At 42.8% G+C, this 143,782-nt stretch overlaps 4 protein-coding genes, 2 non-coding genes and 1 pseudogene across 7 annotated transcripts; 4 read left to right on the forward strand and 3 right to left on the reverse strand.

Moving 5' to 3' along the window:
* Positions 1-8,475: 8,475 nt before the first annotated feature.
* On the reverse strand, positions 8,476-27,784 carry LOC123454204 (transcription factor E2F6-like). The gene is made up of 3 exons (XM_045132874.1): positions 27,776-27,784; positions 20,545-20,548; positions 8,476-10,336 (listed from the first exon to the last, which is right to left on the reverse strand). The coding sequence occupies exon 3, from the start codon at positions 10,333-10,335 to the stop codon at positions 9,520-9,522; it is 816 nt and encodes a 271-aa protein (XP_044988809.1). The 5' UTR covers position 10,336; positions 20,545-20,548; positions 27,776-27,784; the 3' UTR covers positions 8,476-9,519.
* Card6 (caspase recruitment domain family member 6) lies at positions 25,633-44,264 on the reverse strand. Its single transcript, XM_004652582.2, has 4 exons — positions 43,901-44,264; positions 38,402-38,713; positions 32,796-33,320; positions 25,633-28,416 (listed from the first exon to the last, which is right to left on the reverse strand). Exons 2-4 carry the CDS (start codon positions 38,667-38,669, stop codon positions 26,072-26,074), a joined length of 3,138 nt encoding a protein of 1,045 aa, XP_004652639.2. The 5' UTR covers positions 38,670-38,713; positions 43,901-44,264; the 3' UTR covers positions 25,633-26,071.
* On the forward strand, positions 33,488-35,123 carry LOC123454176 (annotated as a pseudogene).
* A 211-nt stretch (positions 44,265-44,475) lies between the features above and the next one.
* Rpl37 (ribosomal protein L37) lies at positions 44,476-47,106 on the forward strand. Its single transcript, XM_004652499.2, has 4 exons — positions 44,476-44,580; positions 45,004-45,139; positions 45,306-45,390; positions 46,994-47,106. Exons 1-4 carry the CDS (start codon positions 44,578-44,580, stop codon positions 47,061-47,063), a joined length of 294 nt encoding a protein of 97 aa, XP_004652556.1. The 5' UTR covers positions 44,476-44,577; the 3' UTR covers positions 47,064-47,106.
* On the forward strand, positions 46,836-46,915 carry LOC123454401. The gene has a single exon (XR_006633364.1). It is a non-coding gene; the product is annotated as a small nucleolar RNA SNORD72 (small nucleolar RNA).
* A 28,861-nt stretch (positions 47,107-75,967) lies between the features above and the next one.
* Prkaa1 (protein kinase AMP-activated catalytic subunit alpha 1) lies at positions 75,968-118,476 on the forward strand. Of its 2 annotated transcripts, XM_045133081.1 has the most exons (9): positions 75,968-76,094; positions 92,541-92,682; positions 94,612-94,705; positions 99,671-99,815; positions 103,472-103,559; positions 111,841-112,065; positions 114,023-114,509; positions 114,610-114,736; positions 118,168-118,476. In XM_045133081.1, the coding sequence occupies exons 1-9, from the start codon at positions 75,968-75,970 to the stop codon at positions 118,410-118,412; spliced, it is 1,680 nt and encodes a 559-aa protein (XP_044989016.1). In that variant the 3' UTR covers positions 118,413-118,476. The 2 variants fall into 2 exon arrangements, with proteins under 2 accessions (XP_044989016.1, XP_044989017.1); XM_045133082.1 differs by lacking the exons at positions 75,968-76,094; positions 94,612-94,705 and having other exon boundaries at positions 92,545-92,682.
* LOC123454297 lies at positions 87,335-87,441 on the reverse strand. Its single transcript, XR_006633282.1, has one exon. It is a non-coding gene; the product is annotated as a U6 spliceosomal RNA (small nuclear RNA).
* Positions 118,477-143,782: the final 25,306 nt, after the last annotated feature.

Below are 143,782 nucleotides of genomic sequence, written 5' to 3' on the forward strand. Positions count from 1 at the left end.
TTTTTTTTTCTTCTGTAATTGGCATTCCTTCAGTTACTTGTGGGCACCTCCACCCTCCTGAGAATTAAACTGAGTGATGGTTTTGAATTGGCATTTCAATCTTAATTGAGTGAACACTTTCTTTATACCTGTCTATAGACTTGGAGGTTAAAGTTCATTCTGTGTACATTATCCACAGTGTGCATCTTAATGGCCTTTAGTTTCTCTTAAGGTGATTTATGTTCCAGTGAATTCTCTACAAATAATGTATACAGAAGCACATTTTAGTAGACACCTAGTATCATTAAAGTTAATTTGAAATATATGAGATGGAAATATATGAGATGATCCGATAAATGGTATTTTAACACTTGTAATGCACTTTTGGACAATGGACATAATTTACCAAGATGGACTTCAGGGAGCAGAGGGTGGTGTGCGCTGCTGAAGAGCATGCCCAGAAAGCCCACTAAGCAGCTTTGTGAGTGAAGATGTGTGATTAGCATTTTTTACCTAGGGATGGCCTATGGCTCATGAATGTTTCACGCAGTTAACTGGTAAGCAAGTGGGACTTTTAAGCAGCTGATGGTCCAATATAGGTTCTAAGTAACTTAGATTTATTTTTTTTTTAAAGGTGTGCGCCACCACACCCAGCTTCCAACTGGATTCTTTTTTATTTTCTTTATTTTTTTTATTTATTTGAGAGCGACAGAGACAGAGAGAAAGACAGATAGAGGGAGAGAGAGAGAATGGGCGCGCCAGGGCTTCCAGCCTCTGCAAACGAACTCCAGATGCATGCGCCCCCTTGTGCATCTGGCTAATGTGGGACCTGGGGAACCGAGCCTCGAACCGGGGTCCTCAGGCTTCACAGGCAAGCGCTTAACCGCTAAGCCATCTCTCCAGCCCACTAAGTAACTTAGATTTTAAGCTACAGAGTGGAATCATTTCGGTTCAGCTGCATCTCTGTTGATAGATTATTACTCCTAGAGGTGTTTTGTTTTGTTTTGTTTTGTTTTTGGTAGGGTCTCTGAAGTTCCAGGCTGGCCTCTCAAATTTACTGCAATCCTCTTACATCTGCCCCTGACTGCTGGGATTCAAGGTGTGTACTAACATACTGAGACTTCTTTAAGAAAAACTGTATGGTTCTTTCAAGCTGTTGCTTTGAGGGAACTGAAGAACTCTGAGAGGAGTGCTGTTGTCTGGCTTTATTAGAGAATCTGTACTGGGAATCAGAAAAGAAAATTAAAACTACATAGTCTTTTTTTTTTTTTTTTTTTTTCGGTTTTTCAAGGTAGACTCTCTCTTTAGCCCAGACTGACCTGGAATTCACTATGTAGATCAGGCGACCTCAAACTCATGGCCATCCTCCTACCTCTACCTCCTGAGGACTGGTATCAAAGGCATGCACCTCACACCCGGCTCCACATGATCGTTTTTTATCCAGTTAGTCTGAACACCTAAACTCATTCCAGGCCTACCATTTTCTTACTTAATGTGGCCTTTTCCACTTCACTGCCTCTTCCTCGACTGCCTTCAGTAGAGATTATAATGGCCAGCTCAACTCCTGATGCCTTGAGACAATACCTGAAGTACTCAGTTACTGGTTTTCATTCCTCAACCCCCTTGTCAGTTTTCACTTCGTTCTTGTTTGTGGCTGCCCATCGAGTCACAGATGGATTTGTGTGTTATAATTTTATTAGGTTCTGATCTTGCTCAAAGAGTGGGAATGCTTTAATAACAACCTAAACATTTCACAATTAGGAGAGAGGTGGGTATCTTATCACCTAGGTTTTAAAAAGACATGTTAGTTGCCTTTTCAGAAGGAACACCCAAAACCTAGGTGTGGGTTGTAGATTAGCACACCGAAAAGAATCAGGCCTAAACTAAAAGGAAAGATGGGTAGGAGTCTAAATTACACTTCTCTTAAATAAAGCATGACTTTGCGGATACATGAAACTCATGTTTCTTCAGGATCCCAGAATCTAAACCATGTTTATAAATATTTAAATGGATTAGATTAGTCTAGGAAATTTTACCATTTATACTGTTTTCTACAAAGAAAATATTTTTTTTCGCTTTATCAGACAACTTAGTGGACTTTTCAATTGCAATCCATTTTTTATGTTGGAGCTGTCTGTGTAGTGGTTTCTCTGCAGTTGTACATAAAATGTTTTTACAATAAAATGAGTTAATGTATAAAATACTACTTTATACTGTAATAAAAATACTAATACTTTAAAAAAATTTTGAAAAAAATACAGGGAAAATGACTACTGGTGAAAATAATAACAATAATTTTAAAATTTGGGGGCTGGAGAGATGACTTAGTGTTTAAGGTGCTTGTCTGCAAAACCGTAGGACCCAGGTTTGATTCTCCAGGACCCACATAAGCCAGATGCACAAGGGGACACATACATCTGTAGTTCTTTTTCAGTGGCTGGAGGCCCTGACATGCCCATTCTCTCTCCCTCTCTAATAAATAAATAAATAAATATTTTTTTAAAACTTAAAAATATATAAGTTGAAATAAGCTTTTATCTTCATAAGCTGATTCTGGTTATATATTTTGTCCCAACAATGACAAAGTAACAGGCAGACTAAGTTTCGTAACATAAGCCTACAATCCCAGCAACTGGGAGGCAGAGGCAGGAGGACCCCTGCAAGTCTGAGGCCAGCCTACTCCACATAAGGGTGTTCTAGGCCAGTCAGGAAGGACTTCCTTCCTTAAGTGTGGCTATCATATTAATTTCTGTCTCGAGGCATTTCAAACAAAAGTATGAGAAACTTCCTAGAAAGGACATCACCCCTGCCATACTCTAAACCTCAAGCTAGTCTTTCTGTGCATTCTCAGGCCAGTTTTTGGACCATTCCATCCCTTAAGAGCTTCATTATTTATTTTCATATGCATATGGCTTTATTTTGTTCTTGTTATTTTTTGTTGTTTTTCAAGGTAGGGTTTCACTCTAGCCCAGGGTGACCTGGACCTCACTATGTAGTCTCAGGGTGACCTTGTACTCATGGCGATCCTCTTACCTCTGCTTCCCAAGTGCTGGGGTTAAAGGCATGAGCCACCACATGTGGCTTTTATTTTATTTTATTTATTTTTTGGCATGTGGCTTTATCAACCTTATACAAACCAAATTTACAGAGTATGCAAATCCAAAATAAAGTCATTTGGAGCTGGAGAGATGGCTAAGCAGTTAAAGGTACCTGCTAACAAAGTCTGCCAGCATAGATTCAATTATTTAGGACCTATGTAAAGTCAGATGCACAAAATGGTGCACACATCTAGAGTTCATTTGCAGGAAGAGACCCTAGTAGAGCCATTCTCATAGTGCTTCTCTCTCTCTCTCTCTCTCTCTCCCTCTCTAATTCAATAAATAAAAATCTTTTGGCCAATTTTCCGGGTGCTAACTTACTCTCCGTTGGAGAATCTGCTTCTCTTTTCCAGATAGATGCAGATCCTAAGAAGAGAGCTGCCCCAACATACCTCAAAAGGGGCCCAACTGAAACTAAGGACAACTGGCAAAATAAGCAAGGGTGATGTTTTCCTGTGAACCGGATACCAGCACAAAGGGGAAGGAGATCAACGCAGAGAAAAATCAACTCCTACCAAATCAGAGAGCCAAAGCCTCAGAGGCCCCCAACACCTCAGCACTGAAGCAGACCAAAAATGAACCCAACATGGCTCAGGGAAATTTTGCGGAAGAGGGGGCGGAAAGAATGTCAGAGTCACATGTTGGGTCATGATTTGCAGAGACATTTATCATACTAATAACTGGGGGCTAACTCCACAATGCACGACCCATTTTCATTAACAAGGAGGGTCTAATGGGAGGGGGTAGATCACAGATGAGCCTAAATAATGGTACCAAACTGCCTGTATTTACTGAAAAGAAAACTAATAAATTAAATTAATATATATATATATATATATATTGGCCAGGCATGGTAGCACCCGCCTTTAATCCCAGCACTGGGGAGGCAGAGCTAGGAGGATCACCATGAGTGTGAGGCCACCCTGAGACTATGTAGTGAATTCCAGGTCAGCCTGAGCTAGAGTGAGACCCTGTCTTGGAAAACCAAAAAATAAAAATATATTAATTAATTAAAATATTTTGCCAGGCATGGTGGCACACATCTTTAAACCCAGCCTCAAGAGGCAGAAATAGGGTTGCAGTGAGTTCAAGCCCAGCCTGAGACTACAAAGTGAATTCCAGGTCAACCTGGACTACAGTGAGACCCTACCTCAAAAAAAAAACAAAAAATTGAGAAGCAGCCAGCTGCATATGATGGCTAATGCCTATGACCTTAGTACTTAGGAGGCTGAGGTAAAAGGGTTGTTGTGAGTACAAGGTCAGCATGGGATACAGAGTAAGCCTTGATTAATGTGGATTAAATGATTATCCTGTCTCCATAACACAAAAACAAAAACTTGAGAAGCACACATCTAAAGCATACAAATTACACCTGATAGCAAACAAATTAGAAGCCAATGACATCATGTCACACAAATCATACATGGTGGCAAACAAGTTAGGACTTGATGACATATCGTACAAATAAACACGATAGCAAACAAGCTTAGTGGATAATATCATATCAGAAAAGAGAAAAAAGGCCTGGAAAGATGGCTTAGCAGCTAAAGCGTTTGCCTGCAAAGCCAAATCTCCCAGGTTCAACTACCCAGCACCCACAAAAGCCAGTTGCACAAGGGGGCGCATGTGTCTGGTATTACTTTTCAAAGGCTGAAGACCCTGTCGTGCCCATTGTCTTCCTCTCTCCCCGCCCCCCAAATAAATAAATAAAAGTAAACTCAAAAGATGTTCAATGTCTTTAAAAAAGAGAGAGAAAAGAAAAGAAAATCACGAGGGTTGACAGCCTCTGCAGCCAATGTCTACTGAGCAGCGAGTGTAGGCAAAGCTCTCATGCGGCTCAGGAACCCAGAAGTAAACAGGACCGACACAGGTCTGGCCCTCAGGGGCTGTCAGCTGCGTGATTGGTGAGAAAACACAAAAGTACGCTTCAGATCTCAGTTGAAGGCTTCAGTGTCCCTCAGGGGGAAGAGGACATACCTGTATTCCTTCTCATCTTAATAATAAAAAGAATCATGTAGTCAACATTTGCACTTAAGCATTTACTGTGTGCCAGTGTGGTAGGCACTTCATGTGCATTACCAGGTGTTCTGATACAGGAGTTTGCAAGCATATTTTCCCCATTTCTTCATCTTATTTTTTTTTTAGGCAGGGTCTTGCTTTAGCTCAAGCTGACCTGAAATTCTCTAGGTTCAAACTCATGACTATTCTCCTACCACAAGCCTCCCAAATGCTGCTGGGATACAGACAGGAGCCACCACATCCAGGTACTTTTGACGCATTTACATATAAAAGAGTACAGCACGTGAATGGAGAACATTTAGGCTCTAGTCCTGTCTTGACCCTTTTCTGACTGTGTGATATTTAGCAACTCGCTTGATGTCTCTGACTCTCAATTTCACTGAAGAGGAATACTATCTTGACATGTCTTCCCAGAGTCACAGAGAAGATTATTGCATTACATACCGAGCACTGAGAATGGCATCTGGGGCATAGGAAACACTCAAGAAGAAGTCACCACAGTCACTATCATGACTAGTAAGTATTTCATTTAAATACTGAATGTATGTAAAAGTTCATTATACTGTAAGGAGCTGTGTGGCAAGTTTCAAAGAGAACTAAACTTTTCTTTCTGTTAATTTACAATTCTCTTGAGTACACACTGCATGGGACAACTTACATAAACTGTTTTACTTGTCATAGAGTATAAGCTCAAGCTCATATTTTATTTTTTTCGTGTTCCACTTTCTAAAATCTAAGGGTGTTGTTCTTCTGCTGACAGGAACTCAAATGTAGCTTTTGCTGTGCCAATGTCTGCCCGTGGCCAGGCATGGTGATGTATGCCTACACCCCCAACATCAGGAGATAGAAGTTGGAGTGTTACAGCAAGTTTCAGGAAAGCCTAGTCTACTTTCTACTTAACAAATAATGGGGAGAAATTGAAATTGATGTCCAAAAACAGCCTACTGAATTACTTATAAGATGAACCACATGTTTTTTGTCTTCCCCTACAAACATAAACAACAGACTGGCCAAGCATGGTGGCGCACACCTTTAATCCCAGCTCTTAGGAGGCAGAGGTAGAGGATGGCTGTGAATTGGAGGCCAGCCTGAGACTACGTAGTGAATTCCAGGTCAGCCTGGGCTAGAGCAAGACCCTACCTCGAAAAAAAAAAAAAATTAAAATTCAATAACAGACTGCTGAATATATTTAACCTCCATGGTTGATATGTTAAAAATATAAATTTCTGGGGCTAGACAAGTGGCTCATCAGTTAAAAGGGCTTGCTTACAAAGCCTGAAAGCTCCAGCTCAATTCCCCAGTACCCACAGAAAGATGGACAAAGTGGCACATATGTCTGAAGTTCCTTTACAGTGTCAAGAGGCCCTAGTGTATCCATTCTCATTCATTCTCTCCCTTTCTCTCTGTCCTTGCAAATAAAGGAAAACGTTATATAGAAAAGATGTCAGCCTCACAGAAGAAAGAGTTAAATAGGCCTAGCTTCAAAAATCTACACTGAGGCCTGGAGAGATGGCTTAGCAGTTAAGACACTTGGCTGCAAAGCCTAAGAACCCAGGTTTGATTCCTCAGGACCTACATAAGCCAGATGCACAAGGTGGCACATACATCTGAAGTTTGTTTGCAGTGGCTGGAGACTTTGGAACACTATTCTATCTATCCATCTCTTTCTTTCTCATAAATAAATTATTCTTTCTTTAAAAAAATATCTACATTGGGAGTGGCGAGATGGCTTAGAGGTTAAAGTACTTCCTTTTGAAGCCTAAGGAACCAGATTTGATTCCCCAGATCCTATGTAAGCCAGATGCACATGGTGGCATGTGTCTGGAGTTCATTTTAGTGGCTACAGGCTCAGGCATGCTCATTGTCTCTCTTTCTCTTTCTCTAGTAAATAAATTTTTTTAAATTTTTTTAAATCTACATTGATAGGGATGTGTATGCACTCAAAAGGCCCAGAAGATGGCAGAATAGTAATGTTAAAAATGTTAGCACTTGTAGAAAAAGAAAAAAAAATACTTTCCTTGGGAAAGTATAAAGATAGCTATTTTTCTACTTTTATTATTTATCATCTATCATCTCTTTCTCTCTCTCTCTCCATCCATGTGTGTGTGTCATGTTTGGTTTTGCTTTGATTTTTCTTGAAATTTTTAAAAAATACTTTATTTTTATTTATTTGAGAAAAAGAAAGAGGCAAATAGAGAGCTAATAGGTGCATCAGAGCCTCCAGCCACTGCAAACAAACCCCAGATGCAAGCATCACTATGTTCATCTGGCTTTACGTGGGTACTTGGGCGATCAAACCTGGGTCCTGAGGATATGCAGGCAAGTGCCTTAACTGCTAAGCCATCTCTCCAGCCCAGAAATATTCTTATTATTTATTTGCAAGCAGAGAGAGAGAAAAGTGAGCCACTTTGTGCATCTGGCTTTTTTTGGGGGGGGGGGTTGTTTGTCTGTTTTTTGGTTTTTTTTTTAATTCTTTTTTATTTATTTATTTGAGAGTGACAGACACAGAGGGAAAGACAGATAGAGGGAGAGAGAGAGAATGGGCGCGCCAGGGCTTCCAGCCTCTGCAAACGAACTCCAGACGCATGCGCCCCCTTGTGCATCTGGCTAACGTGGGACCTGGGGAACCGAGCCTCGAACCGGGGTCCTTAGGCTTCACAGGCAAGCGCTTAACCGCTAAGCCATCTCTCCAGCCCAGTTTGTCTGTTTTTTAATATTAACTTTTTTATTGACAACTTCCATAATTGTAAACAATATCTCTTGGCAATTCCCTCCTTCCCCCCACTTTCCCTTTTGTAACTCCATTCTCTATTATATCCCCTCCCCCTCTCAATCAGTCTCTCTTTTATTTTGATGTCATGATCTTTCCCTTCTGTTATGCTGGTCTTGTGTAGGTAGTATCAGGCACTGTGAGGTCATGGATATCCAGGTCATTTTGTGACTGGAGGAGCATGTTGTAAGGAGTCCTACCCTTCCTTTGGCTCTCACATTCTTTCTACACTCTCTTCCACAATGGACCTTGAGCCTTGGAAGTATGATAGTGCTAAGCACTCCTCTGTCACTTCTTCTCAGCACCATGGTGCCTTCTGAATCACCCCAAGGTCACTTGTGCATCTGCCTTTATGTGGGCACTGAAAAATCAAACCAACGCCATTAAGATTTGCAAGCAAGCACCTTTAAGTATTTAGCCATCTCTCTAGCCCTTTTATTTTTGTTTTTTTTTTTTTTGTTTTTTTTTTTCTGGTTTGTCACACATTTATTGGGCACTTTTTCTGGACCAGGCATGGTGCAAGGCGCTGAGATAGAACAATGACTACCATAAGGTCTCTCAAGGAGCTCACAGTCTATGGTAAATTACTGAGTAAACTGAGGCACAGAGTGGTAAGTGACTTACTGAGGTAGAAACAGCGAGGTACTAGAAAGGTGGGACTAGAGCTGGAAGGTGGGCAGGGAACAATGCATGGGGGGTAACCCCGACCAAGGAGCGTGGCTGTGTGCAGAAACACACCACAGAAACCTGCTTGCAGGAAACTTCATGTGATTGCCAATTTCACCATGACCAAATTCACAGCTCCGTGAGCTGATCTGTAACCTGACAGTATTTCTATACTTGCCCCCAAAGTCTTAAGGCAAGCTGCCAATCGACTGAGACACAGTGATACTGTAGGCAGCTGAAAATCAGCAAATACCTGACTCCAATTTTAGAATTGGAAACCATATTAAAATAGTTTAATTAAGTACATGAATTTAAATGTATAGCACATTTGTGACACTTCTACATGTAGAAATTTGAAAAAACTGCTAACCCTCATCCAGAGGATTCTAATAAGTTAGAGATATTAAGGAAATTAGAGCATTTGTTTGTCACTTTCCATATATACATTATTTTGGCTGTACAAGGGTGAAAAGTATGACTTAAGACATATTTCACAAGTAATCTAAATATTTTACAGATATATACAAAGACATCACATATAGTTCTGTGTGTACACCTAGTCAGTGTACAACACTTACAAATTTGCAAACGTGAACCAGTGTAAGGCAATTTCTCTTGTGTAACACAACATGATTCTTTAGGGAAAGGCAGCGTCTATGAGGTCTTTGTCAGACCTGACCATCTATTTTCATGCTATCCCTTGTGATAAAATTATTTCAGGAGACAAGATGTCTTTTTCACTGACAAAGGCAGGGAACAATGATCAAAAGTGGATTCTGAATGTGGTCATCATAATTATCCAGTTACTCAAGTAGGGAGCTCCTCAGATCATACTGGCCCTACTGCTGCTATGAAAGGAGAGTGAGAGCACTTCACGGCGATTTATTGCTGAGAATTAAACCAATGTGGAATTTATCCACATGTGATGTTCTAAAACCTCAGTCCATTTCTCAGATGCTGTCAGTTCCTCCCGAATGAGCCTTTACTTCACTGAGGCGTTTCTTCTTTCTCAGGGCATTCTGGGTGTTTGCTCTGAGAGGAGGAGGCCTCTACTCCATCAGACATGCTGCCATTTGAGTGGTTCTGCTCCACTTCACATAAATACACGTCAATGGGTCCCTTGGTGCTCCTTATGTGCACCGTTATGGAGTCTTCTCTGGGAGCTGGAACATCCAGTCTGGTTTCCTCTGGGGCCTTAACTGCGATAACAATCTGTTCATGGAAGGCTTGAATGCTGAGAATATCCTGGTAGGTCACATATGCCAGTCTTTCATTTTCTTTGTCATCTGTTAACTCAAGCAGCTGTTGAGCACAATCTTTGATTAACTCGCCCAGTGCATCTTCCATTGCTGATAAGTCGGAGAGTTCTTCCTGGAGTTTCTTTTGTTGGGGCACTGTTCCAAAATTTTTAAGATCAGATCCTATCCACCGAATATGATTCTTAGATTTCTTTTCCACTAGCTCGATGCCATCTAAGACATTGGTGATATCATACACTCGCCGTTTTCGTACTCCCAATTTTGTGGCAACCTTGTTTAAGTCAAGAATGCCCCCAGGAGCAGATCTGACAAGATCCATAAATTTTCGAGTTAAATAAGCCAGTGATACATCAAAACGAGGCCTCTTCACTTTCAGAGCTTTTCTCATGGATACATACTGTACATTTTCTTCTAAATTAATCCGTACCTTTGATGGCAGCAGGCTCTCCACGTTGATGGGGTCCCGGCAGCGGCGGCACAGCGTCTCCTGGGCCGGGTCCACCAGCAGGCTGGGCAGTCTCCGCGCCGGCCGCTGCTGACTCATGCTGCCCCGCGGGCGGCCCGCGCCCCTCGCGCGCTCTCCCGCCGGCTCGGCTGCCCTCCTCGCCGGCCCCGTGGCCGCTCGGAGCCGGGAGCTGCCCGCTTAGGCCGTCGTCCCCGCCGGCCGGCCGACGCGCCGCGGCCCCGCTAGCCCGAGCGCTCGGGCCACAGGCGCGCGGTGGGGGACGAGGCTGACCGGCCGCGCTCAGGACCCGGCCCGCCATCTTCCTATTTTTGTTTTTTTTAAGACAGGGTTTCATGTAGCTCAGGCTAGCCTTGAACTTGCTAAGTAGCTGAGGATGACTTTGATCTATGGATCATCATGCACGCGTCATCACTGCCAGCCCTTATTCATGCTTTTTATTCAGTTGGTTTTGGGGTTGTTTTTTTTTTTTTTTGTTATTGTTTTGTTTTGTTTTGTTTCTCGAGGTAGGGCCTCACTCTAGACCAGGCTGACCTAGAATTCACTATGTAGTCTCAGGGTGGCCTCAAACTCACAGCAATCCTCCCTCCTCTGCCTCACAAGTGCTGGGATTAAAGGTGTGTGCCACCATGCTCGTTTATTATTTTAATTTTTAACTTTTTTTTTTAAATAAATGGTGGCATGTGTGACATGATGCATGTGTGGAGGCCAAAGGACAATCTCAGATGATGTTCTCACCTTCCATCATGTTTGAGGCAGGATCTCTCATTATTACATTCTGTGTATGCCATGCTTCTGGTCAATGCTTCCATTTCTGTCTCACATTAAACCATGGGAGCACTACCATTACAGAGGCCTACCACAGCAGCCAGCTTTTGTGTGATTCCAAGGGTAAGAACTCAGATACCCAGGCACACATGGCAAGCACTTTATCCACTGAAGCATCTCCCCAGACTTAATTTGTTTTGTTGAAACAAAGTCTCATTATGTGGTCCAGTTTTTCCCTGAGCTACTCAGCCCAGCTGGAGGGTAGAACTAGAAACTCCAGACTGTTGTCAGTGGTTTTGGATGTTGGACTTGAAATGCAGAAGTGTGATGTTTACCTGATGATTACTGATTTTGTATTGGTCCATTCTCTCCTTATTATGCCTTTTTGCAATGCAATTTTTACTCTGATGTTGGTATGTACCTTATTTTGATTCTACAGGACCTAAGAGATGATCTTTAATCTCAGATGAGACTTTGGACTTTGAAATGATCTTAAAGTTGGTAAAGGTTATGAGGACGTTTGAAGTTGCACTGAGTACAATTTACATTGTGAGATGATCATGAGTGTATGGGGGCCAGGGATGAAATGTCATAGTTTGGATATGGCCCCCATAGACTCAGGAATTTTTATTAGATATGGGCATATTTTGTATGTAAATATCACATGTTGGTACCATACTTTCCTTCCTCCCTGCCCCTGCAACACATGAGTTTATTGGAGATACCTAATTCAAATCACTACATGGGACAACCCAATCTGGCCCTAAGATTTACGAGCTAGAACCATAGTTTTAGAGTTAAGCTTTCTCCCCCTTCTGTAGGACACCCACACACATACTTATTGAGGGTCATATCTTATAGATTGCTAACCAGGAGGAAGGTTTCTATGGTATATCTTTATGTTATTAGTTTTGTGTAATTCCCCTCTTCCTTTCCCCTACCCCCTCGAAGGCCCTTTTCCCCTGTATTTTCTTTCTTTCTTTCCTTCTTTCTTTCTTTCTTTCTTTCTTTCTTTCTTTCTTTCTTTCTTTCTTTCTTTCTTTCTTTCTTTCTTTTCTGTCCCTCAACTTGCTGGCTGAGCAGTCCCTCCTCCCCTTCCTCCCTATTTCCCCTCTTTCCTAGCTTTATTCTAGTCCCATGGCAATGCTGCTTAAAATCAACTCAAGCTGTTGCAAGTTAGGAAGCACATAAAAAAGAGGACATTCAGCATTTGCCTTTCTGAGCCAATAACAGAAGTTCCAATTAAACAATCAGCCTTATAGAATTTTCAACACAGGTTTGGGTTTTTCCTCTATTGGAACTTTAGTTCGCATTGTACATCACTTGCCATGTCAGACTTAAATGCAGCTTAAAAGTACTAGAGTTCATCTCAAACATAACAGTATAGTCATGCTACAATCCTAGCAAGCAGGAAGGTTAATCTTGAATCTAAAAACTCTTTATGGTAGCTGTTTCACAGTCCTGCTACATCCAAGACATCTTCAGGTCTCTATTGCAAACGATGGTCATCTTTATAGCAGAGGTAAGAGGATCAACACAAGTTCAAGGCCACCCTGAGACTATATAGTGAATTCCAGGTCAGTCTGAGCTAGAGCGAGACCCTACCTTGAAAAACTGAAAAAGAAAAAGAAAAGAAAGAAGAAAAAAGAAAATAAATTAGAAAGGCCGCAAGTACATAACAATGTTTCACCTTAAGGCCTTGGGGAAAAAAAAAGAATAACACAAACCAAAAATCAGTAGCCAGGAAGAAATAATAAAGATTAGGACAGAAATTAATGAAATAGAAACCAAAACAAACAATCCAAATAACCAATAAAACAAAGAATTGGTTCTTTGAAAGGATAAACAAGATTGATAAACCCATAGCAAATCTGGCCAAAAGAAAGAGAGAAGAAACATAAATAACTAAAATTAGAGATGAAAAGGCACCATCACACCAGATACCAGAGAAATTCAAAAAATCATAGGGATATACTATAAGAACATATACTCTAATAAGTTTGAAAATCTGAAAGAAATGGATGATTTCCTTGATATATATGACCTACCAAACTTAAACCAAGATGATATTAACCACTTTAATAATCCTGCAACAAGTATGGAGACCCAAATAGTTATAAAAAATCTGCCAACTAAAAAAAGTACAAGCCCAGATGGATTCACTGGTGAATTTTAACAGATATTCATGGAAAAACTAACACCAATGCTTCTCAAACTTTTCCATAAAATAGAAAAGGAAGGAATCATACCAAACTCCTTCTTTGAAGCTAGCATCATCCTGATACCAAAATCAGGCAAATATAGAACAAAAAAAAAAAAAAAGAAAAGAAAATTGCTAACTAATCTCCCTCAAGAATATAGATGCAAAAATTCTCAGCAAAATATTGGTGAACAGAATACAAGAATATATCAGAAAGATCATTCACCCCGAGCAAGTAGGCTTAAACCCAGAGATGGAGGGATGGTTCAACATACACAAATCAATAAACATAATACATTATATAAATTGACTGAAGGATAAAAATCACATAATCATCTCATTAGATACAGAAAAAGCATTGGACAAAATCCAACATCCCTTCATGATAAAAGTCTTACAGAGACTAGGAAAAGAAGGAATATATCCCAACATAATAAAGACTATTTATGACAAACCTACAGCCAACATAATACTAAATGGAGAAAAATGTGAAGCTTTTACACTAAAATCAGGAGCAAGACAAGGGTGTCCACTATCCCCACTTTTATTTAATATAGTACTAGAAGTCTTAGCCATAGTAATAAGGCAAGAGACACACATAAAAGGGATACATATTGGAAAAGAAGAGATCAGGATATCATTATTTGCAGATGATATAATTCTATACATAAAGGACCCTAAAGAAAAAAAAAAGACAACAGAAGGCTGGGCATGGTGGTACCTGCCTTTAATCACAGAACTTAGGAAGCAGAGGTAAGAGGATCACCATGAGTTCAAGGCCACCCTAAAAACTATATAGTGAGGTCCAGGTCAGCCTGGGCTAAAGCAAGGTCCTACCTCAAACAAACAAACAAACAAACAAAAAAGACAATAAAGGACCTTAAAGACTCTATCAGCAAACTGTTAGAGCTGATAAATACCCATAGCCATGTAGCATGATACAAAATAAACACATAGAAATCAGTAGCCCTCCTATATGCTAACAACAAATACATCGTGGATGAAATCAGAGAATCACTCCCATTCACAAGTTCATCAAAAATAAATAAATAGTACTGGAGAGATGGCTTAGCGGTTAAGCGCTTGCCTGTGAAGCCTAAGGACCCCGGTTCGAGGCTCGGTTCCCCAGGTCCCACGTTAGCCAGATGCACAAGGGGCCGCATGCGTCTGGAGTTCATTTGCAGAGGCTGGAAGCCCTGGCGCACCCATTCTCTCTCTCTCCCTCTATCTGTCTTTCTCTCTGTGTCTGTCGCTTCAAATAAATAAATAAATAAATTAAAAATAAATAAATAAATAAATAAAGTACCTTGGAATAAACCTAACCACTCAAGCAAGAAATTGCAGAAGACATTAGGAAATGGAAATACATCACCTGTTCTTGGATTAGAAGAATCAATTTTGTGAAAATGTCAATCTTACCATGAGCAATCTACACATTTAATGCAATTCCCATCAAAACACCAATGGCATCTCTCAAGGAAATAGAAAAAACATCCAAAAATTCATCTGGAAGCACAAAAAAAAAACTCGAATATCTAAAACAATTGTGAACAACAAAAGTAAGGCTAGTGGCATCACTGTGGTGATTTGAATAGATGGCCCCCAATATATCCAGTTGTTTGTGTGTAGTTTGCATCTGTAGCCACCTGCTGGAGGCAATGCCACTGGGTGATCTTAAGGTGTGCTGGTGGGTTTCAGATTTCAATATAAAGATATGCAAAGTGTGCCTAGCCACAGTTCCTAAAGTGTGCTGTGGCTTTTGACCTTTAGGCTGTGCTTCTCTCTCTTTGCTTGGGCCTGTGAAGGCAGGCCAACTTCTTCTGCCATTATGGAACTTCCCCAGGATCTGTGAGCTTCAATATATATCCCTTCCTCCATAACTGTGCCTGGTCTGGAAGTTTATCTCAGCGAACCTGAATCTGTCTGCTACAGAACTTGGTACCCAGGAGTGGGCTGAGATGAACCTGACCATGTGGATGTTGATCTTTTGGAGCCCTTGTTTTGGAGAACTGGGCATGGACTTGGTGCTTGCAAATGAAGATGCCTCCTGGAGTGGTAAGCCAAGTTTTATGGACTATTCTGATGAGAGTCTGAGAATGCTAAGTGCAGGCAGAATTGAACTTTGAGGCTTGGCTTATGAGCTTTCTAAGGAGAAGGAAAGACTGCAGAGGACTTTGTTGGAACTGGGCTACTGGCATAAGGGCTGGCTACGTCCTGCTGCCCAGGCCCAGAGAGTTTGATCAAGGTTAAATTTGTAATGGACTGATGTGCTTGGCTAGAGATATTGGACTGAAAGATTTAAGATTTTAAGCTGGAAAACCTCAAGCAAGTTAAAATTATAGGCACTGAGACTGGTTTTAGGTTACTGAATCTGCTCTTGTCAAACACATTATCAGTCATAAAGGAAGATGGTCCAATTGCTTTACCATGGAAAGGACACCTGAGGAAAGACTATCATAGAAATGCAAACACTTTTGGAAAGAGTTGACTGGAGAAGGAACCTGCTTTTCAAGGTTATGATTTATTTTGTCTGTGAATTAAGAATATGGCTGTGTCCTACACAGCTGGTATTGGTTTCAGAAGCATGAAGAATGCAAGGAGAGGTTGTAAATTGTGCATGCTTTCAGGAGCTGCCACTGAGATGAGGCATGAGGTAAGGCCTGATGCCTTGATAGGCTGAAAGAGCCTTTGGAAAATGTGAGGAGTGGTCATGAATTGCACATGGTTCCAGGAGCTGCTGCTGAGACACAGCATGAGGCAGGGAATGATGCCCTGATAGGCTAAAAGAGCCTTTGGAAGATGGACCGTGGTTTGCATGAAGACCTGAAGATGTTTTGTATATCAGGACTGTGTAAAGGCTACCATGGAGTGCACCGTTGGCCTGGGATGGAAGTGTTCCCCTGCTACTCTGCCCAGATGAAGGGGTGGAATTGGAAAATCTGAAGACTGTCAGTCTCTGGTTATGTTGAACTTGAACTGAAGAAGTTTGATGTTTGATGGTGGTTGAGTTTGCATTGTTTTAATCTCTCCTTGCTGTGCCTTATACCAGCTAATAATGTTTACTCTGTGCCTTTATATGTTAGAAATGTTTAACTTGTTTGATTTTACAGATTTTTTAGATTGGTCAAGACTGTGGGGACCTTTGAAATTGAACTGAGTACAATTTACAATGTGTAATGGTTATAAGTGTATTGGGGGCCGGGGCAGAATGTGGTGGTTTAAATAGATGGCCCCCAATATATTGTTTGCTTGTAGTTTGCATCTGTAGCCACCTGCTGGAGGCAATGTCACTGGGTGATCTGAAGGTGTGCCGGTGGGTTTCAGATTTCAATCTAAAGATATGCAAAGTGTGCCTAGCAGGAGTTGCTGGAGTGTGCTGTGACTTTTGACCCTTAGGCTTGTGCTTCTCTCTCTCTCTCTCTGCTTGGGCCTATGAAGGCAGGCCAACTTCTTTGGCCATTATGGGACTTTCCCTGGATCTGTAAGTTTCAATAAATATCCCTTCCTCCATAACTGTGCCTGGTCTGGAAGTTCATCTCAGTGAACCTGAAGCTGTCTGCTACAAACTCCTTACAACATGCTCCTTCAGACACAAAATGGCCTGGATATACATGACCTCACAGTGCCTGACACTACCTACACAAGACCATCATAACAGGTGGAAAAGATCATGAAATCAAAGTAAAAGACTGATTGAGAGGGGGAGAGGATATGATGGAGAGTGGAGTTTCAAAGGGGAAAGTAGGAGTGGGGTAATTACCATGCTCCCAAAACCAATATCAGGTGAGCAAGACACAGTCATATTCTTAATTCAGGGACAAAATAAACTGTGACCTTGAAGAATAGGTTCCTTCCTCTTCTGTCATATCCCTTCTAAACAGTTTGTATTTCTACCATTTCGTCTTTCCTCAGGCATTCTTTCCATTATTTCAATGTAAAGTAGTTGGGTCATCCTTAATCATGGTAACATACCAACAACAGCAGCTTCAACAACCTGTCTCAGTGCCAGTCATTTTAAATTTCCTTGAGCTTTTCCAACTTTAAATTCACATCTTTAGCCAAGCACATCAGTCCATTACAAGTTTAACCTTAATCAAATTCTCTGGGCATGGCAGCAGAACACAGCCAGTCCTTATGTCAATAGCCCAGTTCCAACAAAGTTCTCTGCAGTCTTTCCTTCCCCTTAGAAAGTTCATAAGCAAAGCCTCCAAATATAATTCTCTCTGCACTTAGTATTTTTAAATTTTCACCAGAATAGTCCATAAACCTTGGCTTACCTATCTGGAAGGCATCTTCAGTTGCAAGTAACAAAAGTCCATGCCCATTTCTCCAGAATATAAATAAAATTTCCAGTAAGCCAAAATCCACAAGGTCAGGTTCATTGTGAAGCAACGATTCACTCTCCAGAGCCAATTCTATCACAATCAGCTTCATGTTGCTAAAATGAACTTCAAAAAAAGATACAGTTTGTGGGAGGAATAGGATTTACTTGAAGCTCACAGATCCAGGGAAAGTTCCAGAATAGTGGAAGAAGCTGGCCCCCTCTCATAGGTCCATGCAGAGAGAAATACCACTGGATGTACCATAAGTAAGTACACTCCAGGCAGAGCTCAAGCATTCTACATATCTTTTACTGGAATTTGGATCTGAGCCCTAACACACCTTAGGAATGAACCCTAGGATCCACCCACAGTGATACCAAGTTACAAGCTTAAATAAAACTCCTAAGCCTATAGGAGGACATCCATTCAAACTATCACAAATGTCAACATGAATAACTTCTGATTCTCCACTTTATCTCTGGTACCAATTCTGTGTGTCTCAGTTCCCCATAACAACATACTGTCAATATTTATGGAAATTGTCAATACAGTTACAAAAAGGAAATAAAGAAGGAAATAAATTAAAAGTTCACATGGACTACCCTCCATTTCTTTTTTTATTGTTATTTTTGGGGTTTTATTTATTTATTTATTTGAGAGTGACAGAGAGAGAGAGAGGCAGAGAAAGAGAGAATGGGCACACCAGAGCCTCCAGTCACTGCAAATGAACTCCAGATGCATACACCACCTTGTGCATCTGGCTTACATGGGACCTGGGGAACCAAGCCTCGAACCAGGGTCCTTAGGCTTCCCAGGCAAGCGCCTAACTGCTAAGCCATCTCTCCAGCCCCTCCATTTCCTTTTAATCTTTAAGCCATCAGAGAAATTAAACACCCTGAAAACAGTATTACTTAACACATGTACAAACAAGTGAAGGACACCTATTGTGATATGAAAGTTTTCTCGAGAGGTTAATTATTCCCTCTAACAGATTAGCTGTGGGACTGCAGAAATGGCTTATTTGGTAAAGTGCTTACCACACAAACATGAGGACCTGCATTTGAATCCCCAACACCTACATAAAAAGCCAAATACAAGCAATAGACACAAGTAATCCCAATGCTGGGAAGACAGAGGGAAAAAAATTCCTTGGTTTGCTGGATATCTGACCTACCCAAATTGGTGAATTCCAGGTTCAGTGAGAGAGCCTGTTTCAGAAAATAAATTGTAGAGTGAAGAAGACACTCAACCTCAAACTTTAACCTCCACTCATGCACACACATAGGCACACAGTGGTTAGTAGTCATCCATGTGTCTACATGATTATGAGTACCTGAAGGCAATGTTAACCTAGGAGAGTCACTTTGAAGCCATTTTAATATTTAAAATTAATATTAATTTTATTCAAGTCACAAAACTAAAAAATGGGGACTTTTTAAATTGAATTTATAAGTCTTTTTTTTTTTTTTTTTTATCTTGCTCTAGCTCAGGCTGACTTGGAATTCATTCTGTAGTCCCAGGCTAGTCTCAAACTCACAGCAATCCTACCTCTGCCTCCCAAGTGCTGGGATTAAAGGTTTTCCACCATGTCCAGCCAAGATATAAATCTTATTTTAAAATCAAACAAATTTTAACATCTATCTTAAGGTGGCTTTGGGGGAAGAGGGGAACTAGGGGAAAACTTATATAGCCAAAGCTGGCTTTGAACCTTGATCTTTCTGCCTCAGCCTCCCGAGTGTTGGGATTATAGGAGTGCATTAGCATACCCAGGTAAATTAGCCCTTTATTATTTGCTATCATTTAAAACAGATAAGCTTCATTTAAATATTTAAATTGAATACAGTCTTTTACTTCACATTGCTAACAGAACTTATTTAAATGTTTAGAATAAGAATCTAGCAAATTATAAAATTCTATGAATTTCAAATTCTCATGTTTGGTGTATGTGGGAGTGTGGGTATGTGTATGCTATGGCACGAATGTGGAAATCAGAGGACAATCTCATGAATCTCTCCTCACTTTCTATCTTATTTGAGACAGGTCTCACATTCACTGCTGAGTTCTCCAGGTTAGCTGGCCTGTGAGCTTCCAGGGGAGACTCTGGTCTCCACCTTCCATCTGGCTGTAGATGCACTGGGATTGTGGACATGTGCCACCATGTCCAACTTTACGTGGGTTCTGGCCATCTGAACTCAGATCGTCATGCCACACTGCAAGTGCTTTATCCACAAAGCTATCTCTTCCAACTCCCCAGCCTGTAAGTTCTTTTAAACATTACAATTTTCCCAGGCCCAGAAAGCCAAACGTCACATGTTCTCTCTCATATGTGGATCCTAGCTACAAATGATTGTACTTCTATGTGAACAGGAATAAAACTTAATAGAGGACAGTAATCTAGAAAGGAGATATAGGACTTCCAGTTGAGATGGCGGCTTAGGTACCACGACAAAGCAGCGTAGGGGGGAGAAAGACAAAAAAAACTCAGCAAAATACACACTTTTACTGAAAAGTGAGGTGTATAGGAAATTGAAATGGCAGTGGAGAAGTAGAAGAGATCCAGAGCCCACACAGGCTGGCTAAAGTGGCCCCAGCAGGTCCGCCGACCACGGTGGCGCCAGCGCACCAGAAAGCCGCCAGGCTCAGCTCCAGCCGCAGGAAAAACCAGGTGAGGGGAGTTTCCACTCACACCAGCGCTCTCCGCAACTCAATAAACATGAAGGGAGAGCGGCAGTGAGCAACGGAAGAGCATATCACAAGGTAGAAGAACACGTGGAATAGCGAGAGAACCAGAGCAGCTGTGGCTCCCTCCCCTCCCCCACCACCTGTGCCCAGCTCCAGCAAACAGAGCAGTGGTCCCAGGACCCGGCCATGCCAACTTGAGCAAACAGCGGGACCCAAGCAGGAGCAGGGTCCTGCAGCAACATCAGCAGCTCCGGCACCAGCAGCAGTGGCCCCAGAAGCAGCAGATCCAGCAGCAGCAGCTTCAGAGGCAGCAGTCACAGATCTAGCAGCAGCAGCAGAGGATCCAGCAGTGCAGCTAAAGCAGCAGCAGCAGCGGCAGCAGCAGCAGTGGACCCAGTGGAAGCAACAGTCCCAGCAGTGGCAGCTTTAGCAGCAGCAGTGACAGATCCAGCAGCGGCAGCTTCAGGAGCAGCACTGGCGGTTCCAGCAGCAGGGGTGCCATTCTGCAGGGCCACAGTTGCCAGGCTCAGTTTGCCCTGCAGGAAAAGCCAGTGCCCAGCTCCAAAAATCAGAACAGCAGCACAATGACCCAGCCAGCAACTTGACTGAGACCAAAATCATCCAAAAAGGTAACAGGGATTGATTGCACCAGGGAAGGGTCTCACTTGGTCACAAGCTGACTTGGATCCCTCAACAGACCAGAAATCTTAACCTCTTTGTTGCTAGAGGATCTGGTTGTTATAATAACTACTCTTGCATAAATATTTGGTGCTGTTTTTGATTGAATGTGTACAGTGTTTAGTTAAATTTTAGAATCTACCTGTATTTTATTCCACTCAGCCTACTTGAATACTCCCATAGCAGGGACTCTACCTCTAAGAACACCTTTGTAGATACTCTGAGAGCCTTAAGAGCCACACCTAACACCTTAAGCTCCTACCCTGAAGATATATAACAGTAAATCAATTGATACAGCTAAGAATACCTAGCTAGCTAGAAAATCCAAGCATTAACTTAATCTAAGATGCAAAAATATATACATTATAACACAATAAACACTAAAAAGCAAGACAACATAAATCCACCTAACAGTATCAATGCATCAGAAATGACCTCCAGTGAGAACGAGTTAGAGTAAATGCCTGAGAAAGATTTCAAAAGAATGATTGTAAACATGTTCAAAGAAGTCAGAGAACAAAATCAAAGGAGTCAAAGAGGAACTAAAAGAGGAAATCAAAGGGATCAAAGAAGAGGCAGGACACCAATTTCATGAAATAAAGAAGGCAATACAAGACATAAATAAGGAAATAGAAATAATAAAGAAAAACCAGTCAGAATTACTAGCAATGAAGAACACAGTTAATGAAATAAAAAATTCTGTAGAAAATCTCACCAGTAGAATGGATGAAGGAGAGGGCAGAATATCTAAGCTAGAAGACCAGGTGGCAGATCTAATACAGTCCAACAAAGAGAAAGACAAACTTATAGAAAAGTATCAGTGGGAATTTCAAGATATTCGGGACACTATGAAAAGATCCAATATAAGAATTCAGGGCATAGTGGAAGGAGAAGAATTCCACTCCAAAGGCATAGTAGGAGTCTTCAACAAAATCATAGAAGAAAACGTCCCTCAAATTGGGAAAGAGGTGCCAATGAAGATACAGGAAGCCTTTAGAACCCCAGCCAGACAAAACCTGGAAAGAACCTTTCCTTGTCATATTATAATCAAACTACCAAACACACAAACCAAGGAAAAAATATTGAAAGCAGTTACAGAGAAAAATAAAGTTACCTACAAAGGCAAGCCCATCAGGATTATAGCAGATTATTCAATACAAACTTTAAAAGCCAGAAGGGCTTGGAGTGATGTATTCCAAGTTCTGAAAGATAAGAACTGTCAACCAAGGTTACTTTACCCTGCAAAGCTATCCATTCAAACAGACGGAGAAATAAGGACATTCCATGACAAAAGCAGGTTAAAGGAGTATTTAAAGACAAAACCAGCTCTACAGAAAATACTTGATAGGATCCTCCATGCTGAAGAACAGGAAAAACACACATATAAAGAACCAGGAAAAAACAAGCAATACTCAAATACTAGTTAACACAAGAAAGCAAAGGTAGAACCGGAACCACAAAAAAAAAATAAAATGGCAAACATAAATACACACCTTTCAATAATATCTCTTAATATCAATGGCCTCAATGCCCCAACCAAAAGAAATAGGTTTGCAGACTGGGTTAAAAAGCAGGATCCTACAATTCGTTGTCTCCAAGAAACTCACCTTTCTACCAAGGATAGACATTATCTTAGGGTGAAAGGTTAGAAAATGGTGTTTCGGGCTGGAGAGATGGCTTAGCGGTTAAGCGCTTGCCTGTGAAGCCTAAGGACCCCGGTTCGAGGCTCGGTTCCCCAGGTCCCACGTTAGCCAGATGCACAAGGGGGCACATGCGTCTGGAGTTCGTTTGCAGAGGCTGGAAGCCCTGGCGCGCCCATTCTCTCTCTCTCCCTCTATCTGCCTTTCTCTCTGTGTCTGTCGTTCTCAAATAAATAAATAAATAAAAATTTAAAAAAAAAAGAAAATGGTGTTTCAAGCAAATGGGCCTAGAAAACAAGCAGGGGTTGCTATCCTAATATCTGACAAGGTAGACTTCAGTCCAACGTTGGTCAAGAAAGATAAGGAAAGGGCTGGAGAGATGGTTCAGTGGTTAAGCGCTTGCCTGTGAAGCCTAAGGATCCCGGTTCAAGGCTTGACTCCCCAGGACCCACGTTAGCCAGATGCACAAGGGGCGCACCCATCTGGAGTTCGTTTGCAGTGGCTGGTAGCCCTGGCGTGCCCACTCATTCTCTCTCTATCTCTATCTGCCTTTCTCTCTGTCACTGTCAAATAAATAAAAATAAACAAAAAAAAATTTTTAAAAAAGAAAGATACGGAAGGTCACTTTATATTGATTAAAGGCACATTCCAACAGGAGGACATTACAATCCTAAGCATATATGCACCTAACATGGGGGCTCCCAAATTCATCAAACACTATTAGAACTAAGGTCACAGATAACACCAAACACAGTAGAATGGGGATATAAAGGGAATATCAAGGGAGGGATGGAGGACTTAATAGGAAGGTATTGTATATATGTAAATAGAAGAGCATATTAGAGGGGTGAAAAGGCCTAAATGAGGTCAGGGGAAGAGATTGAGTAAAGGAAATTGGAGAGAAGGCTAATCAAAATCTAAGAAGATACAAATAAGGCATATGGAAGCCTACATTTTTGGACAATGGAACACTCAGAAGCCATAGATTGTTACTAGAAAAATTTCAGTGCCAGGGATGGGATATCTTCCAGTGAGTTGTTGGCCAGGGAGGTCCCTGATGCCCCCAAAACATTACAGGCCATTGCTGAGGCCCTTGTTTTCCCACCAGGAGGAGATGGTAAGACCCTATTGCACATACTGGGGCTGCAAGATCACTGAGAAATCCTGCTGGAACTGAGCTGAAACCCTCCTCCATGTAGACCAGCTGATGGAAAGCTGGGAAATGCAACACTGCATGTAGTTCAGTGGGAGAGAGAAATCACCAGTGAAGATACCCAACAGTGGACACTGCAAGCCTTTTATTTGGCCAACTAGGCCAAATGAGCCAACGGGTACAATAGTGGCACGTCTGTTAAGGGGGAAACTAACTGCCCTCTAATCTCACCGGAGGCCTGCTCCATGGAAAGGAATACATCCCTGATAGTGAAAACCTACAACAGATTTAGTCATGAGCCCTAGGGGTATAACGTCTGCTGCTGTCTGGCTAAATGTATATACTATGCTCACCAAACTGCCCAGTAAGCACTTCTCTTAATGTTCATGCTGATATATTAACACTATTATCATTTCTGGTTAGAGAAGCTAATCTTTCCAGATGGCAGTGAACTTGGGATAGCTCAGAAGATGCCATGGTGCTAAGAAGAAGTGACAGAGGAGTGCTCAGCACTGAAATATCTATATCACACCTTCCAAGGCCCAGGGTCTATTGCAGAAGAAGTGACGGAAACAATGTAAGAGCCAAAGGAAGGGCAGGACTCCTTACAATGTGCTCCTCCAGACACAAAAAGGCCAGGATATCCATGACCTCACAGTGCCTGACACTGTCTACATAAGACCATCATAATAGGAGGAAAAGATCTTGACATCAAAATAAAAGAGACTGATTGAGAGGGGGAGGGGATATGATGGAAAGTGGAATTTCAAAGGGGAGAGTGTGGGGAGGGAGGGAATTACCATGGGAGATTGTTTATGATTATGGAAGTTGTCAATAAAAAATTGTATAAAATAAAAAAATTACAATCCTTGTAATGAACTTTGTAAACTTAATCTTCTCAATTTAACTTTAACCCTAAAATTTAAAACTCAGTAACACATTTTAGTTCAAATCATAAAGTTAATATTTTATCTTCCAATGAAACAAAGCTTAATTATTATACATCCTTTAACTATAAAAGCTGCATAAATCACCCCTAAAGTTAATGTAAAAATGATTCATTTTACTGGTTGTTCATATATCAGAGCCAAATAAAATAGTCTTATGAACCTTAAAAATTAGGCCCATTGGGCTGGAGAGATGGCTTAGCGGTTAAGCGCTTGCCTGTGAAGCCTAAGGACCCCGGTTCGAGGCTCGGTTCCCCAGGTCCCACGTTAGCCAGATGCACAAGGGGGCGCACGCATCTGGAGTTCGTTTGCAGAGGCTGGAAGCCCTGGCGCGCCCATTCTCTCTCTCTCCCTCTATCTGTCCTTCTCTCTGTGTCTGTCACTCTCAAATAAATAAATAAATTAAAAAAAAAAATTAGGCCCATTGCTGGGCATGGTGGTGTACACCTTTAATCCTAGCACTTGGGAGGCACAGGTACAAACAAGCCTGGGACTACAGAGTGAGTGCCAGGTCAGCCTGGGCTAGACTGAGACCATACGTTTGGAACAACACCAACAAAAACAAAATTAGGCCCATTACCACAAGTAAGTCTACTTAAATATGACAAACAAAGCAGGGCTCCGTGGTTGACACTGAACCAGAATTTTTTTAAATATTTTTTTTTTATTTATGCACAAGCAGAGGCAGACAATGGGAATGGGTGCACTAGGACCTCACATCACTTTGGACGGCTAGCTTTATGTGGGTACTGGAACCCAGGCTGTCAGACTTTGCAAGCAAGTGCCTTTAACCACTGTGCCGCCTCTCTAGCCCTGAACTAGAAATTTCTGATCATGGCGTTCCTGGAGCAGCTGTCCTTACAACACCGGGATCAGGTAATCTGAACTCTTTCATCATTACACTTTGCAATTAGTTTGTAACCCTGTTATTCTCCATGCAGGACTGTTTCATCCCCTGGATTCAAATCATACTTTACCTAATAGTCAAGGGTGGGGTTAACTAATGTGTGTACTGTAACATCACTTTTTTTTTTCTTTTTGAGGTGGGGTTTCACTCTAGCCCAGACTGACCTGGAATTCACTACGCAGCCTGGAACTCCCGGTGATCCTCCTACCTCTGCCTCCCAAGTGCTGGTATCAAAGGTGTGCACCACCACACCCGGCGGCATTCTTAATTGCTTTCAGGGCTGGAGGAAATGGCTCCATGGTTAAGGCGCTTGCTTGCTTTTAATTGCCTTTGTATTGTTCCTCATTTAGGTACACAACTCTGATTCTTTAATGCTGCCTATTCTGTCTTTGCATATATATTTGTCTGTGTCTTGTTAATGCCAGCATCTTTAGTCTTTACTGAAACTCTTCAGGTAACTTTGTGATAGGAATGGCCGCAGGCAAAGGACACATTTCCCAGTATCTCTGAAGCATGCTCCTCAACGCTTTCCTGCTCTGCCTGGCCCTGCTCTTGGCTGGTAGGCTTTGGCCTGTGAAGGTTTGGCCTGGGATGACTTCGGTTGAATGGGTCTGGGTTGAGAAGGCTTTGATTGGGACTGACGTCGCTTGGGCTGAGAGGGTGTAGCGTGGGAGGATTGGGAATGGGCAGGCTTGGATGAAGAGGTTTTAGTTGCGTAGGACTGAGAATAAGCAGGTTTGGTTAGGAAAGGTTTTGTTTGGGAGGGCTGGGGTTGAGGGGATTTGGGCTGAGACGGTTTGGGTTGAGCAAGAACAGGCTGGGAGGGCTTAGGCTGAAAGTGCTTGGCCTGAGGTTTGGGCTGATGGGAGTTGGGCTGAGGTGTGAGCGAAAGTTTGCTCCCAGACATGGAATGGGATTTTGTTTGGGAAACTGAACTTGAAGGCCCTCCATGTATCATCCCACGGGTTCCTTGATGAGAAGCAGGTCTTACCAGTTTTTGTACAGCTCCTGCTGGTTGCTGAAAGCATTGAGGGTGAGGGTATTTAATATGAGATGTTCTCATAACATTTCCAGTGGTTTCCGTTAGCTGTGCTCCCTGGGCATGGGCTTTACCAGGCGGTGGCTTCCTTACTGCTCTTGTTAGTTGTGAACCCACAGAATGGAGGCAACCTACATGGGAGACCCCTGCCCTAGAACGCTGAAGGGCTCTAGTTGTTTGCAGCCTCTCAGAACGAGTCCATACATGCTGGGGCACGGGTCTAGGTGCTCTCCAAAATGTTCCACTCAGGGGATGTGCCCAAGAAGCTCCGGAAAATTTCATAAATCTTTCACCGGAATAAGATCTCTGGGGTTTGAAGTAATGAATCCCAAAATGTTTACCTCTAACATAGGCCCTTGTATTCTGAAAGGGCAAAGGATTGAACCACTTAGCCCTGGGCCCTGACTCAAAGTGTGTTCCCATAACCCAAGGGGCATTTAAAGGGACATTGTTAAAGTTGACTCCAACTTTGGTAGGTAAAGGCAAGGGGTGCTGTACAGGAGGAATCTGATGAGAACTCTGAGCATTCTGGCTGACCTCACCTTCTGCCCCATTCTCCCTTACAGACAACGTACCTTGCTTTTCAGGTGAGCTTTCTGTCTGACTATGCCTTTGTTGTTTTTCACTTGCAGCAGTCCTATCTGTATTCTCACTAGGGGAAACTGGTATCCCCTGAGCCAACTCAAAGTCTTGGTCTACCTGAATGCCCAACTCCCTGGCCAGAGAGGCCATGTCCTCCACAGACACACATCTTAGTGAAGAGGACATTACTTCCCGGAGGGCAGCTTGAAGGGCCTCCATGCTCTTCCTTCTGTCCCCAGCTTCCTCCCCTTCCCAAGACAACAGCTGTGATGGCTTCAGTTTCAGGATCCTTTGGAAAATCTGAGCCTCTTCGCTCTCCTTGGCCTGGGGACTGAGGACAAAGTAACATCTTTCCAAGGCAGCTTCTCCTAAAAACATCAGCAAGTCCCATTCCTGCTCACCAAGGTGGTCAGTGAAAAAAAACACAGCTGAGGAAACTTCCACCAAAAAACCAAACTGTGTCCAAAAGCTTTCTAGATCTCCACGAAGATTGGCCACAGCAACAGGCTTTTGGAAAAAATGAGAGCTTTCCTTTAGCTCATGGCTGTCAGGAAAGTACCATGATATTTCAACCAGACCATCAGAGATCTGACGAGGAAGCACCGGAAGAGACACGTCCTGGTGGAGAAAGACTTTGTTTGACTTCTTCTGGGCAGGACTTAGCAGAGCGTTCAGGATTCTGGACTTGGAGAAGCTACAGTGTCCTAGGCGAACAAAGGAGATGACAGGCATCTTCAGGAGGCTCAGACTCTTCTCTGTGTCCTCTGTGGACTCTCCTGCTGGCTGGGTTGACGGCCTCTTTAGGACACCACTCATGGCTCCCAGCATTAAGAGGCTTCTGTTGTTTTCTGCATCGGGCAGGAGCAGGGGAAGAGCAAAGTGGCATTCATACATGTTTGACATGACTTCACGCCGCAACGAGCTGTCTGAACACAGCATGCAGGCGCAGAGGACATCAAGGGGATTGATGGTTGGTGTGTCTCTAATTTCCAGATTCTCCATTCCAGTCAGCAAGTCCTCTGGGCTGTCTTCAACCACAACCCTGTGCCTGAGAATGGCATCTCTGGCCTCCATATCCAGTGCTTGAACTTTCATCAGGAAATTCCAAGCTAAGTCTCCAGGAGTCTCAGGTGTCCACTGACATCCTCGACCCAAGGAGAATTGTTTAACATCGCCTGGGAGCAGCTTTCTGCTTCGATCCATGTTCAAACAGGACAGAATGTGTTTAAATGCCTCTTTTCTTTCTGGAAAGTAGAAGGTATTCAGTAAATGCCCTGTTTAGCATCTTTTTCTTCACTAGCTTAACGCTAACATTTAACTTAACATTGACTTCGGTAAATTCTCTTTTCACCACTCTGCTTGCCCCATTTTCCTTCTAAAAGATACACCAGGCCGGGCGTGGTAGCGCACATCTTTAATCCCAGCACTCAGGAGGCAGAGAGAGGTAGGAGGATCACCATGAGTTCGAGGCTACCCTGAGACTACATAGTGAATTCCAGGTCAGCTTGGATCAGAGTGAGACCCTACCTTGAAGAAAAAAAAAAAGATACATCAGCCCGGGTGTGATGGCACACACCTTTAATCCCAGCAGTCAAAAGGCAGAGGTAGGAGGATCAACGTGAGTTTGAGGCCACCCTAGAACTACAGAGTGAGTTTCAGGTCAGCATGGGCTAGAGACCCTGCCTCGAAAATACCAAAGAGAGAGAGAGACATCACTTTGGTATAGAATATTTCACTCCCATCCCTTCTCTATATAGATACTACATGGACCATTACATAATCACTGACTAGGATGGTCATTTTAGAGTCTCTAATTTGTCTTCCTTTTAATATTTGTTTATTTATTGCATGTGTATGTATATATGTTGTGCACATGTGTATGCATGTGATGTGTGTGGAAGCCGCAGGTCAACAATGTATATCTCCTTCAATACTCTCCACCCTATTTTATTGAAACAGAGTCTCACTGAACTCAGAGATCACCAATTTGGCTAGTTAAGCTAGCCAGCTTACCCTGGGGACCCAGCGATCTCTGCCTTTCAAGCATCACCATTACAGGTATGCATCCCCACACCCAGGATTTATGTGGGTGCTTAACGATTTAATCTCAGGCCCTCATGCATAGATGACAAGCACTTTACCAACTGAACCATCATCCCAGCTCCTCTTTTCATTTTGTCTTGTTTTGTTTATTTGAAGTAGAGTCTTACTGTAGCCTGAACTGACCTGGAACTCACTCTGTCATCCCAGGCTGCCTTGAATTCATAGCAACCCTCCCGACTGCCTCCCCACTGCTGAGATTAAAAGCATGTGCCACCACACCCAACTCTTTTTATTTTTTATTGAATTTATTTTTGCCTAGTGTTTGTATGCAAGCATAAAAAGTCTTGTTAATTCTTTTGGTTTTGCTTCTGTTTTATTGAGCCAAGATCTTTCCATGAAGCCCAAGATGGCTTTGTTCCTCCAGCCTTCACCTCCTAAATGCTGGAATTACAAGCATATGCCACCATGTCCTGCACAGCATAAAATGCTCAATTCTCTTTTAAAAGAACCTAAACCTAGGCATGGATTATTAATCCCCAGGATCAGAGTTGAATGTGAGATGGTGAATACATTTTCTACACAGAATTTGGTGATATTTTCCCAGATACCATCTATCTAAATGAATCATTTTTCATATTTTTAATTTTCATTAAAATACCCAGATACAGGAGCTAGAGAGATGGCTTAGTGGTCAAGGCACTTGCCTGCAAAGCTGAAGAACCCAGATTTGATTCCCCAAGACCCACATAAGCCAGATGCACAAGATGGCACATGCATCTGGTGTTTGTCTGCAGCAGCTGGAGGTCCTTGCATGCCCATTCTCTTTCTCTATCTGCCTATCTCCCTTTCCCTCTCTAATAAATGATAAAATTAATTAAATAAATGTTTAGAAAACCCAGACATAAAATATGCACTGACACATTTCTCTTCATCAAGATGGTGATATATGAACCAAATTATGACACACACAATATTTTAGAAACTTAACTTTTACTAGAAGCTCCTCACCTAGAAATTTCCACATCAGTAGTTAAAACTACAATCCCAATCTCTTTATGGTTTAAAGCCACTAAAATGAGTAAGGTAAGCCAGACTGGTGGCATGTGCCTTTAATCCCAGCACTCTATAGGCTGAGGTAAGAGGACTGGCATGAGTTCAAGGAGTCTAGGGCTACAAAGAGAATTCCAATTCAGCCTGAGCTAGAATGAGACCCTGCCTCAAAACAAAACAAAATAAAAACAAAAAAACAAACAAAAAAGCTCTTAAAATAACTAAGGTGGTTAAACCTCCGGACAGAAGGTAACACCTAAGATAATGGTTAACAGTTCCTTGCATATATGATGTAAGTGACTGCAGAAATCATTAAACTGACCATTATTAAACTTCTTGTGAGTCCTAAAGACAGCCCTCCAAACCCAAGGGTTCTGAAACATTATTTCAATCAACTGCTTCTCAGATAATATGAGAATGATTTAAAGCATAAAGAAGCTTAGGGAAGAAGGGAGAGGGTGACTAGTGATACAGGAGAAGAAGAATTATTTCTAATATTCTGACTTACAGTAGGACAACTTTGGAACAATTAATTAAATATTTTAAAAGAGCTAGTACATAGAGGTATTTGATTCTGGGGGGATTTTTTTCTTTTCGTTTTTTTATTTTTTAATATTTTTACTTTATTTATTTGTTTGTTTGTTTGTTTGAGAGAGAGAGAGAATGGGTGTGCCAGGGCCTCTAGCCAGTGTAAATGAACTCCAAATGCATGCACCACCATGCGCATCTGACTTACATGGGTACTGGGGACTTAAACCTGGGTCCTTAGGCTTCTCAGGCAAGTGCCTTAACCACTAAGCCATCTCTCCAGCCCTATTTGTTTTTAGGTAGGGTCTCACTCTAGCACAAGAGCTACTCTGTACTCCCAGACTGGCCTTGAACTTGCAGTGATCCTCCTACCTCTGCCTCCCAAATGCTGGGATCAAAGGTGTACACCACACTCCCAGCTTTGTTGCTGGATTTCTGAGAAAGGGCATCATTATGAAGTCCATGCTGACCTCAAACTCTTAGTCTGCCTGTCTCAACCTCCAGAGTACTAGGAACACAAGCGTGTACATCCACATACCCAGTGAGAGGATTTTCAATGTTGCCAATAACCTTGATCTTATTACACATTATATGTGTTTACTGAAATATCATACTATGCTCCATATGTACAATTACTATGTACCTATTAAAAATAAAAACATGGGGGCTGGAGAGATGGCGTAGTGGTTAAGTGCTTGCCTGTGAAGCCTAAGGCCCCAGTTCGAGGCTTGATTCCCCAGGACCCACGTTAGCCAGATGCACAATGGGGTGCACACGTCTGGAGTTCAGTTGCAGTGGCTGGAAGCCCTGGGGTGCTCATTCCCCGCCCCCCCTCCTTCTGCCTCTTTTTCTGTCTGTCGCTCTCAAATAAATAAATAAATAAATAAAATTTTTAAATATCTTTAAAAAATAAAAAATAAAAACATGGGCTGGAGAGATGGCTCAGTGGTTAAGCGCTTGCCTGTGAAGCCTAAGGACCCCGGTTCAAGGCTCAATTTCCCCAGGACCCATGATAGCCAGATGCACAAGGGGGTACACATGTCTGGAGTTCATTTGCAGTGGCTGGAGGCCCTGGCACGCCCATTCTCTCCTTCTCTCCCTCCTTCCCTCCCTCTCTCTCTCTCTGAACCTTTCTTTCTGTGTCTGTCACTCTCAAATAAATAAATAAATAAATAATGAACAACAAAAAAAAATTTTAATTAAAAATAAAAACGTAAGCTGGGCATGGTGGTACACACCTTTAATCCCAGCACTTGGAAGGCTGAGGTAGGAGAATAACTAAATTTGAGACCACCCTGAGGCTACACAGTGAATTCTAGGTAAGCCTGGGCTAAGTAAAACCCTACCTCAAAAAAATAAAATAAAAATAAAATATGTAAGAGGATGCATAGAGGTTATACGCAAATAACATGCCATTTTTCCTTCTTTTTTTTTTTTGGTTTTTTGAGGTAGGGTCTCACTCTGGTCCAGGCTGACCTGGAATTGACTATGTAGTCTCAGGGTGGCCTCGATCTCAGTTATCCTTCTACCTCTGCCTCCCGAGTGCTGGGGTTAAAGGTGTGCGCCCCACACCCAGCTGTTTTTGTTTTTGAGACAGGCTCTTAGTCTGCAGTCCTGTCAACTGTCTACCCTGAAACCCTTATGTGCCCCGAGCTAACCGTGAACTTTCAGTGATCCTCCTGAGTGCTACACTTACAGACATGTGCCACCAGGTCTGCTTCACTGTGCCATTTTCATATAGTGTTTGAGCATTCAACGATTTTGGTAGCCAAGGGAGATCCTCAAAGTTATCTCCCTTGGACACTGAAAGACTGCTGAGCTGTCCCCAGTCCTGTGTGCTCCTTCATGGGACATCTATCTCTGAAGATACTCCAGGGTACAGAAACGCAAGAAAGTTCGATGACTTGATTCACCCTGTTATCTCCACTTCCCAATAGGCCATAGCAAGTTTATTAGTTTACTGATAAGTTGCCTAGTTAATTACGCAGATTTGTCTCCATACCTTCCATTCTTTTCTCTTCTTCCTCCAATGAAATGTCTGTTTCTGAATCTTCATAACTGCTCTCTTCACTGGCATATCGCATGTTTTCCAAATCATCCTCCTCCTCACCATCATTTACAAGGTGCTCCAGATCATCACAGTCCCCCTCTTCCACAATGCACGCTTCATCTTCAGAGCATCCAGCAGATGCTGGATATGGCTCTCCTAAGTACAGGGAGTCATCTGGCTCATCATATCTCTGCCCAGCCTTTAAATATGTAACAGTTGCTGGAACTTCATACCCCGCTCTTTCAAATGAATATGGTACTAATGGTGTATCACATTCCTTCTCGTTCTCCCTGGAGGTTGGTGCAGTTTCCCTACAACTGCTTTCCTTATTCCTGCAAAACTCAGTGGTTTCCAGATCCAAGTGCTCTTTCTTTTCAGAGAACATCGTGATCTCCTGAGTCTCAGGGGGAAAAGCGTCTTCTGAATTTGTGCTTAGCTTTGTAGATTGACGTGGTGTATTCTCATGTTGCAAAAGTTCTGAAAAAGAGTGAGAAAGTTTGTTTTGTCTTTGCAAAATGAGAATTTTAAAAATAACTTGAGGAAGTTTCAAGTCTTCAAAGCATCATCCTTTTCTTTAAAAAAAATATTTTATTTATTTATTTATTTAAGAGAGAAAAAGAGGTAGAGAGAGAGGGAAAGAATGGACTAAAATTAAACTCTCCAAATGCAACTCTGTGCAGCAAAATAAGTTAGATTCTCACGTTCCTCCTAAATTGGGCTTAATAAGAATGGGATTACCACTACCAGTTTTAGAAATGCCTCATCCAGTATTTCAAAGTACATTCTTAGAGACACACGATAAAAAGATAACTTGCCAGCAGGGAAAAAAAGGAAGAAATTAAGTCTGAAGAAGTTAAAATTCATGATGTTGGAGCTAAAATTAATAAAATAATTAAAATTAAATTAATTAAAAATTTTATAATTAATAAAAATTAAATTAATTAAAATAAATTAATAAAACCACAAATGGGTCTCCTGAAAATTGTCATTTGGATAATCATATAAAACCCTCTTTGGGCCCACTGTTGGATAATCAGCAGCAGATAAGAATGTCAGCTGTTTGGCAGCCAAACTGAAAAACAGTCGGATAGATAATACCACTGCTATTTCAGCTTTGATCAATCTAGCAAAAATTGATGCTGGAGAGAGAAACTTTCCAGGCTTAGCTCCCAAACAGCAGTGTACTCAATAACGAAACACCTAACAGCAGTGCCAACAGGGACCCCCCACCAAATCATTCTCAGCCTAAGTATAATTCTCATTTGGAGATAACAATTCCAAAGGACTTGAAACTAAAAGAATCAGAGAAAGCTGATGAAAACTAGCTGGTCATGGACGCGGGACAAAAAAGGTTTGGAGCAGTGTCTTGTAGTATCTGTGGAATTCTTTACACCGCTTCAAATCCAGAGGATGAAACCCAGCACCTGCTTTTCCATAACCAGTTTAGAAGTGCTGTGAAGTATGTGGGCTGGAAAAAAGAAAGGGTTCTGGCTGGATATCCTGATGGCAGAATAATGGTTCTTCCTGAAGACCCGAAGTATACCCTGAAAAAGGGTGAGGAGATCAGAGAGGTGGCTGACAATAACCGAGGCTTCCAGCAGGCTCCACTCATGTGCTACTCCAGAACTAAAACTCTTCTTTATTTCTAACGACAAAAAGTAGTTGGCTGCCTAACTGCAGAACATATCCAGTGGGGCTATCGAGTTATAGAAGAGAAACCTCCAGGTACCAAGTCGGAAGAAGAAAAGGTCAGGTTTGAAAGGCAGAGGGCCTGGTGCTGCTCCTCACTGCCGGAGCCGGTGACACGTGCGATCAGCCAGATCTGGGTGTTCAGCATGATGCGGCAGGGGAAAATCGCTTCTCATGTTTGTTTTGTTTTAATTCTTTTTTTGTTTTTATTTTTATTTATTTATTTGAGAGTGACAGGCATAGAGAGAGAGAAAGAGAGAATGGGCGCGCCAGGGCCTCCAGCCATTGCAAACGAACTCCAGACGCGTGCGCCCCCTTGTGCATCTGGCTAACGTGGGACCTGGGGAACCGAGCCTCGAACCGGGGTCCTTAGGCTTCACAGGCAAGCGCTTAACCGCTAAGCCATCTCTTCAGCCCGCTTCTCATGTTTTTGAACGCCTGAGGAGTAACTTTATATATGGCTCATATTTGAGTAAAGAAGAAATTGCGTTCTCAGGTCCCACTCCTGATGGAAGATTGTTCGCAACACAGTCCTGTGGAACGGGTCAGTTTCTAGTATATAATTTTATTAATGGACAGAATGTTACCTAAAACCAATCTTGCCTACACTAACCAGAAGACATCTGTCTGTTGAAGACAATGCATTTGTTGCTCACTTTAACCAAGAACTAGGGCCTTTTTTGTTTGTTTGTTTGTTTGTTTGTTTGAGGTAGGGTCTCACTCTAGCCCAGGCTGACCTGGAATTCACCATGTAGTCTCAGGGTGGCCTTGAACTCACAGTGATCCTCCTACCTCTGCCTCCCAAGTGCTGGGATTAAAGGCGTGTGCCACCACGCCCGGCTAGGGCCATTTTTATTACTGGAAATAATCATATATATGGTTGTTCCATTTCCATAAAATTGGAAACAATGTAGTAATGGCTTATTATTGTTTAGTTTTTTAAAGAAGATATTTCATTATCTTTTATAGAAATTTATGATTGATGTATGTTATCTATAGTTATTTAGACATGTTTACATGTAGCAGGTGATTGTTCATAGTGGACTGAAAACCAATGCAAAGACTGTGGTCTCAGTGATAAGCATATTTTGAAGTTCTTGATATGGAAGTATACCAGTGTAGTTTGGTACTGTATTTTTTATATTGATTTGCTGATACCAGTTATAGGTTTAAAGGTTATATTTTCCACAGAGTGGAAGCCAGTGTTTTAGAGTTTTTATTCAAGAAGGGTACAATATTATGAATTTGAAGCTAATTCTTCTTCTTTTTCTTTTTTTTTTTTTTTTTTTTTTGGTTTTTCGAGGTAGGGTCTCACTCTGGCTCAGGCTGACCTGGAATTCACTATGTAGTCTCAGGGTGGCCTCGAACTCTCGGCGATCCTCCTACCTCTGCCTCCCGAGTGCTGGGATTAAAGGCGTGCGCCACCACGCCCGGCTTTGAAGCTAATTCTTAAGAAGTAGACTAAGATGTGCTTTAAGGAAAAAACCTACAGAAAAGTTCCAAAAGGTGAGGTGAATTTGAAATGTTGAGTGTTTTCTATTTTTCTTTGCTGTCTTTGATGGCAGAAGCAGAAAGTGACTTTCCTTCCTAGGAAGCTCTAGATGCCTAAAATTATCAAGAGTACACTCTGAGTTCATTATTTTATTCTGGTTTCACTTAAAAATAAAGAGAAAAAAAAAGCTAACTTGGCCCAAGTGGGCTATTAACAAGTCTCGGTCAGGCTCCTGAGGCAAACCATAGGAGAGCTGCGAGCTCAAGCAGCCTCGCTACCAGCCTGGCTGTCCTCAGAACACTGCGCTGGGTGTACGCCCGCATTCCTGGACTTCATTTTGATACTTATCTGCCCTTCATAGTGCCCTCTAATTTTAAAGGGTTTATATGTTAAAAACCTGCTGTGTTGCCGGGCGTGGTGGCACATGCCTTTAATCCCAGCACTCGGGAGGCGGAGGTAGGAGGATCACTGAGAGTTCGAGGCCACCCTGAGACTGAATTCCAGGTCAGCCTGAGCCAGAGTGAGACCCTACCTTGAAAAACCAAAAAAAAAAAAAAAAACCCTGCTGTGGCCTTTTATGATCTGTACATAATGTAGAATAAAATACTTGATAGTTTTTCCTAAGTGAAAAAAATTATTAACATATATTAACTGTACATGTCGTCATGGCATTTTCACACATGTACATATAATATACTTTGATAATATTCACCCCTATATTATCCTGTATTGTCCTTCCTCCCTGTGTAGCTGCTCTCCTTTTTCCCAAACAGATGCCCTTGTATGTATGTATATATATTCTAATATACATTAACATGTGTTCCACATATGAGAGAAAATAATATTTGTCTTTTTGAGTCTGGCTAATTTCTTATAGCATGATCTCTAATCCCAGCCTTTTTTTTTTCAAATTCAAGGTAGGGTCTCTAGCTCAGTCTGTCCTGGAACTCTGCAACGGGCTTCAAACTCATGGTGATCTTCCTATCTCAGCCTCCCAAAGGCTGGGATTAAAGGTGTGAGTCACCACGCCGGCTTCCATACATTTTTCCTACGTATAACATGATTTCATTCTTTTTTTTTTTACTTTATTTATGGAAAGGGGATGGAGCTCCAGAGCTTCCAGCCACTGCAAACAAACTCCAGATGCATGTGCCACCTTGTGCATTTGGCTTTACAAGGGTACTAGGGAGTAGAACTCAGCTCCTTAGGCTTTGCAGACAAGAGCCTTAACCACTGAGCTAGCTCTCTAGGCCCATTCGTTTTCATGATTGTTTGTTTTGGAGACTGGATCTCACTCTGTAGCCTAGGCTGGCTTGGAACTTACTGCATAACCCAGGCTACTCTGTAACTATTGATCCTCCTGCCTCTGTCTCGCAGATGCAAGAATTGTAGGCAGGAGCCACCACACCCAGCTCTCATGATATGGCTGAATTATACTCTATTATGTGTGTATACTATACTTCATTCATTCTGGTGATAGGCAAATAGGCTGATTCTAGCAGTCGGCTATTGTAAAAACTGCCTCAGTAAACAGAGATATACAGATATCTCCTCTGTATGTTGATTTTGATACATTTGGATATATACCAAGGGCCACTAGTTATTTTTTTGTTCTGTTTTGTTTTCTGAGGTAGGATCCTGCTCGAGCCCAGCTGACCTGGAATTCACTATGTAGTCTCAGGCTGGCCTTGAACTCAAGGCGATATTCCTACCTCTGCTTCCTGAGTGCTGGGATTAAAGGAATGCACCATCACACCCAGCTTAATATTTTTGAACTATATAAGATAGAATTTATGAGTATTTCAGAATAACTAGCAGAGCCAGGCATGGTAGCACATGCCTTTAGTCCCAGCACTTGGAAGGAAGGCAGAGGCAGGAGGATCAACATGAGCTTGAGGCCAGGCTGCTGGGGATACAGAGTGAGTTCCAGGTCAGCCTGGGCTAGAATGAGACCCTGATGTACCGGGAAAAAAAAAGAAAAGAAAAGAAAGAGAGAGAAGGGAGGAAAGGAGGAAGGAAGAGAGGGAGGGAGGGAGGGAGGAAAGGTGGGAGGGAGGGAAGACCTCCATACTGCAGTATTCTTTTTCCAACTGTGGGAGTTCAGCCTATCCCTGTCAGAACCATGAGCACCTTACTGAAGTGCTGAAAACAACTGGAAGCAAATGCGAGCATCTAAACAAGTTAGCAATCTCCCAAACTAATGAAACCCATTGTCCCTACTTTTAAAACTCTGTACACTTTTCCTGCTACCTTCTATTTCAGTGAGAATTTCCTCTGATAGCAGGACAAAAATAAAAGGTGAACTTTTTCTTCTTTTTTCTTTTTCAGATAATCTATCCCCTCCCTCTCTCCCCCAAAGTGTGAAAATTAAACTTACCAATGGAAGCTGACTCTGGAAATATATTAAATAAACACTTAAGAAAACACTGACAAGTCACCTCTCCCTTTTTCTGTACCAAAATTAAGAGCTTCCGGCACTTCTTCAGAGAGTCTGGGACGTTCTCCAGGGTCTCACTCTCTTCATCAGAAATCAGCCTCCGAGAGGTTAAGGCATCTATGACACAATCAGGGTCTTGTTGGAGGATTTTAAGCAATGCCGTTCGCTGTCTTTCTATGATCTCTGAGGGAGCCGTGTCCGCAGCCATTGCTTCCGTTTCTTCCAGACCAGGAAACCGATTATGAAATCATTCTGGTAGATAAACAACTGAGAGTTAAAAAAAAAAAAAAAAAAAAGGCGCATGCCTTTAATCCAAGCACTCAGGAGGCAGAGGTAGGAGGATCACGTGGAGTTCGAGGCCACCCTGAGACTACAGAGTGAATTCCAGGTCAGCCTGGGCTAGAGTGAGACCCTACCTTGGGAAAAAAAAAAAAAAAAAAAACAAGAAAAAAAAGATAGTCTATTTGGCAAAGATAAAATCTGTCAGTGACACCGTTTTGGAGTGCACAAACACAAACAAGCACAGTATAGGGAACTGCAGCGCTGAGCATTCCTTCCCTGGTATTACCTCTGTGTGTGTCTGTGTTTGGGTGTGTTTGGGTGTGTGTGTGTGCGTGCACATGCACTTGCACACCAGACCTCTCACTGAGCTTCATACCCAACCCGACCTACTTTCTTTTTCCTTAATATTTTCTGCTGTTATCTGTTTGAGATAAGGTTTCCTATAGTGCATACTTGCTCTTTTAATGAAGATCAGATTCTCATTAAGACTCTGGAGGGGGTGCCCACTTCAGGAAGCCTCTCTTGAACTTCAAGTGGGTCTAGGTAGTTCTACTCTGAGCACTGTATTGTGAAAAGAATATAAATTAACTGATTGATTTGTGGAGGGTGTTGAATATGCAGCACCAAGTAAGTCATTTAGATAAAAATAAAAAGTCATACCCTGGGCTGGAGAGATGGCTTAGCAGTTAAGGTATTTGCCTGTAAAGCTAAAGGACCCAGGTTAGGTTCCCCAGGACCCACATAAACCAGATGCACAAGGTGCATGCATCCTGAGTTCGTTTGCAGCAGCTAGAGGCCCTGCCACACCCATTCTCTCCCTCTCTAATAAATAAAAATAAATAAATAAATAAGCCAGGGGTGGTGGCACACATCTTTAATCCCAGCACTCAGGAGGCTTAGTTAGAAGGTTTATTCTAAACTTGAGGCCAACCTGAGACTACATAGTGAATTCCAGGTCAGGCTGGGCTAGAACAAGAACCTACTTCTAAAAACCAAAATAATAAATAAATAAGTAAATAAATAAATAATTTTAAAAAAATAAACATTCTAAGCCGGGCATGGTGGTGCACACCTTTAATCCCAGCACTTGGGAGGCAGAGGTAGGAGGATCACCGTGAGTTCAAGGCCACCCTGAGACTACATAGTGAATTCCAGGTCAGCCTGAGCTAGAATGAGACCTTACCTGGGTGGGGAGGGGGGGACCCTTCTGGATGGGCGTGGTGCTGCACGCCTTTAATCCCAGCACTCAGGAGGCAGAAGTAGGTGGATTGCCCTGATTTGAGGCTACCCTGAGACTACGTAGTGACTTCCAGGTCAGCCTCTGCTAAAGTGAGACCCTACCTCGAAAAAACAAAAAAAATAAATAAATAAATATTCTGTTCAATCCAGCAATTGCACTTTAGGAAATTATCTCAGATGAATGAACAAAGTTGTATATATAGCAGTCTACATTATAATATTACTAATAGTTGCACAAAATAAAAAATAACCTGATTTTTGTAAATTAGGAAATTGCAGAATGAATGTTAATGGTAAAACATTAGGCCTGGAGAGATGGCTTGGCAGTTAAGTGCCTGCCTGTAAAGCCTAAGGACCCTGGTTCAAGGCTCAATTCCCTAAGACCCACATAAGCCAGATGCACAAGGTGGCGTATGCATCTGGAGTTCATTTGCAGTGGCTAGAAGCCCTTGCACGCCCATTCTCTATCTATCTGCCTCTTTCTCTCTGTGTCTGTCAGTTGCTCTCAAATAAATAAATAAAAATAAAAATAAATTTTAAAAAATTACAGAGCCAGGCATGGTGGTGCATGTCTTTAGTACCAGCACTCTGGGAGGCTGAAGAAGGATTGCATTCAAGACCAGGCTGACTTTCAAGAGATATAGCTCATCTCATGTTCCCAATATGACTAAAAATATCATCAAGTTTTCCAATCTTTCTTTGTTCAGCTTAACATATAATAGGCCTAGCTGGGTGTGGTGGTTCAAGCTTTTAATCCCAGCACTCCAGAGGCAGAGGAAAGTGGATTGCTGTGAGGCCCAGGCCACGCTGAGACCACATAGTAAATTCCAGGTCAGCCTGGGCTAGAGCAAGACCCTACTTTGAAAAATAAAAAACAAATATATGTGTGTGTGTGTGTGTGTGTGTGTGTGTGCGTGTGCGTGTGCGTGTGCGTGTGTGTGTGTGTGTGTAATAGGTCCACCACTATTCTACCGTAAATATCCCGCCTCCACCATAACCTGCTTCAGGTGGTTTCAAAGCTGGTGCTTAACAGGAAAGTTGGGGCTGGAGAGATGGTTCAGTGGTTAAGGCACTTGCTTGCAAAGCCTAATGACTCAGGTTTGGTTCCCCAGCACCCATGTAAAACCAGATACGCAAAGTAGCAAATGCATCTGGAGTTTGTTTGCAGTGGGAAGAGGTCTTGGTATGCCAGTTTCTCTCTTGCTCACTCACTCGCTCTCTCTCCTTACAAAATAAATAAATAAGGGCTGGAATAATGGCTTAGCAGTTAAGGTGCCTGCCTACAAAGCCAAAATAATCCATGTTCATTTCCGTGGTGACCACGTAAGCCAGATGCACAAGGGGGCACATGTATCTAGAGTTCGTCTGCAGAGGCTGGAGGCCCTGGCATACCCATTCTCTCTCTGGCTCTCTCTCTCTCAAAATAATAATTTTTATTAAATTTTTTTGTTTATTTTTATTTATTTATTTAAGAGTGACAGACAGAGAGGAGCTGAGAGAGAGAGTGGGAAAAAGAAAGAGAGAGAGAGAGAATGAGCACACCAGGGCTTCCAGCCACTGCAAACGAACTCCAGATGCATGCGCCCCCTTGTGCATCTGGCTAACATGGGTCCTGGGGAATCAAGCCTCGAAGCGGGGTCCTTAGGCTTCACAGGCAAGCGCTTAACTGCTAAGCCATCTCTCCAGCCCTCAAAATAATAATTTTTTAAAAAAATAAATAAAGCCAGGCATGGTGGCACACGCCTTTAATCCCAGCACTTGGGAGGCAGAGGTAGGAGGATTACCGTGAGTTGGAGGCCACCCTGAGACTACATAATTAATTACAGGTCAGCCTGAGCTAGAGTGAGACCCTACCTCAAAGAAACAAAAATAAATAAATAAAATAAAATATTAAATATATATATGAAAGTTGCAGAGGCTTTGAATGGGAATGAAGTGAGCAGACAAGAGGATGAGAATCACCAAGCAGTCTCTGTCCTCTCTATACAAAATACAGCCCAAAGGTGCTGATTTGAAACATATACTTTCAAACAACATCAAGAAATGTAGCTGGGCGTGGTGGCGCACATCTTTCATCACAGCACTCGGGAGGCAGAGGTAGGAGGATCACCATGAGTTCAAGGCCACACTTGAGACTACATAGTGAATTCCAGGTCAGCCTAGGCTAGAGTGAGACCCTACTTCGAAAAACCAAAAAAAAAAGAAAGAAAGAAAGAAAAGAAAAGAAAGAAAGAAAGAAAGAATGAAATATAACTTGTAGCCGGGCATGGTGGCACATGCCTTTAAGAAAAAGTATGAAATTTATAGTAGAAAATAAGGTCTAAGGTCAACTGTTAGTCAACACATGATTTTACTAGGACCATGGCTATAGGATTTAGGACTTACATAGTCCCTATCATTGCCAGAAGGCAAGCTATAAGAGTTGACTTCCTGGGCTTAAAATTTCTGATAATTTGTTTCAGAAATTAATCTAAACTCAGTGTGGTAAAATATACATTCAGTCCTAGCACTTGAGGGGCTGAGGCAGGAGGATCACTTGACCAAAGGTGTTTGAGACCAGCCTGTGCAACAAGGGGAGACACTATCTCAAAAAAAAAAAAAAAGAAGAAGAAAGAGGAAAGGGAGGAAGGGAGGGGGAAGAGAATGACACACCAATTCTCTCTCTCTCTCTCAAATAAATAAATAAAATAGATAAATAAAATTTTTTAAAAAAATATTTAAAAAGTAAACACTTCATGTTAGGGAGAAGGAAAAACATTTCACTCTCTGAGTCTTCAATTTAGCATTTTTTTTTTTTTTGACGAAGGATCTCACTCTAGACCAGGCTATGACAAATATGAGATTACAGATGACACTAGGATTACTAACTTGTAGACCCTGAGATGCAGAGCTTACATAGATGGGTGATATAATCACAGAGGCCTAGAAAGTAGAATATGGACACACAAAACACAGAACATGCAAGATAGACTCCTACTGGAAGGTGGAAGACAAATTTAACAGATTTTTTTTTGTTATAAGAGAGAAGCAGGGCATAGCAGCACATGCCTATAGTCCCAGCACTCAAGAGGCAGAGGTTAGAGGTTCTCCATGAGTTCAGGGCCAGCCTGGAACTACAGTGAGCTCCAGGTCAGCCTGTCTTGGAAAAAGAACAAAAAACAAAACAAAACAACAACAACACAACAAAATCACAAGTAGGGGAAGGAAAGCAGTCCTGCCAACATTTTCACTGTGTTTCTGTAGTGATGAGGATTGAATCCAGGGCCTCTTGTGCTCCTGTGCCAGCCAACCAATACCCTGAGCCACAGCACAGTCCTATACTTCATTTTTATTTTTTTGGTTTTTTGAGGCAGGGTCTTGCTCTGGCCCAGGCTGATTTGGAATTCACTATGTAGTCTCAGGCTGGCCTGGTACTCATAGCAATCCTCCTACCTCTGCCTCCCCAGTGTTGGGACTAAAGGCGTGTGCCACCAAACCCAATTACATTTTAATTTTAGCCTACTGAGCATTTATGCCTCTAAGATAATTGTTATGTGTTTTTAAAGATTAGGCTAAAACGGTTAACATGAGTCCATTCTCTTAACACATTTGTTAAGTTGTTAAGTTTAATATTATGTGTAGTACAATACTGGACCTCAGACCTCTAGAATTTATTTATTCTGAGGCCTTGGACCTGTTGATTAAGTGTTGTTTTATGCTAAGTCTGTAGCAATTTGTGAAGGAAAATTACAACCCCTCACCCAGTCTCCTTATTAAACAAGTGCTTGTTTTCTTTCTCTCCTGGCTGCCTTACTTCTCCCCTCCCCCATTCCGAATTTATTTTCATAAGGAATACTATGCCCAGTTCTTACTCCCTGCGCCTAGAAGAGACTGTATTTACTCGGCACTAATCAAGTTGTTAATTTGCGGAAACCGAACCTGATTCCAGTGTTCACTTCGTCCTGTGGTCAGAAAGCAGGCAGTTGCATGGTTAAAACTATCTGCCCTTATTCTTAAATGTCTGGGTACGTTCTTGTGGTGTTTGGCGAGGGCACGGGCTGCTGTGGATAACAGGTTAAACACGCACTAACACGTATGGTGGTGGTCTGGAAACTGCCAATTCAATACCAGAATCTAGAAAGGACTTTGTAAAGCACAGACTCCTGGCCTTACGCAAACCCAGATCTCCCGGCAGCAGGGTGCTGGAATCGAGTTAACAAACCGGTCCACGTGGGCCTCTAAATCTCCACAGCCCGAACACCATGCGGCCTTTCCGGCGTGGCGGATGCTATGACCCCCGTGCAGCTCGCTGACCGGAACTCACAGCCGGCAAGCGGCTGACCACAAACCCCCGGGGAGCCGATGCCAGTCAACGCAGCCACCGGCCTGGGAGCCCAGGGCTGCGGTGCCCGCGTGCCTCCGCCCTGCCCCCTGCCGGCCGCCGACACCCAATTGGCTCTGCGCCTCCCCTTAGCTCCGCCCACGCCGCGGCGCCGGACACTTGAGAAGGGCGCACCGCGTTCGCCGGAAGTAGTTCTCCGGGCGGAAGTTTCTGAGTACGGAAGAGCGGAAGTGCCTTCTCTTCCGGTCTCTTTGGTCCCGGCGGCAGAAGCAAGATGGTGAGTTGTGTACCTGGGCCGTGGGAATCGCTTTCCATCCTTGCTCCCGGTGCCACCCTGCCTGCTCTGCGAGGGTTCCTGGCGAGGTTTCGGATACGGGGAGCTGGTGGGCAGACGAAGGGCACACAGGGACCCGCAAAAGTCGGAAGACCGGCGGGCCGACCCCGGAGACCCGCGGCCGCCGTAGATCCCTGGCCGTGGGGCGGCCGCGGTGTCCGCCCTGGGGTCTGTGCTGAGGACGGGTTTGGCCCTGGCAGCAGAGAACTGGGAGGTGGCAGTTCCTGGTAGGATCCCGGGGACTGTGGTTCTCGGGTCTCCTAGGGAGGCATCGGAACGCTAGCGAGTAGCTGGTTTCGTGAAAACGTCCGCACTAGATGCATAGCTTGTTAAGTAAAGCTTCGGAACTGCTTGTCTATCCCGTAGACGAAGGGCACGTCGTCGTTTGGAAAGCGTCGCAATAAGACGCACACCCTGTGCCGCCGCTGTGGCTCGAAGGCCTACCACCTTCAGAAGTCGACCTGTGGCAAGTGTGGCTACCCTGCCAAGCGCAAGAGAAAGTGTAAGTGATGTTGGGGCCTGGTTTTTTGCACTGTACCTTACTAGGAACATAACTTTGGATAGACCTTCTAACGGCATTTGCGCATTGGTCTAATTGGCTAAAGCTTGTAATGGAATTGATAATGAATGCACATGGTGAGTGATAATTTGGAATCTTGTTTCCTTAGATAACTGGAGTGCCAAGGCTAAGAGGCGAAACACTACCGGAACTGGACGAATGAGGCACCTAAAAATTGTCTTTCGGAGATTCAGGTACCATTTTCTAGTATAATTGGGTTAAGAATAGGTTAAGAATCCTGATGTTTACTTGTGATCTTCTACCATGATGAGTGGTAGGAATGATGTGGGTTTTTACTTTTTTCGTATTATAGGCTTCAAGTCAGTTTAGATTTTATTACGATAACGTGAGTTAAAAGTCTCTGGAGCATTGCCTGGTCTTGACTCCATAAAGTGGTCATTGGGAATACCTTCTTGTTACTATGATCAAAATTTGTGAAGGCGGTACTCCTTGAATGAATGGGTGTCTGGAGGCCAGCTTACTTAGTTTGGCCTTCACTTCCGTGGTTTGCCGTGTCTGCTGTAGATAGACATCCTAATGGCTGTGGGGAGGTTTTAGGGCAGCTTGTTAGCCCCTCTAAGACTTAGGTGAGAGCCCATGTTTGAACAGCTGCTTCTAGAACTTTGACCCTGTCATGCCTCAGCTGAAAGTGATGCACATCACAGCCTGTGCTGCTTCCTTAGCTGGGCTGAAAATAAAATACTTACTTGCAAAGAAGAGAGTGGGTGTGCCAGGACCTCGAGCCTAAACGAACGGCAGGTGCATGTGCATTTAGTGCATCTGGCTGTCTGGGTACTAGGGAATTGAATCCTGGCCAGAAGCCTTTGCAGGTAAATGCCTTTCTGATGGCTGAACCAACTCCAGTGGTCAGTGCCCCCTCCCCCAAATTTGTTTTTGTTTGTTTGTCCTGCGGTAGGGTCTCTAGACCAAGTTGGTCTTGTACTGTTACTAACTCTGCCTCCCAAGTGCTAGGATTAAAGGCGTGCACCACCGTGCCCAGCTAAAATAGTTACGGGTTGAGTGACTTGCTGTCATAAGACTTACTGCCATGAAAGCTTGGTTTGCTTTCTGTGCTGCAGCTTGCTGAGCTTTAGAGGTCATTTGTGCAGTGGGTACGAATATTAAGTTGGAAGGTGAGCTCTCAGTTAAGCAGATTCAAAACTCATGTTAAAGGCTGGAGAGATGCTTGGTGGTTAAGCCTAACACACCAAGTTCAACTCCCCAATACCTACTTAAGGCAGATGTAACAGGTGGCACATGCCTCTGGAGTTTGCTTGTGGCACCTGGAGTTCCTGGTGTGCACCCATTCGTAATGAAGTCTAGGTCAGCCTGGGCTAGAGCAAGACCCTGCATTGAGGGGAATAAACTTGCTCTTGTGCTTGCCTTAGCAAGGAACAGGTACTAGAGGTCTATTGCATAGTATGGTGACCGTTTTTACTGACGTCTTGGGTCTAATAAAAAGCAGCATATAGGCCCATTTCTAGGATTGTTCGACATGGATGTCTTGGTAGGGTCTCCCTCTAGTATTAGGGTGCCCTTGAACTTGATCCTCCTACCTCAGCCTCCCAAGTGTTGGGATTAAAGAAGTGCACCACCATACCTGGCTTAAAACATGGGTATCGTAAGCAGAAAAAATAGCAGCTTATCAATGATGTTGTAAAAATAAATGTCTGAACATATGAATGCTATATTGATTTCAGCATTTAACTGAGATAAGCATGTTAAAAATCTGTTTACTAGACATTGGAAGTCCTACATTGATGTTAACTAAGGTAACTTTTCTTTGTCATGGTGCAGGCATGGATTCCGTGAAGGAACAACACCTAAACCCAAGCGGGCAGCTGTTGCAGCATCCAGCTCATCTTAAGAATTTCGTCTGTCAGTCATAATAAATGCTCTGGTTTCAAAAACTATGGTGTGCTGAGGTATTTTTAATAGGCTTGTGGTATGGAACGACTGGTTTGGAGCATGGAAAGAGATAGTTGTCAGTGGTTATTCAGTGTGACTATTTTTGAATACTGAGTTTTTAGTGAATGCTGTCTTTGGCCTGATGATTGGGCAGCCAGATGGTAGAGCTAATAGTGCTTGTGAAAAGAAGGTTAAGGGTTGAGTGGATGTTATTGGGGGGGGACTTGTCCTTGGTTTGCCCCTATCATCTAGCTTGGTGTATGACGAGCCAAGTGAGAGGGCAGCTTGCTCATCAGGAGTCAACTGGAAGACAAGGTAGGGTTAGGAGAAAGTCTGTGCATAGCACTGGGAAAGCCAAATACAATCCTGAGATCCAAGATTGCAGGCAGTGGTAAAATTAACTCAGTTCTGATGAAGTAAAGCTACAAAACTAAAGTGAGAAACCTAGGAATTACTACAGGAAATACAGCTGCCAGAAATACATGAACAAGCTGTCCTTAATTCTGTTTTTGATGTTATCCTGACTTTAGGATAATCTTAGGTGTCAAGGGTCTTTACAAGATACGCCATTTTATGTAAGGAACTTAACCTGTAAATTTACATTTATTTTTGTAGAGGTTCCTGCTGTTCCAAATTCTGACTGGCTTCCTCCTAAAGTGCTGTTTCTGGGATGCTGGTGTCCAGAGTTCAGAAATTATGTTGTTAGGGTGATTTTGTTGACTGCCTGCATCTGTTTGCAGACTAGAGAGCTTTAAACTACTAGATGAGCTATGGGTGCTTTTGCAGGGGCCACGTAAAGGAAAGTGGAAGGTGAAAATGCTTTCTGCCACAAAAGGGAATTCTTAAATTTCTTGTTACAACTGAAATACATAGATTTCTTTTTAAGGATCTTGATAACCTGTATATGTAATGGTCAAATTCTTAGTGGTGTGTAATAAAATAAGCATTTGAGATAAGTGGGCACTCAATTATCTGGGCATAAGCATACTCAAAGATGAGCATAAAGGTGACAGGTGAGCAGTGATGTGACACATTGAGGAAAGCATAAAATAGGTGAGTTCATTCCTTAACATTCAACAGAATGTTATCCATGTGGATAATACCATGACTGGAAACCCTTATTAAACTGACCACCCCAGCTGAAGGTGTTCGGCTAGGTTTTCAGTTCATCTCCTGTGGAGTGGGTCACACACAAAATGAGCAGTTGGTTTTCCCTGTAGCTGACATGCCATCATTGGCCCTGGCTAGCCCCATGTAAAAGCTTGCAGGATCTATTGCTGGTGAAGACTTGATTTTTTTTACTCCCAACAGGAAGCATGGCTCCTTCCATCTCAGTTCCAGCTTGCTTCTCTGTCCTGCAGACCAAATCATCTCCTAGTGGATAATCAAGATGAGCTCATTTATTCCTTGTTAGTGCCATGAGTTTGGGGAAAACTGCAGACATCAATGACCATATGATTCTTTCAGAACAGTTTATTTTGTTCCTTCAAGTAACTGCTGGCTTTCCGCCCTAACCACCAAAGAAGTGTTTAAAAAATGCCAGCACTCAGCTTTTATGTTGCGCTGGGGATCAGACCATTACTTTGCCCGTGCTAGTAAAAAGTCAAGAATCTCCATCTTAAGCTGGACATGGTGGCACATGCCTTTAATCCTAGCACTCAGGAGGCAGAGGTAGGAGGATCGCTGTGAGTTCAAGGCCACCCTGAGACTACAGACTGAATTCCAGGTCAGCCTGTGCTACAGTAAAACCCTACCTCGGAAAACCAAAAAAAAAAAAACTCCATCTTGTGGCAGTGACCTTGAGATGACTCAGAAGGCACTGTGGTGCTGAGAAGTGACAGGAGTGTTCAGCACTGAAATACCACATCTTCCAAGGCTCAAGGTCCATTGAGGAAGAGGTGACAGAATGTAAGAGCCAAAGGAGGGTAGGACTCCTTAAGGTGCACTCTTTAGACACAAAATGACCTGGATACCCATGACCTCGCAACATCTGATACTACCTACACAAGACTATAACAGGAGGAAAAGATTAGGACATCAAAGTAAAAGACTGGCTGAGAGGGAAAGGTTATGATGGAGAGTGGAGTTTTAAAGAAGTGGGGGAGAGGGGATTACCAAGAGTTATTGTCTACAAATATGGAAGTTGTCAATAAAAATTTTTTTTAAAAATCTCCATCTTGGAAACTGGAGAAATGGCTCAGAAGTTAAAAGCCCTTGCTTGCAAGCCTGTCTTTCCAGGTGCAGTTTCCCAATATCCAAGTAAAGGCAGGTGCACAAAGCACTACATGCACCTAAAGTGTTTTGTTTTTTTTTTTTAATAGTAGGCTATCAAGCTTTATTTTTTATTTTTGTGGTACCATCTCTAACCTAGGCTGACCTGGAACTAATTCTAGTCATAGGCTGGCCTCACAAGGATCCTACTACCTCTGCATCCCAAGTTTTGGGATTAAGGGTGTGTGCCAACATGTCTGTGCCCCCCCCCCCCCCCGGTTTTATTTTGAAAAGGTTTTACTGTACAGCCCTGACTAGCCTCAAGCTAACTGAGCATAACCTCCACTTAAGTGCTAGGATTATGGTATGCATTACCACACCTGCTATTTGATGGTTTTAACAAAGATGATTCCAGGCAGTGTCGTGGTTGCCATTTAATAAGGTTCAAATGTGCAGTTGTGGCATGAATATGATGGACCTTAAAACTGAAATACCAGGCTGCATGGTGGCATGTCTTTAATCCCAGTTCACTGGAGACAGGTGGGAAGGTTGCTGTGAGTTTGAGGCCAGTCTGGGATTTACTGAGTAAATTCTAGGTCAGCCTGTGCTACAGAGAGACCCTACCTTGAGAAAAGACACATTTAATAGCCAGAATCCTAATGTGGCCTTGGGCCTGGTGAGTCAAGGGGATGCTTACTATAATTAAAGGCATGGCTAGCTTTCAAGTCCCTATTGCTAATTTTGTGTAGCTCCCAGTATGTATTATACATTTTTTCATATGCTTAAAAAAATGGTGTGCCACAATCTGTCACCTTTAAAGGTGGAGGCAAGAGAATCAGTTCAATGCCAGCCTGGGAAACTGGATTTAATAGGAAATGGTTGCAGAAAGCTAGAGCGCTGGGGAGATGGTTCAGTGGTTAACGGGGCTTGCTTGCAATGCCTGCAGCCCGGGTTCTCACTTTCCCAGTACCTATGCAAAGCCAGATGCAGAAAGTGGTGCGTGCGCCTTGGAGTGTATGGTTGCAGTGGCATACCCATCCATATACACTCTGCTTGCAAATAAAGTTGTTTGGTTTTATTTATTTATTTATTTTAACTAGCATTGGGGCTGGAGAGGCAGCTCAGCAGTTAAGGCACTTGTCTGCAACACCTAACGATGCTAGTTGGATTCTCCAGTACCCACGTAAAGCCAGATGCACAAAGTGACGCATGCATCTGGAGTTTGTAGCAGCTAGAGTCCTTGGCACACCCATTCTCTCGGTCTCTTACCTGTCTGTCTCTGCTTGCAAATAAATAAAAATATTTTTAAAAATAAAAGCAGCCTGCCATGGTGGTGCATGCCTTTAATCCCAGCACTCGGGAGGCAGAGGTAGGAGGATCACCATGAGTTCAAGGCCACTTTGAGACTACATTGTGAATCTCAGGTCAGCCTGGGCTAGAGTGAGACCCTACCTCAGAAAACCAAAAAATAATACTAAAAAGCATTAGGCCAGATAGATACCTCAGTGGTTAAGGTGCTTGTCTACAAAGCATAACAACCCCACGCCATTCCTTGGTACCCACATAAAGCCCAGTAGCACAAAGTGGCACACGTAGCTGCTGGAGGTCCTGCCGCACTCCTCCATCTCATGGTCCTGGCATCTCCATGGGGCCTCCACTGCAACCAATGGCTCCACTGGGTCTCCATGCAGGCATCCAGCAAAACCTGCTTCACACTGCCCATGGCCATTTCCAAAACACAAGACCTTGTTGCAAACTCAGTCACCCTCTCTTTCCTGTATTTTTATACTCCACAATACCATGTAGAGGGCCAATTTTTTAATCTAGGGGAGAATAAAGCCGACTTTGAAGAACAGGACACTCCTTGAGCACTCAAGCCCCTTCAAAAGAGTCTACATTCTTCCTGTGCCCCAGTGCAGGTCAGCTGGCCCAGTCTCAGAGGTTGTAATCTCTCAGTTGCAGCCGAATGGGCAAGAGTTCACCCAAATATTTTTCTTTCTGTGCCATATCCCTCTGCTCACTCCAGTTCATTTCTACGCAAAGCAACCCTGCACAACTTCCCAGGACATGGGCACAGCAGCAAGCTTCTCACACAAACTGCTAGCCTAGTCTAAGCAAAGCTCTTTCTTACTCTGATACGCCAAATCTCACAGTCCATAGTTCTTACTACATTCAGGTCTTTCAGCTCTGACCAGAATAGTCCATCAAGCTGTACTTACAGCACTGCAAGTCATCTCTTAGGCCAATGTTGCAGTCTGGGTCGCATTGCTGGTAGAAATCACCCAACCAAGAGTAGCTTCTGGGAAAAAGAGGTTTATTTGGCTTACAGGCTCGAGGGGAGCTCCACGATGGCAGGGGAAAACGATGACATGAGCAGAGGGTGGACATCACCCCCTGGCCAACAGAAGATGGACCACAGCAACAGGAGGGTGTGCCAAACACTGGGATGGGGAAACTGGCTGTAAAGCCCATAAGCCCACCCCCAACAATACACTCCCTCCAGGAGGCATTAATTCCCAAATATCCATCAGCTGGGAACCTAGCATTCAGAACACCTAAGTTTATGGGGGACACCTGAATCAAACCACCACATTCCACCCCTGGCCCCCATAAACTGATATCCATACATGATGTAAAATACAATACATTCAGTCTGACTTTAAAAGTCCCCATAGTTTTTATCAATCTCAATGATGTTCATACATCCCCATAGTTCAAGATCTTTTAACTGAGCCATAATACCAAAATATAACCTCAAAAAACCCAGAATGGCACAGAATAAATATTCACACTGCAATAGATGGCAGTTGCAGCTGAATGGGCAATAGTTCACCCAAAGATTTTTCTTTCTGTGCCATATCCCTCTGCACACACCAGTTCATTTCTACGCAAAGCAACCCTGCACAACTTCTCAGAACATGGGCATAAGAGCAAGCTTCTCACACAAACTGCTAGCCCAGTCCAGGCACAGCTCTTTCTCACCCTCATAAGCCAAACCTCACAGTCCATAGTTCTTACTCCCTTCAGGTCTTTCAGCTCTGACCAGGATAGACCATCAAGCTGTACTTACAGCACTGCCAAGCATCTCTTAGGCCAAGGTTTCAACTCCTTCCACATTCCTCTTGAAAATCAGCTACAAAAGGCTGAAGCCACACAGTCAGGTGTCTAGCAGCAATCCCACTCCTCGGTACCACTTTACTGTTGCAGTCTGGGTCGCATTGCTGGTAGAAATCACCCAACCAAGAGTAGCTTCTGGGAAAAAGAGGTTTATTTGGCTTACAGGCTCGAGGGGAGCTCCACGATGGCAGGGGAAAACGATGGCATGAGCAGAGGGTGGACATCACCCCCGGCCAACAGAAGATGGACCACAGCAACAGGAGGGTGTGCCAAACACTGGGATGGGGAAACTGGCTATAAAGCCCATAAGCCCACCCCCAACAATACACTCCCTCCAGGAGGCATTAATTCCCAAATATCCATCAGCTGGGAACCTAGCATTCAGAACACCTAAGTTTATGGGGGACACCTGAATCAAACCACCACAGCCAAGGTTTCAAATCCTTCCACATTCCTCTTGAAAATCACTCCAAAAGCCACACAGTCAAGGGTGTAGCAGCAACCCCACTCTCAGTACCACTTTACTGTTGTAGTCAGATTCATATTGCTGGTAGAAATCACCCAAGAGCAGCTTCTGGGCAAAAGAGGTTTATTTTGGCTTACAGGTTTGAGGGGAAGCTACACAATGGCAGGGGAAAACGATGGCATGAGCAGAGGGTGGACATCACCCCCTGGCCAACATCTGGTGGACAATAGCAACAGGAGAGTGTGCTAAACACTGTCAAGGGAACACTGGCTATAATACCCATAAGCTAGCCCCCAGCAATAACACTGCCTCAAGGAGATGTTAATTCCCAAATCTCCATAAACTGGGAACCTTGCATTTAGAACACCTAAGTTTATGGGGGCCCCTGAATCAAAACACCACAGCAAGACATCAAAGAAGAGAGATAAGATAGGAAGAAAAAAAGTGTTCTGTGGGATGGGTAGAAGAGAGTTATAGAAGGCAGTTATAATCAAAATATTTTATATGAGCCGGGCATGGTGGCACACGCCTTTAATCCCAGCACTTGGGAGGCAGAGGTAGGAGGGTTGTGGTGAGTTTGGGGCCACCCTGAGACTCCATAGTGAATTCCAGGTCAGCCTAGGCTAGAGAGAGACCCTACCTCGAAAAACGAAGAAAAAAAAATTTATATGCATGCCAACAAATGGGCAGAATAGCACACACCTTTAATCCCATTACTGGGGAGGCTGAGGTAAGAGGATGACTGTGAGTTCAAGCCCATTCTGAGACTACATAGTGAATTTCCAGGTTAGCCTGGGTAGAGTGAGACCCTACCTCAAAAAAAAAAAAAAAAAAAAAAACAAAAACCCACAGGTCTCACACACACATACACACAAGACATCAAACAGGGACAAGATAGGAAGAAATAAAGGTTCCATGGAATGGGTAGAAGAGAGTTATTGAAGGCAACTGTGATCAAAGTATTTTATATGTATGTGTAAAAATTGCCAGCAGTTGGGCGGGATAGCACACACCTTTAATCCCAGCACTGGGGAGGCTGGAGTAGGAGGATTGCTGTAACTTCAAGCCCACATTGAGGCTAATAGTGAATTTCCAGGTCAGCCTGGGCTCGAGTGAGACCGTACTTTGAGAAACCAAAAAATAAAAAGAAATAAAAACTACCAATACTTTTTGTTAAAAGACAGCTGGCAGTGGGGCACAAGTGACCAAGCTTGCCTTGAGGCAGAAGGTAAGGACCGACACCCATGGTTGTCCCCTCACTTCCACATGCCCACACCCACATGACATGGGCATGGGCACACACACAGCTGGGAGAGAAAGCAAGGTCTAGGAGAAAGATCCAGTTGCTCGAGTTAGGGTGGGTATGATCGGTGGCCAAGGATCAAACCTGGCAGCAAAGGGCACTTCAGGAACAGAACCATCTTGAGTGAACGAGAGAAGGCGAAGTGGTGTGTGTTTAGCCCACGAGAGTGGAAGAGGCATCAGCAGACAGCAGCCCTCAGAGGAGAAGCAGCTCTGCGAGGAAGGAGAGAGGAAGCAAGGCTTCAGGAGCACTGTCCCATCAGACACGGCTCTCCAGAGACAACCCTGAGGAACAGCCCCGTGAGACAGCACAGCATGGCAGAGTGCTTTCAGAAGTGTGCAAAAGAGGACAGGCGTGGTGGCGCACGCCTTTAATCCCAGCACTGAGGAGGCAGAGGTCGGAGGATCGCTGAGAGCTCAAGGCCACCCTGAGACTCCATAGTGAATTCCAGGTCAGCCTGGGCCAGAGTGAAACCCTACCTCAAAAAAAAAAAAAAAAAAAAAAAGTTGCTTTGGGGGCTGGAGGGATGGCTTAGCAGTTAAGGCGTTTGCCTACAAAGCCACAGGATCCTGGTTTGATTCCCCAGGACCCATATTAACCAGGTGCATAAGGGGGCGCACACATCTGGAGTTCATTTGCAGTGGCTGGAAGACTTGGAACGCCCATTCTCTTTCTCTCTCTCTCTTTCTCTCTCTCTCTCTCTCTTTCTCTGTCAAATAAATAAATAAACATAAAATATTTTTTAAAAAAAGAAGTACATAGTGAATTCCAGGTAAGCCTGGGCTACAGCAAGACCCTACCTTGAAAAACCACACATACACACACACACACACACACAAAGACAGAGAAAAGAAAAGAAAGAAGGGCTGGAGAGATGGCTTAGCGGTTAAGCGCTTGCCTGTGAAGCCTAAGGACCCCGGTTCGAGGCTCGGTTCCCCAGGTCCCACGTTAGCCAGATGCACAAGGGGGCACACGCATCTGGAGTTCGTTTGCAGAGGCTGGAAGCCCTGGCGCGCCCATTCCCTCTCTCTCCCTCTATCTGTCTTTCTCTCTGTGTCTGTCGCTCTCAAATAAATAAATAAATAAAAAATTAAAAGAAAAGAAAGAAAAAGAAAATAATAAGGTGAAGTGATTGAGAAAGATACCCGCCGTCAGCTTCTGGCCTCCACATGCACATTTGCCCACATACGTCTATCTGCATGCACACACATGCCCATGAACACGTACACGGACACATCCACAAATAAACGCACCCACACCTGAACACTACTTTTGCACCAAATTTGCCATAAGAGATAGAATACATACATACTCATCTATAGGCTGGATATGGAACCACAGTACTCATCATACAAAGCACAGAGATCCAAGACAGCACTCACTAACATTGGGTTAACTCAGTATACTCAACATAGGTGGCACATACCTATAATCCTAGCACTTGTGAGGCAGTGGCAGGAGGATTGTAAATTTGTGGTCAGTCTGAATTACATAGGAGACTTTGAAATAAAGAAAGTATCAAAAACAATAAAAAATTTAAAAAAAGAAAAAAGCTGCCAGACAATGTGGTGAACACCTTTAATCCCAGCACCAGAGAGGCTGAGGTAGGAGGATTGCTTTGAGTTCGAGGCCAGCCTGAGACTAATTCCAGGTCAGCTTGGTCTAGAACAAGACCCTACCTTGAAAGAGAAAAAAAGAAAAGAAAAGAAAAGAAAAGAAAAGAAAAGAAAAGAAAAGAAAAGAAAAGAAAAGAAAAGGTGGCACATTTATATAATGGAGTTCTACTCTACTCAGTGGTTAAAAAAAAAATGAAATTAGGGCTGGACAGATGACTCAGCAGTTAAGGCATTTGCCTACAAAGCCTAAGAATCCCAGTTGATTGCCCAGGACCAACATAAATCAGATGCACAAGGGGTGCATGCATCTGGAGTTTGTTGGCAGTTGTTGGAAGCCCTGGTGTGCCCATTCTCTCTCTCTCTCTGACTCTCTCAAATAAATAAATAAAATAATTTTTAAAAAAATGAAATCAGCCATGCGTTATGGCACATGCCTTGAATCCCAGCACTGTGCACTAAGGAGGCAGAGATAGAAGGATTGCCATGAGTTCAAGGCCACCCTGAATAGTGAATTCCAGGTCAGCCTGAGCTAGAGTGAGACTCTACCTTGAAAAAAGAAATTACAAAATTTGCAAGAAAATGGCTGGATCTGGAAAGGATTATACTTAGTGATGTAGCCTAGGCCTAGAAAGCCAGAAGTCACATGGTCTCTCTCATATGTGGTTCCTAGCTAAAAATGACTGGACTTCTATTGAGTTGGAATAAAACTCAGTATCAGAGGACAGTAAGCTAGAAAGTGGATATAATAGAGAGAGATGGAGGGGAGTCTTAATAGAATGGTATTGTATATATGTAAGTAGAACAGGGTGAAAAGGCCTAAGTGAGGTCAGGGGAAGAGACTGAGTAAAGGAAAGGTGGAGGGAGGGCTAATCAAAATCTAAGAAGATATAAATAAGTCATATGGAAACCTACTTTTTGGATAATTGAATACCCAGAAGCCATAGATTATTACTAGAACGTTTTCAGTGCCAGGGATGGGATAGCTTCCAGTGAGTTGCTGGCCAAGGAAGTCACTGATACCAGCAAACATTACAGGCCATTGCTGAGGATCTTGGTTTCCCACCAGGAATAGATGGTAAGACCCTATTGCTAAAGACTCCACATACTTGGGTTCAAGGTCACTGAAATAACCTACTGGAAATGAGCTGAAAACCTCCTTCATGTAGACCAGCTGATAGAAACTTGGAAAGGGGGCTGGAGAGATGGCTTAGCAGTTAAGGTGCTTGTCTGCAAAGCCAAAGGACCTCAGTTCAATTCCCCAGGACCCATGTAAACCAGATGCACAACGGGGCGCATGCATCTGGAATTTGTTTGCAGTGGCTCGAAGCCTAGTGCACCCATTTTCTCTCTCTCTCTTTCTCTCTCTCTCTTTCCCTCTCTCAAATAAATAAATAAAAATAAAATATTTAAAAAAGAAAGCTGGGAAAAACTATGGTGCATGCAGTTCAATGGGAGAGAGAGAAATCACCAGTGGAAATATTCAACAGTGGACACTGCAAGCCTTAAATGTGGCCAGCCAAGCCAAATGAGCCATAGTGGCATGTCTGTTATGGGGAAAACCATGTGCTTGCTAATTGGACTGGAGGCCCGCTCTATAGGAGGGAATACATGCCTGATACTGAAAACCTACAAAAGGAGTAGCCATGAGCCCTAAGGGTGTAATGTCTGCTTCTGTCTGGCTAAATGTATATACTATATTCATCAAACTGCCCAGTAAGCTCCTCTTTTAATGTTCATACCCATATATTAATGCTACTCTTACTTTTGGCTAGAGAAGCTTCTCTTTTCAGATGGCAGTGACCTTGGGATGAAGGCACCATGGTGCTGAGAAGTGACAGAGGAGTGCTCAGCACTGCAATATCTCAATCACACCTTCCATGTCTCAGGGTCCACTGTGGAAGAGGTGGTAGAAAGAATGTAAGAGCCAAAGGAAGGATAGGGCTCCTTACAACACCCTCCTCCAGACACAAAATGGCCTGGATATCCATGACTTCACAGTGACTGACACTAGCTACACAAGACCACTACAATAGGAGGAAAAGATGATGACATCAAAATAAAAGAAAGACTGCTTGAGAGGGAGATGGGGTATGACGGAGAGTGGAGTTGCAAAGGGGAAAGTGGGGGAGGGAGGGATATTGTCTGCAATTATGGAAGTTATCAATAAAAAATAAATTTAAAAAGAAAAGAAAATAGCAAGCCATTTTTCAATAATTTTAGTTAGAGCAAATCTACCCTTTCTTGGTTGCTTCCTCAGAAAGAGGTTCTATAAGAGGTTGTGTTGTTATTATTATTATTATTATTATTATTATTATTATTATTTGAGGTAAGGCTCCAGGCTGACCTGGAATTCACTATGTAGTCTCAGTGTGGCCCCAAACTCACAGCGATCTTCCTACCTCTGCCTCCCAAGTGCCAGGATTGAAGGCATATGCCACCATGCCGGCTGGAGTTGGAATTTATGAAGGAAATTTTCAAATGACTGAGACATGGAGGTTAATATACAAATGTTTAGGAAAAGAAGAGACACTCAGGGGCATTGGGTGGGGCTGGGGTAATGACTCAGCACTTGATTGCAAGCCTGCTGGCCTGAGTTGAATTCTCTAGTCCCTCTCAGAGCCTGATGCAGTGGCACATAGTCTGTGATCCCAATACCTCCATGTCTGTGGGAGGTATGTGATCTCAATGTGCCCAGGTCAATGTGAGGCAGAGGCAGGAGAATCCAAATACTTGTGGGCCAGCTAGATTGCCACATACCGTAGCAGCATAAAACGAGACCCTATTCAAAAAAGAAGGTGAAAGGAGGGCTGGAGAGACCTGAAGCTGTTTACTTGCAAAGCCTGATGGTATGGGTTCCATTCTCCAGTACCCACATTAAGCCAGACGCACAAAATGGCACGTGTCTGGGGTTCATTTGCAGTGGCAGAACACCCCAGTGTACCCATACTCAGTAACTCTGTCTCTTTCTCTGTCTCAAATAAAAAGGAATTTTTTTTTTAAAAAAGATGGTGGGAGCTGGAGAGATGACTTAGCAATTAAGGCACTTGACTGCAAAGCCTAAGGACCCAAGCTCAATTCCCCAGATCCCACTTAAGCCAGATGTACATGGTGATGTATGCATCTGGAGTTTGTTTGCAGTCACTAGAGACCCTGGCATGCCCTTTCTCCCCACCCCACCCCTGTATCTTTCTCAAATAAATGAATAAAATATTTTTAATAAAAGAAGGTAGAAAAAGCCGGGCGTGGTGGCGCACACCTTTAATCCCAGCACTCGGGAGGCAGAGGTAGGAGGATTGCCATGAGTTCAAGACCACCCTGAGATGACAGAGTTAATTCCAGGTCAGCTGGGACCAGAGTGAGACCCTACCTCCAAAAAACAAACAAAAAAAAAAAAAGGTAGAAAGAGAAGATATACACCCCAAGGTTGTTCTCTGACACCCACATACATGATGTAGTGTACACACACACATGCACGCACTGAGTGTGCACAGAGAATTGAACAGTTTTCTTAAGAGAGTCACCAAAATATGCAACAGAATCCTCAAAAGTTTACATACTTTTGGGACACAGCCACTCATGAAGTGCCAGTGTTCAAGACATAATTTAGAAGCAGAAACCGGGCCCTCACCATACATCAAACATGCCAGAACTTCAGCACTTTACTGGACTACAACAGACCTCTTTGTCATGCTCAACCTGAATAAAACGTGTTGCACCAGGTGTGGTGTGGCTTGTGGGTGGTGTATTGCATGCCTTTAATCCCAGCCCTCAGGAGGATCACTCTGAGTTCAGGGCCACTCTAAGACTACACAGTGAATTCCAAGTCAACCTGGGCTAGAGTGAGACACTACCTCAAGAAGCAAAATTAGGACTGGACAGATGGCTTAGCAGTTAAGGCACTTTCCCTTGAAGCCTAAAGACTGATTCCCCAGTTCCCACAAGCCAGATGCACAAGGCGGTGCATGTGTCTGGAGTTTGTTCACAGTAGCTAGAGGCCCTGGCATACCCATTGTCTCTCTCTAACTGGGATTGAACCCTGGCAGACAGGCTTTGAACTGCTGAGCCATCTCCTCAGCCCACTGAGAAATTTAATATATAAATGTACAGTGATTTGATCATGTCCATTAGCCTCCTTTGTCCCTTCTCCCCTAGCTCCCATCCCCTGAAGACCCTCTTTCAAGGCAGTCCTCCCTCTGTTTCATTGTCTTGTTATTTTTTCCTTTTTCACTTTCCATGTTGAAAGGTTGATGGGCTCAGAGCTGTGCAGGTCTTGTCTAGCTAGGCAAGGACAACAACTGCCCAGTCAGGTCATCCAGATCATGGATGCACCAGTCCAGTACCTCAAACTCACAGTGAGCCTCCTACCTCTGCCTCCCTAGTGCTAGGATTAAAGGTGTGCACCACCATGCCTGGCTTTTGGAGTGGAATTTTTGAGTTTCCTGACAAGTAGATATTCTATGTTGAAGGAGAATATAAACTTCGATTTAAAAAAAAAAAATCTGGGCTGGAGAGATGGCTTAGTGGTTAAGCGCTTGCCTGTGAAGCCTAAGGACCCCGGTTCGAGGCTTGGTTCCCCAGGTCCCACGTTAGCCAGATGCACAAGGGGGCGCACGCTTCTGGAGTTCGTTTGCAGAGGCTGGAAGCCCTGACGCGCCCATTCTCTCTCTCTCTCCCTCTATCTGTCTTTCTCTCTGTGTCTATCGCTCTCAAATAAATTAAAAAAAAAATCTAGTTCTGTTTGTTTGTTTGTTTGTTTGGTTGGTTGGTTGGTTGGATTTGGAGGTAGGGTCTCACTCTAGCCCAGGTTTACCTGGAAATCACTCTGTAGTCCCAGGCTGGCCTTGAACTCACTGTAATCCTCCTACTTCTGCCTCCCAAGTGCTGGGATTAACGGCATGTGCAGCTGGCCAAAAACATTTTTTTTTTCTTGTTATTCAAGATAGGGTCTTGCTCTAGCCCAGGTTGACCTGGAATTCACTATGTAGTCTCAGGGTGGCCTTGAACTCATAGTGATCCTCCTACCTCTGCCTCCAGAGTGCTGGGATTAAAGGAGTGTGCCACCACACCTGGCTAAATTTAATTCTTTCTTTGTTTCATTTTTTTGTCCTTTATTTGAGAGAGAGAAAGAGCGAATGTGCTTGCCAGGGCCTCCAGCTATCATAAACAAACTCCAGATGCATGTGCCACCTTGTGCTCCTGGCTTATGTGGGACCTGGGGAATTAATCCTAGGTCCTTAGGCTTCTCAGGCAAGTGCCTTAACCATTGAACCATCTCTCCACCCTAAAATTTTTAATTCTTCTTTAAAACAATTTTTTAATTTAAATTTAAATTTATTTATTTGAGAGAGAAAAAGAGGCAGAGGGCTGGAGGAATTGCTTAGCAGGTAAAGCACTTGCCTGTGAAGTCTAAGGACCCCGTTTAGATTCCCTGTACCCACATAAACCAGATACACAAGGTTGGCATGCATCTGAAGTCTGTTTTCAGTGGCTGGAGGCCAAGGCATGCTCATTCTCTCTCTCTCTCTCTCTGCATCTTCCTCTCTCTCTCTCAAGTAAATGAATAAATAAATAAATAAAAAATTTAAAAATACAGGAGATACGAGAATTTTTTTAATTTTTATTTTATACACATAGCAGGTTATGCTCTTTAATCCCCTCATCCCTGCGGCCATTTCCCTGGGGCCCTCCTCAGTGGGGTTATGGTATTCCCTGTGGGGTCATGAAGGCCTCAGCCAGTCCAGGGGAACTGTGCCTTAGAGGATTCCAACATACTCTGTGGCTCTTACCATTTTTCTGCCCCCTCTTCTATAATGTTCCCTGAGCCATGGAAGGTCTGTTGGCAGTCTGATTTAGTGTTTAGTGTTCCTTGTAGCCTCTGGATTTCTGCTTTGGTGGGTTTTGATTGATCACCATGTCTGTTGCCACCACTCTGGAGCTGGTTGTCAGGCGAGCAATCAGAGCAGTGTTTATGTTGCTGCTTCCTCTGCTTCTCCTGGGTGCTGGCAGATGGGGAGGAGGTGGCAAGTCTCATGGAGAGCAGTCAGTCATCTAGTCATTGATAGATCTTGGCTCTCTGCCATTTTCTCGGTCATCTGTAAAAACAAAGCAGATTCTCCAACTAAGAGTGAGAGCAGCTCAGGTTAAATGGACTGCGCAAAGATCTGAGAGATTTTTGGTGTGTGAGCCCACCCTTCTTCTCCATAGAGCAGTGGGGGATTCTCTCTGAAGTCTGAGTTTCCCGACCATGGGAATCTGACCTGGTTTCCAGTAGGAGATATGAGTTCTCTCCCACTGAGTGGGCCTCATGTCCAATCAGAGATCAGTTGGTGACCAGCAGAGGCTGTGTGCCACTATTGCACAGGTGTGAACTTCTGGTCCAGCTGGTTGATTTTGTAGTCTGCAGGGCCCCCTGCTTATTCATGCTGCTGGTGACTGTCATCTTTCAGAGGCTCTCATAGGGCTCTCCAGCACTATGAGGGCTAGCCAGGAGGGAACTGGTTTCCCTTTTGGTTTCAACATGGTAAGAATGGTGTTGTTGTTGTTTTAGCTAGGTTGTTTGTTTATTTTTTGTTTTGTTTTGCTTTTCAATGTAGGTTCTTGCTCTAGCCCATAGTGACCTGGAATTCACTATGTACTCTCTGGGTAGCCTCAAACTCATAGCTGATCCTCCTACCTCTGCCTCCCAAGTGCTGGGTTTAAAGGCATGTGCCACCACACCTGGCAGTAAGAATGGGTTTTATAAAATGTTTTTTAATTTCTTTGCAAGGAGAGTGGAGAAAGAGGAGAGAGAGAGAGAGAGAGAGGGAGGGAGGGAGGGAGGGAGGGAGGGAGGGAGGGAGGGAGGGAGGGAGGGAGAATGGGATTGCCAGGGCCCCTTGTCTTTGCAAGTGAACTCCAGATGAATCTACCTTTACACAGATACTGGAGAATAAAATCCAGGCCAGCAAGCTCTGCAAGTAAGCACAATTTATTTATTTATTTGGTTTTTGTAAAGTAGGGTTTCACTCTAACCCAGGCTGACCTCAAATTCACTCTGTAGTCTCAGGGTGGCCTCAAACTTACAGCAAGCCTCCAATCACTGCCTACAAAGTGCTGTGCTTGTAAGCACCTTTTTAACCTCTGAGCCATCTCTCCAGTCCAGTAGTGGGTCTTAATTAGTGACTTCTTTCCAAAGATTGGAAGGCGAGAAATGGAGTAACTTTACAATAGAAAAACCTAGCCTTAGCCAGGCAATCAAGGTCAACATCAACAGGATAAATCATGTTGACAGGATGCACTCTTTTTTTTTTTTTTAAATTTATTTATGTGAGAGTGACAGACACAGAGAGAAAGTCAGAGGGAGAGAGAGAGAATGGGCGCGCCAGGGCTTCCAGCCTCTGCAAACGAACTTCAGATGCGTGCACCCCCTTGTGCATCTGGCTAACGTGGGACCTGGGGAACCGAGCCTCGAACCGGGGTCCTTAGGCTTCACAGGCAAGCACTTAACCGCTAAGCCATCTCTCCAGCCCCAGGATGCACTCTCGATACACTGTGATGGACGTTGGCCACTAGTCTCTGAGTTTTACCACCTCAGACCCACATCACCAGTTGTGGTAGTTTGAATCTGTGTCCCCCCAGTAGACTCAGGTGTTATTAAAATTGAGTTTGTAGCTTCTGCCCATAGAAGGCAGACTCCTGCTACAGGGAAGTGTATCACTGGGGATGGATCTGAATCCCAGCCTAAGGTGTGCAAAGCAGTGTGATCTCTGCCCGGGTCCCTGCTGCTGGCTGCAGTTCCCTGCTTTTTCACTGCCTGTTTGTGTTTCCTTGTGGTGCTGACTAGTGGTGGTTGCTCTCTGCTTGGATTTGTGAAAGGAGGTGTAGTGATTTTATTCACATGTCCCCCTAAGCTTATGGGTTCTGAATGCTAGGTCTCCAGCTGGTGGCAATTTGGAAATTGGAGACTCCTGGAAGTGGTGAATTTTGGAGGGTGGGCTTATGAATGTTATAGCCAGCTTCCCCTTGCCAGTGTTTGGCACACCCTCCTGCCGCTGTCTGCCACCTGCTGTGGAAGAGTTGATGTCCAGCTGCAGTGGAAAAGAAACTGAAAGCTGGGTTGATACACTGAGGCACTGGACGACTTAGCTGGTGAGGAGCTGAACTTATCTCTGTCAGCAGCTGAAGGAATCCCAAAGAGAGAACTGTCTAGGGGGACCAGAAGAGATGATAAGAGGGAAGAGCAGTTTAGACTAAAATAAGAATAAAACAGAGCTCATAGTTAGGGTGACCCAACTACATGATCCACATGCCTATTGATTCATAGGTGTGTTTTGAAAAATTGTTTGGAAGCGTTCAGACTACACAAGCTAACTGTCACGTGCTGCTTTTGTAAACCAGCCGCCGGCTTGCCCACTCACCACTTCCCTCAGCTCTGAACACTATAAAATGAAAGTAGAATCTCAGCTTAACACTGCAGTTACTTTGGGGAGCGATCCCAACTTTGGTTCTGGGAAAGAAAACTCCTCTATTTTCGCTCATGCTGGCATTGAAGTGGTCTTCTCAGAGAAGTTCTGCAACTCCGCCTTTGCTCACAACACCATCAGTTTTCCCCTGCAACCATGGGAGTTTCTCCGGGACTCTGTAAGCCAAAATAAACCTTTCCTCCAACAAGCTGCTTTTTTGGTTGGGTACTTTCTGCCAGCAACAGGAAGCTGACTGCAACAAGGGGCCAGCCTCTTTCACCATTATGGAACTTCCCTTGGATCTGTAAGCTGAAACAAACCCTTCCTCCTATAAACTGTGCTACATCAGTCTAGCCATAGGAAAATCAGCAGGCGAATTCTAACAGAGGGACAATCGCAAAAGCACCTAACCTACCACAATACTGGCAGGGACATCAAGCCAAAAACGTCTGAGAAACAAATATGAAATGAAGCACACGCAGTAATTCCTGTTTTGGGCTGCTGCGATACTTTGTATAATAAGTAATGTATTTGAGGCTGGGCGTGATGGTGCATACCTTATACTTGATATATGTGGTGGTTTGATTCAGGTGTCCCCCATAAACTTAGGTGTTCTGAATGCTAGGCTTCCAGATGATGGACATTTGGGAATTAACGCCTCCTGGAGGCAGTGTATTGTTGGGGGTGGGCTTATGGGTGTTATAGCCAGTTTCCCCTTACCAGTGTTTGGCACACTCCTGTTCCTATTGTCCATTTGATGTTGGCCAGGGGGTGATGTCCACCCTCTGCTCATGCCATTGTTTCCCTCTGCCATGGAGCTTCCCCTCGAGTCTATAAGCCAAAATAGACCTTTTCCTCCCCACCCCCTCCAAAGCAGCTCTGGGTCAAGTGATTTCTGCCAGCAGTGCCAACCTGATTGCAACAGTAATTTGCTGCTAGACACCTGACTGTGTGGCTTTGGCCTTTTGGAGCTGATTTTTAAGAGGAATGTGGAAGGATTTGAAACCTTGGCCTCAGAGATGCCATGCAGTGCTCTAAGAACAGCTTGATGGACTATTCTGGTCACAGTTGAAAGAAATGAATGCAGTAAGACTATGAGGTCCATAGTTCTTACTGGCTTATGAGGGTGAGAAAGAGCTTTGCCTGGACTAGGCTAGAAGCAGTTTGTGTGAGAGGTTTGCTGTTATGTCCCTGTCCTGAGAATTTGTGCAGGATTGTTTTGTTTAGAAATGGACTGGTATTAGCGGAGGGATATGGCACAGAAATGAAATCTTTGGGCTGAAACTTCTGCCCACTCAGCTGCAATTATATGAGAGATTCAACCTTTGAGATTGGGCCAGCTGACCTGCATTGGGACAACAGACAGAATGCAATCTTTTGAAGAGAACTGAATGCTGAAGGAAAGTTGCTGGCTTCAGATGAAGTTTTCCAGGACTGTGAGTAGCCTAGCTGGAGGGGTGGAATTGGAACTCCAGAGACTTGTTGATTAGACTTGTAGATTTTTCACTCACTAGAGTTATTGGACTTGGAGCTACAGAGTTTGATGTTTGCCCTGATTGGTTTTGTTTTGTTTTGTTTGTTTTTGGTTTTTCGAGGTAGGGTCTCACTCTGGTCCAGGCTGACCTGGAATTAACTATGTAGTCTCAAGGTGGCCTTGAACTCATGGCGATCCTCCTACCTCTGCCTCCCGAGTGCTGGGATTAAAGGCATGTACCACCATGCCCGGTTTGCCGTGGTTGTTTTAAATCTTATATTGGTTGGATATTTCTTTGCTATGCCCAATGTCATCTTTTGCATTGTGAATATTTATTCTGTGCCAGTATGTCTTTTTTGGGGGGGTTGTATTTTTTGGTATTATGGCTCAATTAAAAGATCTTGGATTATGGGGATGTTTGAACATCATTAGGACTCATAAAAATATGGGGACTTTTACAATGGACTGAATGCATTGTATTTTACATCATGGGTGGTTATTACTTTGTGGGGGCTAGGGGCGGAATGTGGTGGTTTGAGGAGGAGGAGGAGGGGGAGAAGGAGGAGGAGAAGAAGAAAGAACAAACGAACTATATTTGATGTTTATGTCTGGTTCCCATCCCATAGCTAAGACCCTTATAGAAGGGGTCATTAGGAAAATCTTTTTGTCTAATATTTGGGTTTTATCCCTGTTCCTGACACAAAACTTCTAAGACCTCTACAATTTTCCAAGTAACAAGAACATCCTTTGTTCTTTGTTCTCACAAACAAACCATGGGATAACTTCAGGATGGGAGCATCTTACCAAAGGAACCAACCATGTGATTAGAGAACCGGCACTTTCTGCTCTACCCCTAGCCTCTGCCAGGTGAAAAGGGACTGAACGTTGAGGTTATTGCCAACAGCAAATCATGTGCTCATTCAGTCACTTCATGTTTAGCAAATGCGATATGGTTGAGCCACATTTCCAGCCTGCCTTTGACTCTTACTTTGTTCCCCTTTCCAAAGGTAACCAAAACTACCAGTTTCTTGGGAAAAAGGTGTATTTCTAAAATAAATCCACTTCCAATCTGAGTTTCATCACTCTACAATATGATGTCCAGATTAAGAAGCACATCTGAGGCCTTTCAGGATTCAGCCCCATTTACCTCTCTTGGGTCTATCCATCTGCCTGTAAGCCAGATTCTGTCTGCTGCAGCTACTAGCTCTTCCTACATAGGCTAAGGGTTACTTTATGATTTTTAAGATGCTGTTTTCTCCACCTGGGGATGCATACCCCAAATCCTCCCCATTTCTCATGCCTCCCTTTGGTGGAAAACATTACCACAGGGAGCAGGTGAGATGGCTCAGTGGTTAAAGGCACTTGCTCACAAAGCCTGCCTGCCCTGGTTCAGATCCTTACTACTCATGTAAAGCCAGATGCACAAAGTGGCACATGCATCTGGAGGTCATTTGAAGTGACAATGGGACCTGGTTTACCCATAGTCTCCTCTAATACAAATATTAAAAAAGAAGCTGGGTGTGGTGGCACACATCTTTAATCCCAGTACTTGGGAGGCAGAGGTAGGAGGATTGCCATGAGTTTGAGACCACCCTGAGATTACATAGTGAATTCCAGGTCAGCCTGTGCTACAGTGAGACCCTATCTCAAAAAACACACACATAAAACATTACCTTAATATTTCTTCTTAAACATATTAAAAACCTGAACTCGGGGCTGGAAAGATGGCTCAGCAGTAAAGGTGTTCACTTGCAAAGCCTGATGGCCCAGGGCTTGATTCTCCAGTACCCATGAAAAACCAGATGCACAGAGTGGCGAATGCATCTGAAGTTTGTTTGCAGTGGCAAGTGGCCTTGTCATGATCATTCTCATTCTCTCTCCTTGCAAATAAATAAAATAAATCCTGAGCTCTGATAGATAATCACAGATAAAAGTTTTATCTAACTCTCATGAGGCTCTTTAAGACTATATATATTTTTTGTTTTTCATTTCAAGGTAGGGTCTCACTCTAGACCAGGCTGACATGGAAAACTCACTGTGTAGTGCCAGGCTGGCCTTGGATTCACAGTGATCCTCCTACCTCCGCCTCCCAAGTGTTGGGATTAAAGGTGTGTCCCACCACACCTGGCCCAGCTAAGCTTTTATTATTGTACCCTTGACATTTATTTTCTTTGCTACTAGAAGGCAGGTATTGTGTTCTTTTTCTTTAAGTCCATGTGGTCTAGAAAACTGTCCAATACATAATTTTTGTTTAGTAAATATCGGGTATTAATTATAATGTGGCTGCAGTTTAGCAATGGAAATACAAGACTACATTGATGGCTATATAGAATTTTTAGTTCTTTGGTTTTTTGTTGTTGTTGTTTTGTTTTGTTTGTTTGTTTTGTTTGTCGAGGTAGGGTCTTGCTCTAGCACAGGCTGACCTGGAATTCACTCTGTAGTCTCAGGGTGACCTGGAACTCAGGGCAATCCTCCTACCTTTCCTGAGTGCCCAGCAGTTCTTTGTTGTTTTTCAAGGTAGAGCCTCACTGTAGCCCAGGCCAACTTGGAATTCACTAGGTAGTCTCAGGGTAGATTCAAACTCATGGTGATCCTCCTACCCCTGCCTCCCTAAGTACTGGGATTAAAGGTGTTCCCGGCTTGGAATTTTTAGTTCTCTCTATCACATTTACAGCTGATCACTGAGGACAGAGACAAGTCACCGTCTAGTGCAGCAGCTCTGAAGAAGAGGAGGCGAAGAGCAGGCATGCTCCTGCAGGAGCAGTAACGGCCTCGAGGGGAAGCTGCCGTCCGCCACCCACCTCCTCCACTACTCCACCTCCTCCTACTGCAACAATGTTGTGTCACCACGATGCCTTCATCAGCACTGAGCTAATTCGAATTAATAAGCGCTCACATACTAAAGCTGTGTAGTGCACTTTCAGCCTCTCTTTTGGGCATTTTCTTTTTTATTGACAACTTCCATACTTACAGACATAAGCCATGGTAATTCCCTGCCCTTCCCCACCTTCCCCTTCTCAAATCCACTCTCCATCATATCCCTTCCCTCTCTCAGGTGAGTCTCTTTTGTTTTGATTTCATCATCTTTTCCTCCTATTATGAGGGTCTTGGGAAGGTGGCGCCAGGCACTGCGAGGTTACTGTCATCCTCTCTTATTAAACTAGAGTGGTTTCAAGTTCCTTCTGTGTCACTGCTGCTCACTTATGTTCCAATCTACCTGACTGAGAAGGATAGGGTTACAACAGACAGGGCAGCAACTGGATGTAAGCCACGGTCTTACTTATCTTTGCCTCCACACTGGAAGAATGTGAAGATTAGCTACCCTAGCTGGAGGCAGGGGATACTGTAAACGGTCACTGTAGAACATGACACTGCCTTCTTTCATGGCTTCTTATATTTTGGAAAAGTGTAATTTTTCATAGTGTCTGGTAGTTAGCAAACAGAAAAAAGTGAACATTTGGAGATGGATCTTTGGGATAGGGAAAGAGAGTCAAAGAAATTGTGATTAAAAAAAAAAAAAGTTAGGCATGGTGGTACACACCTTTAGTCCCAGCATTTGGGTGACAGAGGTAGTGGGATTGATGTGAGTTTGAGGCCAGGCTGAGGCTGCAGAGTGAGTTTCAGGTCAGCCTGGGCTAGAGTTAGACCCTGCCTTGAAGAAAGAAGAAAAAAAAAAAAAGATAGAAAGGAAGAAAAAGAAAATATGCTAACAAATTTAAAAGTACCTTCAATCCCAGCACTGGGGAGGATGTGGTAGGAGGACTGCCCTAAATTCAAGGCCAGCCTGGATTAGAGTGAGTTCCAGGTGTAGTGTGAGATCATGCCTCAAAAAAAAAAAAAAACAAAAAGGGGCTGGAGAGATGGCTTAGCGGTTAAGTGCTTGCCTGTGAAGCCTAAGGACCCCGGTTCGAGACTTGGTTCCTCAGGTCCCACGTTAGCCAGATGCACAAGGGGGCGCACGCGTCTGGAGTTCGTTTGCAGAGGCTGGAAGCCCTGGCACGCCCATTCTCTCTCTCTCCCTCTATCTGTCTTTCTCTCTCTGTCACTCTCAAATAAATAAATTAATTAATTAAAAAAAAAAAAAAACAAAAAGGCAGCCTGGCGTGGTGGCACACACCTTTAATCCCAGCACTCAGGAGGCAGAGATAGGAGTGCTGTGAGTTCCAGGCCTCCCTGAGTGAATTTCAGGTCAGCCTAGGCTCGAGTGAAACCCTACCTCAAAAGACCAAGAAAAAAAAAGGTGGGGAGGACTGGAGAGATGGGTCAGTGGTTAAGGCACTTGCTTACAAAGCCTAAGGACTCAAGTTTGATTCCCCAGTACCCACGCAAAGGCAGATGCATAGGTGGCACACATGTCTGGAGTTCATTTGCAGTGGCTAAAGGCCCTGGTGTGCCCATTTCCTTTCTCTATCTGTCTCTTTCTCTCTATTGCTTTCTCAAATAAATCAAGTATTAACAAAAGAAAAGCGGGTGGCTGAACAGATAGCTTAGTGATTAAGGCACTTGCCTGCAAAGCCAAAGGACCCAGGCTTGACTCCTCAGTACTCACATAAAGCCAGATGTACAGCATGAAGTATGTGTGTACGGTTCCTATGCAGCAGCAGGAGGCCCTGGCATGCCCATTCTCAGCCCCTCTCTAAAATAAAAAACAAGTATTTTTCAAAAAGCAAAAATTATTTGTGAGATTTATTTTTACACATGGTGAGGGTATCTCATTTGTATCTTAGGCTTTTGTTTCCCCAACAATGTTTTAAACTTTATACATAACTACAACTATATATGACAATAACATAAAATGGAAAAAAAAAAAACAACCTCATGTTTCTGCTTCCAAAAGCTTCTAGCACATTCTTTTAAAACATTTCTTATCTATTTATTTGTATTGTGTGTGTGCCTGAATGCATGCATTGGTGTGCCAGGCTATCTTGCTGTTGCAAACACCCATCCAGCTTCATGTGGGTAATGGAGAATTGAACCCTGGTCTGACAGGCTTTGCAAACAAATACCTTGAACCACTGAAACATCTTTCCAGATCTATAGTATATTCTTCAGTCTTCATAATTTCATAAAAAAAGGTAAATGGCATACGGATTCAACTTCAATTTGCTAGGCTTACTAGGCACAGAGCTTGCATATACATACATACATACATATATATATATGAATGTTTTATTTATTTTATTTTATTTTTTAATTTTTTTGTTTATTTTTATTTATTTATCTGACAGTGACAGAGAAAGAGGCACAGAGAGAGAGGGGGGGGTGAGTGGGCGCGCCAGGGCTTCAAACTCAAAGCGCGCCACTGCAAACAAACTCCAGACGCGTGCGCCCCCTTTTGCATCTGGCTAACGTGGGTCCTGGAGAATCAAGCCTCAAACCAGGGTCCTTAGGCTTCACAGGTAAGCACTTAACCGCTAAGCCATCTCTCCAGCACTGAATGTTTTATTTTTCTGGGTTTTGTCTGGCTGGGGTTCTAAAGGCTTCCTGTATCTGTATTGGCACCTCTTTCCCAATTTGGGGGAAATTTTCCTCTATGATTTTGTTGAAGATGCCTACTATGCCTCTGGAGTGGAGTTCTTCTCCTTCTACTATGCCCTGAATTCTTATATTGGATCTTTTCATAGTGTCCCGAATATCTTGAAATTCCCACTGATACTTTTCTGTAAGTTTGTCTTTCTCTTTGTTGGACGGCATTAGGTCTGCCACCTGGTCTTCTAGCTTAGATATTCTGTCCTCTCCCTCATCCATCCTACTGGTGAGATTTTCTACAGAGTTTTTTATTTCATTAACTGTGTTCTTCATTGCTAGTAATTCTGACTGGTTTTTCTTTATTATTTCTATTTCCCTATTTATGTCTTGTATTGCCTTCTTTATTTCATTAAATTGGTGTCCTGCCTCTTCTTTGATTCCTTTGATTTCCTCTTTGATTTCTTCTTTGTTTTCATGTGTTCTTTAACCTCTTTGAACATATTTATAATTATTCTTTTGAATTCTTTCTCAGGCATTTCCTCTAACTCTTTCTCACTGGAGGACATTTCTGATGCATTCATACTTTTAGGTGGATTTATATCGTCTTGCTTTTTAGTGTTTCTTGTGCTATAATGCATATATTTTTGCATCTTGGATTAAGTTAATGCTTGGATTTTCTAGCTAGCTGTGTATTCTTAGCTGTATCAATTGACTTGATGTAATATATTTTCAGGGTAGGACCTTAAGGTGTTAGGTGTGACTCTTAAGACTCTCAGAGTATCTACAAAGATGTTCTTAGGGGTTGAGTTTCCCTGCTATAGGAGTATTCAAGCAGGCTGAGTGGAATAAAATACAGGTAGATTCTAAAATTTCACTAAACACTGTACACATTCAATCAAAAACAGCCCCGACTATGTATGCAAGAGTAGTTATTATAATGACCAGATCCTCTATCAACAAAGAGGTTCAGATTTCTGGTCTGTTGAGGGATCCAAGTCAGCTTGTGACCAAGTGAGACCCTTCCCTGGTGCAATTCCAGTTACCTTGGGTGATTTTGGTCTCAGTCAAGTTGCTGCCTGGGTCGTCGGGCTGCTGTTCTGATTTCTGGAGCTGGGCACTTGCTTTTCCTACGGGGCAAACTGAGCTGCTGCTGCTGCCTCTGCTGCTGCTATAGCTGCCACTGCTGGAGCCACCACTGCTGCTGAAGCTGCTGCTGCTGTGTCCACTGCCGCTGCTCCCCCTGAAGCTGCTGCTGTGGGATCTGCCGCTGCTGCCGCTCCTGGGTCCGCTGCTGCTGGGGCCACTGGTACCGGTGCTGGAGCCGCTGAAGTTGCTGCCGAACTCTGCTCCTGCTTGGGTCCCGCTGTCAGCCCAAGTTGGTGTGGCCAGGTCCCGGGCCGCTGCTCTGTTTGCTGGAGCTGGGCTCAGGCGGTGGGGGAGGGGAGGGAGCCGAGGTTACTCTGGTTGTCTCGCTGTTCCACGTGTTCTTCTACCTCGCGTTCTGCTCCTCTGTTGCTCGCTGCCGCTCTCCCCTCACGTGTCCCGAGTTGCGGAGAGCGTGGTGTGAGGGGAAAATCCCGCACCTGGCTTTTCCTGCGGCTCGAGCCGAGAGTCTGGCGGCTTTCTGCTGCGCCGCGGCTGCGGCAGTTGGCCGAGCTGCTGGAGTCGCTTTTCCCGCCTGTGCGGGCTCTGGATGCTCTATAACTCTTCTACTTCTCCGCTGCCGCCTCAATTTCCTATACACCTCACTTTTTAGTAAAAGTGTGTATTTTGCTGAGTTTTTTTTTGGTCTTTCTCCCCCCTAGGCTGCTTTGGCGTGGTACCTACACCACCATCTTAACCGGAAGTCCTGAATGTTTTATTTTTGAGGTAGGGTCTCACTCTAGCCCAGGCTGTCCTGAAACCCTCATTATAGTCCCAGGCTGGCCTTGAAATCACAGAGATCCTCCTACCTCTGACTCCCAAGTGCTGGGATTAAAGGCGTGCACAATGACGCCCTGCTAAAACTGAGGTACATTTTTTGAGACATGTTCTCATGCAGCCCCTTAAACTCCCTATGGACATGAGGATGACCTTGAACTTCCAGTCTTCTTGCTTCCTCCTCCAGAGTGGTTGGATTATAGGATTGCCCAACCATTCTCAGTTTTATATGGTGCTGAAGATAGAACACAGGACTTCCTGCATGCTAGGCAAGCACTCTGCCACCAAAGTTACATCCCTCAGCCCCATCATTCTTTCAAGAAATTACTTGGATATTCCAGGTCAGCTCTGAGCTACAGGGAGACCCTACCTTGGGAAAAAAAAAAAAAAAAAAGGATGGAGAAGTGGGTGGATCACTGTGAGTTCGAAGCCACCTTGAGACTACATAGTGAATTCCAGGTCAGCCCAGCCTGTAATTCACTATGTAGTCTCAAACTAAACTTGAATTCATGGTGATCCTCCTACCTCTGCCTCCCGAGTGCTGGGATTAAAGGTGAGCGTCACCACACCCGGCAACATGTAAGCTTATGTAACTGAAAAGTCCAGGATGTAGAAGAAAATTTTCAAATTCTCCATTAAGTAGGAACCTCTCATAGCCAGTATTTGTTTTCCTTATATAACTCATGCAAGCAGAACAAACTACAAATACTTTTCCTTATGCAAGAAATTCTACCACTCTTGTACTTTAAATGAAAGAAGAACACTGAAGTCATGCTCAGTGGGTTAAATATTACAAGGTTGATGGAAAGTTCAATTTCCTATAACAAACTTTACAGGGTGTAAATACAATTTTCTATGATAATCAAGCATCATAGTCTTAAGGTTAAGGGTTATAAAACAATAAAACATTATAGTTAGAGTAGAATATCGTAGATCTTCTTGCATACAAACTGCTCAATATCACAACGTCAAGATATAAGAATAATGTAATTTGAAATAAGAAAAAAAGAAAAACAAAAAATATAAAAAAGAAATGACTTGGATAAATCCTAGGTATGAGGCAAATTTGAAGGAATTTAAGATGTTATTTCTGGAGGTGGGTGAAATTAAAAGTTACAGGGTTTTCCCTCCCTAATAGGATCCAGAGAGCTCTTTCTTTTATAAGATCCAAAAAACCTGAGCTGCGGAAACTCACAAGGCAAACAGGGAAAGGCACAGAAACCAGTTATCCAAACATGTCAGTAACCAAAAGTTCCTTTTCCTTTCCTTTTTGGTTTTTTTGAGGTAGGGTCTTGCTCTTGCAAGGCTTACCTGGAATTCACAATGTTGTCTCAGGGTGACCTTGAACTCTCAGTAATCCTTCTACCTCTGCTTCCCCATTCTTTGCTTTTTTTTCTTTTTCCTTTGTTTTACTTTGCAATACAAACACAGTCCATAGAAGAGTAGGAACTCGGTTATCCAGAGTTAGTTGTACTGTTCCCTGTTTACGAGATGTAATTTTAAGCTCAGCGGTATTTCCTTTCCCTGTAACAATTTCCTTGGAACTAGTGCTCAGTCTATGTTACTTTGATTTCATCAACCAAAACAAAATCAGGAGAGTTAGTAATCTTCACTGGGAAGAAAAAAAAATAGTATTTTTAGTCAGAGTGACCTTTTTCTTGCTCGTGGACACGGGCCCAATATTGTGACACTGCAAAACTAGAGTACATACACTTTTTTATTCTGACGCTGCAGTTGACTTTGCACATTGTTATAGGAGTGGACTTGAATAACAAACTTACTTGAAAATTCTGTTACAAGCAAGCCCACGTTCCTTGTTATAGCTCCGTCTATAAAGACAACACAGCCTCACTGTAATGCAAAAAATATTTGGCAGGCTGGAGAGATGGCTTAGCCTTGAAGGAGCTTGCCTGCGAAGCCCAAGGACTCAGGTTTGATTCCCCAGAACCCACGTAAGGCAGATGCACAAGGGGGCGGGGCGCATGCTTCTGGAGTTAGTTTGCAGTACCTGGAGGCCCTGGTGCACCCATTCTCTATCCGCCTCTTTTCTTTCTCTCTTCAATAAATAAATACTTGTTTTTAGTATAGTGAAAGTGTACATTCTTTTGAAAATCTAAAAATGCTAATTTGTACACTTCATAAATTCAGGAGATTCCCCCCTTTTCACAGACATCCCAGGATGGTCTTTGCTATAGGGGAAACCTGGGGCCAACATTCAGCAAGACCGACCTGCTGCTGTGGCCAGCAGCTAGTGACTGGCTTGGAGTGTGAAAAGAAAGGGGGGCAGGGGAAATGGGGAGAAAGGACAGGCTGGAGAGATGGCTTAGCAGTCAAGGGGTCTGCCTGCGAAGCCTAAGGACCCAGGTTCAATTCCCCAGAACCCACGAGGAGCCAGATGCACAGGGCGGCACACGCGTCAGGAGCTCGTTTGCAGTGGCTACAGGCCTGGGGGGGGGGGGCGCCCATTCTCAGAAGAGAAGAGAAAAAAGAAGAGCAGCGAGGGAAACGAGCAACGCCCTGGGGTGGCAGCACGGCGGCGTCCCGCGGCAACGGGACCTCGCGAGCCCCGGTCTCTCCGGGGACTCGGCCGGGGCGCCGCGCCCTCGCCCGCCGAGGACCCGCTGCAGGCCTCGGGCACGGGCACGGGCACCGGGGCGGAGCGCGCGCGCGCGGGCGGGCGGAGCGCGGGGAGCCCGGCAGCGGGAGCGGGAGCGGGCGGCGGCGGCGGCGGCGGCGGGGCGAGGGCGGCGGCCCGGACCGCGCTCCCTCCGGCCCCGCGCCCGCCCGCCCGCCCGTCCTCCGCCCCGGCGCCGCCCGCGCCCTCCGCCCCCTCCTCCCGCGGCGCCATGCGCAGACTCAGTTCCTGGAGAAAGATGGCGGCCGCCGACAAGCAGAAGCACGACGGGCGGGTGAAGATCGGACACTACATCCTGGGGGACACGCTGGGCGTCGGCACCTTCGGGAAAGTGAAGGGTGAGGACCCCGGGCCCGCCGGGCCGAGCCGGGCCGGGCTGGGCCGGGCCGGGCCGCGGCGGCGCCGGGCCGCGTCCTCCTCCCGCGCCCGCCCGCCCGCGGGTCCCCGCAGGGCCCAGGCCGCCGCGGTCCTCGGGGAGGGGTCGCCATGGCGACGGCGTGGCGGCCTCCGGGCGGGGGAGCCGCGCGGGGTCGGGGCGCTCTGCCCGCCGCCTCCCTGCCAGCCTGCGTGCGGGCCCCGCGTCCGTGGCCGTTCTGTCCCCCTGGAGAGGCTGGCGCCGCGCCGGTGCTCCCCGGGTCGGGAGTGGTGTGGTGGGCAGGAAAGGACGCCGGCTTCCCGCAGCCCGCCGGCTGCCTCCGGCGTTGTTCAGTTTCCAGTGTGTGCGGCGGGCTGGGCAGATGCAACCTCCCCGAGATGTTCATCAGCCTGCCGGTGCAGTTCGCTTCCGTTTGTTTTCACAGCCCGGCTTATATATTAATGATTTAGAGCACGTCACTTGAGTCTTTTTGTTTTAGCTAAGACAAGTGTAAAATATCTGTGTGTGTGTGTGTGTGTGTGTGTGTGTGTGTGTGTGTACCAACAATACAACTATTCTGTCAATGGCAAACCTGCTGTCACGTCCATCAACTGACAACATTTTAATTGCAAGCTCGGTGAAATAATTTTTTTTTAATTAGCTATGTTATTAACTATTTAGAGAAGGACGTTTGGGTCTGGTAAATAATGCATTCATGCCTTGGTTTTGGAACAATGATAGGCAGTGACTTGCATTTACTAAGCTGTAAATACTTCGAAGAAAAGGCTTGTGAGAATCTTTTTGTTTTAATTTTGTTTATTTATTTGAGAAACAGAGAACGAGATAGAAAAAGACGCAGGTAGCAAGAGATAGTGGGCTTACCAGAGCCACTGCAAATGCGCCACCTTGTGCATCTGGCTACGTGGGTACTAGGGAATCGAACGTGGGTCCTTAGGCTTCACAAGAAAGCAACTTACCCGCTAAACCGTCTCTCTAGCCTGTGAAAAATCTTCTCAGTAAGTTAAATGAGCCTTGCTCTGCCATAGTTAAACGTTTTCTGGTTTGGGATTGACTATTTAGGGATGGAACAAAACAGAAGACCCCTTCCATCCTCTTGCCCTTTCTGAGCCATAGGCTGGAAAGCTGCTGTGTGGCTCAGTAGTGAGGCAAATGCATAACCCTTAGGCACAGCAGCAAGGCCCGCAGTGTAGGGAAGAAACCTGTGCAGACTGTGGTGGTAACAGCTGTGAGACGGCAGTGGGCTAGTAACACATGCCTGTGCTCTTGCAAATTTTTAAAATTGTTTGAGGGTCTCATATACCCTAGGCTGTCCTCAACCTTCCTACGTGACTTAAGGTTGACCTTTCTGTTGGGGGAGGGGTTCTAGGTAGGGTCTCACTGTAGTCCAAACTGACCTGGAATTCATTATATAGTTTCAGGGGGACCTTGAAATCACAGTGAGATTAAAGGTGTGTACCAACACGCCATAAGGTTGACCTTTAACTATTAAGGATATAGCATCCCAATTGCTAGAATAATGCCCAACTTAAATGTATGTATGTGTGTGTGTGTATGTATGTGTGTGTGTGTGTGTGTGTGTGTGTGTGTATGTATGTATGTATATATATAAATATATAAATTATATATTAATATAATAATATATATATTAATTTAATTGAGAGGGAGAAAGAGAATATGGGCATGCCAGGGCTCCCATCCACTGCGTACAAACTCCAGATGCATGCGACACCTTGTGCATCTGGCTTACATTGGTCCTGGGGTCCTTTGTCTTTGTAGGCAAGTGTCTTAACTGCTAAGCCATTTCTCCCAGCCCTACTCAGCTTTCTTCTACCGTAATATATTTCCTTTTCGTTCATAATTTTTTGTTTGTTTTTGTTTTGTTTTTCTAGGTAGGGTTTCACTCTAGCTCAGGCTGACCTAGAATTCACTATGTAGTCTCAGGATGTCCTTGAACTCACAGCGATCCTACTACCTCTGCCTCCCGAGTGCTGGGATTAAAGGCATGTGCCACCACGTCCAGTGTTTTTATTAAATTATGAATTGTTTGTTTAGAGGAAATCACAACTTGTGGAGTTTATTTAAGGGAAACTGGGTCTAGGAAGGGAGGCTAAACCCATGGGGAGTAGGAAAATGTGGAAAACACAGCACAGTCTGAGATTCATTTCAGAGAAGCTAAATGGCAAGTGGTGATGTCTTAAGGAAGAATAGCAGAGAGAAAATATTAAAGCAGAGCATGGTTGCATACACTTTTAATCCCAACACTTGGGAGCTAGAGATAGGAGGATTGCTGTAAGTTTGAGGCCAGCCTGAGACTGCATAGTGAATTCCAGGTCAGCCTGAACTAGAGGGAGACCCTACCTGGAAAAACCAAAAAAATTAAAAAATAAAACTACATAGGTAACAGGCCTTGAGTTAGAGAGAGCACCCACATGGTAGATCTTAGAGTGTAGTAGGGAAGATGTGCACATGGTAGACTCAGAGCTCAGAAGAGAATCATATATGTACTTAAAGTGAGAACTTACCCAAAACTAAAAAGCAGAGGCAGACAGAGAAACCATCCAGTGCAAGAAGCAATAGTATACGCTGTCCCGTGCTGGTATCCATGCGAGATGAGAGGGAGTCCAGAGCCCCCCCACACACACACACTGAGGGTTGTGTCAAGAGAGTGGCTTATTCCTTTTTATTGGGAAAGAGTTTTGCTGTATTGCCCAGGCTCGCCTTGAAATCGCCATCCTCATTGCTTCAGCCTCCCAAGTAGCTGGTGTTTACAGGCACCCCTTTCATTCTTTTGTTTAATTTAGGTAGGCATGTTCCTTTGCTTGTGAACGTTATTTTAGTTTAAAAGCATTAGCAAGGAATGCTCATTGATGCTGCAGATAATGGTAGGGCACTGTGGATGCCCTTACTCCTTCTAAGGACTATGCCAGGAATATGGGGTTCATCACTCCCCTCATAGAGATCTGAGTAGACTCACAGATCTTGGGAGGTAAAAGCCAGAAGGTTAGAAATTCAAAGTCATCCTTGGCTACAAAGCAAGTTTGAGGTTAACCTGGGTTCCATGATATACCCAGTTTTTATATTTTTATGGGAGGAGAAGTCTTTTCTTTTTCTCTTTTTTTTTTTTTTCCATTTGTTTGTTTTTCAAGGTATGGTCTCGTCCAGCCTAGGATGACCTGGAATTCAATATATAGTCTCTGGTAGGCTTTGAACTCAAAGTGATTCTCCTACCTCAGCCTTCTGAGTTCTAGGATTAAATGTGTACGCCACCCAGCAAGGAGAGGTTTTATTTTATGCTTACAATTTCAAGGGGAGTTTCACCGTGGCAGAGAAGAGCAACTAGCGCACATGCTCATACACCAGCGGCAGAGCGAGACCTGTCCTCAAAGCAAAGGAGAGAGGCCTGAGTGAGGTCAGCAGATTGGGAAGGACCACCATTTTATTTTCTGCATTTGACCTACGATGTGACTGTGACATGATGTGATTCTCCCAATGACTGTACTTTTCCTTTTTTTTTTTTCAATTGTATTTTTATTTTTTTTTTCTTTTCACAATTTTTATTAACATTTTCCATGATTATAAAAAATATCCCATGGTATATATTTTATAATCATGGAAAATGTTAATAAAAATTAAAAAAAAAAAAAAAAAAAAAAAAAAAAAAAAAAATTAAAAAAAAAAAAAAAAAAAAAAAAAAAAAAAAAAAAAAAAAAAATATCCCATGGTAATACCCTCCCTTCCCCCCTCCCCCGCACTTGACTGTACTTTTCCTTAAGCTCCATGTCTTCACCCACACATTCCCTTGAAATATCATACTTGTCAGTCAACAACCTTCCAAATATAGAAGGGTCAATATTAGTCAAAGGATCATAAGGCTTCATGGTTAGAATTAAACTTGTTCCCTAAGCCTTTTAGTTGATGTTGGCCAAAATCTTCAGCCAGTTCATTTTCAACTTGCTAAACAGTTAGGATGCTTTTTGCCACTGTAGAGGCCCAGCCGTTCCGTGGTCCTCTCTCCACTGAGAACTTTTACAGCTGTTGTTCAGGGAAGGGAAACGAGGTTGTAGTAGATGGAGTAGTGTAGTCATGTTTTCATAATAGATAAAATTAAGTTTGTAAAAAGAATCATCGGGGCTGAGAAGGTGGATCAATGGTTAAAGTACTTGATTGTAAAACCTGTCAGCCAGGGTTTAATTCCCAGGCTGGATGCAGAAAGTGCAAGCATCTGGTGTTCCTTTGCAGCAGCAAGAGGTCCTGGAGTACCACCTCCCCCCCAACAAATAAATAAAATTATAAAAGAAATGGAAAGAATCATGAAAGGGCTGGGTTGATACCTCAGTGGATCAAATATTTGCTATTCAGCATGGGGTCCAGAATTCTGATCCTAGAACCCATGTAAATGCTGGGGCCAGGGCTCTGATAGCCTTCCTATATTCCCAGCGCTAAGGAGGCAGAGATGGAATTCCTGGAGGAAACTGCCTAGCTAGACTTGCTGAACTGGTGAGCTCTGTCTTCAAGTGAAAGACCATACTAAATAAAGTGGAGGAGGATTGTGGAAGACTGCCCAACGTCAACTTCTGGCCTCCACTGCTCTTGCACACACATTCATGTGCACCTGTACATGTGTACACCATACATATTCAAAAAGTAATCATGGGGCTGGAGAGATGGCTTAGCGGTTAAGCGCTTGCCTGTGAAGCCTAAGGACTCCCGTTCGAGGCTCGGTTCCCCAGGTCCCACGTTAGCCAGATGCACAAGGGGGCGCACGCGTCTGGAGTTCGTTTGCAGAGGCTGGAAGCCCTGGCACGCCCATTCTCTCTCTCTCCCTCTACCTGTCTTTCTCTCTGTGTCTGTCGCTCTCAAATAAATAAATTAAAAAAAAAAAAAGTAATCATGTGCTGGAGAGATGGCTTAGTGGTTAAGCGCTTGCTTGTGAAGCCTAAGGACCCTGGTTCAAGGCTCAATTCCCCAGGACCCACGTTAGCCAGATGCACAAGGGGAGCATGTGTGTGAAGTTTGTTTGCAGTGGCTGGAGGCCCTGGTGTGCCCATTCTCTCTCATTCTTTCTCTGCCTTTCTTTCTCTGTTGCTCTCAAATAAATACATAAAAATAAAAAAAAATTTTTTTTTTTTAAAGTAATCATGCCAGGCCAGGTGGCACATGCCTTTAATCCCAGCACTTGAGAGGCAGAGGTAGGAGGATCACTGTGAGTTCAATGCCAGTCTGGGACTACAGAGTGAATTTCAGGTCAGCCTGGACTAAAGTGAGACCTTCCCTTGAAAAACCAAATTGATAATAATAAAAATAATGATAAGTTGGGCCTGTTGGCTCATACCCAGAACTCAGGAGGCAGAGGTAGGAGGATCATCATGAGTTCGATACCACCCTGAGACTACATAATGAATTCCAAGTCAGCCTGGGCTATAGTGAGACCCTTCCTCAAAAAACCATAAAAAATAATAATTATGAGAAATAGTGTTACTATATTTTTATGTAATCGTGCTAGCATAATAGATATATGTAAATATGTAGGAAATAGCCACCAAATTCAGGTTTACCTGAGGGAAGAAATGGAGAAGGAAATCTGGAGGGATGGTTCAGGGCCTCGTGGTGTTTCTGTAGTATATTGTGTAAGCTGGTGGCACATAGATGGCTCAGTGGTTAAAGCTTGCCAGCAAAGCCTGACGATCTGGTTCCATTTCCCAGTACCCAGTAAATCCAGATGCACAAAGTGGCACGTGCATGAATTCATTTGCAGTGGCTAGAGGCCCTGGTGCATCCATTCTCTCTCTCCCTCTCTCTTCTCTGTCTCTATCTGCTTAAAAATAAATATTTGAAAAAATAAAGTAGCCTTCTTAAATTTCTACTTGTAGATTTTTTCCATCTCCCTCCCTTGCAGTAGTTGTTTCCCTAACCCTTTTAGCAGTGAAGTTTTCTTCCAAATTAGGAGGAGGGGGGGAGTAAATAGTTAGAAGGGTAGAATGCTTTTCATAGAAATTTCTTTCTTTCTTTCTTTTTTTTTTTGTATATTGAGTACTGGGATTAAAGGCAAATATATCTGTCTTTGTGGCATCTCTTGCCTGTTAAAATCCTCTCTCTCTCTTTCTCAGAAGAGTGGAGTTATGAAGGAGAAAGTGAGGTGGGGAGGGAGCTATCATGGTTTATTGTTTATAATTATGGAAGTTGTCAATAATAGAAAATAAAAATTAAAGAGAAAGCAAAGGTAAGGAAAAAATCCTAAGTATGATGTTGCTTCCTTCAGGGTTACATATCTGACAAGATCATTTATTGCAGTATTCTATAGTTAGACCAAGTTGCCTTTAGAGGCAGAGTGTCATGACTGTTTACTTCGTGAATCTGCTGTTCTTGTTAGGAAAACACCAGGAGTGCTGTTACTTTTGCTGAGTGAGGAGCAAGTCTTCCAAGGCCAAAGTGTCTCTGGTTTGCATTTTGTTGCAACACAGGTTTTTTTTTTTTTTTTAATTTACTTATTTATTTGCAAGCAGTGAGAGAGAGAGAGACAGACAGAGAAAGAATGGGTACGCCAGGGCCTCTAGCCACTGCAAACAAACTGAAGATTCATGTGACCCTTGTGCATCTGGCTTACATGGGTCCTGGGGAATCGAACCTGGGTCCTTTGGCTTCATAGGCAAATGCCTTAACCGCTAAGCCATTTCTCCAGCCTAGCTTGTTTTTAAAAAATTATTTTATTGGCCGGGCGTGGTGGTGCACACCTTTAATCCCCAGCACTTGGGAGGCAGAGGTTAGGAGGATCACCATGAGTTCAAGGCCACCCTGAGACTCCATAGTGAATTCTAGGTCAGCCTGGGCTAGAGTGAGACCCTACCTCGAAAAACCAAAACAAAAAGATTATTTTATTGTATTTATCTGTAAATAGAGATAGGGAATGGGTACACCAGGGCCTCTAGTCTCTGCAAATGAACTCCAGACACATGTGCTACTTTGCGCACCTCTGGCTTTATGCAGGTACTGGGGAATCAAACTCTGGTTGTTAGGCTTTGCAGGCAAGGCCTTACCCACTGGCCAATCTCCAGCCTTCAACAGGTTTTTTTGTTTTGTTTTGTTTTTTGTTTTTTGAGGTAGGGTCTCACTCTAGCTCAGGCTGACCTGGAATTCACTCTGTATTCTCCGGGTGGCCTCGAACTCACAACAATCCTCCTCCCGCTGCCTCCCAAGTGCTGGGATTAAAGACGTGTGCTACCACACCTGGGAGTGTTGAGCATTGTGGAGAATAGCAGGTTCTGGAGATGAAGTTGGGGCTTTGATCAGTTCAGTGTGTCACCGAGTGACTGGGGCAGCAGGTACTTGGGTTCCCGCTTAGCTTACTCATTGGAGACTCTGTAGCCCAGTTTTGGTTCTGATACTGTGCTGTTGGGGTAGAATGGGTAGAAGAGCGTGCAACCTTGATCACAATAGCTGTATTTTATCAAGGCACAGATTCCTTAGAGCCGTACTCTATCTGTAAAGTAAGAGAATACTTGCATCATAGATTTATTGTGGGGTCTGAATATGATAATGTAGGTGGTTTTTACCTCCCTCTCTCCCTCCCTCCCTTCCGTCTTTCCTTTCTTTTTTCGAGGTAGGGTTTCACTGTAGCCCTGGCTGACCTGGAATTTACTATGTAGTCTCATAGTGGCCTTGCACTCAAGGAGTCCTCCTACCTCTCCCTCCCTAGTGCTGGGATTAAAGGCATGTGCCACCATGCCCAGCTGTTTTTTCTTTTTCAGGCAGAGTCTCACTCTAGCCCAGACTGACCTGGAACTCACTTTGTAGCCTGAGACTAGCCTCAAACTCATGGCGATCCTTCTCCCTCAGCTTCCCGAGTGCTGGGATTGAATGAAGGTGTGCGCCACCATACTCAGCTTTGGCTTACCTGTTTTTTTTTTTTTTAAACTTAAAAATATTTTATTTATTTATATATTTGAGAGTGCGAGAGAGGTAGATAGAATGGGCACATCAGGGCCTCTAGCCACTGCAAACGAACTCCAGATGCTTGTGCCACCTTGTGCATCTGGCTTTTATGTGGGTACTGTGGAATTGAATCCCGGTCCTTAGACCTTGTAGGCAAGTGCCTTAACTGCTGAGCCATCTCACCAGCCCCCGTTTTTAAAAATATTTTATTTTTATTTATTTATTTGAGAGAGAGATTCAGAAATAGGCAGGTAGAGGGAGAGAGAGAATGGATGCACCAGGGCCTCCAGCCACTGCAAATGAACTCCAGATGCATGCGCCCCCTTGTGCATCTGGCTTATGTGGGTCCTTTGGCTGTTACATTCTTTCCACCATCTCTTCCTCAGTGGACCTGACCCAAGCCTTAGAAGTTGTGATAGAGTTGTTTCACTTAGTGCTAAGCACGCCACTGTTTCTTCTTTTCAGCACTATGGTGACTTTTGAGTCACCCCAGTGGTCACCACCATCTGAGAAGAGAACTTCTCCAACCAAAACTGAGAGTACCATTAATATATGGATATAAGCATAAAAAAAGTGCTTAGAGGGCAGTTTTGGGCCATAGTATTTGCATTTAGCCAGACAACTGGGGCTCATGACCTCCCCAGACATAGGCTTTTGACTAGGTTTTCAGTACCAGACATGTATTCCCTCCCATGGAGCCGGCCTCCAGTCCAGTTCGCATAGACATGCCACTATTGCAACAGTTGGCACATTTGGCCTGGCTGGCCAGTATTAAAGCTTGCAGTGTCCACTGTTGTTTACCACCATTAATAACTTCTGTCTCCCAAAAGGCTGTATACTGCCTTTTAGCTCTTTTCAGCATTCTCATAGCTAGTCAACAGGGAAGAGGTTTCCAGCTCAGGGCAAGCTTGATTACTTAATACCTGCAGCCCAAGGATGTGGACTCTTCAGCAGTAGGGTCTTACCATCTGTTTCTGGTGGGCAACCAAGAGCCTTGGCAACAGCCTGTAGTGTTTTAGGGGAATCAGGGATCTCCCTGGCCAACAGTTCACTAGAAGGTATCCCATCCCTGGTGCTTAAAATTTTCTAATAACAACCTATGGCTTTAGAGTGCACCATTGTCCATGTCCATAGCATACTTGTGTCCATACTCTTTCATTTAAAATGTATATACTATTGGCTAGCAAAGAAGTAGGATTCCATATGGCTTATTGATAATATGTTGAAATGTTTTTTGTTGTTTTTTTCAAAGTAGGTTCTCACCTTTAGCCCAGGCTGACCTGGAACTCATTGTAGCTCCAGGTTGGCCTCAAACTCACAGCAGTCCCCCTATCTTTGCCTCCCAAATGCTGGAATAAGTTTTTTGGTTTTGTTTTTGTTTTTTTCCTGAGGTAGGGTCTAATTCTAGCCCAGACTGATTGGAACTCACTCTGTAATGCTATTTTTGTTTACTCTTAATATTCTGTTTAGTTATTTGCAAGCGGAGAGAGAGGGAATGGATGTGCCAGGGACTCTTGTCACTGCAGACAAACTCCGGATGCCAGGCTAACCTGGAATTCACTATGTAGTCTAAGGGTGAACCTGAACTTACAGTGATCCTCCTACCTTTGCCTCCCAAGTGCTGGGATTAAAGGCTTGCACCACCACATCTGGCTAATGTTATTTTTAATGGTGAATATTTTATAAAATTTATGTTTTAAATATTATATTTTTATTTATTTATTTGAGAGAGAAAGAAAAAGAAAGCGAGCATGACAGGGCATCCAGCCACTGCAGATGAACTCCAGACATACATACCACCTTGTGCATTTGGCTTAAATGGGTTCTAGGGAATTGAATCTGGGTCCTTTAGCTTTACAGGCAAGTGCCTTAACTCTCCAGCCCCATTTTTATTAATTGGTTTTTTTTTTTTTTTACAATTTCATACATGTATTTGATGTATTTGGTTCATATTCATTCCATTACTGTCTGTTATCTACTTTTCTCTCCTGTTGAACCACTTCTTCCCAACAAGTTCCCTTCCTACTTTGGTGTCTACTTACTTATTGGTTTGCTTGCTTGCTTTTTGGGGTAGGGCCTTGTTCTAGCCCAGGCTAACCTGGAATTCACTATATCATCTCAGAGTGACCTTGAACACACAGTGATCCTCCTACCTCAGCTCTCCAAGTACTGGGATTAGAGGTGTACACCACTATGCCTGGTGCTTCTGGCTTTTCATGGGTGCTGGGGAATTGAACCCAGGCAGTCAGGCTTTGCAAGCAAGCATTGAAAAACAAACAAAAAATTTCCCCCTTGCAACAGGATCTCTTATATTGCAGGCTGGCCTTCAAATCCTGATGTTCCTGCTTCTGTCTCTTCAGTGATGGTCACTTCTAAAGTAACGCCACATCATTTTGCTAGAGCAGCAGTACAAAGTGCTAAAAAATACAATATGAGGAAGGTTTTCAGTGGGCAGAAATCCTGTTCTGATGTGGGAGAAAGATTAAGCAGAAGGTTTTCTTTTTCTTTCTTTCTTTATTTTTTTTGTTTGTTTTTTTAAGGTAGGGTTTCATTCACTCCAGCCCTGGCTGACCTTAAATTTACTATGTAGTCTCAGGGTGACTTCAAACTCATGGCATTCCTCCTACCTCTGCCTCCCAAGTCCTGGGATTAAAGGCATGTGCCAACACCTGGAAAGAATGGGAGTTTAAGGGCTGGAGAGATAGCTTAGTGGTTAAGGTGCTTGCCTGCGAAGCCCAAGGACCCATCTTCAACTCTCCAGATCCTATGTAAGCCAGATGCACAAAGGTGAAGCAAGCGCAATGTCGCATATGCCCACTAGGAGGTGCAAGCATATGGAGTTCGATTGAAGTGGCTGAGGCCTTCTTTCCCTCTCTAAAAAATTTTTTGTAATGGAGTTTAAAAACATCACTAGTATGGCAGAATTTATTCAATCTTTTTTTTTTTTTTCTTCATGAAAACATTTTTTTTTTTCGAGGTAGGGTCTCACTCTAGGCCAGGTGGATCTGGAATTCACTATGGAGTCTCAGGGTGGCCTCGAACTCATGGCGATCACCACACCCAGTGTGTTCCATACTTTTATGTGGATGAGAACTTCTTGAGTGACAAAGTTAAAAATCTTTTCATGAGCCGGGCGTGGTGGCACACGCCTTTAATCCCCAGCACTTGGGAGGCAGAGGTAGGAGGATCGCCATGAGTTCGAGGCCATCCTGAGACTCCATAGTGAATTCCAGGTCCTCCTGGCCTAGAGTCAGACCCTACCTCGGAAAATAAAAAAAAAAGGAACACTTCACGAATTTATGTGTCATCCTTGCACATGGGCCATGCTAATCTTCTCTCTCTCATTCCAGTTTTAGTATATGTGATGCCAAAGTGAGCATATCAATCTGTTTTTAAAATAGCACTATACATTGAGGATTCCTCTGATTTATTGAACATTTATTTACGTGTTATTAAAATGATGAATATATGTGTATTATTATACCATGTAATGTCTTCTACAAGACTATCTTTTTTCACTCCCCCCCTTTCTTATAGTGCAGGTTTGCCTTGAATTCACTTTGTAGCTTGAGCGCTTTTTTATTTATTTATTTATTTATTTATTTATTTTTTAAAACAATGTACCAGATTCACAGACTATCTGAAGCTGAGAGGGACAGTAAACTTTTTTTTTTTTAATTTTTAATTTTTTATTATTTATTTGAGAGCGACAGACACAGAGAGAAAGACAGATAGAGGGAGAGAGAGAGAATGGGCACGCCAGGGCTTCCAGCCTCTGCAAACGAACTCCAGACGCGTGCGCCCCCTTGTGCATCTGGCTAACGTGGGACCTGGGGAACCGAGCCTCGAACCGGGGTCCTTAGGCTTCACAGGCAAGCGCTTAACCGCTAAGCCATCTCTCCAGCCCATTGAGCGCTTTTTTAGAAATTGATTTACTTTGTGCATGTTCTGTGTGAGTGTGATGCATTTGCGCCACGGTGCACATGCGCATGTGGTGATAGGACCACTGCAGTTCTTGCTCGCCATCCTGCCCCAGCTCAGGCAGGGCTTCTCCCCGTCACCATCCATTGTTCGTTCGTTCTTTATTTGAGAGAGCAAGAGAGAGGCAGAGAGAGAGAGAGAGAGAATGGGCACACCAGGGTCTCCAGCCACTGCAAATGAACTCCAGGTGCATGTGCCCCCCCCCCCTTGTGCATCTGGCTTATGTGGGTCCTGGGGAATTGAACTGAGGTTCTTTGGCTTTGCAGGCAAATACCTGACCCACTAAGCCATCTCTCCAGCCCCTCTTCCAGCTTTTACAGGGAGATTGAGGAACAAACATGGGAAACTCAGGTTTGAGAGTCAAGTGTTTTATCCATTATGCTGTTTCCCCAGCCCACTTCCCCCCCCCCCCGCCAAGGTAGGGTCTCACTCTAGCCCAGGCTGGCCTGGAATTCACTATGTAGTCTCAGGTGTCAGGGTGGCCAGAATTTACAGCGATCCTACTACCTCTGCTTCCCGAGTGCTGGGATTAAAAGCGTGCCCAGCTGTAAACTCTTGATTTTGAGAATCCTGGGATTATAGGTGGGTGCCACCACACTGGTGTGTATGTGCTGGAGACCAAACCCAGGGCCTTCTGCATGTAAGGCAAGTAGTCTGCCAACTGAGCAACATCCCCAGACCACTGAAAGAATTTTTTTTTAAGAAAAAAATGTTAAATTTCTTTGTCTGGAAAAAGCATGCTTTTTTTTGGTCAGAAAAAAAGAGTTTATTTTGGCTTACATATTTAAGGGGAACCTTTGTGATGGCAGAGTAAAACATGGCATGAACAGAGACTGGCCAATATCAGGTGGACAACAGCAGCAGGAGGGTGCACTAAACACTGGCAAGGAGAAGCTGGCTCTAACATAAACCTGCCCCCAACAACACCCTCCATCAAGGGTCCAATTTCCAAATTGCTTACCAACTGGGGATCAAGTATTCAAGACATGAGGTTATGAGGGACACCCAATTCAAACCACCATACTCAATGTAAAAGCATACATTTTGAATATTTATTTATGAGAAAGAGGATGAAAGAGGCAGATACATATGTGTGTGTGTGTGTGTGTGTGTGTGTGTGTGTATAGAGAGAGAGAGAGAGAGGAGGGAGGGAGGGAGGAAGAATAGGCACAACAGGGCCTCTAGACACTACAAATGAACTCCAGGCACATGTGCCACCTTGTGCATCTGGCTTTATGAGGGTATTGGGAAATTGAACCTGGGTCTTTTGTCTTTGGAGGCATGTGACTTGACCGCTAAGCCATCTCTCCAGCCCTAAAGCATGCATTTTTTGGTTTTTATTTTTAAAGAAGAGGGGGAGAGAGAATGGGTGTGCCAGGGCCTCCAGCCACTGCAAAAGAACTCCAGACTCATGCGCCACCTTGAGCATCTGGTTTATGTGGGTTTTGGGGTGTTGAACATGGGTCCTTTGGCTTTATAGGCAAGCACTTTAACCATGAAGTCTGTCTCTCCAGCCCCCAAAGCATGCCACTTTGAACTGCTGTCCTGTGCCATTCACTGGCTTTGTACCTTTGGGCAAGTGAATCAGATACCCTCCACAAACTCATGTGCTTTGCATGATTAGTCCTCCGTTAGTGGCAGTTTGGGTGGTGGGGCCTTGCCAGAGGAGGTGTGTTTCTAGGTGTGGGCTTTGGAGTGTTAAGCCAGCTTCCCCTGTCAGAGCCTGGCTACTCTCTTGCTGCTATTCTCCACCTGCTCTGGCAAGAAGCGATGTTCAGGCCGCTCATCATGCTTTCTTTGCCATCATGAGACGCCCTCTTGAGACCGTAAACCAAAATAAAACCTTTCATCAGCTGCTTTTGGTCAGGTATTTGTCTCAGCAACGTGAAGGTAATTGCAACAAGAAGTTTTTTGTTTGTTTGATTGGTTTCCGAGATAGGGTCTCACTCTAGCTCCGGCTGACCTGGAATTCACTGTGTAGTCTCAGGGTGGCCTCAAACTCATGACAGTCTTCCTACATCTGCCTCCTGAGTATTGGGATTAAAGGCATGCACCACCACGCCCAGCAGCAGCAAGCTATTTTATCTTTGTGACCCCCTTCCTGTTTCCTTCAGAGTGTTGCTTATCTTCCAAGTTTGATGAGAGCTAGAGCTTGTTTGGATACAAAGTACACGATATTAATAAGTAAAGTATATGCCTTAATTATATACATATACATATACATACATATACACACACACACACACACACACATATATATATATATATATATATATATATATTTTTTTTTTTTTTTTTGGTTTTTCGAGGCAGAGTCTCATTGTAGCCCAGGCTAATCTGAATTTCATTATGAAGACTCAGGCTGGACTCAAACTCATAGCAATTCTCCTATCTCTGCCTCCCAAGTGCTGGATTAAAAGCATGCGCCACCACACCTGGCCCAATTTTTTAATATTTATTTGTGCATATGTGTGTCTGTATGTGTATGGGCGTGCAGAGCTTCTTGATGCTGTAAAAAGAGCACGAGACACTTGTGCCACTTTTTGTGTCCAGCTTGTGTTGATGGCATTGGAATTGAATTTGGGCCAGCATGCTTTTACAAGCAAGAACCTTTATCCAGAGCCGTCTCCCCAGTTCCCTTTTCTTGTTGTCTTTGCAGATCTGAGCTTGCTATTAGCAGTTAAGTCGCTGTACTTAATTGTATCTAATTGGTCCTAGAAGTTGGAGGACCCTCCTTAGAAAGTACGGTTTACTTGGCTCTATGCTCATTTCAGCTCTGAGCGCAGCCTCTGTTTTGTTTTTTTTGGTTTTTTTTTTTGCTTTGTTTTGTTTTGTGTTTTGAGGTAGGGCCTCACTCTAGCTCAGGCTGCTGTGGAATTCACTATGTACTCTCAGGATGACCTCGAACTCATGGTGCTCCACCTACCTCTGCCTTCCAAGTGCTGGAATTAAAGGCGTGCACCACCATGCCCCACAGCCTCTTCTTGCTATATTGTTTTCTGTACACTCCTTGTCTCCTTACTATATCATACTTCAGAACAATCATAGTTTGTTTTCAGAATTATGATTCTGTAAATATTATTTGCTAAACCATGAACGATGTTTCATTTCTTATAGAATTTTTCATTTTTTTCCTAGCGTTAACAAACTACCTTACTTTTTCTCATTTTCTTTGAATTTATTGCCAAATTTCTCACATTTCTAGGCCTTTACAAAAGTCTTGTCGAACAATGTTCCATACTTTCAAAGCTGTAATTTATATTATCCACCCCTTACCCCAAGGTAACTCTCTCAGATTCTGTTGCTTTCTTATCTGGACCTTCTCAACACCTGTTACCTATAACTTTCCTGTATCACCATTTGGAAGATTTCTCTTAATTGTCTTCATGTATTGGGTCCCACTCATTTTTCCCACCTTTCATTATTTTTTTAAATTTACTTACTAGAGAGAGAATGGGTGTGCCAGGGCCTGTAGCCACCGCCAATAAACTGTAGACACATGCACCACAATGTGCATCTGGCTTATGAGGGTTCTAGGGAATTGAACCTGAGTCCTTAGGCTTTGCAGGCAAACACCTTAATGACTAAGCCATGTCTCCAGCCTTTTTGTTCATTTGTTTGTTTGTTTGTTGAGGTAGGGTCTCATTCTAGTCCAGGCTGACCTGTAATTCAGTATATAGTCTCAAGTTGGTCTCAAACTCACAGTGACCCCCAACATCTGCCTCCCAAGTGCTGGGATTAAAGATGTGTGCCTCCATGCCCAGCTATTTTTTTAAAAATATTTTATTGTTATTTGCAAGCAAAGAGAGATAGGAGACAAAATGGTCACACCAGGGCCTCCATCCATTGCAAATGAACTTTAGATGCAATGTCGGCACCACTTTGTGCATCTGGCTTTACATGGGTACTGGGGAATCAAACCTGGGTCATTGTGCTTTGCAGGCAAGCACCTTAACTCACTGAGCCATCTCTCCAGCTCCTAATTTTTTTTTTAAAAAAAGTATATTTTTTGAGTTAAAGTCTCACTCTAGTCCAGCCTGACCTGGAATTCACTCTGTAGTCCCAGGCTGGCCTCAGACTCACAGGGGTCCTTCCAAATTATGCCTCCTGAGTGCTGGGATTAAAGTCATGCGCCACCATGCCCAGTTTATTCTATATTTCTTTTTTTTTTTTTTTTTTTTGGTTTTTCGAGGTTGGGTCTCACTGTGGTCCAGGCTGACCTGGAATTAACTCTGTAGTCTCAGGGTGGCCTTGAACTCACGGTGATCCTTCTACCTCTGCCTCCCAAGTGCTGGGATTAAAGGCGTGTGCCACCACGCCTGGCTTATTCTGTATTTCTTAAGCATGTGAACTTTCAAGGACATAATTGGGAAAAGAGAAAAATAAAGTAATCCTTCAAAAGTATTTTCAGGGAATGCTTAGGTTATTATTCCTAAAATACGTTTATACATTATTAACAAAACCTAGTACTAACTTATTAATTCTGTTTTTCCTACAGTTGGTAAACATGAATTGACTGGGCATAAAGTTGCTGTGAAGATACTGAATCGGCAGAAGATTCGAAGCCTTGATGTGGTTGGAAAAATCCGCAGAGAAATTCAGAATCTCAAGCTCTTCAGGCATCCTCATATAATTAAACTGTAAGCCCAGTTGTCTGTTTGTCCTTGGTTAGCCTACTTACTCTGACAAGTGAGAAAGGACCGATATTGCTTCCTGTTTCCTTCCTGCTTATGTATTTATCTAACCTCATTCATTGTCAGTTACACCTGTCTTCATATTTTAACCATGTGCATATTACCAAACTCCTGTTCTTTCTTGGTTATGCGACAGATGCACTTCTGACATATAATGTCCAGTGCTTCTGTTGCTGTATATAGGACCACTGATTTGCTAGTAAAAACCTTAGCATGTGTGAGGCCTGGGATTAGATACCTCAGTACCATCAAAATACATTTTAAAGCAAAATATTCTTGGCTTACAAGTGTCCACATGTAGCGATTATTAGCCTTACTAGACAATGCACTGGAAATGGTTTCCCTCACACTGCTTATGTCTGATCATACAAGTAACAGTATGTCAGTAATAGTCTTTTGTTGTTGTTGTTACTGTTTTGTTTGTTTTTGGAGGGAGAGTCTTGCTCTAGCTCAGGCTGGCCTGGAATTCACTATGTATTCTCAGGGTGGCCTTGAACTCACAGCAATCCTCCTATCTCTGCCTCCCCAGCGCTGGGATTAAAGGTGTGTGCCACCACGCCCAACAGAAAGAGAGAAAATGCACACACCAGGGCCTCTAGCCACTGCAAAGTACTCTAGATGCATGTGCCACTTTGTACATTGTGGCTTTTCTGTGGGTCCTGGGGAGTTGGATTTGGGTTGTTGGGCTTTGCAGGCAAGTGCGTTAACTGCTGAGCATCTCCAGCCCGGGAATCATCTTACTGTTGCTTTGACTTGCCAGTTGCAAGGCTTACAGGTCACTTACACATTGCTCAGCTCCTGCTTCATCATGCCAGCTCTATCTTAAAGTTGCCTGAACTTTTCTCTTGAGCTGGCTGGCTCAAAATTTGTCTTGCATCTGCCTCTTGTATTCATTAAAGTGGTTTTAAAATATAACCTATATGCTGATGGCCTGAACACACATTTCTTGCTTTGGAAACCTTCTCTTACTTTGCATCTCCATTTGGATGTTCATGTAGCATTTTCACACTGTGAGTGGTCAAATCTCATCTTGCTTTTACCCCCTCAGTTTTCACCGTTGAAGTTAATAGCCAGTTGCCCAGGACAGAAACTTAGGAGCCATTTTTAACTTTGTGTTTCTTTTACTTCCCACTATCCATTCCACCTCTTCAGTATATCTCTGTTTCTCAGTCCTTCATCACACATCAGATTGGTGTGACCTGCCCATCTCCGTAGACTGTTGTAGCCGAGCTTCCACCTTTAGCATCCAGTCAGTTCTTCGTACTGCTGCCACCTTTTCAATACACAAGTCACATGACTCTGAAAACCTTCCGTAGATTTCATCCCCCTTTGAGTAAAAACTAACATCACACTAACATTATAGAGTATGACATTTCTGTGGCTTTTGACCTGGAGTGACACCTTTGGCTTCAATCCTGTTTCTCCCCCAGCTTATTCTGCTCTTGCCTTACCATTCCTTGAACACGCACGTGCCGCTGAGGCTCATCTTCGCCCTGCAGTTCCCTCTGCCCGCTTCCCCTTCCTCAGCGACGGAGTTTCCCCCCTGCCCTCCCTCCCTCCCTCCCTCCCTCCCTCCCTCCCTCCCTCCCTTTAAGCTCTGATCATGATACTGTAGTAGTGGTCTTCCTTGAGTACTCTGTGTGGAAGAGTTTGCTTTATTTCTCTTCACCGCATGTTCTCACCTAAAATCATGCTTACTTATTTCCTGTTTCCTGGCACCTGGAACAAGAACACCCCAAAAGCAGATAATTTGTTTTTTTTTCCCGTTTTCCTAGCTGTTAGCACAGTACCTGGTATATTATAGGTGATTAGTAACTATTTATTGAGCAATGAATACACGTTTTAATATTAGTAGACAATGTTTTCTCTCACCAGGTACCAGGTCATCAGTACACCATCTGATATTTTCATGGTGATGGAATATGTCTCAGGAGGAGAGCTATTTGATTATATCTGTAAAAATGGAAGGGTAAGCAGTTCTCATTTCATCCTGTACATATTTTATAACTCGCTTTTACCCCTGATTTGCATCAAAATGTCAGAAAACATTTTTACAAGATCAGCTATTTGTTTGGGATAGGCCACTTAAGCTAGAAAGCATCCCCTTATCTACAGATGTGGAAATTGAGCCTCATGGTTTGTATATCTGCTCAAGGTCACATGACTTTATTAATGATGTAGTTGAAGTGAGAACTTAAAATTCATAAACCTCAGACTTATGCTTTTGGAATATACAAATGTTTTTTAAATTTATTTTATTTATTTGAGAGAGAGAGGGAGAAAGAGGCAGATAGAGAAAGAATGTGCATGCCAGAGCCTTCAGCTGCTGCAGATGAACTCCAGACACATGTACCACCTTGTGAATCTGGCTGATGTGGGTCCTGGGGAATTGAACCTGGGTGCTTTGGCTTTGCAGGCAAGTGCAAGTACCACTAAGCCATCTCTCCAGCCCTACAAATGATTTCAATAAGGATCTTAAAGTATCTTATATTATTCCTTATAAAATATATTATTAAATACTTAAAGAAGTTGGATGTGGTGGCTCATGCCTTTAATCCCAGCACTTGGGAGGCAGAGGTAGGAGAATACCATGAGTTTGAGGCCAGCCTGAGACTACAGAGTGAGTTCCAGGTCAGCCTGGGCTAGAAAGAGAGAGAGACCCTATCTTGAAACCCACCATCTCACCAAAAAAAAGAAAAGAAAAAACCAAAACTTAAAGAGCCAGGCCTTGTTGGTCAACCCTGGCTATATTTCAGTTGTATTGAGTTTTTGGTTTTGGAAATCTGATGTACCTAGACTAGTAAGAACAGGCTCCGTACAGGAATTAGACATCTGGAAAGAACTTTGGAGGACAGTTTGAATAGGAGTGTCAGGTACAGATGCAGACATGGGACAGTCCCCTGCCCTGTACTCGTTCATGCCCGGGTTATCTGATGTGCAGCAGTTCTGTTCTAAAAGACCTGTGTAGCACTGAGAAACAACTTCATACTCCAACCTAAGGCGATCTGTGTTCATTCATCCAATGTGGCGTATTTGTTTACTCTAAATCAAACTCATTAACCAAGTTAACCTTGACTTTATTGTTTAGCATGGTTCATTTCTATTCATGCATTCCCATTCTCCCCCAGCCTCCACTTCCATCTCCTAGCAAGAATTCTGCCTAAAAAATACAGACAGGCACAACTTGAATTAACATCTTGTTGTTTTAGCTGTCTTTCTTCCACTTTTCATTTGTCATTTTATTCACTGGGGCAGTGACTTCAGTTTTACCTTTCGAATGCTGAGACCGCAGCTGCCACCTCATATTTGGGAGGTGTCACTTGTTTTCTGAAACTCTTGATGTTTGGCTCTTTTGGTTCTGCTGATGTAACCTACTGGCAGAGAGGAAATTTTTTTTTTTAAGCTGTCTTTTTAGTTTTTGTATCTTCTATGCGTTCTGACCACCAGTTTTTCCTGTTCGTTTATTTTTCTGTCTTTCGAGCATGGCCGCCCTTCCTCAGATCTGTGGTGACTCTTGATTATCCACTTACTTTTCAGAATGAAGTACTAAATGCTAGATTCAAAACAGTAAAATTGTTGATTGGTAGGCCTTCCTGTAGCTTGAATTGTCCGATCACTGTGCATTTTGTTAGGGTAACACTTTCCTTATGACAAGTGTTTCTTCCTGGACTTGCTGTTGCTACGGAAGAAACCTTCCAATTTTCTTGAAGGTGGTAGTTTGGCTGCCAGTGCTGCAGGACTTGAGCTGGGGCGTGGGTGCCAGGCGCTCTAGTTAGTTGGTATGATGTCACTTAATCCATGCTTCTTCACAAAGTCGCATTCCTGCTGTGGTGTCCTTGAGACATAGGTCTTATGCCCCTTAAGTAAAGGCTTGTTTAAAAGCTGCTTACCTCAACCAGTTGTCTGGTTTATAGCCTACCTTTCATTCTGCCTCCAGAAGTTCCTGGTGCTCCAGTGGCCTGGCCTTCCCAGGATGTGCACATGAGTGGATTTCTGGGCACGGGCTCAGGTCTCACTGTTATCTTATTGCTAGAACTTTCCATTTATCTGTTGTCAAGGTAACTTCCTGATGGCTACTGCCTCTTGCCCCACACCCCCTTTTTTTGTGTTTATATGCCTCTTTTTCACTGAGGTCATCTTAATGATATTTAAGGAATGGAGGAAAAAGATCCAGTCGGTAATGTCTACTAACTGGAAATACACCTCATGTTTTCTAAGCTTCCTTTATAAATATCTCTGCAATTATCTGTACTGTATTTTTTTTTGTTGTTTTCCTTTTTTTTTCAAGGTAGGGTCTTACTCTAGCTCAGGCAGACCTGGAATTCACTCTGTAGTCTCAGGGTGGCCTCGAACTGTCACCAGTCATCCTACTTCTGCCTTCTGAGTGCTAGGGTTAAAGGTGTGCACCACCATGCCCCGCTCTGTATTGTTTTTGTTTTGTTTTTTTGGTTTTTTGAGGTAGGGTCATATTCTAGCCCAGGCTGACCTGGAATTCACTATGGAGTCTCAGGGCGGCCTCGAACTTACGGCAGTCCTCCTACCTCTGCCTCCCGAGTGCTGAGATTAAAGGCATGTTCCACCATGACCAGCTGTATTGTATTTTTATAAATAAAGCATTTTTTTGTAACCCACCTTATTTTGCATCTTAAATTTGGTTAAATTTTTTTACTCATATTTTGAAGATTGTCTTTTTTTTAAATAAACCTCTTCTTAAAAGAATAAAGATATTAAGATATTAGTTTTTGTATTATTTTTTCTGGAAAAGGAGCATCTCTTATAGCACCTTAACTTAATTAGTAATTTTGAGTGTTTTTATTTGGGGGTGGGGTTTGAGGTAGGGTCTCACTCTAGCCCAAACTGACCTGGAATTCACTATGTAGTCTTAGGGTGGCCTCACACTTATGGTGATCCTCCTACTTCTGCCTCCCAAGTATGGAGACTGAAAGTGTGCACCTCCATGCCCAGCTTCAGCAGTTGTAATTTGACTCTCAAAAGATATTAGAGGCTGGGGAAATGGCTTAGCAGTTAAGGCATTTGCCTGCAAAGCCTATGGGCTCTACCCCAGGATTCATGTAAGCCAGATGCACTATGGGGTACACATGTCTGAAGTCTGTTTGCAGTGGCTGGAGGCCCTGGCATGCCCATTCTGTCTTTTTCTCTCCTTCTTCCTCTCTCTCTCTCAAATAAATAAATAAAATAAATAAAAATATTTTTTTTAAAAAAGAAGATATTACTGGTTTCTCTCTTTTCCATGAGTGTTTATGGCATTAAAGGTGAGGAGTTCTGGTTTTAGAACACTGTTTCATGAACTGCTAGAGGATTGCTTGTGCAAGTTCTTCACATAAAGTAGGTTATTTATTAAATTATTAAGTGGGATTTCATGGGATCAGGTATGTACTAGTTGTTAACATTTGTGTTGAAAAAATATAAAATAAGAAAATGTGGAGAGGGGAGTTTAAAATATTTATTTTTTTTTAAACAGCCCCTTACGTATCCCAGGCTATAGCCTCAAACTTGCAGTGTTAACTGAGAATGGCCTTGACTGTCCGCTTCTCCTGCCTCTACTACCCTAACTTTAGTGCAGCCCCAGCACTATGCCGAGATTCTAAGTGTGTCACTGCACCCGTTTCTGTGATCCTAGGGATCAGATGCCATAGCTCTAAGCATCTACTGAGTGCCTTTTTTTGGTTTTCTGATGTAGGGTCTCACTCTAGCCCAGGCTGAGCTGGAATTCACTGTGTATTCTCAGGGGGTCCTCAAACTTTCGATCTTGGTATGATGTCACTTAATCCATGCTTCTTCACAAAGTCGCATTCCTGCTGTGGTGTCCTTGAGACATAGGTCTTATGCCCCTTAAGTAAAGGCTTGTTTAAAAGCTGCCTCCCGAGTGCTGGGATTAAAGGTGTGATCCATTACGCCTGGCCTGTTTATTTATTTGAGAGAGAGAAACAGGCAGATAGAGAGAGAGAATGGGTGCACCAGGGCTTGTAGCCACTGCAAACGAACTCCAGATGCATATACCACCTTGTGCATCTGGCTTTACATGGGTACTGGGGAACTGAACCTGGGTCCTTTGGCTTTGCTGGCAAGCACCTTAACTGCTAAAACATCTCTTCATCCCCTTGATGTATTCTTTTATTGCCTTATTTTATCAAGTGCATTAGGGCCTTTTTTTTCACTCATTGCTATATTATCAATACCTAAATTGTGTAACATACTTTAAGGTGTTCATAAATATTAAGAGTGAAATGTAAAGCCAGATGTAAAAAGTGGCACATGAATTTGGAGTTCATATGCAGTGGCTAGAGGGTCTGGCATGCATTTTCTCTCTCCCTCTCTTTCTCTCTCTCACTCTCTCTCTCTCTCTCCCTCCCTCCCTCCCTCCCTCTCTCTCTCCCTCCCTCTCTCTTGTGTCTTGATCTCTTTGCTTTCAAATAAATAAAACATTTTTAAAAAGGTAAAAAAAAAAAAAAAGAGTGAATGGTTAGAGCCGGGTGTAGTGGCTCATACCTTTAATCCCAGCACTTAGTAGATAGAGGTAGGTGGATCGCTGTGAATTCAAGCTCAGCCTGGGTTAGAGGGAGCCCTACGTCAAAAAACAAGCAGGAGTGAAGAGTCAGACATTTCTAGTTTGTAGTAGAAAACATGGCTAGTTTCATTTGGAAATAGATGCTGAGTGTGGAGGAAGGCATGGTTTTAAATGTGAACCTGTGCAAAAATAGAGTTAGGAAGTTGAGTTGTTAGTGGAGGTTGTCAGACCCTCTTAGCATTTCTGTTCCTTTGTTTATATCTCCTCCCCATTTCAGAAGTATCTTGTGAGTGAAATTTATTTGGAAGGCTTCATGGCTTATGATCATTTATAAGCTGGAGAATTATAGGTAGGAGAGTTTATTTTGGAAGGTATATCCTTAAGATACTTTTCTACTCTTCTTAGCTGGATGAAAATGAAAGTCGGCGTCTGTTCCAGCAAATCCTTTCTGGTGTGGATTATTGTCACAGGCATATGGTGGTCCATAGAGACTTGAAACCTGAAAACGTCCTGCTTGATGCACACATGAACGCAAAGATAGCTGACTTTGGTAAGGACATTGTAAATATGTTTGTTATGTTTATTAAAGAATGTAAGTCGCATTCTTCAGATAGATTTTATATAGTAGGCTGTGTATTCTAATTTGTCAGTAACATTAGAGCCAGGTATGGTGGCATATGCCTGTAACCCCAGCACTCGGGGCATGGATGCAGGTAGAGTCAGGCCAGCTTGGGCCATGTAGTAAGACCCTGTCTTAAGAAAATCAAATTCTAGATTAGGAAACATCTTATAGAAATGAATTTGTTTTTCCTTTATTCCATTTACAAATTGCCATTGCTTTAATGTATATTTTCTACATTAACATATAACTATATATTTCTTTTCCTTTTATAAAACTTTTTTTAATTGATAACTTCCATAACTATAGACAATAAACCATAATTCTCTCCCCTCCTCCACTTTCCCCTTCACAAATGCATTCTCCATCATATCCCCTCCCCTTCTCAATTAGTCTCTTATTTTGAAGTCTTCATCTTTTCCTCCTTTTATGAGGGACTTGTGTAGGTAATACCAGGCACAGCAAGATCATGGATATCCAGGCCATTTTGTGTCTCGAGGAGTGCATTGTAAGAAATCCTACCTTTTCTTTACTCTTACATTCTTTCTACCACCTCTTCCTCAATGGACCCTGAGTCTGGAAGTGTGATACAGATATTTCAGTGCTGAACATTCCTCCATTTGTTTTTTTTTTTTTTTTTTTTTTTTTTTTTGGTTTTTCGAGGTAGGGTCTCACTCTAGCCCAAGCTGACCTGGAATTCACTTTGGAGTCTCAGGGTGGCCTCAAACTCACGGCAATTCTACCTCTGCCTCCTGAGTGCTGGAATTAAAGGCGTGCCATTTTGGGTTTTTTTGAGGCTCACTCACGCCCAGACTGACATAGTGTTCACTCTGTCAGTCCCAGGCTGGCCTTGAACTCACAATGATCCTCCTACCTCTGCCTCCTAAGTGCTGGGATTAAAGGCATGCCCCACCATGCCCAGCTATTTACTTATTTTCAAGATGAGAAAAGGAGAGAGAGAGAATGAATGGGCATGCCAGGCCCTCTTGCCACTGCAAATGAACTCCAGATGCATGTTCTACTTTGTGTGTATGTGTGGCTTTATGTTGGTACGAGGGATTTGACCCTGGACCATCAGGCTTTGCAAGCAAGAGCCTTTAACCACTGAGCCAACTCTCTAGATTATATAGCCCAAGCTGGCCTTAAACTTGCTATGTAGCTGAAAACGACCTTGAACCTTTCCTAAATTTTTTTGTTTATTTATTTTTTCATTATTATTATTATTATTATTATTTTTTTTTTTTGAGGTAGGGTTTCACTCTGATCCAAGCTGACCTGGAATTAACTGTGTAGTCTCAGGGTGGCCTTGAATTCATGACAATCCTCCTACCTCTGCCTCCCAAGTGCTGGGATTAAAGGCGTGCACCACCACGCCCAGCTTTTTGTTTATTTTTATTTATTTATTTGATAGTGACAGACAGACAGAGAAAAGAGGTAGAGAGAGAGAGAATGGGTGCATCAGGGCCTACAGCCACTGCAAATGAACTCCAGATGTATGTACCTCCTTGTGCATCTATCTGGCTTACGTGGGTACTAGGGGATTCGAGCCTTGAATTGGGGTCCTCAGGTAAGTGCTTAACTGCTAAGCCATCTCTCCAGCCCCTAAGAAAAAAATGTTTAATATTTATTTATTCAATTGCAAGGAGAGAGAAAGAATATGGATTACTAGGACATCTAGCCACTGCAAACGAACTACAGATTGATGTACTTCCTTACACATCTGGCTCTGCTGTGTGGATACTAGGGAATGGAACCTGGGTCATCAGGCTTTGTAGGCAAGGGCTTTAACTGCTGAGCCATCTCGCTAGCCCCGACCTTGAACTCTTTTTTTTTTCTTTTCAACTTTTCTTTATTAACAACTTCCATGACCAACCTTGAACTCTTGATCCTCCTACCCTTGCCTTCCAGTTGCTGTGATTATAGATAGGCATGTACAGTCGATCTGGCTTAATTTTTATTTTTTTAAAAAATATTATTCATTTACTTATTTGAGAGGGGCTTGGATAGGGAGAGTGTGCCAGGGCCTCCAGCCACTGCAGATGAATTCCAGACACATGTGCCACTTTGTACATCTGGTTTACGTGGATCCTGAAGAATTGAGCCTGGGTCCTTAGGCTTTGCAGGCAAGTGCCTTAACCACTGAACTATTTCTCTAGTCCAATTTTCATTTTTTGAAGCTTAGGCTAGCCTAGACCTCTGGAACCTAAGCTGGCAAATTGAGAAGATTTTCTGTTGTTGGTCTTGAGATGGGCTTTCACATGTGTTCCAGCCTAGACTGGGACTTACTCTGTAGCTCAGCCTGGCCTCAAAACTCAAGCTCCCTTTCCCTTAGCTTTCCCACTGCTGGGACTATAGGTCTGCATCACCTTGCCTGGTGCTAAAGACATTATGAAACCCAAAAGAAGCTGGGCGTGGAGGTGCATGCCTTAATCCCAGCATTTGGGAGGCAGAGTAGGAGGATTTCTGTAAATTACAGGCCACCCTGAGACTACAGAGTGAATTCCAGGTCAGCCTGGAGTAATTGGCTAGAATGAGACCCTACCTTGAAAAACCAAAAAATAAAAATAAATACATAAAACCCAAGAGAAAAATGAGTTCAAAACAACCCCCCCCCCCAAAAAAAACCCAGCACTCAGAATCTCTGAAACTATTTTTTTTTTTTTTAATAACATTATCCAATGAGAGAAAAAGCTTGTAAGTCTTTCCTCAGTTTTGTGTGCATGTGTTAATTACTGGCAGTGTCAGCCATTCTGTTGTGTTTTATTTTGGAACTGGCAAATTATTTGACTAAAGAACAATTTTCCTTTTTGAGGAAAACTGACAAAATTTTCAGACTCACGAGTATTGTTGGTCTTACGATGGAGTTTCACAAGTATTCCAAGCTAGACTGGAACTCACCATGTTGTCCAGTCTGGCCTCAAACTCTTGGTACTTTTCCTATCTCAGCCTGTTAAGTGCTGGGATTACAGACATAAAAGACCATGCTGGGGCTGAGGAGATGGCTCTGTGGTTAAAGGTGCTTGCTTGAAAAGTCTTCCCATCTAGGTTTCATTCCCTAGTACTTATGTAAAGTCAGATGCACATCTGGGGTGGTGCATGCATCTGGAATACGTTTACAGTGGCAAGAGGCCCTGGCATGCCCATGCATTCTCTCTCTTTTTACTCCTGTCTGTCAGATAAATAAATTTAAAAAAATTAATACAAAGAAACTATGTTGGACTGTATTTCTTTTTATAGAGTCAGAGCAGGTTTAATAGAAACATTCAACTTGAATCTTCATATTCATCTGTTTAAGACTATCTTCCCTAGTAGTGTGTATATTATTAAAATGTAACCATAGTAATTTTATTTTAGCAAGCAAAATTACTGGTAGTTTAATACATGCTCATTATACTCTTAAATATTGAAATAGACTACACATTATAGGGCATAATGGCAAAATATTTGAGAATAAAGACAGATCTTTTTAAAGCAAGGAACAAAATAAATGATCACTTACTACAGTAAGGCAAACTTATTTTATTGTTTAATAGTTTTTGTTTTCTTGTCCTTGGGAAATCTTGAGTAGCTGTTTTGTACACTTTCAGGTCTTTCAAACATGATGTCAGATGGTGAATTTTTAAGAACAAGTTGTGGCTCACCGAACTATGCTGCACCAGAAGTAATATCAGGAAGGTAGTATTTGACACCCTCCGTGCATTCATAACTGTGTTTCCTTAGATTTTTGTTCAGCTCTAGTGTGCTGTATCATTCTAGTGAAAGGAAAGAGAAAGTCTAAGAAAACCTGTAGATTTTCTGCTGTTAAAATAAAGCAAGTGAATAAGGTTAAGGTCTCCATTTCTAGGGGTTAACTTTAGGTCAGTCAGCATGCTAAAGTAGTCAGGATAAGCTGGACATGGGCGTACTTGGGAGGCAGAGGTAGCAGGATCACCACGAGTTCAAGGCCAGCCTGGTAGTACAGAGTGAGTTCCAGGTTGGCCTGGGCTAAAGTGAGACCCTACCTTGAAAAACAAAAGCAAAAACAAACCAAAAAAGTAGTTAGAGTAGATACTTGATTTTTTTTTCCCTGGTGTAAGACATTGAAGGGTTAAAGCTAGGGAATTTTAAAGATAGATTCTGAAAACTTGAACATAGAAATACGTAGTACTTAGAAATGGCTTACTGTAGGCTGGGGAGATGCTCAGTGGTTAAAGGTGTTTGATTGAAAAGCCTGCCAGCCCAGGTTCAGTTCCCCATTATGCATGTGAAGCTGGGTGCACAAGCGAGGGAGAGGCAAGAGGCCTGGGTATGCCCATTCCCTCTTTCTCTAATAAGCAAGTAAAAATAGTTTTGAAAAAGAAATGGCCCACTGTTTATTTAGATGAAGAATAAAATGTAACATGGGGATGGGGTGATGGCTTATTTGTTAAAGGCATTTAGTTGCAAATTCTGCTGCTGGGTTCAATTCCCCAGTACCCACATAAAGCCACATGCACATAGTGCATGCTTCTGGAGTTTGTTTGAAGGGGCAAGAGGCCCTGGTGCACCCTTACCTCTCTCTCTCTCAAATAAATAAATAAATAATAAACATAATGTGTTAGACATGAAGGTATACGCCTCTAATTCCTTTGAAAGGCTGAGGCCAGCCTGGTCTATATAATGTAGCAAAATACTATCTCAAAAAATAAAACAGCCAGGCATAGTGGTGCACGCCTTTAATCCCAGCACTTGGGAGACAAAGGTAGGAGGATCATCATGCGTTTGATGCTACCCTGAGACTATTCTAGGGCAGCCTGGACTAGAGTAAAACCCTACTCAAAAAAAAAAAAAAGAAAGAAAGAAAGAAAGAAAAAAGAAATAAAAACAAACTGGGGCTGGAGAGATGGCTCAACAGTTAAAGGCACTTGCTTACAAAGCCTAATGGCCCAGATTCGATTCCCCAGTACTCATGTAAATCCAGATGTATGAAGTGGTGCATATGTCTGGGGTTTGTTTGCAGTGGCAAGAGGCCCTGGTATACCCATACTCTTGTCTTCTCTGTCTCTGTCTTTCAAATAAATAAATAAATTTTAAAAATAGGCCAGGTGTGGTTGAACACACCTTTTATCCAAGTACTCAGAGGCAGAGATAGGAGGATCTCTTGTGAATTCAAGACCAGCCTGGGACTAACAGATTACGTTCCAAGTCCACTTGGGTCAGAGTGCGACCCTACCTTGAAAAACCAAACCAACAGAAAAAAAAAAAAAAAAATTAACAAAATGTAAGAAAAAAGGGGTAATTTGTGGCGTTAATTTTTCAAATACATGGCATTTTATAGTAGATTTATGATTTATAAGAAGTATCTTGGAGCCGGGCCTGGTGGCGCACACCTTTAATCCCAGCACTCGGGAGGCAGAGGTAGGAGGATTGCCATGAGTTCAAGGCCACCTTGAGATGACAGAGTTAAGTCCAGGTCAGCCTGGACCAGAGTGAGACCCTACCTTGAAAAACCAAAAAAAAAAAGTGTCTTGGAAAATTCAATTAAAAAATTGATTGATAAGCAAAGATGGGGCTGGGGAAACGGCTTAATGGATAAAGTATTTACTTTGCAAGTGTGGGGACTCCAGTTTGGATCCCCAGCACCCATGTAAATGTCAGTAGGTTTGCTTGTCATCTGTTATTCTGGTGTGCTAGCTGGCTAGCTAGATTAGCCCAGTCGGTGAGCTCTGGATTCAAGTGAGGGAGCCTACCTCAGTGAATCAGTGGAGAGCCATCGAGGAAGACACCCAGTGTCAACTTCAGGCCTTCCCCTACATATGCACTTCTATCTACCCACATTCTTGCGTGCACACAGAACACACTCACGTGAAAATGAATAAATAAATAAATAAAAGACCCGTTGGGTATGGTAATATATGCTTATAATCCTAGCACAGCATATGAGAGGCTGAGGCAGTAGGATTGGAAGTGTGAGGCCAGCCTCAAGCTGGATCCAGTTTCAGAAGGAAAAAAAAAAAAGATTTATATATGCTAGCTACATTTATTTATACATAATCTTCACTCTCTCAGTCTTTAGAGACTATAGTATTGTAAGAATTCCAGACTATAAATTTACTAGCCAGCTGAAGACATGAGTACTTGTAGGGTATAGCTTTTTTAAGTACTGTGAACATAGAATTTAATAAATGATAATAATAATTTTGAGGTAGGGTCTCTAGCTAAAGGTCACCCTGAACTCACTATGTAGCCTAGGCTGGCTTCAAACTCAAGGTAATTCTCCTGCTTCAGGTTCTTGAGTGTTGGAACTACAGACGTGCATCCCCATACCTGGCTAGATAATTAATTAACAATATATATTTTATTTTACTTATTTATTTATTTGAGAGAGAGAAACAGGCAGATTATAAAGAGAGAGAGAATGGCCATGCCAGGGCTTCTAGACACTGCAAATTAACTCCAGATGCATGCGCCACCTTGTGCATCTTGCTTACGTGGGTACTGGAGAAATTGAACCTAGGTTCTTTAAAAAGATTAGGCTGAAGAGATGGCTTAGTGGTTAAGGCACTTGCCTACAAAGCCACAGGACCCAGGTTCAATTCCCCAGAACCCATTCTCCCTCCCCACACTGTTGTTTTCATAGCCCCAAGCAGAAAGAGAAACCAGCCACAGCCACCACCAAAAAACCACACAACACACTATAGAAACTCCAGGCAGAGAGCTCAAGCACTTCACATTTTTTAGACTGGAATTCCAAACCCACCACCACGCCTTAGGGCTGGACCCTAAGACTTGCCTAGTGACACCTCCTCCACCCAGGTGGCTGCAGATCTAACTTACAAACTTTAATAAAATCCTGAATATATTGGGAGCCATTCATTTAAACTGTCACATTCTATCCCTTGTCCCCGATAGCCATCTTATGTTTTAACTTGTATTTAGTCCAAATTTAAAAGTCCCCACATAGCCAGGCGTGGTGGCGCACACCTTTAATCCCAGCACTCGGGAGGCAGGTAGGAGGATTGCCATGAGTTCAAGGCCACCCTGAGATGACAGAGTTAATTCCAGGTCAGCCTGGACCAGAGTGAGACCCTACCTTGAAAAACCAAAAAAAAAAAAAAAAAAATTTTTAAAAGTCCCCACAGTCTTTACTAGCTTAAAATAGTTTCCTTTAATTTTTTTGTTTATTATTAATATTATTTTTAATTTTTTTCTGTTTTTATTTATTTATTTGAGAGGGACAGACAGACAGAGAATGAGGCAGAGAGAGAGAGAGAGAGGGAGAGAGAGAGAGAGAGAGAGAGAGAGAGAGAGAGAGAGAATGGGCGTGCCAGGGCCTCCAGCCACTGCAAACAAACTCCAGACACCTGCACCCTCTTGCCTCTTGTGCATCTGGCTGCATCTGGCTAATGTGGGTCCTGGGGAATGGAGCCTCGAACCGGGGTCCTTAGGCTTCACAGGCAAGCGCTTAGCCACTAAGCTATCTCTCCAGCCCTTGTTTATTATTTTTATTTATTTATTTGAGAGTGACAGAGAGAGAAAGAGGCAGAGAGAGAGAGAGAGAGAGAGAGAGAGAGAGAGAGAGAGAATATGAATGAGCATACCAGACCCTCCAGCCACCGCAAACAAACTCCAGATTCGTGCACACCCTTGTGCATCTGGCTAGTGTGGGTCCTGGGGAATGGAGCCTTAGGCTTCACAGGCAAGCACTTAACCATTAAGCCATCTCTCCAGCCTTTTAAAAATTTTAATTTATTTATTTGAAAGAGAGAAAAATAGGCAGAGAGATACAGAGAGAGAGAGAGAATGGGCGTGCCAGGGCCTCCAGTCACCAAAAACAAACTCCAGATGTGTGCACTGTTATGCCCAGTTCTCAGCCCCCCCCCACCAGTGACCAGAGAACCAAACACTATGCAAGGGCAAGGAGCTTTATTTCGGGCTTAAGCTCGGTCCCTTGACTTCACCAATGCAGTGGATCTGTACAAGAGCCCCGGGTAGTGGGAGGGGAGGGTTTTTATAGGGATTTGAACAAAGAAGGGGATGGGTACATGATTGGTTGATTTAAACAGTAACTGCACTTGTACTCTTCTGATTGGCTTAGGATATTTGCGGCAAAGTTGGGGGCAGGAGCTAGGGGAACTCCAGGCAGATTAGGTAATCTCCATTGTGATTGGCTAAGTAAGCAGTGATAACATTTGTATGTTTTTTTGATTGGCTGGGGCAGAAGGGCAGAGGGGACAAGTCCTGGGCAAGTCTCAGGTTTGTCCTGGGCATGTCTAGGGGCTGGCTTAAAACTCAGGCCTAGCCAGGGCAGTACCCTATTGAAGCCTGTCATGGTGTCAGTCTAGTTTCTGGGTCCTTAATGCACCTCCTTGTGCATCTGGCTTATGTGGGCCCTGGGGAAGTGAACCTGGGTCCTTTGGCTTCACAAGCAGGTGCCTTAACTACTAAGCCATCTCTCCAGTACTACTTAAGATAGTTTTAAGGTCCAAAGTCCCCTCTGAGATTTAGGATCACCTTTTAGCTGTGAGTCCTATAAAATCAAACAAGTTATACACCTTTAACATATAAAGGCACAGAATAAACATTTATAAATGCTATAAGGTATAATTAGGAGAGACTAGAACAATGTAAACTCCATAACCACCAAGCAAACATCAAACTTTTGTAGTTCAAGTCCAATATCATAACCAGTGACTGACAATCTTTCGATTTGTTTTTGGTTTTGTTTTTTGAGGTAGGGTCCCACTCTAGCCCAGGCTGACCTGGAATTCACTATGTAATCTCAAGATGGCCTTGAACTCATGGTGATCCTCCTATCTCTGCCTCCCAAGTGCTGGGATTAAAGGCATGCACCACTGCGCCCGGCTCAGTTTGGATTTTTTAATTCTGCCCCTCCAGCTGGGCAGAGTGGCCAGGGAAAACTTCCATCCCTAGCCAACAGCCTGCATATTAGTCCTTGTATAGTCCTAGTATATCCAAACTTCCTTGGGTCTCCATGTAAGCCACGGTCCATCTTTCAATTGCTTTGCCAGCCTATCAGGGTCATCAGGCCTTGTCTCATGTCGTCGCAGCAGTGGCTCGTGGGACCATGTGTGTACTTTACAATGCACCCCATGTATTCTTTTATGTTTCCAAAACCAATACCAGATGTGTCAGACACAGCCATATTTTATTTTATTTTATTTTTTTTTAGGGATTTTATTTGACTTTTATTAGATTAAGAGAAGGAGGACTGGAGAGATGAAGGCGCTTGCATGCAGGGCCTATTTACACTGAAAACAAATTCCAGATGCATGTGTCACCCTGTACATCTGGGTTTACATGGGCATTGGGGAATCAGACCCGGGCCATTAGGCTTTGCAAGCCAGTGCTTCTAACTGCTGAGGTATCTCTCTAGCCCTCGGCTCTATTTATTTATTTATTTGAGAGCATGAGAGAGAGAGAGAGAGAGACAGACAGGCAGACAGACATGGGCAGATAGAGAATGGGTATACCAAGGCCTCTAGCCACTGCATATGCACTCTAGAGACATGTGCCACTTTGTGCATGTGGCTTTATGTGGGTACTGAGGAATCCAACTTGGGACCTTTGGCTTTGCAGGCAAGTACCTTAACCACTAAACCATCTCTCTAGGCTAGTTCACACACACTTTTTTTTCCCAAGGTAGTGTCTTGCTCTAGCCTAGGTGGACCTGAAATTATTCTCAGCCTGGCCTTGCACTCACAGCAAGACCCCTACCTCAGCTTCCCAAGTGCTGGGATTAAAGGAGTGTGCCACCATGCCTGGCAGAAAGAGAGAGAATGGGTGCACCAGTGCTTCCAGCCATAGCAAGTGAACTCTAGAGACATATGCCACTGTGCATCTGGCTTTATGTGGGTACTAGGAATTAAACTCTGGTTGTTAGGCTTTATGGGGAATCACCCACAGCCATATTTTAAATTCAGGGATGAAATAAATCTTAACTTTGAAAAGTAGGTTTCTTTACCAGTCATAGTTTATATATCTATTAGTTTTTCCTCAGGTATCCCTTTCGTTGTTTTAATATAAAGCAATTGGACCATCTTTTTCTTTTTTTTTTTATTTATTTATTTGAGAGTGACAGACACAGAGAGAAAGACAGATAGAGGGAGAGAGAGAGAATGGGCGCGCCAGGGCTTCCAGCCTCTGCAAACGAACTCCAGATGCGTGCGCCCCCTTGTGCATCTGGCTAACGTGGGACCTGGGGAACCGAGCCTCGAACCAGGGTCCTTAGGCTTCACAGGCAAGCGCTTAACCGCTAAGCCATCTCTCCAGCCCTTGGGCCATCTTCTTAAGCTTGATAATTTGTTTGACAATAGCAGCTTTAGTAACCATTCTCTTTTTATTTTAATCTTGAAGGGTTTTTTGTTGTTGTTGTTGTTATTGTTGTTCTTCAAGGTAGGGTCTCACTGTAGCTCAGGCTCACCTGGAATTCTGGAATTTACTATATAGTCAGGGTGGCCCTGAACTCAAGGTGATCCTCCTACCTCTGCCTCCCAAGTACTGGGATTAAAGGCGTGTACCACCATGTCCGGCTTGTTTTGAGTTTAGCTTACCACTTCAGAAGGCCTCTTTAGTTGTATGTACCAAGACCATGCCCTTTCCTTTAAAACAAAAGTTCCAGAAGACCAAATTCCACATGGTGAGATTCATCTCACTCCACTTTTGGTATCAGTTGTGTAGCAGACAGCTTCAGGTCTCTGGGATGGACATCTAGAGCAGGCACAGTTATGGGGGAAGGAATTTATAGAAGATACAGGGGAAGTTCCACAATGGCGGAAGAAGCTGGCTCGCTTTCGTGGGCCTGAGCAGAGAGAGAAACCAACCACAGCCATCACCAAAAAGCAAGCAAGCACATTTCAGGAACTCCAGACAGAGCTCAAGCACTTTGCATATCTTTAGACTGGAATTCCAAACCTGCCCCCACACCTTAGGGCTGGACTCTAAGATCTTCCCAGTGACACCTCCTTCAGCCAGTGGCTGTAGATCTAAATTACAAAATTTAATAAAATCCTGAATAGATTGGGGGCCATTCATTTAAACTACCACAAACACCAACAAAATAATACTGATAATAGCTAGGTGTGGTGGTGCACGCCTTTAATCCCAGCACTCAGGAGGCTGGGATAGGAGTATCACCATGAGTTCCAGACCAACCTGGGCTACAGAGTGAGTTCCAGGTTAGCCTAGGGTACAATGAGACCCTACCTCAGAGAGAAAGAAATAGATAATACTGATCAGATTAGGATCTGTTATAGTTACCTTCACCTTGCTGGATCAAAACATCTGACCAAAAGTGGCTGACTAGAGGAAAGGGTTTATTTTGGCTTACAGTCTTGAGAGTAAGTCTCATGATGGCGGAGAAAGATGGTTGAGCAGAGGCTAGACATCACTTCCTGTCATAGCAGGTGGAAAGCAGGAAGAGAGTGAGCTGAGCTCTGGCAAGGAGGAGCTGGTTATAACACACCCTCTAGGAAGGCTTCAGTTTCCACATTGCTACCAGCTAGGGATCAAGCATTCAAAACACAAACCATCACAGGTTATTTATGTGTAATGTGCAACAGTTGTTATTAAAACTATATTCTGTTCAAAGGGGAAAGTGGGGGGGGGGAGGGAGGGAATTACCATGGGGTTTTGTTTATAATCATGGAAAATGTTAATAAAAATAAAAAAAAAGAAAAGTTTCTGCTAAAACAAGCAGTGTATATAAGTGAATGTCTACAGTCACAGCTATTGGGGAGGCTGAGGCACAAAGATCATTTGAGCTCATTAGTTCAATTCCAGGTTTGGACAATGCAGAAAGACTCCAGTCTAAAATAAATAAGCCAATAAATAAAATGTGTGTACATGTGCATGTATTAAAAAAAACTATATTCTGGTGACTGATTCTTTTTTCTTTCTTTTGATTGCTAGTTCTTTATGAAGCATTTGTATTTGAAGATGATTGATTAGTTGATTCTGATACTGTTCCTCTTAACAGATTGTATGCAGGCCCAGAGGTAGACATATGGAGCAGTGGTGTCATTCTTTACGCTTTATTGTGTGGGACCCTCCCCTTTGATGATGATCATGTGCCAACTCTTTTTAAGAAGATATGTGATGGGATTTTTTATACCCCTCAGTATTTAAATCCTTCTGTGATTAGCCTTTTGAAGCATATGCTGCAGGTGGATCCCATGAAGAGGGCCACAATAAAAGATATCAGGTAATTCAGTTAGTGTGTGTGTGTGTGTGTGTGTGTGTGTGTGGCTTTTGTTAACTCCAAGGCATGATAAAAATTGCAATTTCCCTAGTCATATACCTTGAGTCATATGAAATTAAGGTTTGAAGATAAAAGTCAATGCTGCATTGTATAGAATTCTACCTGATAGTTTAAATAAGGCAGAAGTGCCGGGTTGGGACTGCTGAAACATCTGGCCACGTGGACTGAGCAGCTACTGGGTTCCTTGATTCTCCGGCCTGCAACTACTATTGGACTACTGTAAGCTAGTCTAGTAGACTCCCTTTTTAACATAATTCATTCTAGCGGTTCTGTTCCTCTAGAGAGCCCTGACTAATGCAGTCGGTATTCATTACACCGTGCAGCCCATCACTGTTCACTACTTTATTTTTGTTTTCCTTGGAAGTTTTATTTTGATCCTCTGTTATCTATCTCACGCAAGTTTTTGGATTAGAGGAAGAAGCAATACGAAATCATAAGGATTTACAAATAATAAACAAGAAAGCATTAGGTTAATCAAGAAGAGTGTTAGGACTGGAGGGATGGCTTAGTGGTTCAGGCACTTGCCAGCAGGCAAAGCCATAGAACCCAGGTTTGATTCCCTAGTACCCACGTAAACCAGATGCACAAGGTGGCACATGTGCTTAGAGCTTCTTTGCACTGGCTGGAGGCCCTGGTGCACCCATTATCTCCTTCCCACCCATCCCCCCTTCTTCACGGCCCATGAATTCGAGGCCCATTTAAGACAACATAGTGGATTCCAGGTCAGCCTGGGCTAAATTGAGCCCTACCTTGAAAAAAAATAAATTTATGTTGTAAAATATTTAAGCAAGATATGTATTAGCTTTTCATGTATTTTTCTAATTATTAATAATGAAAAGTGAGTGTGGTGGTACATACCTGTATTTCCAGAATTAGAGGTTAAAAGAGGAGGCTGGTAAGTTCAAGGCCAGTCCAGATTACACAAGTAAACCAACCTTCAGTTGGAAAAACAGAATAGCTTGTGTTTACATATGTGTACACACACATGCACACACACACAAAAGCAAGAAGAAAATAAAAGATTATTTTTATTTCTTCATCTAGAAAAGAACCATTTTTGTCTGGGCATTTCCCCTTCTGAATTTATAGTTTCAACATAGTTTGTGACATGGCTCACATTAAATATATCCTTTCATATGTGAAGCTGAGGAGTTGAACTAGGACGTCATTCAGGACAGGGACCTCTGAGTCACACAGAACCGGGTTGAAATCTGCCTCTGCTTCCTACCTGCCTCTGTGACCTGCTTTTACCTGTTTGAATTCAGTTCCTTCATTGAAAACAGGGCAGTGTTTTCCTCTGCCTGAAATTGCTTTGAAGATGAGGACATGTATGTATGAATAGTTTAGCATACAGCCAGTACCCAGGAAGAACTGAGAGGATAATGCATGCTGTTTCTATTACTAGATTCTTTTAACATAACATGTAAAAGGAAGTAGTTTAATGAAGCCATACAATCTGATTCTTTCTGAGCTGGAAGTCAGCTGTACTTAGCCGTTGTCAATTGTATAGACATTTATTTTTCTACACCTACATAAGCTCTTAAAATTCAGGGCAAGCTGGGTGTAGTGGCATGCACCTTTAATCCCAGCACTCAGGAGGCAGAGGTAGGAGGATTGTTATGTGTTCAAGACCAGCCTGGGATGACAGAGTGAGTTCCAGTCAGCCTGGGCTAGAATGGTTACCTGCTTCCTGGGGGGGAGGGGGGTTAATCAGAGGACAGCTGTGTCATTCCTCAGTATATACAGCAAAGTGGGAGCTACGACAGGAAAATCTGTTTGACAAATGATAGTGACGATATAGCATAAATATAAATTAATTCATATTCTAAATTCCTGAAAGCTGTTACTGTTTCTTGGTTTTGTTCGAAATCATCCTCTCAACGCTGCCATTTTCTCTTAGGGAACATGAGTGGTTTAAACAGGACCTTCCGAAATACCTCTTTCCTGAGGACCCATCGTACAGTTCAACCCTGATTGATGATGAAGCCTTGAAAGAAGTCTGTGAAAAATTTGAGTGCTCAGAAGAGGAGGTGCTGAGCTGCCTGTATAACAGAAATCACCAGGACCCTTTGGCTGTTGCCTACCACCTCATAATAGATAACAGGAGAATAATGAATGAAGCCAAAGATTTCTACCTGGCAACGAGCCCGCCTGATTCTTTTCTTGAGGATCACCACCTAACTCGTCCCCATCCTGAAAGAGTGCCATTCTTGGTTGCTGAAACACCAAGGGCGCGACACACCCTCGATGAATTAAACCCACAGAAGTCTAAACACCAAGGTGTAAGGAAGGCAAAATGGCATTTGGGCATTCGAAGTCAAAGTCGACCAAACGATATCATGGCAGAAGTATGTAGAGCAATTAAGCAATTGGATTATGAATGGAAGGTAAGAAAGGACATTCTGACCATTAACATTGACAGAGCCGTCACTGTAAAATGTTTTATAGAATTGACATGACTTTGTTATTGCCCCTGTCATATGCTAGGTTGTAAACCCATACTATCTGCGTGTGCGAAGGAAGAATCCCGTGACAAGCACATATTCCAAAATGAGTCTACAGTTATACCAGGTAGACAGTAGGACTTACTTGCTGGATTTCCGTAGTATTGATGGTATGTACATCCCACGTAAATGTGGAAGATACTTAGACCTGGTGATCTTAACTTCACCTATAAAGCCTGATGTTTTTTAAATGCAATTTTAAGTTAGCATTCAAAGTAATGGTTTTAAGTCTGGCTTTTTGCTGTGTGCATGTGCTTGTGCTTTGTTCTTCCTCGCGCTCCTCCCCCCTTGGTCTTAGAGTCTTTGGAAGCTTCTTGGCATCTTCCTGCAACTCAATAGTAAAGAAACAGAGTGTGACTTCTTGGGTTTTTGAGACACTGACATTTGTGAACCCTGTTATTCCTGTAATGATATATAGCACATAGTTTTTTAAAAAATATTTTTATTTATTTGACAGAGAAAGGAGAGAGAGAGAGAGAATGAGCCCACCAGAGCCTCCAGCCACTGCAAACGAACTCCAGATGTATGCGCCCCTTTGTGCATCTGGCTAACGTGGGTCCCAGGGAATAGAACCTGGATCCTTTGGCTTTGTAGGGAAAAGCCTTAACCACTAAGCCATCCCTCCAGCTCAGTACATAGTTCTTTTAAGACTAGTATTGGGGATGAGAAAATGGCTCATTGGTTAAGGGCACTTGCTTACAAAACTTGTTGGCATGGGTTCAAATCCCTAGTACCCATTGAAACTGGATATACAAAGTGGCACTTGCATCTGGAGACCCTAGTATGTCCATTTCTTATTCTCTCTTACCTTCTCTTTCCCTTTTCCCCTTCTTCTCTCCCTTCCTCTCTCTCCTTCTTTGACAATATGTATATGTGTGTGTGTATACGTATGCATATATGTACACACACACATACACACACACACACACACACACACACACACACACACACACACACAGTTTTACAAGCTAGGGTTTTGCTATAGCCCAAGCTAGCCTGAAATTCGCTATGTAGTCTCAGGCTGGCCTTGAACTCACAATGATTCTCCTATGTCTGCCTCCCCAGTGTTGGCATTAAAGGCATGTGCCACCATACCTGACTTTAAAAATACTTTAAAAGTTAAAAAAACAGGGCTGGAGAGATGGCTTAGCAGTTAAGCGCTTGCCTGTGAAGCCTAAGGACCCCGGTTCGAGGCTCGGTTCCCCAGGTCCCATGTTAGCCAGATGCACAAGGGGGCGCACGCGTCTGGAGTTCGTTTGCAGAGGCTGGAAGCCCTGGCGCGCCCATTCTCTCTCTCTTCCTCTATGTCTTTCTCTCTGTGTCTGTCACTCTCAAATAAATAAATAAAAATTAAAAAAAAAAGTTAAAAAAACAAAAGTATTTATTTATTTGAGAGAGAGAGGAAGAGGCAGAGAGAGAATGGGTGCACCAAGGCACCCAGCCACTGAAGTTGAACTCCAGACGCATTTGCCACCTTGTCCATCTGGCTTATGTGGGTCCTGGAGAACTGAACCTGGGTCCTTAAGCTTTACAGGCAAGTGCCTTAACTGCTAAGCCATCTCTCCAGCCCTAAAATATATGTATATATAGTTTTTCAAAAGATTATAGTCTTGGCAGGAGAGATGGCTTAGCAGTTAAGGTGCTTGCCTATAAAGCCATAGGACCCAGATTCAGTTCCCCAGTACCCACATAAAGCCAGATGCACTAGGTGGCACATGCATCTGTAGTTTGTTTGCAGTGGTGGAGGCTTTGGAGCAGCCATTCTTTCTCACTTTATCTGCCTCTCTCTCTGTCTCTCAAATAAGTAAGTAAATAAATAAATAATTTAAAAAACATTATAGGCTTGAGGCTGGGGATGTAGCTTAGTTTAGAGGGCTTGTCCAGAATGCGTGAGGCTCTGGATTCAATCCCCACTACCTCCCCCCCCAAAAAAAAAACTGGGTCAGTGGCTCAACAGTTAAAGACACTTGCTTGCAAAGCCCACTTGCCCGGGTTAGATTCCTCAGTACCCACAAGTAGCCAGACACGTGCAGATCTTCTTGTCTTAACCTTCCCTGCTGGAATTACAGGTGTGCACTGCTATACCAGACGTGGTCTGACTATGTTCAGGTAATATGTATCTCTAACACAGACTAATGTACCGGGAGACATGTAAAGAGCTCTCTTTCGTTCAAATTTGCAATCTTTGATATTAGCTCTTTGGTTGATTTTTGGTTGATTTTGAATGACCATTTACTATTTCTATAATTTTGTTCTCAACTAAATTTTCTTTGCTCTTTTTTTTTGTTTGTTTGTTTGTTTTTGTTTATCAAGGTAGAGTCTTACTGTAGCCCAGGATGACCTGTGATTCACTAAGTAGTCTCAGGCTGGCCTCACACTCATGCAAACTTCCTACCTCAGCCTCCCGAGTTCTTTGCCTTTTTTCCTTTCACTGTTTCCCCCCCCCCCCCCCCATGGCAAAAATGCTCTACCACTGAGCAATATTGCCAGATCTCTTTTTATTTATTTATTTACTTACTTACTTACTTACTTATTTTGGGGCAGGGTTTCACTCTAGCACAGGATAACCTGGAATTTACTATGTAGTCTCAGGGTGGCCTCAAACTCATGGTGATCCTCCTACCTCTGCCTCCCAAGTGCTGGGATTAGAGGTGTGTGCCACCATGCCCAGCTTTATTATTATTATTATTTTCTTTCGTTTTTTTCAAGGTAGGGTCTCACTCTAGCCGAGGCTGACCTGGAATTCACTATGTAGTCTCTCAGGGTGGCCTCGTACTCACGGTAATCCACCTACCTCTGTCTCCCGAGTGCTGAAATTAAAGGTGTGTGCCACCATGCCTGGCCCAGCTTTGTTTTTTTATTTTGAGATAAGTTTCCAGGTTGGCTTTGAACTCTGTAGCTCAGGCAGGCTTTGAACGGAGCTCCCTGAGTTGCTGGGTCGCAGGCCGGCCCTGGCCTACCAGGCCAGCCTGCTTCTCTGCTCGGTTTTATTGGACTGATACTTTTATGTAATCCTGAGTAAAACATGGGCAAGTTGGACAGTTAAAAGCACTGATTTTTTGAGACTTGAGTTCTAGACTTACTTTACTTTTCTGCTCATTTGTTTTCCTAGACAGATCCCTTAGCTTCTCGGGGCCATGTTTTATCGATAAAGAAGCCTTGGACGAGATAAATGATTTCCAAGATGCCTTCCATATTTCAACTGAATTGATTCCATAATTTTAATATAGAAGAATTGTTATGACTAAAGAATATTTCTTTTAAACCCAGGCGATTAGTTTGTTGGCTCTTGCTCTTTGATTGCAAGACTGCTGAGTAGCTCTATATGTGTCCAACATTGACTTAGCTTCACAGGTGGAACACAGTGCAAATGGTGAGTAGCTGAACACGGGCATATTGTCTCAATTTTGGAAGGTATTTAAAATAAAACATGCTCTGGATACCTGGTTAGTAATCTCACGTGCAGAAGCCAATTCAGTACTGTTTAGAGAAATGGGGGAGAGGTAACAGAAACTAATGAATTCAAATTCTTTTTACCCAGATGAAATTACAGAAGCCAAATCAGGGACTGCTACGCCACAGAGATCGGGATCAGTCAGCAACTATAGATCTTGCCAAAGGAGTGACTCCGATGCTGAGGCTCAAGGAAAGTCCTCAGAAGTGTCTCTTACCTCATCTGTGACCTCACTTGACTCTTCTCCTGTTGACCTAACTCCAAGAGCTGGAAGTCACACAATAGAATTTTTTGAAATGTGTGCAAATCTAATTAAAATTCTTGCACAGTAAACCTAAAAAGTTCGCTTATTTCTTTGATGTAATAAGCATGCATAATAAACAATAGCCAAATGCTTCCACTTGTTATCAAGTTATATATAACTAAGGATTGGCCTTTTGGAATACAATTTGCCTAGGGATTGGAACATGAGTGATAGTTAAGCCTAATATGCAGAAAAGAATTAAGGTCATTATTCAGTAGGAATATATAGCATCTCTCTCTCTCATACACACACACAATGAATTATAGAGGTCTCAGGCTCACTTGCCTTTTGGTTTAAATTTAGTATAATAAGGCACAACAGGGCTTTGTAGAATATTAATTTACCATGAAGGCCTTCATATATTATTACTTGTTGATGTGTTCTAGATTTGCTTCATAAATCTATTCAACAAATATTTGCCTAGAATCTCCATAGGCCTTTATAGATGATATAGTTTTCTGAGCTCCTTACCTTCTTAAATAGCTAGTATTTTGCACAGTAGTAACATTGTGGAGAACTAGTTCCATATCCCCCTTAATATTCTGTGTTCTAGTAGAGTCAGTTTTTTTCATTAGCTTGTAAGTTCAAAATCACACAGAATGTATATAGTCACATACTCTGGACACTAAATTTAAAATTAGAATTTGCCAGGCATAGTGGTGCACACCTTTAATCCCACCCAGCACTTGGGAGGCAGAGGTAGGATCACCATGAGTTTGAGGGCAGCCTGGGACTACAGAGTGAATTCCAGGACAGTCTGGGCTAGAGTAAGACTCTACCTCGAAAAGAACCAAAAAAACAAACAAACAAAAAATTGCTGGCGCTGGGGAGATTGGTCAGTGGTGCTTGCTTACAAAACCGGATGCCCTGGGTTTGATTCCCCAGTACCCGTGTACAGCCAGATGCACAAAGTGGTGCATATATCTGGCATGCATGTGCAGCAGCAGGAGACCCCGGTGCATCCATGCTCACCTTTCTACCCCCTCCCTGTTATCCTCCTTGCAAATAAATAAAATATTTTTACAAATTAGAATTTGTCCCCTTGTACTCTGAATATAAAAGTGCTGATTTTGTTCAAGAGCTGAGTTACATACACTAAATGAAATCATGATGTCTTTGTCAATTTCACAAATTCCACTGGCTTACCATGTCAGCCAGTATTGAATGTATACAGAAATTAACTATTTTATTATGTATCTTAAATTGATTCAGTGCCCAGGAAGAACATCCTTTACAAGTTTTAAATGCTTAGCTCTCATGTATTCTGATCACTTTTTGAATGTTCAAAGTGTGTAAGGTGATCACATGTGTATCTGCTGCTTAGTTTTAGCAACTAACATTTTGCCACATTGGTTTTCTTTTTCTTTTTTTGTTTATTTATTTATTTATTAGAGGCAGAAAGAGAGGGAGAGAAAGAGAATGGGAGCACCAGGGCCTCTAGCCACTGCTAATGAACTCCAGATACATGCACCAGATACATGTGCATCTGGCTTACATGGGACCTGGAGAATCGAACCTGGGTCCTTAGTCTTCACAGGCAAGGGCCTTAACCGCTAAGCCATCTCTCCAGCCCCACATTGGTTTTCTATATCTAAATATGCATACATTTCTGTGTGTGTATGCTTTTGTTCTGAGCCATTGAGATTGTTAGATACATGTATTAGCCCTAAATACTTATGCATCTCCTAAAAGTATTATAAAATACCCCATAAACCCATGATAAAATGAATAATTCCCAATGAGTATCAAATATTCCATCTTTAGATTTCTCTAGTTGTCCTCTAAATTCCTTTATAGCTGGTTATTCAAACCAGTATCCGACTGAAGTTTACATACTGTGTTTAATTACAGCTTTTTAAGCCAATTAATATTTAATAAAATATAGATATTAGTACTTAGATCTCCGGTTATGTATTCTCCCCACTCTTAGTAATTTGATCACATAATAGGTGTAAAGGGGGATTTACAGTCATGTCAGACAAATTGGTATTGTGTATGCTAATAAGAATATTGTGTTGCCCATATTTGCCTAAGAAATTGGGGCTGTAGAGATATAGGTCATTGGGAGAGTGCTTGCACAAGGTTTTGTGTTTGACCATGCTGAAAAAGTTTAAATTTTTTTTTTATTTGGTATTAATCAGTTTTTCCAGTGGAAGAGAGCTATCTTTCCCCATGCATTTGGATTTTTTGGAAAATTGAGTGAGCACTTATGTAATGAGATGGTAATGAACTTAGATATGATAGCTTGCACAAAGGGTTACAGGTACCCCTAGACTCATGCACTGAATTCAGAAGAAAAATCTTGATTCTTTTTGCTTAAGGCTTATTCTGTTCAACTGTAAATTTGAATGCTGCATAAAGTGATGGAGGCTCCACTTAAATGAGTTCAGATCTGCATCACGCCTTGTGTGTGGTCCCAGGTCGGGGTATATTGGTTTCACTGATGCTGTCTAAATGCAGCATTGTGTTCCTGCTGTTAAGAACAGAAGACTGTATTTTTAAAGTGACAGATTTGTATATAGAACTAAGTAGTATCTCTAAACTGTTGGGAGGTGGGTACAAATAGGAACCAATTAAATAGGACCTTCTAAACATTGTTAATTTTGTAAACTTGCTTCTTCTGTAAGTTATTTTGTGATTCCTTTTAGTTACTAAGTTTTCTTTTGAAGATATTTAAATGTTGCACTTGTAAAATAGTATGATAATTGCAGACTATTGTAGTACATCCTTTTTTTAAGCTATGATATCTGAGATGACAACTTTTGGTTTACTGTCTCAAGGTTGCAACAGAATTTTCAAAAATTATTGTAGTTTGAAAATTCTTACTAATACTGAAGACATAAGAGGAGTCAATGCAAATGATTTTTAATCATTTTTTATATGTTCAGCAATTTATATTTTTTGTGATTTTATGCAACCATATTTTTACTTTGTTTTGACAACTGAAAGATATATAAGGTTTTTTGCCAGAAAAGTACTGTATACATAGTTTTAAATATAACAGATTTTACTGTTATGTAAAAATTTTGCCATTAAAATTGATTTCTCACCAAGAGGAACTTTTCTACCAGGTTGGGGCATATGGGAGCTTAATATATCATATCTAATTTAAAATAATTTCATCAAAATAAACACCATTCCTTTTATTTTGGTTATATTTTTCTTAAGATGTTTTTGTAGTTTTTTGGAGTTCTAGATAATTTTATATAAAATTCCTCTCACCTGTACACTGCCTTTTTTGATCTTGTGATATCATTCACACAGTTAACATTTGGTAGCCTGCGGCTAGATGTGTAGAATTCCACACATCTATGTTCCAAGTAGCACATGTGGGATGAAAGAAAGCGATGCCCATATCTTTCTTTGCTGTAATTCCTCCCTCATGCCCCACCCTCTTCTATTGAGTTCTGACAAGATGAGTGAAATTTCATGTACATCTCAACTGTAAATTGATTGTTGGGCAGAAATCAATCATTGTGGTTCATGTGTGTTTTGACTGAAGTATACAATTTCAAGTACCTTGATTTGGAAAGATGGCATAATAAAGAAAAGCTTCATTTTTCATCTGCTACAATGTTTTCCTTGTTGAACCAGGTGTGTGTGGGGGGGGGGTCTGTGGGCCAACGTTCTGTACACCTTTCCTAATGTACCTAAATATAAAATAGTGCCTGACCAAATTTTAGTACTCAATATTATGATTTTTGTCTCATGTATTTTGTTTTTCATTTATAAGTGAGCCACCTAGGGCTACAGAGATGGCTTAGCTGTTAAGGCATTTGTCTGCAAAGCCAAAGAACCTAGGTTTGATTCTGCAGGACTCACATTAGCCAGCTGCACAGGGAGGTTCATGCATCTGCAGTCTGCAGTAGAGGTCCTGGAGTACCCATTCACTCTTTCTATCTACCTCTCTTTCCCCCCAAATAAATAAATTAATTAAAATTAAATAAATGAGCCATCTAAACTTCATAAGATGCAGACAGGAAGGACCAAGCAGCTGCCATGTGTCAGTCAGTGATTGGGTTTGGTTTAGAATTTTCTACTAACTCTTGTATGCATGCAGTACTGTTGGTTGAGGCTTTGCTAGATTGGTGGCTTTGTGAACCTTTAGAACAGTGCACGGTGCTGAGGAGTGCTAGCAGCATCTAAGGTGCTCGAGAGAGCTCGCCGCTGCAGACGTCTTAAACAAGTCTTCATAAGATACTCATTTGACGGGCTGGAGAGATGGCTTAGCGGTTAAGCGCTTGCCTGTGAAGCCTAAGGACCCCGGTTCAAGGCTCGGTTCCCCAGGTCCCACGTTAGCCAGATGCACAAGGGGGCGCATGTGTCTGGAGTTCGTTTGCAGAGGCTGGAAGCCCTGGTGCGCCCATTCACTTTCTCTCCCTCTATCTGTCTTTCTCTCTGTGCCTGTCGCTCTCAAGTAAATTAATTAATTAAAAAAAAAAAACTCATTTGAAAAGTCATTGTCTAGCACTTGGGAGGCAGAGGTAGGAGGATCACTGTAAGTTCGAGGTCAGCCTGGACCTACAGAGTGAGTTACATATCAGCCTGAGCTAGAATGAGACTTTACCTTGAAAATACCAAAAAAAAAAAAAAAGCCGTGGCAGTGCACACCTTTAATCCCAGTACTCAGAAGGCACAGGTAGAAGGATCACCGTGAGTTCAAGGCCACCCTGAGACTATGTAGTAAATTCCAGGTCAGCCTGAGCTAGAGTGAGACCCTACCTCAAAAACAAAACAAAACAAAACAACAAAAAAGTGTCTTTAAACTAAACTGTTCTATTGATTGCAAATGCCAGTAAGTGTTAGAATAAATTTAGAGGATTTCTAGCAGCCTGGGAGATGTCTTGTGTTACTTAGCACCTGGAGATTGTTTATAGCGGCAAGAAGTCCTGATATAACCATTCTCTCTTTCTCTTCTTGCAAATAAAAATGGCACAGAAGCATATCAAATAGATCTGAAGTTTAGACAAGATCATAGAGCCAAGTAAGAAAAGACATGGGTGAGGAGAAAAGTCTCCCTGCCAGAAAGCCGCCTTGTTCAGGTACCGGAGAGCACAGGGTACAGCTTCAAACACAATTTAACAGCCCCTGTGTGTGTGTGTGTGTGTGTGTGTGTGTGTGTGTGTGTGTGTGCAAACATGCACAAAACATAAATATCTGGCTAAATGGATTCTTAGCATGTCAGGGCTATAGTGAATGTAGCCATAAAAACTTGTCCACATTAAAAGATACTTGGTGTCTTACAGTTAGCATGGGATGTGATAATGTTTTCACTTCTGCCTTGTTCCATAAGCAACAGACCAATCCTTACACATTGTGAGGGAAAAAAACAAAACAAAACAAAAAACTTCACACTAATTATGCATTGGTCATTTTGAAAATACTGGTTCAGAGCTGGGCACAGTGGTGCATACCTTTAATCCCAGCACTTGGGAGGCAGAGGTAGAAGGATTGCTGTATGAGGCCAGCCTGGGACTACAGAGTGAGTTCAGGTCAGCCTGGCCTAGAGTGAGACCCTACCTGAGGGGTAGGAGGGAAGAAAAGAGAAAATACTGGTTCAACAGGGTGCAGGTGTGCGGTGGTGCAGTCCAGTATGTGGGAGGCTGAGGTAGGAGGATCACCATGAGTTTAAGGCTAGCATGGGGCTACAGAGTGAGTTCCAGGTTAGCCTTGGTTAGCATGAGACCATATTCTGCATGATGTTCCTGTCATACTATTCATACTTTGCTCTATTTTTTTTTTTTCTAGGCTATCCTGGTTTCAAAGATTCTTGGTGCCATACCTCACAAAAGACAAAAATGTGTTAGAAGAAATTTAACAAAGAAACCAAACCCAGATACTCTAAAACACAAGCTTCTACTGTACAAGCTTTCCCAGGGTGACAGCCTGACCCCGAGTCTCCTTATCTGTGCACTTCCATGGTGCTTGCATGTTATCTGCTTAGTGCAACCATAGGCACAAACACCCCTGAACAAACAGCTTTCTGTCTATATTTGTACTTTCTTGCCACTGACTAATTGGTAAGGAAATTTTTTGTTTGTGCCCCCAGATTATGTAACCTTAGAAACATGTAACCCACCAATAGTATAATGAATTCAAGATGATGTCGAACTACCTGACAAACTGTCTTAAAAATTCTGAGTCATCAGAGCACAGTACACAGACTTTGGAAGTTATCCCCCTGAGTCCATGTCAACATGAATAAATTTTCGGATTCTCCACTCTATCTCTGGTGCCATCTGTGTGTGACTTATTTTCCCATAACAAAAGTGCTAAAGGGCCGGGTGGGCACGCCTTTAATCCCAGCACTTGGGAGGCAGAGGTAGGAGGATTGCCATGAGTTTGAGGCCACCCTAGACATAGTGAATTTCAGGTCAGCCTGGGCTAGAGTGAGACCCTACCTCGAAAAATCAAAAATCAAAACAAAACAAAAAGTGCTAAAGAATGGGCTGGAGAAATGGTTTAGTGGTTAAAGCCCTTGCCTGTAAGCCAAAGGACCCTGGTTTGATTCCCCAGGACCCACATAAGCCAGGTGCACAAGGTGGCACATGTGTCTGGAGTTGTTTGCAGAGACTGAAGTCCCTGATGTGCCTATTCTCTCTGTGTGCCTATCTGCCTCTTTGTCACGCAAATAAATAGATAAAATTAAAAAAAAAAAACAACAGTTAAAAAGGTGTTAGAGGAGATTTAACAAAATATAAAGAAACATGGTATCTGTTTTTTCTTCTCTTTTTTACAGTTATTTCTCTTCAAATTATGGTTTCTAATAGGGTTATATGTAAAGATGATGCAAGGAAAATGTGAATACTGGATGTCATAGTATGGTAAATGGGAAGGAATTCTTTCAGTGATACTTAAAGGATGACAGTAGGTGTTGATTTTGTAGAATTAGGAAGATGGTAATTAAGAACATAACTTACCTTCCAGATGGGAGAGAGAGTGGGCACTCATGTTAAGAAAGGAGTCCTATTAAAAACTTATGCTGCTAGACCAGACCTTATGGGAAAACCCTTAAAATAACACTGATCTCCAGTTATTTACAGGTGGACGTTCTTTTATTCAAGATGGGACTAGAAGGGGACGATATGCAGTGGTACCAGAACATGGGATTCTTGAATCTGGCCCATGTACAGCTAATACCAGTACCCAAATAGCAGAATTGTCCAGGGCTCTGAACATTAGCAAAGGAAAGTGAGTAAATATTTACACAGTCTCCAAATATGCTTACTTAGTATTACATGTCCATACAACTATATGGAAGGAGAGTGGTTTGTTAAGTCCTTTAGGAGCTCTGACTAAATATTCTAAAGAAATTCTAGGGGATGGAGAGATGGCTTAGTGGTTAAGGCCCTCTCTCTCTCTCTCTCTCTCTCTCTCTCTCTCTCTCTCTCCCTCTCTCAAAATAAATAAATAAAAATTAAAACAAAAGAAATTCTAAACTTTCCAGAGGCAGTCCTACTCCCCAACGAGGTATCAAAAGAGATGACCAGTGATCTTAGGCAACCATTGAACAGATTCTGTAGCCAAGGTTGCAGCTCTAAAACCAGAAGGGATGTTTGTGCTTCTGTGAGAAGGTTCTATCCTCCCACCTGAAAGGCAACAGTATACCTCAGGGGAAGTCCCCGAGGCACAAGAGGATGGCTGCAACTTTGACCCCCATGGGCAGTGGGTTGCCTCTGATGGCTGCATATGGCTGTCTCAGTCGTTACAGTACAAAGTCTTAGTGTCTCCATAATGCAGTCAGGTTCATATTGCTGGTAGAAATCACCCAACCAAGAACAGCTTTTGTGGGGAATAAAAGAGGTTTATTGTGGCTTACATACTTGAGGGGGAAGCTCCATGATGTCAGAGGAAAAGGATGGCATGAGCAGAGGTTGGACATCACCCCCTGGCCAACATCTGGTGGACAATAGGAACAGAAGAGTGTGCCAAACACTGGCAAGGGGAAACTGGTTATAATACCCACAAGCCCAGCCCCAACAACATACTGCCTCCAACAGGCACTAATTCCCAAATCTCCACCAGCTGGGAACCTAGCATTCAGATCACCCAAGTTCATGAGGGACATATGAATCAAACCACCACATTTCACCCCTGACCCCCATAAACTGATAACTACCCATGATGTAATATGGAATGCATTCACTCTGACTTTAAAAGTCCCCATGTTTTTTTTTATCAATCCTAATGATGTTCAAACATCCCCATAGTCCAATGTCTTTTAACTGAGCCACAACCCTAAAAACATTCCTCCCAAAACCCATAATGGCACAGAACAAACACACCACAAAAAATGACATTGAGCGTGGCAAAGAAATATTCAACCAATACAAGATTTAAAACAGCCAGGGCAGACATTAACCTCTGTAGCTCCAAGTCCAACAACTCTAGTCAGTGTTAAATCTCCAAGTTCAATAATTCTAACCAACAACAATCCTCTGGAGTTCCAATTCCATCCCTTCAGCTAGGCTACTCATAGTCCTGGAAAACTTCATCCTGGGCTGGAAGCTGTCCATGATCCCAGCGTCTCCACTGGGTCTCCACTGCAACCACGGTCTATCCTGATGGCTCCATTGGGTCTCCATGCAGGCATCCAGCAAACTTGCTTCACACTGCCCATTGTCATGTGACTGTGTGGCAAATTAAATGACCCTCTTTTCCTGCATTTCTTTTTTTTTTTAATTTTTTTTGTTTATTGTTATTTATTTATTTGAGAGCAACAGAGAGAGAGAGAGAGAGAGAGAGAGAGAGAGAGAGAGAGAATGGGGGCACCAGGGCTTCCAGCCACTGCAAACGAACTCCAGATGCATGTGCCCCCTTGTGCATCTGGCTAACATGGGTCCTGGGGAATCGAGCCTCGAACCAGGGTTCTTAGGCTTCACAGGCAAGCGCTTAACCGCTAAGCCATCTCTCCAGCCCTTTCCTGCATTTCTTATACTCCATAATAGCAGGTGGGGTGCCATTTTGTTAATCCAGGAGGCAATAAAACAGAGTTTGAAGAATAGGACACTCCTTCAGCATTCAGGCCCCTTCAAAAGAGTCAACATTCTTCAGGTTGCCCCAGTATAGGTCAGCTGGCCCAATCTCAAAGGTTGTAATCTCTCATATAATTGCAGCTGAACAGGCAGAAGTTTTAGTCCAAAGATTTCATTTCTGTGCCATATCCCTGTACTCAACACCAGTCCAATTCTATGCAATGTAACCCTGCACAAATTCTCAGGACACAGGCATAATACAGCAAAAAGCAAAGCTCCAGGCAAAGCTCTTTCTCACCCTCATAAGCCAAACCTCACAGTCCATAGTTCTTACTGCATTCAGGTCTTTCAACTGTGACCAGAATAGTCCATTAAGCTGTACTTAACAGCACTGCAAGGCATCTCTTAGGCCAAAGTTTTAAATCCTTCCACATTCCTCTTGAAAATCAGCTCCAAAAAGCCAAAGCCACACAGTCATGTGTCTAGCAGCAAATGACCCCACTCTTGGTACCAACTTTACTGTTGCAGTAAGGTTCACATTGCTGATAGAAATCACCCAAGAGCAGCTTGTGGGAAAAAAGAGGTTTATTTTGGCTTACAGGCTCAAGGGTGAAGCTCCATGATGGTAGGAGAAAATGGTGGCATGAGCAGAGGGTGGACATCATTTCCTGGCTAACATCAGGTGAACAACAGGAACAGGAGAGTGTGCCAAACACTGGCAAGGGGAAACTGGGTATAATACCCACAAGCCCACCCCAAACAATACTCTGCCTCCAAGAGGAGTTAATCCCCAAATCTCCACCAGCTAGGAACCTAGCATTCAGAACACCTAAGTTTATGAGAGACACCTGAATCAAACCACCACACTCCATCCCATATATCTTTAGGGAGAGAAACTCAGTCCAACTTACAAAGAGAATGTCTATTGAGGGAATAACTACTACAATGGCTCAGATAGCTCAATGATATAAAGTCTGCCAAAAGATTAACCCTTGAAATAACCATCTACCCCCTCCTGGGAACCAGAGACAAGGTAAGTACCCAGGCAAAGGCTGGCAGATAGACTTTACTCACTTGCTAAGGGTCACAATACCCACTTGTTATGGGCAGATATCTTTACTGTGGGGGTCGAGGCCTTCCCCTTCCAGAAAGAAAAGGCCCAAGAAGTAGTAAAGTCCCTCTTAGGTGAAATTATCCAAGATTTGGAATATCTACAAGCATACAAAGTAACAATTGACTAGCCTTTAAGGCAGAAACAATTCAAGAAGTCTCCCAGGCATTGGGAATACAACTTAATCTCCACTGTGCCTGGCACCTCCATTCCTCTGAAAAAGTAGAAAAGATTAATGGCCTACTTAAAAGGCACTTAGCCAAGCTGATGCAAGAAGCCCAGACCTGCTGTACCAAACTATTACCATTAGCCTTAGTGCAGTTATGGAGTACTCCGGGACAATGGAGATTAACTCCTTGGAGGCATAATATGGCAAGGCCTTCTTTTCGAAAGACCTGCTACATGACCTTGAGACTACCCAGCTAATATCTCATATTATGTATTTAGCTACATTTCAACAAATACTCTCAGAAATAAAGCAAGGAAATGACAGACTAATCACCCTTATGCCTATGAGCATACAGAAGACTTTAAACTACTTTTTAGATTTCAGATGGCCCAATCAAAAGTTCCTACCCTTGACAGCGTTGCACCATTGTAATTGTCTTTCTTCCTTTCTTCCTCCCCCCACCCTCGAGATAGGGTCTCACTCTAGTCCAGGCTAACCTGGAATCACTATGTAGTCTCAGGGTAGCCTCGAACTCACAGTGATCCTCCTACCTTTGCCTCCCAAGTGCTGGGATTAAAGGTGTGCACCACCATACCTGACTATGTAACTGTCTTTCTAAGTGTTTTAATTACCATATATAGAAGCCAAAGCCAATTGGAATCATTGGAACTAAAAAGGAGAATATTTTGGCCTCTGTTCCCAAGTCAAAAGGCCATAGTAGAAATTGGTGGACTTCTGGCCAAGATGGCGACTGCCCAGCTGCACTGCAAATCCTGGGGAAAGAAAGGCAAGACCTTAAGGGTTTCACTGGGGCCTTTGGGGGAGAGCAATCTCCAATAGATTGTCAGTGCAAGGGCACGGGGGGTGGGGTGGAAACAGGGATTTGCTGATGCCCTTGTGGGTGGGTAGCCCACCCCTCCCCCCTAATAGCCGCCGTATCCACGGTGCCACCAAACACCGATTCATCCCTGTGTGTGGAAGCTTAGACTGCTCCACCCACTCGCCCACTTACTGCTCTGGCCACTGCGGGTTCAGCGAGTCCCGGCAATAACAGGGAATCCCTGATTTCCACAGGAGCGGGTAGCCCACCTCTCCTCCCAAGTAGTCACCATATCCACAGCGCAGCCGCATGCAGATCGATCCCTGTGTGTGGAAGCTTATGCTGCTCCGCCCACTCGCTCGTTTACTGCTCCTGCCACCTCAGCGAGTCCAGTCCCACAGCAACTGCCACCCAAACTCAGACTGTGTCCCTCGCTTGCACCAGCTCAGGTGTCACCCCTACCTGTCTGCCACACCAGCCATCTGCCATTGTCCTGTGGCAGGGGAGTGCAGACTGCTTCCGGGTCCCAGTGTTCCCAGCCAGAGTTTGGACTGCTTCAGGGCTTGGTGCCTCAGTGTCCCTCCTAGCTCAAATGCAGGCAGCTTTGGTGCATTACTGCTTGAGAATTCAGGCAACTTTGGCGCCCCTGCCAGGCAGTAGATCAGGTGACTTTGGCAAGTGGGAGCCAAAGCCCAGGCTGCTTAGCAACTGCCCCAGGCTGCCTCAGACCCCCATTGTGCTTGAGCCCAGGCTGATCCATCCACCTACATGCCCATACACTGTCATGGGCAGACCACAGAGCAAAAGAAATAACATGAAAAATCAAATGCAAGAAAATCCAGTTAGATCACCCACTCCAACAATGAATATATCTAACCAAAACATAGAAGAGTCATTAGGATCAGAACATCAAATTGAAGCTATGAGCAATGCAACCCTGACCAACCTACTGGTAGAACATGCAGGATAGCAACAAAGGACCGATAATCGTGAGGATGCTGCCATCACTAAACTAGAACTCATAGATAAGAAATTGGAAAGAGTTCAAAGAGAATTAAGAGATTTGAGGGATAGTGAAAAAAAAAAAAAGACATTAAAAATCAGCTGGCCATGCTAAAGGAAGACATAAAGAAATGCAAGGATGAATTTCAAGAATCATCAAGAAAATCAGAAAATGATGTGAAAAAGGAGCTTGACAGAGGGATGGAAATTATACATAGAAAGGTAATAGAAAATGCAAACTTAATTGAACAAGTCCAAAACTCTCTAGAATCTCTCAAGAATAGAGTCAGCCAAGTGGAGGATAGAAACTCTGATCTGGAAGACAAGATGGAAGAAACAGTACTAGAGTTCAAAAATTTCAGTAAGTGATTGAGATGGGGAGGGGATATGATGGAGAATGGAATTTCAAAGAGGACAGTGGGAGGAGAAGGGAGGGTATTACCATGTAATAATATAATTTTGTAATGATAGAAATGTAATGATAGAAAATGTTAATAAAATTGAGAAAAAAAATTTCACTAAGTTCAAAAGTTCCTATGAACAGAACATGAATGAACAGAACATGAGGGAGTTGTGGGACACACTTCAACGCCCTAATATCAGGATCATTAGAATACCAGAAGGAGAAGAAATTCATATAGATCAAGGAAATCATCCATTTCTTTCAGATTTTCATACTTTGTGGAGTATATGCTTTTATAGTATTCCCTATGATTTTTTGAATTTCTCTGGAATCTGTTGTGATGTTACCTTATTCATCTCTGATTTTATTAATTTGTGTCTCTTCTCTCTTTTGGTCAGATTTGCTAAGGGTTTATCAATCTTGTTTATCCTTTCAAAGAACCAACTCTTTGTTTCATTAATTCTTTGGATTGTTCTTTTTGTTTCTATTTCATTAAGTTCTGCCCTAATCTTTATTATTTCTTCCCGTCTACTGATTTTTGGTTTGCCTTGTTCTTCTTTTTCCAAAGCTTTAAGGCGAAGCATTAGGTCGTTTACTTGCGACCTTTCTAATTTCTTTTCTTTTTTTTTTTTAATTTTTATTAACATTTTCCATGATTATAAAATATATCCCATGGTAATTCCCTCCCTCCCCACCCCCACACTTTCCCGTTTGAAATTCCATTCTCCATCATATTACCTCCCCATTACAATCATTGTAATTACATATATACAATATCAACCTATTAAGTATCCTCCTCCCTTCCTTTCTCCACCCTTTATGTCTCCTTTTCAACTTACTGGCCTCTGCTACTAAGTATTTTCATTCTCACGCAGAAGCCCAGTCATCTGTAGCTAGGATCCACATATGAGAGAGAACATGTGGTGCTTGGCTTTCTGGGCCTGGGTTACCTGACTTAGTATAATACTTTCCAGGTCCATCCATATTTCTGCAAATTTCATAACTTCATTTCTCTTTACCGCTGAGTAGAACCCCATTGTATAAATGTACCACATCTTCATTATCCACTCATCTGTTGAGGGACATCTAGGCTGGTTCCATTTCCCAGCTATTATAAATTGAGCAGCAATAAACATGGTTGAGCATGTACTTCTAAGGAAATGAGATGAGTCCTTTGGATATATGCCTAGGAGCGCTATAGCTGGGTCATATGGTAGATCAATCTCTAGCTGTTTTAGGAACCTCCACACTGTTTTCCACAATGGCTGGACCAGATTACATTCCCACCAGCAGTGCAGAAGGGTTCCTTTTTTTCCACATCCCCGCCAACATTTATGATCATTTGTTTTCATGATGGTGGCCAATCTGACAGGAGTGAGATGGAATCTCAATGTAGTTTTAATCTGCATTTCCCTGATGACTAGTGACGTAGAACATTTTTTTAGATGCTTATATGCCATTCGTATTGCTTCCTTTGAGAACTCTCTATTTAGCTCCATAGCCCATTTTTTGATTGGCTTGTTTGATTCCTTATTATTTAAATTTTTGAGTTCTTTGTATATCCTAGATATTAATCCTCTATCAGATATATAGCTGGCGAAGATTTTTTTCCCATTCTGTAGGTTGCCTCTTTGCTTTTTTCACTGTGTCCTTTGCGGTGCAAAATCTTTGTAATTTCATTAGGTCCCAGTGGTTAATATGTGGTTTTATTGCCTGAGCAATTGGGGTTGTATTCAGAAAGTCTTTGCCAAGACCAACATGTTGGAGGGTTTCCCCTACTTTTTCCTCTAGCAGTTTCAAAGTTTCCGGTCTGATGTTAAGGTCTTTAATCCATTTGGACTTAATTCTTGTGCATGGCGAGAGAGAAGAATCTATTTTCATCCTTCTGCAGATATTTATCCAGTTTTCAAAACACCATTTGCTGAAGAGGCTGTCTCTTCTCCAATGAGTATTTTTGGCATTTTTATCGAATATCAGGTGGCTATAGCTACTTGGGCTTACATCTGGGTCCTCTATTCTGTTCCACTGATCTACATGTCTGTTTTTGTGCCAGTACCATGCTGTTTTTGTTACTATGGCTCTGTAGTATAGGTTAAAATCAGGTATGGTGATACCACCAGCCTCTTTTTTGTTGCTCAGTATTATTTTAGATATTCGAGGTTTTTTGTGATTCCAAATGAATTTTTGGATTGTTTCTTCTATTTCTATGAAGAAAGCCTTTGGAACTTTGATAGGGATTGCATTAAATGTGTAGATTGCTATAGGTAAGATTGCCATTTTCACGATATTGATTCTTCCAATCCAGGAACAAGGGATGTTTCTCCACTTTCTAGTGTCTTCTGCAATTTCTCGCTTGAGTGTTTTAAAGTTCTCATTGTATAGATTCTTTACTTCCTTGGTTAGGTTTATTCCAAGGTATTTTATTTTTTTTTTTGATGCAATTGTGAATGGGAGTGATTCTCTGATTTCCTCCTCTGTGTGTTTGTTGTTAGCATATATGAAGGCTACTGATTTCTGTGTATTTATTTTGTATCCTGCTACATTGCTGTAGGTTTTGATCAGCTCTAACAGCTAGCTAGTAGAGTCTTTAGGGTCCTTTATGTATAGAATCATGTCATCTGCAAATAATGATAACTTGATCTCTTCCTTTCCAATTTGTATCCCTTTTATGTGTGTCTCTTGCCTTATTGCTATGGCTAAGACTTCCAAAACTATATTAAATAGAAGTGGGGACAGTGGACACCCTTGTCTTGTTCCTGATTTTAGTGGAAAAGCTTCCAGTTTTTCCCCATTTAGTAATATGTTGGCTGTAGGCTATTATATTGAGATATGTTCCTTCTATTCCCAGTCTCTGCAAGTAAACGACCTAATGCTTCGCCTTAAAGCTTTGGAAAAAGAAGAACAAGGCAAACCAAAAATCAGTAGACGGGAAGAAATAATAAAGATTAGGGCAGAAATTAATGAAATAGAAACAAAAAGAACAATCCAAAGAATTAATGAAACAAAGAGTTGGTTCTTTGAAAGGATAAACAAGATTGATAAACCCTTAGCAAATCTGACCAAAAGAAAGAGAGAAGAGACACAAATTAATAAAATCAGAGATGAACAAGGTAACATCACAACAGATTCCAGAGAAATTCAAAAAATCATAGGGACATACTATAAAAGCATATACTCCACAAAGTATGAAAATCTAATTTCTTAATATAGGCACTCAAGGCTATAAATTTACCTCTTAGAACTGCCTTCATTGTGTCCCAGAGATTTTGGTATGTTGTGTTCTCATTATCATTTGACTCTATAAATTTTTTTATTTCCTTTTTGATTTTTTCATTGACCCATTCATCATTTAGTAGTGTACTGTTTAGTTTCCATGATTTTGTGTATGCTCTATAGCCTTTTTTGCTACTGATTTGTGTTTAATTCCATTGTGGTCAGATAGAATGCAAGGAATTATTTCAATTTTCCTGAATTTGTTAAGATTTGCTTTGTGTCCTAATATATGGTCTATTTTAGAGAATGTTCCATGTGCTGCTGAAAAGAATGTATATTCTGCAGCCTTTGGATGAAATGTGCTGTATATATCTGTTAAGTCCATTCCTTCTATGACCTCATTTAGTCCGGATGCCTCTCTGTTTATTCTTTCCCGGGATGACCTGTCAATTGATGAGAGTGGGGTGTTGAAGTCACCCACCACCACTGTGTTTGGTGTTATCTGTGACCTTAGTTCTAACAGTGTTTGTTTGATGAATTTGGGAGCCCCCATGTTAGGTGCATATATGTTTAGGATTGTAATGTCCTCCTGTTGGAGTGTGCCCTTAATCAATATAAAGTGACCTTCCTTATCTTTCTTGACTAACATCGGACTAAAGTCTACCCTGTCTGATATTAGGATAGCAACCCCTGCTTGTTTTCTAGGCCCATTTGCTTGAAACACCGTCTTCCAACCTTTCACCCTAAGATAATGTCTATCCTTTGTAGAAAGGTGAGTTTCTTGGAGACAACAAATTGTAGGATCCTGCTTTTTAACCCAGTCTGCAAATCTATGTCTTTTCATTGGGGCATTGAGGCCGTTGATATTAAGAGATGTTATTGAAAGGTGTGCATTTATGTTTGCCTTTTTTTGTGTGTGTGTGTGTGTTTCTGGTTCTACCTGCGCTCTCTTCTGTTAACTAGTATTTGAGTATTGCTTGTTTTTTCTAGGTTCCTTATATGTGTGCTTTTCCTTTTCTTCACCATGGAGGATTCTATCAAGTATTTTCTGTAGAGCTGGTTTTGTCTTCAAATACTCCTTTAACCTGCTTTTGTCATGGAATGTCTTTATTTCTCCATCTATTTGAATGGATAACTTTGCAGGATAAAGTAACCTTGGTTGACAGTTGTTATCTTTCAGAACTTGGAATATATCACTCCAAGCCCTTCTGGCTTTAAAAGTTTGTGTTGAATAATCTTCTGTAATCCTGATGGGCTTGCTTTTGTAGGTAACTTGATTTTTCTCTCTAACTGCTTTCAATATTTTTTCTTTGGTGTGTGTGTTTTGAAGTTTGATTATAACATGGCGAGGAGAGGTTCTTTCTGGGTTTTGTCTGGCTGGGGTTCTAAAGGCTTCCTGTATCTGCATTGGCACCTCTTTCCCAATTTGGGGGAAATTTTCTTCTCTGATTTTGTTGAGGATGCCTACTATGCCTCTGGAGTGGAGTTCTCCTTCTACTATGCCCTGAATTCTTATATTGGATCTTTTCATAGTGTCCCGAATATCTTGAAATTCCCACTCATACTTTCCTATAAGTTTGTCTTTATCTTTGTTGGACTGCATTAGGTCTGCCACCTGGTCTTCTAGCTTAGATATTCTGTCCTCTCCCTCATCCATCCTACTGGTGAGATTTTCTACAGAGTTTTTTATTTCATTAACTGTGTTCTTCATTGCTAGTAATTCTGACTGGTTTTTCTTTATTATTTCTATTTCCTTATTTATGTCTTGTATTGCTTTCTTTATTTCATGAAATTGGTGTCCTGCATCTTCTTTGATTCCTTTGATTTCCTCTTTGATTTCTTCTTTGATTGTTTTGATGTGTTCTTTGACCTCTTTGAACATATTTATAATCATTATTTTGAACTCTTTCTCAGGCATTTCCTCTAACTTTTTCTCACTGGAGGACATTTCTGATGCATTAATACTTTTAGGTGGATTTATATCGTCTTGCTTTTTAGTGTTTCTTGTGTTATAATGTATATATTTTTGCATATTGGATTAAGTTAATACTTGGATTTTCTAGCTAGCTGTGTATTCTTAGCTGTATCAATTGATTTGATGTAATATATTTTCAGGGTAGGACCTTAAGGTGTTAGGTGTGGCTCTTAAGACTCTCAGAGTATCTACAAAGATGTTCTTAGGGGTTGAGTTTCCCTGCTATAGGAGTATTCAAGCAGGCTGAGTGGAATAAAATACAGGTAGATTCTAAAATTTCACTAAACACTGTACACATTCAATCAAAAACAGCCCCGAGTATGTATGCAAGAGGAGTTATTATAACGACCAGATCCTCTATCAACAAAGAGGTTAAGATTTCTGGTCTGTTGAGGGATCCAAGTCAGCTTGCGACCAAGTGAGACCCTTCCCTGGTGCAATCCCAGTTACCTTGGATGATTTTGGTCTCAGTCAAGTTGCTGCCTGGATCGTCGGGCTGCTGTTCTGATTTCTGGAGCTGGGTACTTGCTTTTCCTGTGGGGCAAACTGAGCCTGGAAAGTGTGGCCCTTCAGATCAGCACCCCTGCTGCTGGAATTGCTGCTGCTCAATCTGCCCCTGCTGGGTCTGTATCCACTGCTGCTGAAGGTGTTGCTGCTGGACCCACTGCTGCTGCTGCCTCTGCTGCTGCTGTAGCTGCCACTGCTGGAGCCACCACTGCTGCTGAAGCTGCTGCTGCTGTGTCCACTGCCGTTGCTCCCCCTGAAGCTGCTGCTGCCGAGTCTGCCGCTGCTGCCACTCCTGGGTCTGCTGCTGCTGGGGCCGCTGTTACCAGTGCTGGAGCCGCTGATGTTGCTGCCGAACTCTGCTCCTGCTTGGGTCCTGCTGTCAGCCCATTTGGCGTGGCTGGGTCCCAGGCTGCTGCTCTGTTCGCTGGAGCTGGGCCCAGGCAGTGGGGGAGGGGAGGGAGCCGCAGCTGCTCCGGTTCTCTCACTGCTCCACGTGTTCTTCTACCTCGCGGTCTGCTCCTCTGCTGCTCGCTGCCGCTCTCCCTTCACGTTTCCCAAGTTGCGGAGAGCACGTTGTGAGGGAAGCGCATGCACCTGGCTTTTCCTCCAGCTGGAGCCGAGCCTGGCGGCTTTCTGGTGAGCCGCGGCCGCGGCAGTTGGCCGAGCTGCCGGAGCCACTTTTCCCGCCTGTGCGGGCTCTGAATGCTCTGGAACTCTTCTACTTCTCCGCTGCCACTTCAATTTCCTATACACCTCACTTTTTAGTGAAAGTGTGTATTTTGCTGAGTATTTTTGGTCTTTTTCCCCCCTAGGCTGCTTTGGCATGGTACCTATGCCGCCATCTTAACCGGAAGTCTCAGGAGAAGAAATTCAGACCAAAGGCATGGAGAACTTATTTAACAAAATAATTGAAGAAAACTTCCCCAGTCTCTTAAAAGAAAGGCCCTTCAAGAGACAAGAAGCCAACAGAACTCCAAACAGACTGGACCAAAGGAGAAATTCTCTAAGACATATTGTCATTAAGATTCTAAACATTGACACCAAAGAGAAAATCCAAAAAGGAGCTAGCACTTTCAAAGGTAACCCTATCAGAATTTTTTCAGACTTCTCAATGGAAACCCTGAAAGCTAGAAGGGCCTGGAATGAAACACTGCAAAGTCTAAGAACCTATGGCTTCCAACCCAAACTACTCTACCCAGCAAAAGTATCCCTCATCACAGATGGTGAAAGAAAACTTTCCATGACAAAACTCAGCTTTACAATTATATAAACACAAAACCAAACCTATAGAGACTATTTCAGGAAATCCTCCACAGAGAAGAAACAAATAACCAAACTCAAATGCCTCCAAGAAGCAGATCACAATAACCAAACTCAGAGTAGGCACAAAAACCTTCAAAGTCCATGAAAACACCAACCCACATTTACCATCACAATATGGCAGGGATCAAATTAAATCTCACAGTCATTATCCTAAATATTAATGACCTTAATTCACCCATCAAGAGACACAAGCTAACAGGATAGATCAAAAAATTAGACCTCTCAAACTGTTGCCTCCAAGAAACCCACCTCACCACTAAAGACAGACACCTCCTCAGGGTGAAAGGGTGAAAAACAATATTCCAAGCAAATGGGAATAAGAAACAAGCAGGTGTAGCTATATTAATATCAGATAAAATAGACTTCAAGCCAAAAATAATCAAAAAAGACAAAGAAGGCCACTTCCTACTTATCAAGGGAACGATCCATCAGGAGGACATTACAATCATAAATCTTTATGCACCAAACACAGGGGCACCACAGTTCATAAAACAAAACATACTTGAAATAGAACAGAAATAAGCACCAACACCATCATAGTTGGGGACTTCAATACACCATTATCAGTAATAGACAGATCATCCAAACAGGAGCTCAACAGTGAAGTAAGAGAGCTCAACAAAACCATAGATCACTTAGACCTAACGGACATCTACAGAACTTTCCATCCCAAATCCACAGACTACACATTCTTCTCAGCAGCCCATGGAACATTCTCTAAAATAGACAATATGCTGGCTCACAAAGACTGCCTCCACATATTTAGGAAGATTGACATAATTCCCTGCATGATATCAGATCACAATGCTATATTGCTAGAAATCAACAACAAAAGACCCACCAAGAATCCCAATGTCACCTGGAAACTGAACAGCATACTTTTTTTTTTTTCATTTTTATTTATTTATTTGAGAGTGACAGATAGAGAAAGAGGCAGATATAGAGAGAGAAAGAATGGGCACACCAGGGCTTCCAGCCACTGCAAATGAACGCCAGATGCATGTGCCCTCTTGTGCATCTGGCTAATGTGGGTCCTGGAGAATCGAGCCTCAAACCGGGGTCCTTTGACTTCACAGGCAAGTGCTTAACCACTAAGCCATCTCTCCAGCCCTGAACAGCATACTTTTAAATAATAAATGGATAGTGGATGAAATAAAAAACGAAATTGCAAAATTTCTAGAATTGAATGACAATGAGAACACATTGTATCAAAACTTATGGGACACAATGAAGGCGGTCCTCAGGGGAAAATTCATGGCACTCAATGCCTTCATAAAAAAGACAGAAGGGGCTGGAGAGATGGCCTAGCGGTTAAGCGCTTGCCTGTGAAGCCTAAGGACCCCGGTTCAAGGCTCGGTTCCCCAGGTCCCACGTTAGCCAGATGCACAAGTGGGCGCACGCGTCTGTAGTTCGTTTGCAGAGGCTGGAAGCCCTGGCGCGCCCATTCTCTCTCTCTTCCTCTATCTGTCTTTCTCTCTGTGTCTGTCGGTCTCAAATAAATAAATAAATAAATAAATAAATAAATAAATAAATAAATAAATAAATAAAAAAGACAGAAGGATCCCAAATCAATAACCTAACCATCCACCTAAAGGCACTGAAAAAGCAAGAAATATCCAACCCACAGAGCTCCAGAAGGAAAGAAATAATTAAAATTAGGGCAGAAATTAATGAATTGGAAACCAAGGAAACATGACAATTGACAAAATGAAGAGCTGGTTCTTTGAAAAATAAAGAAGATTGACAAACTCCTGGCCAATTTGATCAAGCAAATAAAAAAAAAAAAGAGAGAGGGAGAGAAGCTTAAAATTAACAAAATTCAAAATGAAAAAGGAGAGATCACAACAGACATAAGTGAAATTGGGAGAATCATCAGGACTTATTTCAAAAACTACCACTCCACAAAACTGGGTAATGTGGAGAAGATGGATAAATTCCTGGACACATACCATCTATCAAAGCTAAACTCAGAGTAGATTCATCTCTTCAATGAACCCATCACACTCATGAGATTGAAAAGGCAATAAAAAATCTCTCCAAAAAGAAGAGTCCCAGACCAGATGGCTTCTCAACTGAATTCTATCAAACCTTCATGGAAGAACTCAAACCTATCTTCCTCAAACTGTGCCACACAATTGAAGAACAGGGAAAGCTACCCAACTCCTTTTATGAAGCTAGTATCACCCTAATTCCAAAACCAGGCAGAGATGCCACAAGAAAAGAAAACTACCGGCCCCTTTCCCTGACGAACTTAGATGCAAAGATCCTGAACAAAATCCTCACAAACGGGCTGGAGAGATGGCTTAGCGGTTAAGCGCTTGCCTGTGAAGCCTAAGGACCCCGGTTCGAGGCTCGGTTCCCCAGGTCCCACGTTAGCCAGATGCACAAGGGGGCGCACACGTCTGGAGTTCGTTTGCAGAGGCTGGAAGCCCTGGCGCGCCCATTCTCTCTCTCTCCCTCTATCTGTCTTTCTCTCTGTGTCTGTCCCTCTCAAATAAATAAATAAGTAAATAAAAATTAAAAAAAAAATCCTCACAAACCAAATCCAACAACACATCAAAAGCATTATCCAACTTGTCCAAGTGGGATTCATCCCAGGAACACAGGGGTGGTTCAACATACGGAAATCTGTCAATGTAATACACCACATAAACAAGGTTAAACATTAAAACCACATGGTCATTTTGATAGATGCAGAAAAGTCCTTTGACCAGATACATCACTTCATGATCAAAACATTGGGGAGGATTGGCATGGTTGGTTCATATCTTAACATAATAAAGGCAATATACAAAGCTCCTAAGGTCCAAATAATACTAAATGGAGAGAGACTGGAGGAATTCTCATTAAGATCCGGAGCAAGACAGGGTTGTCCACTCTCACCTCTGCTTTTCAATATAGTACTGGAAGTCCTAGCTCAAGCAATAAGACAGGAGAAGGAAATAAAAGAGATACAATTTGGAAAGGAAGAAGTTAAGTTAGCTCTATTCGCCGATGACATGATTGTATATGTAAGAGACCTGAGAGACTCCACTCAAAACTCCTGAAGGTGATTAACTCCTATAGCAAAGTTGCAGGATACAAAATCATTGCACAAAAATCAGTAGCCTTTCTATATGCAAATGACAAAGATACAGAGAAAGAAATAAGGGACTTAGTCCCATTTTCAATAGCAACAACAAAAAATACATTGGAATAATGTTAACCAAGGAAGTGAAAGATGTATACAACAAAAACATAAAAGCACTCAAAAAAGAATTTGAGGAGGACTTGAGAAAATGGAATGACCTCCCATGCTCCTGGATAGGCAGAATTAACATTGTGAAGATGACAATCCTATCAAAGGCAATATACAGATTTAATGCAATTCCAATTAAAATCCCTACAGTGTTCTTCACAGAGATAGAAAAAAATGATCTCAAATTTCATATAGAAAGGCAGAAGGCCTCACATATCCAAACATATCCTCAGGAAAAGAAATACCTCTGGAGGCATCACCATACCTAATTTAAAGCTATATTACAAAGCCATAGTAATAAAAACAGCATGGTACTGGCATAAAAACAGGAGTATAGACCAATGGAATAGACTTGAGGGCCCAGACTTTGGGTCAAGCAACTATATCTACTTGATATTTGACAAAGGCCCAAACAATATAGGCTGGAAAAAAGACAGCATCTTCAACAAATGGTATTGAACAAACTGAATAACCATATGCAAGAAACTGAAACTTGATCCACACATTTCACCATGCACTACACTCAAGTCCAAATGGATCAAAGACCTCAATATAAGACCAGAAACTAGAATACTACTGGAAGAAAATTTAGGAAGTACTTTCGATGATATAGGAATGGAAAAAGACTTCCTGAACAAAACCCTAATAGCTCAAGATCTTAAACAGTCACTCAACTAATGGGATCACATGAAGCTGAAGAGTTTCTTTACAGACAAACATACAATAAGCAAAGCCAATAGATTATCCAGAGTATGGGAGAAAATATTTGCGGGTTATCCAACTGATAGAGGCCTAATCTCTAGAATCTACAAAGAACTCAAAAATCTAAACAGTAAGAAGTCAAACACCCCACTCACAAAATAGAGCAAAGAGCTGAACAGGCAGTTCACAGAGGAAGAAATACAAATGGCAAATGCACACTTAAGAAAATGTTCATCATCCCTAATCATCAGAGAAATACAAATTAAAACAACTATGAGATTCTAACAATAAGGATAGCAACATCAAAAAATCAAATGAAAATAAATGCTGGTGAGGATGTAGAGAAGTAGGAACACATCCACTGTTGGTGGGAATGTAGGATGGTACAACCACTTTGAAAAGCAATATGGAGACTCCTGAAAAAGCTGACTATAGAGATACCAACAGACTCAGTTATTCCCCTACTGGGCATCTACCCTAAAACCTTCAAACCACAGGCCAGAGAGATTTGCTCAACCATGTTTGTAGTGGCTCAATTTGTAATAGCTATGAGCTGGAATCAACTCAGATGTCCATCACTAGAAGAATGGATAACTAAATGTGGTATATCTACACAATGGAAATCTATACAGCAGTAAGAAAAACTGACACAAAGAAATTTGAGGATAAATGGTTGAACCTGGAACAGATCATTCTCGGTGAACTTACCCAATCACAGAAAAAAAATCGCCACATAGTCTCACTCATCGACAGCACCTAACCTGAATCTACCCAAGATGACTTACATACCCAACAAGCATCTCATGGACTAGACAAGAGGATGTGTGGGGAGGGAGGGGAGTGAAATGGAGGGGTGAGAAATACAAATTTAGACCCAAACAGCAAGGGTACCATAAAAATCTACTTCCTAAAAGGTAGATCAAATGGCGGATTCTTCACCAGGCCCTTACAGGGTACACCTGAACCACAAGACACTGGAGAGGGTATGATCAAAACTAACTGTAATCTTCTACACCTTCCCTCCCTCCCTTTCCCTCTCTCCCTCTCTCCTCTCTAACTCTTGCATATTAGTTATCTTTTTCCTCCTTTTCTTAGTGGGCACTGATCTGTAATGCCCAGTACCAGCATATGGCTATCATCCACAATGAACTTTTGATCAGAGAGATCTACAAGGTTTCCTAAAATAAAGACAGATTTCTGTCAGAGTACTTGATGACCCACCAAAGGTTATTGGTAAAACCCTATTGCTGAAGACACCTTATGTGGTTGACACGTAAAATGGAATGGCATGGCTGGAAGTTGGAAGAGAGTCAGTCCCCAGACAGTCAGTGCATCTAGTGCCAGAAGGTGCTACATGGGCGACTGGGGGAAAATGACCAATATCTGTCCAAGCAACTCATGGTCTAACCTACTTAGCAGCAAATAACCAGTTGTGATGCCCACACAAGTGCAATAGTGGCACACAGCCATGGTGGGGAACCAACTGCTCTTGATTTGGCTAACTGATTCCCTCAGTGGTATGGGACCTATAGCTGGAGCTGGGAAACAAGTCAAAACCATATCCAAACATAAGCCCACTCTCCATTATCAAGCTACCATCAATCATGGGCTACAAGAGGGCCTACACCTATTCAATTCCCTATTTAAAAAAATGTAATGGTTCTCATTTGTCCTGGTGCTAACATACTCTCTGCTGGAGAATCTGCTTCTCTTTTTCAGATAGATGTAGACTGTAAGGAGAGAGCCACCCCATCATACCTCAAAAGGGCCCCGGCTGAAACTAAGAAAAATTGGTGAAACAACTAAGGGTGCTGTTTTCCTGATGGACCAGATACCAGCACAAGGGTGAAGGAGATCAACTCAGAGGAAAATCACCTACTACCAGAGAGAGCCAGAGCCCCAGAAGCCCTCAGCACCTCATCACTGAAGCAGACCAAAAATGAACTCAACATGGCTCAGG

The sequence above is a fragment of the Jaculus jaculus genome, chromosome 13, assembly GCF_020740685.1.
Source record: "Jaculus jaculus isolate mJacJac1 chromosome 13, mJacJac1.mat.Y.cur, whole genome shotgun sequence".
NCBI lineage: Eukaryota > Metazoa > Chordata > Mammalia > Rodentia > Dipodidae > Jaculus > Jaculus jaculus.

Coding starts and splice junctions, on each gene's coding strand:
- Card6 (XM_004652582.2), bottom strand. CDS start 38,669: ATGGCTGCGGACACGGCTCCCTCAGAGATCATAGAAAGACAGCGAACG. Junction 33,321..38,401: donor TCCAGAGTCAGCTTCCATTG/GTAAGTTTAATT, acceptor ACTCTTTTTCAG/AACTTTTGCAACATGAGAAT. Junction 28,417..32,795: donor AGAAGAGAAAAGAATGGAAG/GTATGGAGACAA, acceptor TCTACTTTCCAG/AAAGAAAAGAGGCATTTAAA.
- Prkaa1 (XM_045133081.1), top strand. CDS start 75,968: ATGCGCAGACTCAGTTCCTGGAGAAAGATGGCGGCCGCCGACAAGCAG. Junction 103,560..111,840: donor CCAGAAGTAATATCAGGAAG/GTAGTATTTGAC, acceptor TCCTCTTAACAG/ATTGTATGCAGGCCCAGAGG. Junction 114,510..114,609: donor AATTGGATTATGAATGGAAG/GTAAGAAAGGAC, acceptor GTCATATGCTAG/GTTGTAAACCCATACTATCT.
- Rpl37 (XM_004652499.2), top strand. Junction 45,140..45,305: donor TGCCAAGCGCAAGAGAAAGT/GTAAGTGATGTT, acceptor TTGTTTCCTTAG/ATAACTGGAGTGCCAAGGCT. Junction 45,391..46,993: donor ATTGTCTTTCGGAGATTCAG/GTACCATTTTCT, acceptor GTCATGGTGCAG/GCATGGATTCCGTGAAGGAA.
- LOC123454204 (XM_045132874.1), bottom strand. CDS start 10,335: ATGAGTCAGCAGCGGCCGGCGCGGAGACTGCCCAGCCTGCTGGTGGAC.